This window comes from Oxyura jamaicensis, chromosome 5 (genome assembly GCF_011077185.1).
Source record: "Oxyura jamaicensis isolate SHBP4307 breed ruddy duck chromosome 5, BPBGC_Ojam_1.0, whole genome shotgun sequence".
NCBI lineage: Eukaryota > Metazoa > Chordata > Aves > Anseriformes > Anatidae > Oxyura > Oxyura jamaicensis.
Window position 1 is genome coordinate 39004032 of NC_048897.1, and position 144179 is coordinate 39148210.

At 39.2% G+C, this 144179-nt stretch overlaps 2 protein-coding genes across 13 annotated transcripts in view; one reads left to right on the plus strand and one right to left on the minus strand.

The window, feature by feature from the left end:
* The first annotated feature begins 8945 nt into the window (after positions 1–8945).
* On the plus strand, positions 8946–112749 carry UNC79 (unc-79 homolog, NALCN channel complex subunit). Of its 12 annotated transcripts, none has more exons than XM_035327812.1 (52): positions 8946–9081; positions 13099–13219; positions 19023–19327; positions 22691–22861; positions 25308–25400; positions 26511–26566; positions 27204–27333; positions 28814–28878; positions 29766–29854; positions 31265–31305; positions 32533–32561; positions 33594–33823; positions 34116–34287; positions 35358–35588; positions 37827–38017; positions 38891–39014; positions 40012–40152; positions 41567–41788; positions 42406–42633; positions 43261–43402; positions 43804–43883; positions 43967–44115; positions 45404–45561; positions 45925–46106; positions 47365–47566; positions 49136–49315; positions 50386–50451; positions 52452–52738; positions 56669–56851; positions 57694–57856; positions 60991–61143; positions 62627–63856; positions 66159–66266; positions 70969–71085; positions 73024–73107; positions 74258–74360; positions 76215–76355; positions 80047–80085; positions 81323–81435; positions 81522–81607; positions 82563–82736; positions 84505–84573; positions 85183–85371; positions 90783–90887; positions 95460–95537; positions 98657–98746; positions 101757–101932; positions 103592–103778; positions 105397–105594; positions 107185–107262; positions 111635–111676; positions 112475–112749. In XM_035327812.1, the coding sequence occupies exons 1-52, from the start codon at positions 9060–9062 to the stop codon at positions 112673–112675; spliced, it is 8214 nt and encodes a 2737-aa protein (XP_035183703.1). In that variant the 5' UTR covers positions 8946–9059; the 3' UTR covers positions 112676–112749. The 12 variants fall into 12 exon arrangements, 11 of the variants coding, with proteins under 11 accessions (XP_035183703.1, XP_035183705.1, XP_035183708.1 ...); XM_035327814.1 differs by having other exon boundaries at positions 85183–85293; XM_035327817.1 differs by having other exon boundaries at positions 62753–63856.
* A 27879-nt stretch (positions 112750–140628) lies between these two features.
* The window catches only part of PRIMA1 (proline rich membrane anchor 1), a 50541-nt gene continuing 46990 nt past the window's right edge, over positions 140629–144179 (minus strand). The window contains exon 4 of the mRNA XM_035327597.1: positions 140629–144179. This exon is cut by the window's right edge and continues 990 nt beyond it. The gene's annotated coding sequence lies outside the window, so the exon portion shown is untranslated.

Here is a 144179-nt window from a genome sequence, read left to right on the forward strand (position 1 = left end):
CAAGTGGTCTTGTGTGGAATTAAACTTTGGAATATAGGGATTATAGTTATGTGCTTCAGTACTTATTTTTCTAAAATACTCATTATAGCTCTGAGTAAGTAGAAGTAGCCCTGGTGCCTTTCAGCCACTATTTTCCCACTTCCATGAATGGATGCTCCAGGAGAGCTCACTCTATTAATTTAAGAGACTCAGTAATATTCAGGTTATGCTCCATATACTCACTGGGTCTGCAAAAAGTAGCTGGGGAAAACTATCCAACTCTTAGCAGGCTTTAATTTGCTTTATAAATCAGCCAATATGCCCACTTGAATATTTTAAGGGTCTGCACATTAGAAAAATGCGATCACTTCTGCGTAAAGTGCAGCAGCTTTCCAGAGGCTGCTTTAAGGGCACCCCCATTCTGTCAGCGTAGTTCAGCTTTGTTTCACACCAAGGCTCTGGTCTCCAACAGTCCACACCCTTCAGTTCATTGTATGTAGCTCCTGGACTCCTATCTGGAGCAAGCCAATTTGGTGTTGTCATCTGGAGGAGACACTCACCTAGTGGATTTTACATTGGCTAGGAAACTAGCTTTGGTGGAGCAATGACCTTACATGAGCAAGGTGAGCCAATGCTGGTTGTTCAGGGCCAAGACCTGCACCCCGGCATGGGGCACAAACATGGAACTGAGTCCCATCCCGTGTTCCAACCCTCCCCCCCTGAAAAATACTGAGGACCTTACAAGTATTTGATGTTGTGTACTTTTTCCTCACTTCCTTCCTGGAAAATCTCATGCCTTCTTTTGTTGTCTGTCACTGGTTTTGCCCAGTAGAGCCCTTTCCCAAACATTTTCACCTAAGTGCAGAAATACTAAAGCAAAATGAAAACTATGCTCAGTTTTCTTGTAATCCCTTTCGGTGTCTTATCCTTTGGGCCATGATTCCCTGATAGGTTTAAGAAGGTGATTTTTTTGTCACCTGTCATAATTCCTAACACTGCGATATTATTTTACTTTAACCATACACGTAGTTGGTACAGACAATTCTGCACTAGTGTGAGATTATAGATAATAATAAAAAAAATCAAGTTATTGGAGGGAGATCTAATTCATGGGTGATGCTACCTTTCACCCACATGGCATGGTAGCTATCACAAATACCATGCTTCATAGATTTAGTAAAGCCAATCTCTGTTTTTAATAGTCCTGGTACATGCTCATCAGGTTTGTGCTGGTTCTCTATGCAGGTCACCACTGATTTCTCTAAACTCCACTGCTATGGCAACAAATTAAGTATTTTCTTCATTTAGGGGCTAATGAGATTACTCTAGAAGAGTAATTGAAGGCAATTATTAGATTATTATTTTTTTTTTTACAGTGACAGATACAAACAAATCTAACATCCACAGAGCTAATTGAAGTAATTCTCAGAATAAGAAGAAAAATGGAGACTTTTTAAAACAATCAAACAACAACTGTGTTTACTAATGATGCTTTTTTTTTTTTTTTTTTTTTTTTCCCCACAAAGTCCTAAATATTCTATATTTGGGAGAGAAAGAACAAATACTAACAACACAAGCTGGCTACCCTGTTGGGATCACAGCAGAAGTAATGAGGCCCAGAGCTCTTTAGTACTCAGTCTCTCACTCTAAATCAACCCAAGTCAGTGATGTCTGAAATGCATTTGTCACATGCCAGATGGCATAACTGATACGTGTTGGTGGCTTCAGCCAAGCTTCTGAATACATCACGATCACTTCTGTCATGACTGCCAACATCTATTATCCTATCCTATCCTATCCTAATTTCTATCCTACTCTACATCTTCCTCAGAACTGCTGCATTCCTGTTCTCCCAAAGCAGGAGGTCTGGTTGATTTTCTTCTGTGTCAGTAACACTGCCATCAGGACAGGAAGCTTTCCTTGTATGTTTGAGTCTCAACACAGAGGCTGAAGCTGAATATTCTTCTCCTAGAAGAAACTAATTTTCAACAGAGTAGCAGCACAAGACTATACGATTTGTCAGTAAGATTTAGCTCTGAAGTGATGCACAGACATTGTGTTGCTTTTGTGCATAGACATTATTTGCTGTGAGGAGGAAGTGTTCACTGTATCCTGGCTGATGACAGTTAGCCCAGGTGTCTGAGCCTTGGGGAGCAGCTTCCAGAAATCATCCTGTGTCAGCCAGAATACATGCTGTAGCATATCTGAGCTGAGCCTAATGGCACACTTTAATCCCAGATAGACTTTCTCCTCAAGCAATGATCTATTTTACCATCATTCATGAGGATTAATGTTTACAGAGAGCAAAGATTTAGGGACAAATTAAATTTAACGTGGTCTAACTCTTGCTGTCAGATGTGCACATCTGAGCCTGAGGGGCTCCATCTGCTGTTTGCATCTGACGGAGGAGGTCAGTCCCTACGCAGGCCCTGCTCAGGGGCTCCAGTCCTGTTCCCAGCACCTGGCTTCTGGGTTGGGTTAGCCTGGGGGTAGAGTTAGATACCCAGGGAGCACCGTGTGGGTTGAAAAGCCCTGAGGCCAGAGAAGTTTGCCCTCTCCTGGCCCTGCTCCAGTGGACTTGTTATATTTCACCTCTCTTGTGGGGATTACTGCTGCCTCACCAGTCTGACTCTGCTCTTCCTTGCCTCCTCCGTGTCGTGGCGGAGCCTTCCATTCAGCGGCCTGCACTGACTAAAGCAAGCCTCTGAGACTCCGTCCGTGTTCTCCCACCTCTGCCATGGGGCTTAGTAATCCTATCACAATGCAGTTAATGATAACCTCGTGCCAGAAGTTGCGAGCAAGTCTCAAAAAATTGAGACATTGGGTTACAAATTAAATTAAATTAAAAGCTGGCTGGCTGTACTTGTTTTGCATTGTTTGATAAATTTGAGGCATTTAGATCCTTCCCTCACATTTAGGCATTTTAATGCTCATTTGTTTCAAATAGCATTCATATTGCGTTTGAGTGTCTAAATGTGCCAGGCAAGAACTAACTTTTATTTAAAATTCAAATAGAGATTCATATAATTCCCTGACTCGAAAGCTGAGCCTGTAAGGAAAACACCACGAGAATGTGTGAAGAGGTGGTAAACAGTGAGCATATCTGTACAGAAATACTTACATATATACCTATAATCAGATACACAGTTTTTTATATATGTATACATTTACCTTAATTTATGAACAATTTAAGAAATTTTCTGTATACAATTCACAGTAGGAGAGCTTAGGATATCATATTTTTCAAAAGGATTACATTTCTAAAAGTAGATTTTTAATGCTTGGAGATTAAAACCGAAATACTACCCTTTCTGCCTCTGTTCAGAGCTGAATACTTGAAAATTTGATTCAAAGCGACAACAGTCACATAAGTGGCTCAGGTCTGGAAGACGTCTTCTCAGAGTATTTTTTTTATACATCATTTTATATATTATGCTCTATTTTATTCTTGAAATATGTTATAACTGCAATTTGCACTGTTACGGCAGGCAAAATTAAGTTACAGAAACAGCAAAAACCACAGAGGCAATGTGCTCCCCATCCCTTGCAAACCTTATCTGCCTTACCCTGCAAAAGACAACGTGGAAGGAAATATGAGAATTAAGTCTCCTAGTGGAACAGAAAATGTGGATTATAACTAATTCCTCTGTAAGAGGTAGATACATTTTGCATCTTGAATATACTTTGTCACCTTACTATCCAGACATCCAACTGGCTGATTTTCAGCAATCACCTCCTTCAAACTCAAAAATGGTTCCTCCCAATGTGAAGTCAAACACAGGGGGCCTGTATGGATGAAAGAGGTGTTCCTGACAAAACCCAAATACAAAAAGGAAGTGTACAAGAGGTGAGAGCAGGGGTAGGTTACCTACAAGGAATACAGAAACAGAGTGCAGGGATGTCTGAGTGTGTGGGGATGGGATTAGGAAAAGCAAAGTGCACCAGGAGTTGAATCTAGGATGAAGTGCAATGAGAAGGGCTTCTGTGGGAACATCACCAACAAAAGGAAGGCCAGGGAAAATGGGATGGAGGACCTGGTGATGAAGGATATGAAAAAGGCCAAAGTATTCAATGTCTTCTTCACTTTGGTCTTTTCTGGTAGGGCCTGCCTTCAGGAATCATAGGCCCTCTGAGGTCAGCATGAAATTCTGGAACAAAGAAGACTTACCCTTGAGTAGGGGAGAATCAGGTCAGGGAAATCTTAAACAAACCAGACATACACAAGGCTATGAGAACTAATGGGATACACACACAAGTGCTGAGGCAGCTGGCCAGTGTCATAGTAAGACTGCTTTTGATCATCTTTAAAAGCTCAAGGCAACTGGGAGAGAGTCACGAGAAGTGGAAGAAAGCAAATGTCACTCATATTTTCAAGGACAAACAGGAGGATACAGGACACTGAAGGCCAGTCAGCCTTACCTTGATCCCTGGGAATTTAATGGGAAAATAATCTTGCAAACCAATTCCAAACACGCTAAGAAGAAGACTGTGATTGGGAGTAGTCAGTGTGGATTTACAAAGGGAAAATATTGCCTGACCAACCTGTCTGTGATATAATGACCAGCTTGGTGGACAAGGGGACAGCAGAGGATATTTTGATTTTAGCAAGACTTTGATCACTGTCTTCCATAATGCTGGCATTGACAGAGTGTTAAAGGATGGGCTAGATAAGTTGACAATGATGCAAACTGGAAAGCGGACAGACTGCTGGGCTGAAAGGTATATGTTCAGTGGCACAAAAGCCAGATACAAACCAGTTGCTAGTGCTATTCTGCAGGGGTTGATACCAGAGCCAGTACCATTTCACACCTTCATCAGTGACCTGGATGATGGCATGATGTAAGTATGAAGAAGATACAAAACTGGAATGAGTAGTTGATACCCAAGATGGTTGTGCTGCTGTTCAGATGGAGCTTGAGAGGCTCCCATTGGCCAGCAGGAGTCTCATGAAGTTCAACAGATGAAAATTAAAGTCTTGCACCTTGGGAGGAATAACCCAAGCACCAGTACAGGCTAGGGGCTGACCAGCTGCAAAGTGGCTTTGCAGTAGTGGATACCAAGTCAACAATGAGCTTTTGTAGCAAGAAGTTCAGGAGCATCCTGGGCTGCATTAGATAGAGCATGGCCAGCTGGTTAGGAAAGGTGATTATTTCCCTTTGCCCCGCATTGGTAAGACCAAATCTGGAGTGCTGAGTCCAGTTCTGGGTTCTCCAGTACAGGAAAGACACGGACATAGAGGAGTGAGTCAAGGGAAGACCTACAAAAATGATGAATGAACTGGAGCACCTGTCATACAATTTGAAGCTGAGAGAGATGTGATTGTTTAGCCTCAACAATAAAGGTCTCAAGTTGATGTGTATAAATGCCTGATGGGAAGGTGTAAGAAAATGGAGATAGACTTTTCTGAGAGGTGCTCAGTGACAGGACCAGAGGCAATGGGCACAAATTTAAATACAGGAAATTCCACTTAACTGTAAGAAAAGCTTTTTTACTGCGAGGATGGTCAAGCCTTGGAAAAGACTGCTCAAGGAGGTTGTAGGGTTCTCATCCTTGCAGATATTTGAAATCTGACTGGACATGGCCTCATGCAATCTCCTCTAGTTGACCTTGCTTTGAGCAGGAAACTTGGAGTAGACAATCTCCAGACGTTCCTTCCAATCTCAACAATTCTGCAACTCTATGAAATTTCCACTCATGAAATCAGAAAAATTGATCTTTTTGGTTTTCATTAATTGATACCAAAGTATAAGTTCCCCATTCATTTACTGCTAAAAATATTTCTTGAAGGAATGACTTATGGGCTTTCAGATGCCTGCAGCTTTTGTCTTCTCTTAACTGAGTACATGCAGAGTTAGAAAGCATATGGACTTAAACCTTAGCTGCTTAAAAATTTTACCAGGAGAGCACTGTACCCCTTTTATTAGACAAAGCCATAAAGATCTTGCTGAGAAATGGTGAATTCTATTCTGTACAGAGACTTTAGAAATTACTTCCTAGAGTGCCATATTCCTGTATTTGCTCCTTTATGACATTTGTTCACAATTTAAAGCATGAGTGTCATAGTTACATCAACAAACTAGGGAAATCTATCACATTGTTTGACCAAATAACATTTGATTTGTATCAGGATTTATCTGGGGCTTAGGACTGTTTATGCATGCATAAGGACTCATAAGCAATAAATTGCTTTCCATATACTTAAATTACATGGTGAACTGTATAGGACCCTTACTCAGTAAATGCAGGCATAGCTGCAATTTTTAGGCACTTAAACCAAAGATGAAAATTTACATGAGAAATGGAATTCATATTTTCTCAGTGTACTCCTGCTTTATCAAGCTGAGTGTTTTTAGATGGCTCACAACTGTGGTAAGTGAACACATCATAAAATATACCTATGGGATCTCAGTTCCTCTCAGTGCAGAGTTCCATATTGTTCCGCAATGAGCAGTATTAGCATGATCAGTTGCTTCAACAGGCAGAAATTCAAGATAAAGATGTAACCTGCCTTCAACAGCCTATTTCAATGGGCTGAAAGCTTATACCCTGAAAGACTATGTTTTCATCACTTGTGAGGCCTAGACTTGGAGGAAGAGGGGCTGGAAGCACCATGTGACCTCTCTGGGCACTTCATTAAAATAAATAAATAGAAAATCTCTCATCAACTTCAGTAGGATCTGACACCACATGCCACTTTCTAATAAAAGAGTGAACTGAAGTGTCAGCAGTCTCTGCCTCACCTCTGCTATTCAGGTGGGAATCTACAGGATCTTGGAGTGAGCTCAACAGGAAGGAGAAGCCCAGAGCTCTTTGCTTTTGTGAAGTAGTACTCAAGGAAATGGAAATAACTCCTTTCCCAGCTAACTCATGTCTTTCGTGCTGCTCAGTCCCACTATAGTCTTTGCAGCTGGTTCACACAAGCCACTGGTAGTGCTTTAAGTTAGCTCCTCTCTCGTTGGGGCTCTCAACAGGAGGGAGTGTGGGAAGAACTATGCAAAGCCTGTGATGGCCTCAAGGAAAAGCATTAAGAGCTCTGTTTTGGAACTAAATGGTGTTGGAAAGACATTGCACATTCAGTATTTTTAGAAGATCATTTTGAGAAAAAAAAAAAGCCAACCTGCAAAATATCAGTGAACAGCACCTGCCCCTTCACGACGGTTCCTGTCACAGAATGTGCATCATCCTCAACTCTGGGCTGCAGTAATTTGGATACACTGCCTTGCATGACAAACAGGAAAATGTACCCAAGTTTCTCCACTTCCACAGCATTGTTCTCTTTGGCTGCTGCAGGCCTCCTCATCTTAGGCAGCCCAGCCTTTTTGGGAGACCATACTGCAAATGGCCTTTTATCTATATTTATTAACTCTGCCATACCTTGGGTGATGAAATAATACTGCTTCCATATATCTTTCTCAGAGGTGTGAGGATCTGAAAAACTATTTCTGAGAATTTCAGAGAAGAAAATCATAGCTAACCATTCATATCTAAGACCTGGCAAAGTCAGGAAGCAGGGGAAACTGAAAAGACACACACTGCTGAAATTATTTTTCTTTGAAGAGGCAAAAGAATAGTGACAAAAATTATATTGTTGTTACTGCATTTTGACCCGTTTGAATGCTTCCAGGCAATAGTATTTCAGATAAGGCTATTTTATTTCAAAATGTCCGATATTAGGAAATAAAATTCCCATATGCCACAGAAAATATTTATATTGGTTTTCACTGAAGAAGTTAAAACCAATACAAGGTGGCCTTCCATTTTTTGGTATTTAAATGTCTTTCCCTTACAGAAAGATATGTCCATATATAAATATCCTAGCATTCATGTATCTCTCCTCTCTAATACCTCATATGGAGACATACCTTTATGAATGATTGCATATACATACGTTTCTACCCAACAGTAAAGAACAGCTACTCATTTGTGCTACTTGTCAAGGTCCAGATACCATCCACCCACCTTAAGACACCTGTAACATTAAGGATGGATCCTGTAAAGCACTGATGCCTTCTACAATTTATGATAAAACCAGGCACTTTTGGAAGGGGATTCAGATCTCAAGCGGGCTGAGCAACCTTCTGAGCTACACTGCTGGATATTGCCATGGATCACAGGGTTCTTCATTTGTGTACTACTGACAGTTGTTTAAACCAAAGTTAGATGAACACACGTCCATAAGTTTGTGTACCCACTAAATTTTACACTTTTTAAGGGACCCATTTCAGGACATCTTCTACCCTTTCTCCTCCCTATTGCTATACCACTAGTTCCACTTTTGGAAGGAAGGAGATCCTGCCACCTTCGCGGCATGATTAGTTCCTGGGGATCCGGGTTGCTGGCTCGCTCACAGGACTGGATGGCCTTGTGACAAGCCAGCTTCTCCCACCATGAATGGTCCCACTACAACTGGTGCTCCCACCTCACCTTCGTCTGGTGCTGACAAAGCCTGGGGCAGCACCCACAGCATGGAAGCAGTACCAGAGGTGTCACCCTCAGGCCTGGGCTCAGCCCTCAGCTCCTTGGCGAAGGGAAGCTAAGCACACCACTGTCCCCAAGATGCCGGGCGCGCTATGGAAACAAATGAGGAAAACAAGCCGGGCACACATCCCGAGATACGCGGTGACTGCCCGAGGGGAGGGGAACCAGCCAAGGAAACAACATCCCCGATTAAAGACGTTTTCATTGAGCAACATGCGCAGCCTCGCAAACAAATCCCTGTCATGTCGCCGCCACCCGCGGCCACCTCAGGGCTCTCTGCCCGTGGCTGGGCTCTGCCGCCGAGCCCCTCGGCGCCCTCAGAGCCCTGCGGGAACACCCTGCCGCTTCCCGAAGGGGCTCCTCAACACCCCCCGGCCCCTTCGGGCCAGCGTTCCCCGGTTCAGCTGCCTCAGAGCGCGGGGATGCGGCTGCATCCCTTGCTTCCTTTAAGGCCCCGCTCCCGCCCCGGCTCCGCCCGCCGCCGCTCCCCGCCCCGCAGCCCTGCGGCAGCGGCTCCAGCCCCAGCCCGGCTCGGAGCTGGGGAGCTGCAGCCGGGGGCAGGGAGGTGTTGAGGGGCCGAGCGGGGCCCCCCCGGCGGCAGCATGTCCACCAAGGCGGAGCAGTGTGAGTGGCGGGGCCGGGCGGCGGGGGGCCGGGGGCCGGGCAGCGGGGGGGAACGGGGGGCGCTGCCCGGCCCCCCCATGCCGTGGTGGGCATCCCGGCAGCAGCCGGGGGAGAGGTATTTTTATTTATCTGGGGGGGGGGGGCGGGGGATTGCCGCCTTTCTGGCTCTTTCCTAGCCACCATGTTGGCGAGGCGCGGTCGTTGCGCCGGGCCTCTGCCCCCGCCGCCGGTCCTGGTGGCAAGCGGTGCGAGGCTGCCGGTGGCCGCCCCGCCATGAGCCGTGCTGGGCTCGGCGCTTGTCGCCGTGACACGGCGCCGTCTGACGGGCCGAGGCGCGCTGCCCTCCGTCCTGCTGGCTCCTCGGGTCACCGGGAGGAGTCCTTGCGCTCCTACAAGCGGGTGCTGAACTGCTCTAAGGAGGAGGATGCTTGTGTTTTGTCCGTTAGGGCTTGCTGCTTGTTTACCGTGATGGATGGTGGTGCTGTTAAAGTGTTACATGGATGCTGGTTTGTTGCTGTAGGCATGTGTTTCTGGCCTCTCAAATAAAGGAAAGGCAATGTTCTGGCCACGCAGCAACCCTGAGGTGTGCAGTATTCAGATCTGCACCACTCTGCTCTGCCTTCCTCCCACCTGAGCTCTGAACTTGTGTCCTTTCTTTCTCTATACAGTAATTATGGCTCTTACATTGCCCTGTGGAAGGATTTCTGCTGCCCCTTGTCCTACCACTGTCTCTGGTGTTTTTCTTCTTTTCTCTTTTGCCTTCTCTGTTCCTCCATTCCTGATGTTTTTGGTCTGCTCTATTTGAGCTTCTCTCATATTTTTTCCGTGTCTGTATTTCCTTTTCATCCCCTTATACTGTTCTGGAGACTGCGTCTTGGCTCTGCCACATCTGTGTTGCTCTTTATTTTAAGATTTATTTGGGATCCAGATTGCAGATCTTTCCTCTTCCTAATGCTTTTTCATGGTACCTCTAGGTAGAGTATTCAGTTAGTGGAAATACCCTGTGCATTATAACTTACGTATTTTGTTTACCAAGGTTGCTCCCCTGACTAGTTATTATGGCATTACCAAATGTCTTTCTCTCTACATAACTTTAAGATTCACTCACCTGCAATTTTTGACAAATGGTCTCCAACAAGGATTATGTTGGTGTACGTGCATCACTGTCAGGCAAACCTTCAAACTCCAACTGTTGCTGCTGTTGCTTCTGCCATGATTGACTGACAGATGAGAACCAGAATGTCTCAAAAAGGAGCCACAAGTTACAATGAATCTGAATTTACCAAGAGCAAAACACTGCGAATGAGGAAACAGACCAGTCAATTCAGAAGAGCAAAAAGGCACTGGTCTCAACGTGAATCCATGGCCACCCCACGGCACTTTAGCAGGTTGTATGAAAAACAGGTAAAATGGTGGCAATGTGGGAAATCGTCTTGAGAAGCTGCCCTTCTTTGTGACCACACAGGTTTTGTATTTCATACTAAGAGATACCGACAGTGGCTTTCATCATTTGACTCATCTCCACAGCATGTTTGAGGTGTTCTTTGTATCAAAAGAGAATTAGTTCTTTTCACCTTAAATGACAGTAACTAGCATTTAATTGTGGTAAGTAATCTCCTGGGAAGGCCTGATGCCCACTGTGACCTTGTCCAGGACAGAGAGCAACCAAAAGCGTCTTTACAGACTCATAATGGTTTCACTCTTGATTCAGTAAATGCTTGCGTGGGGTCTAGGAATTTCAGTTAGGTATGTTAGGTCTGTGTAGATACTAGAGTGATACCCAGCAAAATATCATAGAATAACCTTTTTTGTTGTTGTTGTTGTTTTTTTTTTTTTTTTCCTTTTAATTTGTTATACATAATGATCCTATGACAGTGGCAAAGGAAGTATTTCCACAGAGTGATACTGCATTTTAAAGTGTATCTCTGTGTACTCAGAAACTTAGAAAATCAGGTTGTTGACATACTTCTGTATCTTCAGGGCTCCCCGAGTTTTGCTCTGGGGCCTCCTTTGAGAAGCTTCTTAGTGTTCTGGCATGCTGTGCTGAAATGGTCAGTGTTCTGGGCAGCTCTGGGAGGTGAGGCCAAAGCCTCAAGCCTAAAGCTAATGTTAATATTTAGAATTTCTAACTAAGTCTTTCTGCTTTGTTATTTTAGCTTACATACTTGTGTGACAGTGCTGATTAATAGAAAAAAAATAGATTTAATTCTTTATGTGGAAAAGGTAATTCTAGATTTCCTATACACTTTATTGAAAGGAAGTGGCTCTAGGGAGGTGGACAGTTTTTTGAAATACATATTAACCTGAATTTTGATGTCATCTTTAGCATTTAGCTAATCCAATTCATTTACACATTTCTGGCAGCAGACCATGGCAGCCACAGTAAACTGTGCATCTTGCTGTGAATTTTTCTATGTTGGGTTTTGAGATATGTGGTCAGTTTCCTTGCAAATATGCCTGGCTTCATAGTCTTTTTCCCTACCAAGCAAAGATAATGTCACAAAATACATTTATGAAATAATTCTTTTCTTAAAAACGAACCTAGACTAGATTATAGATACCTTCACCATAGTAAAAAATGTATAGTTACCTCTGAAAAAAAATAAATCTGAAACTGACCTGCACTGTGGGGATTGGAACTGAGATAGTGGGCAGAAAGAACGAAGCATGAGATGAGAAAAAACAAGCTGAAATAAACTTCATCTGTAATGGGGAGTGAAACACCTGATGTCCAGATGTTATTATCCCAGTGGTTTTGGAGTCTTACAAGAAGCTAGTTCTGACTAGTCTTCCAGAGAGGTGGGTAACTCACTGAAAAGCAGAGTTTGCGTGCCCCAAGCCTGTGTGGTCATCTGGGAGGCTCTGATCTTACTCACAGCTACCCTGAGACAGCATGTGTCCACAGGACAAAACTTCATCTTCTGGTTGTTTGGGAAGAAAAGAGAAGTGAAGTATAATTAAAGTCAATTAATGACACCTTAAAATAGTAAGTTTTTAAGGTAAAATGCTTAAAAGTGGGGAGAAATAAATTAAGGATTCATAAACAATCTTACTACTTTTGCATATGTATTAGGTTTGGTAGTGTCCCTAGTTTACTTGTTATTTTCTGATAGACCCCAGCCCTATTCAGCCCCATTTTGGGCTTTCTCCCTGTGATGAAGCAGGGAAATACTGTGAAGGAGACGTTTGTAGAAGCTTCACTTCCTGCAGAAATTGCAAGGTACGGTCAGTAGAGCTGGAAATGGGAGAAAGGATGATTGGGTTTGGGCAATTGAGTGCTGGAAAACTGGGTTCCTCAGTGCAGTTGGTTAGTCTGAGTAGACCAAGAAAGAGCTCTGGGTGAGCTCGGTGATCTCTGCAGGAGACTGGCTTGTGGCAAAGTGGGCAATGTCAGGCATCACAACTATGGTAGGTAATCATTCTTCCAATACTAAACAGGGATTGTTGTTGGAAATTAAGAACACTATTTCTAAAACAATTAGTCTCAGAAAAGGTGTAGAGCTTCTCCAGCTCTTTGAAATCCCCTCACCTGCTTGATCAGACTTCCTAAGACACTTAAATAAACAGCACAGATCTTTTCATATCTGCAATTCATTGCATAAAGTAAATTTATGGCATAAAGTAAATCATACAAGCTCTCTCTGTCTTAGCTTTTATCTCTGCTTTGGCTACAGAAACACATGAACCTCCTGTGATCCAGCGAGTCACTTTTTTATAATGAATCTTGAGATCTTTGGAGACACAAAGATGAGCAGTTTTTATTTTATTTTTTTATTTGCTAGCACAAAGGCAGTCAAAGACAGATGCAGACATTCACTGCCTTCCTTGCATTTCCCTTAGCACTCATGCACTGGAACATTCAGTGAATTCAGTTAAAAAGAGTAGAAAGACTTTTTCACAGTTTAATTCTTAAATCTAAAAAGAAAAATCAAGAATGGTAGGAACAGATGTGATTCACTTAATATGTGCAGAAAGCTAAATGCAAGTTTCTGTGTTTTTTTTTTGTCTTTTATGTAGTTGCTTCCAAAATCCGTTACCTTCAAGAATACCACAACCGGGTTCTCCACAACATTTACCCTGTGCCCTCTGGAACTGACATTGCAAATACTTTGAAATACTTTTCTCAGACACTATTGAGGTAAGTTTTAACTAATGCTGTTGAAGAAAAAAAATTGCTAAAAATTGTAGGGGTTATTCATTGACTTTAATTGGTTGCAGTATTTAATAAGTCAATGCTCAACCAGAAAGTCAGAGCATAATTTAAGAAAAGAATGGTATACATTCACCTCTTCAGTGGCTGTTGCCCAATTTGCCCAGTTGAGCTGCTTATTGAGTGGCTGATTCTAAAATAAACTTGGTTGATTACACATTTGCTTGGCCCTCCTAAGGCTTAGGTGAATGCACAAACGTGCTGAACCTGTGAGGAAAGGAGTTAGTGACCTGCAGAGTTGTACAAGTATGTACTCATGACCTCTTTGACAGTCCTGGTGCTTTGGGATTGTAGAGTAATGAGTCAGAAAAGCAGGGCTAGGTTTTGACTGTGCCATCGTTCAGCTGGTTTCCAGGTTTGGGTTCTGGTTCAGTCCCTTATAACAATATGAATAGACATGAAGTTTGTGTCCAGATCTGGAAATGGATGGAAAAACAGACCAGGATTGCTCTGACCCAAGGGTTTGATCTAGTCCAGTATTTAGTGATGATATCTAGTGCTAAATACCATATGATTAGAGAATACATTTTGAATAGGAAATATTACCTCTTGTCTTTCTAAAAAGATGTGAAAAAATGTGAGGCTCAGTTAGGAATACATAATGCTGCTTTTTTCCATAGTGCCTACCTAGTTGTTTCATATTTTCAATTTGGTTTTAAAATGGCTTTTGACAGTGAAGATGTGTTTTTTGTCTGCCAGGTTTTGATTGGCATTAGTTCTTATATCCAGAAAAAATACCGTTACGGCTGCATTTCTGTGTATAGCTTCCTAATTTATACCTGGGAAGGTTGTCAGAAGCTAGTTTGGAAAAACAGCATTTGCCTTATTTGATAAGGAAACATTAATAAAATAGAATTAACTATATATTTGTACACATGCTCCTATGATGCATACAAGTGGAGGATTTAAACTTCATACAAGTTTAAACTTGAAAGAATTTCAGCAGTTTGTTCTAACATTCATTTAATGCCAACGTAATGCAGTCAGATTCGTGACCCTGTTTATGAGAAGACACGCAGACAAAAACACTCACTGTCAGTGGAATAGCTATTGTACTGCAATCTTAAAAAACACAAAACAAAACAACAACAGAAACAACAAAACCTAAAACCAGACAAAGAAACCCAGCACTTATATTAACTCCTGAAAATTTCAAGAGTAGAATTGTTTAACCACTTAAATTTGTTTACCTTGTCATTGAGAGTGTTGAATAAAACTGTGACAACCAGAAGGTCTTTTTTTAAGATTAAAAAAAAAAAAAGGAATTTTTGTCTCATTACACTGTAACAGTGGTGAAAAAAATGTTCAAAGAGTCCTTGAAAAGAACTCTGAGACAGGTTTTTGTTCCCACAAAACACAGGGTGTTATGATGGATTATTTTGTACAATAAACAAATTTAAATCACATTTAAGGAAGGCTTTTACTTAAAACAGCCTCTGCTTAAATGCTGTGAGCCTGCAAGTCTGACTTTCTTGCTTTAACAGCTTAATTCTGGGCATTTTCTCCCTTCTCTCCTCGCTGTAACTACCAAGTGTTAGCTACGATGAGATCCATTTCTTTCTGAGCAGAAGTCAATTGAGACAGGATAGATTTAGAAACTAAAAAAGTATCTCCATACCACCCTGTTGCCTTAATCTTCCAAAGCAGTACAGCTGACATGTCCTGTGAGACAAATTCTTCATACTCCGTTGACAGTGATGTTTCTGGGCTTGCTGGAGAAGCTTGATAGTTACCAGCTATGAGAGCAGATCAGAATCAGGGTAGCAGTTGTACAACTGTGTGGCTCCACTTCTTTAATTTGTACTTTGAATGGGACTGAACCAAAATCCTGTGTAGATGATGCTGAACCTCATGGGGCAGAGGTGCTGTTCATATGTGGTACCTAGTTTCACATGGTTCGCAAATGGCTTTGTCCTTTCAGATCATGGATCTGATCAGCCTCAGCTCTAAAAGGACTCCAGAAATTGCAGCCAGGACTTGGGTCTAAATTTATTAAGCAGCCTGCATTCTGATACCTCAGCTAGGTCAAATCCTGGTGACTGGGGAATTTGAACTGTGGGCAAAGCCTTAATACTATGGTTGAACCAATACAAGTTTATACGCTTGCTGATACTAAGAAAGAAGCTGGATAAAAAAGCAAAACAAAACATACCCTGTATTTAGTGTGGCAGATGGAAAGAAGGAAACTCCCACCCACTGTATGCAGATCTCTGAAAGATTTACCCTAAAACTAAACAGACTGGTTAAGAACTTGTCTTTCTGAGGAGTCTGATCAAACATTTCTTTGAACATTCTGCATGCTGAGTCTTCTTTCTGCCTCCTACACTGAGACTCCATTGCGTAAGTTTTAACATCAGTGATAGAAGTACGTGATGGAGAATAACCTTTCCAGTTTAAGACAGAACATGTGAAATGAGTTTGGACCGATCAAAGAATACTGATCAAACAACAGCAAAAACGCCTATTGATTTTGAGAGATTTGTGTCTGGCCTTCACAATAGGTTGTTTGGGATCATCTTCTATTTCAAAATAACTTAAAATATTTTCCAGTTTTTGTACTCTTACTGCAGATGAATTTTTAGGATAAGTGTTTCTTGATGAACACACGTAGTCAAAGGAGTAATAGCATATAGTCACAGAAATTCCATATGATGGTTGGCTTTTACAGGTGTAGCTTTTACTACTTATACTTTTCACTTTTCCATGTAATTAGAATGTTGAATGTGTTCTTTTCAGTGGGGTATGCCCACTGTTTTGGATCACATTCATATCTGGTGTCATTCTGGTAGATACAGTTGGATCACACAAAGGATTAATTTGTTCCTTTGCTCTGTACGTAGCCGCAATATATCACGTGCTCAGGGGTGGGGGGATCAGATGTGGAATGACTGAAAAAATTCAATTCCTTATTTATATGAACAAACATTACATAAAATCACCATACACAATGCATAGCACATTGATTCATTTAGTTCTTCCTTAATTTTCTCTTTGAGCAAAAGCATTCCTTTACATTACAGCATGAATTTGTTTCATGCCCTGCTCATTTTCAGTGTTTTCTCCCTCATCTGAGGAATGATCTAAGACTTCAACATATTGCAGAACAGCTCATTCTTTCACATTTTCTTGGAGAAAGGTCTCCACATGTATTTCTAAGTAAAATGTTTTACATAAGGGACAGTTATAAATGCCCACTAGCTAATTAATGATCAAGCTTGTTTTGCTGCCTTGGTGAGATGCAATTCTCCTGTAGACATTTTAGCAAGTCTTTCCTGGAAGATGGTAATTTTGAGATAGATTTGCAGGAAAGGTGTCCAAATCTTTAAACAAGCCCTGAGGGATTTCATGCATGTCATGAGGCAAGCTCAGTATAGAGTCACAATCAGGTTCTCAGCACGTGCTTTGAGCAGAATCAGGAACAAGCTACAAATATTGGATCATGGTCTTAGGGGGACTTCCTACATTTTCAGTTTTGACTCTGATTTATTGCCATTATAATGTATTGTCTGAAAGTTTTATATTATTTTTTCCCAATATTTGGCATGATTGGAGCTGGAATTTGGTCTCACTTCTGTTCCTGAAGTGAACAGAAGGATGCCCCTGTCAACATACAAGAATATGTGCCTTGGTTTCTAATCAGATGGGCCATAGCTCCCTGTCAGAATAGAAGGGAAGCCTATAGTGCAGGCGTTGCATCACTGCCTTACACTTTCCAAAACAAGGATTAAGTAATACAGTAATGCTCTTTCTGGAAGTAAGGGTGATTGAAGTGATGTGTTGGCAAGTAAAGGGATGGATAATTAGTAAAATCTGTTAGAAGACAGAGATGGAATATGATTTACTATCTTCACATCTATAAGCAAGTGCTGCAGAGTATGGCAAATAAACGTCAAGCAAATTAAATGTTAATTTGAAAAAGAGGAATCAGCACTCTGGTCGTTCGTTTTTTAAAGTCATATTAGATCTTGGGTGATTTCCTGATACGATTTCATAAACACTGTAACAACAGTCATCACTCTTCTTGTACTGGACATTGGGTAACAGAAACCAAAATAATCTGCCAAATACATAAGGTGTGATAATAATAAAAAGTCTTAAAATAGACAATTTGTCTGTAATCTCTGACTGAAAGTGTGATATGAGACCTGCCTTGTAGTAGCCACTTGGCATAAGACTGTACCTGTGAAAGTGTTTTATATATATATAGTAAATGAATGGCACCTCCTCTTATAAGCACCTTGGCATGAGTTTAGCTTACTTGTGTGAGTCATTACATTGACACAGGTGTATCTTTGCTAAGGTGGTTATATGGCAGGGATGTCTGCACTGGTAAAGGGGACTGAGATTTCCAGAAGTGCTCCCTCTTGACATAACTCTGCTCTTCATTAGTCAGTGTAAATTTTAATGCCACTCACTTGTCTTAGAAGTTTTAATGCTGACTTTGGGAGTAGAGTTAAACCAACAGAAATCACTTTAGGAAATCCTAATTGCTGAGAGATGCGAAATGTGCTTAAAAAAGGAAACAACAACATTGTGTATGGTTTAATATATTTAAAGGTGTACTATAGGCACATATTAAGATTATGGGCTAACCCTATAATTGCCTGATAACTAAAATACAGCACTGCTTAAGTGACAATATATATCTACTTAAAGTAGTTTTTAATTTTTCTTTATTAGAAAATTAAATTAACATGTTTACAACATTCTTAAAACGACATAACAAGGTGGTTGACATATAGCCTCTATTTTGATTCCCACTAAATCCTTCTTATTTTTTGAAATTATCTTTCCTTTAGTTTATAGTGAGTTTTGTTGAATAATAACGTAAGTAGCAGCAGGAATGTATGGTAACATACTGTCTGATCTGCAGTTACGTAATTGGTCTTGCTTGCTTAGCCCTTAGATTTTGAAGGTAACTATTTACCCAAGAAGTGTTTGTATTTGTAAAATAAAATGTTTCCTCCCTAAACATGAGCAAAATTAAAAACACATAAACAACCATTATCATTAGCTCACAAACATATGCTAAAGACCATCTACTATATATTATTTTACAACTTTTTGAAATGTAGTTTAGTTAACATTTTAGAAATATTATATTATTTCTAAATCCATGTGCCTGTTTAAACTTCATTATCTCAAATGATACTGACTGAGTGGTCATGAAACAGTATCATAAAATACATAGACATTATTTTAATGCAATAAACATGTGATTTTTAAGACTATCTTAACAAACACACATGTTTATTCTTTGCTAAAACATGTTTCTGCAAGTGCCACACCTATATTTTACATGTCTTCAGTTAGTTGGCTCAAAGATTTCATGGGAGAGGGGGGAACACTCAAAATCTTCTCTGAGTGAAATACTCAGCTGTTCTGACACAGCTATTTTTCTGTAGTGAACACTTTTAATACCTAGATTTTTTCTTAACTGTGAAACATGGGTAGGGCACTGAAACATGCATTTTTATATTTTTGCTCCTTATGAACCAGATAACACATGAGATGCAATGAAAATTTCCGTAGATGTCAATTTTTAATTCTTGTATCTTCAAGCATGAAAACGAATGGTTGCTAGATTTGCAGACGCACTGGTTTTGGTAGCAATTGCATCTGATGTGGGATGTATCTGGTGTTTTATTATTTGTTTTATAGTGTCATTTCAATGTAATGTGCTGTTCTTTGTGTCTTTGTTGTCTCTTTTTTTTCTTTGTCCCCCCAACAGCATTTTGTCCCGCACAGGGAAGAAGGAGAATCAAGATGCCTCCAATTTGACAGTGCCCATGACCATGTGTCTTTTTCCTGTGCCATTCCCACTCACCCCATCTCTAAGACCACAGGTCAGTTCCATCAACCCTACTGTTACTCGCTCCCTCCTTTACAGCGTCCTGCGAGATGCTCCATCTGAACGTGGCCAGCAAAGTCGTGATGCTCAGTTATCAGACTACCCATCTTTGGACTATCAAGGACTTTACGTGACACTGGTGACACTGCTGGATCTAGTTCCATTGCTACAACATGGTCAACATGGTAAGCAGGCCCTTGAACCCTTCCAGTACGCTTAACTTCAGTGCCGTGAATCCATGAATGATGCATAAGTGCAGTAGAAGAGATGGGCCTAAACTGACCTGGATCTGGATTTCAAATCTACTGGGATGTTTATATCCAAGTGTTTGGTTTGTCTTTTTAAAATAAAAGATATTTTTTTGTTAACTGTGGATTTTGTTTTGAATTCTGAAGTTGTCTGATTCTCAGTGGTGTTTTGTGATATGTAACTAAAATAATACAAATGGGTCTAAAAAAATCTGGAAATTGAATTTGGATCTGCTGGGATATCTTCAAACTGGTCCTTTTGGGGTGGCTCTCTAAAGAGGCGTGCATTGCTTGGAAGTGTATACCCGTCCTATAAGGAATATGCAGATTTAGTGTTCTGGTGAAGGTCCATCTCTGAATAGAAGATAAGATACATTTGATTGAAGAAAAACAATGGCTCTAGAGATGGCTTTAAATACTACAGGGTAGAAAGGTAGCAATACTTATGTCTAACTTGCTGAAAAGCAGTATTTTCGTATGTTTTGAATTGGTTCATCACTAGATTTTTGTGACTGTGTAGTGTTTATGTATTTTTTTTTCTCAAGTTCTGCAAATGTCTGGTTTGTTAGTCTCTGGCTTTCCATACTGGGGTACAGGAGCTGAGTATTTTCCTCACGTGATAAAAGTCAAATATTAATTTTCACCATGGCATCAGCATGTATTACATCAAGATGAATTTATATCAGTATATATAGTTCAGTATAGGAAGTATTGTCATCAATCTGATACACTGCTAAGTTCTTTAGCAGGAAATTCTGTTAAATGCTGAATTTCTTTTGAGTTGGTAGCAGCATGTTTTGAATCAAAGATCGCTGCGCAAAGAAATGGTATGATGTTGGAAAAAAGGCACACTTGGCAAATTATAGACTTGTTGACTTTTTCCAGAAATTGAAGTTGAGTTAATTATCAAAGCAGTCTTTTTCTAAGTAGATAACATGGTGATAATTAACAACCAATGGAGATTTGTGAAGAACAAATAACACTGAACAAACATAATTTTGTTTTATGGCAGGACAGTGGTTCTCCTGCCGTGGTTTTCTTGTCCTTAGGCAGGCGTCACTTGACATACTAATGGGCAAACTGGGACATATGGTCACCACTTTGGTGAGGAAAACACTTCAGGACTAATTACTAGTGTCTCATGTCAGTTGGAAGGTATACCAAGAGGGAATTTTACAGGAGCTTGTGTTACCTCTAGTGTTATTAAATATTTTAATTTTTAACTTGGCTGATAGCAATGAGAGAAGATGACAATTTAGAGCGGATATCAAGACGGTGAATAGCATGTCTCTTATGTGAAAAATTTGATTCAAAATAATCTTGGCAAATTGCATTCTGTTTTGAAGCCTCTTCAAAAGAGAAGTGTAAAATACTGTATTTAAGCAAGAGAAATCAAATAAAGAAATGAAACGAGGGAAGTAATAGCTTGAAAGTCATACTGCAAAAAGATCTGGGTGTTAGAGCAGATCAGAGTCTGACCATAACTCACTAATATATTAATATTATCCTAACAATGTGTAAACACATGCTTTATTAGACACCCAAAGCATTTTTTATTTAGTTAGTTTAATAGCCCTACCAAGACGTCAGCTGGAGTACAATTTTCAGATTTGTCCATCTGGTCTCAAGAAAGGCATGGACCTTTTTGGGAGGAGTCCAGGAAAAAGAAACAAGAGCGATTGGAGGTCTAGAATCTGTGAACAATGAGGAAAAACTGAAAGAACATTGTTTACCTTAAAGAAAACTGAAGGGAGACATGATTACAAACATGTGAAGATTGCTGCAAGGAGAAATAAACTATTTGTGTTTAGGATCAGGATAAGGAATAATGGGCTTAAATTGCAGCAAAGAAAATTAAAAAAAAATGGTTTTACAGTAAAGATGGTTAAGCATTAAGAACTGCCAGATGAACAAGTGAAGTTTTGTCTTGCAGATTTCTAAGAACAGGCTAGATGAATGTCTGCCTGAAACAATTTGGTTAGCTCATGCTTGGGGCAGGGGAAGGTCACCTGCTATTTCCTCTGGTTCTGTGTACAAAGAATTACATTTTGCAGTAGAACTTGTTATATATTTCTCTCTCAGCATAGAATTTGACTAATATATATATATATTTATGTATGTATGTGTACGTGTTTTTTTTCTTCCCCCTCCCTCCCTTTGTTTTTTTTAAATCTGAATAATCGGTATTGCTTGGGTAAGTACAACGGGTGCAGTAGATGCTCCTCAGCTTGGGTCCTATCAGAGTATACAAAATTGTCAATACTTAAATGGTAAATATGTATTGCAAGAGCAAATACTCTGACATTAATGGCCTAGTTGTTGCTCAGAGACATTAGAATGAAGTGTTAACTGCATATTATGACTCATGATGTTTACAGCTACAGATCTCTGAGAACTTTTAAAGGCAGCTTTAAATCATCCTAGTTGTACAGATGAGGGTGAAGACCTGTGTGATACGCCTTGAGGTTGCAGAGGGGTCGGTAACAAAAGAAATCCCTCTTTTGCAGGCAGAAGGCCTTACGATGTATTGTAGTCACCATACAGGTTCAAACCTGGGGTTCATTGTGTGCTCTAGTCTTTCTCAGAGGGTTATTGGTCCCAGCTCAGTTCTTCATGTGTAAGATGCCACAATGGCCACTTACACTGCAACTTGTCTCCTCTATTTGGATATTGAATTATTGCATGTTTCTTAAGTATCCCTTCCAAAGCGTTATATTGTAATTAATTAGAAAAGACTGGAAACTATTTATAAATGGCTTACTCTTCTTAAGCTTTGGGCATTTTTGGTCTCAGTGGCTTCCCGTGGAAATAAAATCCACTGTTTAATCACATGCTGTTTGCAAAATGCAGTGATGTTCCCTCTAGTTTCTACGTGGGAGGCAATTTGTAGCTTACTTAAGGGTAATTAAGATCAAAGTCTGATTTTTGTTGACAGGGAGTATGGGATGCTTTTTGCAAAAGCAGGCCTTCTCATACTGAAATACTTATCAATTCTGACTGTAATAACACCTTTGCTTAAATGCAGGCCGCTTTATGTAGGTGCGTTGATTTTATTGGCTGTAGTATTCATATTCCTTCCAAACTGTTCTGAATACTACTGAACAGCTGTTTCCTTCTGTTCTAGGAAGGGCTTCAGTGATGGGTGAAGTCACTTGTGTGTGACTATGGGAGTTAAGTTTCTGAAATACTTTGAGGGGAAAATTTGAATTTAAATGTAAATTTTATGATAGATATGTACAAAGTACGTAGTCATAATTAATTTTCCATTGTAATGATTCTGTATTTCATTTTATTCAACAGATCTTGGCCAGTCAATTTTTTACACTACTACATGCTTGCTTCCTTTTCTCAATGATGATATTTTGAGTACTTTACCCTATACAATGATTTCAACATTAGCTACCTTTCCTCCATTTCTGCACAAGGATATTATAGAGTATCTCAGCACATCTTTTCTGCCTATGGCTATCTGTAAGTAGAACTTACTCTAGTATTGTTATATCTCAGAAAAATGGTACACTGCTATAATGTCAGACTGTAGAAGTCAGTGTGATCTGTCGTAGAATTGCTATGTGACACCAATATACTGTATGTATACAAAAACAACTCCATGTAACTGTTTTCAAATGAAAATACTTTATATGTATGTATTATGATGTATTACTGTGAATTCTTTCTTCACGTAAAGGGCAAAGATAAACTTCTGTAAAGAAACACAGTTTTCAGAGTAACAGAACTTTCAGTGCCAGAAAGGGAGTCTTGAGTACAGAATCGATGGGCAGAATGCTGCTAAAATGATACATGCAGTAGCAACATGTATAATTTTTGCATCTGCACTAAATCTGGGTGTAGAATAATGACTCTTATCAATGTAGTGATAACACGATCAATGATACCATTATGAATTTCCAGTTTTCTTTCTCTCTTTTTTTCTATTTAATTTCTGTACTAGATAGTAGTGCACGTCTTTGATCCCTAAGTGTTAAAACTGAATCTCACAGTGGCTGCCTTTTTTTTTGTTGTTGTTAATTTTCCCCTCAAGGTGTGATAGGACTTTGTAATTTCAGAATTCCTACAGCCTATGAATCCTGAAGTGTGTTCTTAGTACCCATCTTTGTACCTGATAAAGCTTGATGGGCTTTAGAGGGAGATTTAACCATGTTCTGCAGAAAAAAACATTAAGATTAAAGTCAGTTTTACCCAACAGACATTTTAGTGTGAGGGTGATCACTGGAACAGATTGCCTGAAAGGTTGCAGATTCTCAAAATACAGCTGTGCAATGTCCTGAGTACCTGTTTTAGTTGACCTTTTCTTTGAGCAGGGGGCTTGGACAAGATGATCTACAGAGGTCTCTTCCAACATCAGCCATTCTGTAATTCTATGAGAATGTCTCCTCCTTATCTGCATTGCAGACCTTTATGGAAAAAACATGAATTTTTGTACAAAGATCTCCAGTGATGCCACTGAAGAGCATGGAAAATGTTAGAACAAAGAAAGAAGTTTGGTACAGTGCTTCAAGATTAAGATTTTGTGGAAACTTACCCATAAGGTTTTCTTTGGTTAGTGTTCTTGGAGAGATTTCTCCAAGAAGGTCCTCTTTGGAGCAGAAAGTTGCACTAAATGTGTTTTTCCCCATTGACCTTACCTGTTAAAGAGGAGCTGATGTAGGTAACTTATCCTGCTCTATCTTCATATCTCTACAACTATTCTTCAAAACAACTGATTGAGCCAAATCTATAGCTAACATAAATGCTTTGCCCTACTGTGTGTGGATGACTTTCAATAAAGGTTGAGATGTAATAAAGAGAGCCACAGCAATGTTGGGGCATGTGGAGAAATACCAGACAGAAAAGAGAGAGTGTCCCTTTTCCAGTCATGTGTTCTTAAATAGCGTCCTCGGCTTTCTCTACCGGGAATGATCTGTCCCTTCACAAGACAAGTGTAGAACCTTTCTTTTTCCTAGTGTTCAGCTCTGAATCAAACTGAAAGGGAGGGTGCAAGAGATTGTATAAGCAGCTGAAGAGCCAGATGGGAGGGATGAAAGGATCTCACTGAATGGTTAGTTACAATTATGTGCTTCTATCCCAAATGCTGGCAGACAGGCTTGGGTTAGAGCTGTAGAATGAGAGTGGGGAAGATACGTTCCACATCTCTGTGTAGGAGGTTGCCTTTGAAGCCATATTGCCATGTTACAGTTCTGCAAATAAACACCTACTCTGTGCAGGGTTATTCCAAGTTCCATATTCAACTATTACTAGTTGATATTAACCACACAGTAGCAGAGGAGAAGGAACTCAAGCCACTTTGAGTGAGGTCAAGGTTACAACAGCTTAGCTACACTGCAGTGCTGCTGTTCATCCTTAGCACAATTCACTTAACAAGGGGGAATGATTTTTCTGGTATGTAGCCATAACTGCAATTTGTACTATGTGGTCCCTGGGAAGTAATTGTGCCTTACACAACAGCTGTCTACTGCCAGCACCAACCCTTCCTCCATATAACTCAACAGTAGGCTCTCTACGTTCCTTGTTTCCTTTCCCTCAACTTTCTCCTTGCCTTTCCTATGATCCAAGTCACAGGTGCATGTGACTATATGACTGAAATTGCTCTGACCAGTCTGTGGATTCTGAAGGAGAATGCCTCAGAAGATCACTGGTTTTGGTTGGTGCAGCTTTGAGGAAGAAATCTCACAAATCTGAGAGACCAGGTGTGCGGTCTGTGAAGCAATGCCATATTCTTAGTCATATTTTTCTCCTGGGGGTTTCACCTCCACCAATACAGAATGGTTCTGTTTATTTTTTTAATTACATGGTACCTTAGGATTTTTTTTTCATCACTTGGAATCAGAGTTATATGCCCTTTTTGCCTATTTTTCCTTGTACACTTAAAAAACCTTTTTTCTCCCTTTCTTTTAAGTGGGCTCCTCAAAAAGGGAAGGTGTTCCAGCACATGTCAATCTATCAGCATCATCAATGCTAATGATTGCAATGCAGTACACATCAAACCCAGGTATGTAAACATGCAGTATGGTATAATCCTCTGTGAAACTATGAGTCATGAAGTTCTGTGACAAACATGATCAAAAAAGTGCAGTGACATAAAATTCCATCTCAGAATCCAACAAAGGATAAAAAATAAATGATTTCAGTCAAAGCTTGTATTTCCGAGCATCATGCTTGAAGTCATTATTATGTAGATAAGATCTCGTGGTGAAGAATTAGGATTGGACCCAGAATTGAAGAGTCTGATCTACTTCTGCTTGACATAAGAAAATAGTGTTGATTTATAACGTCAGGGCTGGAGGGAAATCACGATTAACTTTGAGTATAGAATTTCGTAGTAAAAGTTTGTCTTATGTTATGATTCATATCCCACAAGTTCATGACTGATACCATTTTTTAAAGATGGCAGATAATGCTGGCTGCAGGCTCAGAACAGAATTATAATTAATTTAATTGTAATTAGCAGTACCTAACCATAAATGCCATTCTCTCTTGCTTCGGTGCAACTCCAATTAAATCAGTCGGGTCACACAACTAAAACAAAACAAAATTTAACCTGAGGGATCTGTCATATTTCATAGTAGTAAACTACCTCCCATTTTATGTTTTTACTTAACTAGGTAGATGGTGTGTGTGTGAGGAGGAACCCCACACTGCAGTATGTGCATGAGACATGTCACATCATGCTCCACCTTGGCATACAAAGGAATGGTGTGCTGTCATGTGTGACTTCTATTGCTGCCTTACGATGAATGACAAGATACACTTTTACAGCTTAATATAGTGCCAGAAGGACAAATCTTAAGTGAACTAGCAGATATTCTTAAATGAGATGTGTCCGAAAAAGATCTCTGTTGCTCTGCAAAGAGCTGTACCATTGTAAGGCTTCTCATCTTACTGCATTTCTTGACAGGAACAAGCTAGTACTATTTTATTTCTGGTCTTTTGTAATAACTCTCTGGGCAGCAATCCTTCAGCAAACCCTTTAAAATAAGAAGTAATTAAATTAAACACAGAGTTTTGGACTGTCAAAGCAAAGCCAGTTAGTTAATTACATCACTTCTGTAACTTGAGTTTCCATTTCAGTATTATGTCTATACTGTCTTTTCTCTCTCAGTGTATCACTGCCAGTTATTGGAATGCCTCATGAAATATAAACAAGAAGTATGGAAAGTAAGTTTCTGATCATATATACCTTGTGGAAATGACTGTACAGTAATGAAAACCAGATGACTTGAAAATTGAACTATGTGCCAAGAATTCTTAAATGATCTCCATATCCAATCCTGAATTATGGAGAGGAAGGTCCCACTGATTTTTAGTTTACAGCAGCTTAGCTTACAGAAGCAGCTCTACCTTTTGTAGGCCAAAGCCCTTGTTTCCTAAATACTACGTAGTCGTGGCTTCAAGTGGCAGAAATTTTAATAACCACAAATCTTCTCAGTTCATGTGGGACTGAACTTTTCCAAGGACTCTGAGTGAGTATTATGAGTATATGAATCAGAGAAGGATGCGGTTATTTAGCTGTATCACAGATCTTTGCCCCATGGCTAGACAGAGGCTTCATTCACTATATGTTAGGGTGTGTGGGGGTCACAGCTGTTGGATGTTTCATTCCAACTCCGAGGCCAGTTGTAAACATATTGTTGAAGTTTGTAATCTAGTCTACATGTAAGAGGTTACAAAAGATAATCTGTAGGGCATGAAATGACTATTTTATTTGTTCAGGTATCTTTGTGAAAGAAAATAATACATACTGAATGGTGTTTGTACCTTGCAAAATAAATGTATTGTATGTTTCTCTTGTTAGGATTTGCTATATGTCATAGCCTATGGACCATCTCAAGTTAAACCTCCAGCAGTACAAATGTTATTTCACTATTGGCCCAATTTAAAACCACCTGGGGCAATCAGTGAGTACAGAGGACTGCAGTACACAGGTCAGTGCAGCTTTTTTGTATAAGACAAAATGAACATAGAATAAATGGTCAGCAGTGTGATAATTACATGCTTGCAGTTCTAAGATGTATTTTGAAAACTTTTGTTCTGTAAGTTGGTAATTCCGTAAGTATATCAATACAATATCCATTTGTCTGTGTTTTCAAAAGATGCTATGAAAAATAAAAAAAATGTGATCATGGCTAATAAATATGTTGTGTTACTCCAAATGCTAACTAAAGCAGAACAGGAGAAGAAATAAATGCAGCATTCCAAATGGTCTGTGAAACTGTTTTCTTGGCCTCAAAAGGGTTCTGACTTATGTTCCTTTCAAATATTGCTTTGATTGCTTTTGTTGTGCCAGCTTCTATCTCTGCTGCTGTTGCTAAGGCTCTTTATCTGGCTGTTACTGTCAAAAAAAAAAAAAAGTCAGGTGATGTCAGGTGAAGCCAGTGTAATGGATAAGTTCTCAAGGCTGAATATAGTGAGAGAAAATATTAGACAAACTCAGCAGCGTAGGTGGAGCTGAGAAGGCAGACAGTACAAAGTCCTCTGTCTACCAAACTCTCTAAAGATGCTTGTGGGGTTGTGCTTCAGCAGCTGGGACTCTCCAGAAGCAATTCAGAACTTACTTTTCCCAATTGCCTGTCTCAACCTGTTTCAAACAGTCTTTTTTGTGTAGGATATGTTCATTTTTTAAATTTCTGGACCAGAATACAATATTTTAAATAATAAAAATGAAGGATTGAAAAAGACCTTGGAAGACCCACTAGACTAACTCAAGTACATCTTGAAAGTTCGTGGTAGAAGTTTGTAGGTAAAGTCTTCTCTTGATGGGTTGATAGATTTTCTTGATTTTTTAAAATCATTTTTCTTTTACTGCTTTTTATCTCTTGTTTCACGGAACCAGGTCTGTAAACTAAACTATTCCATCTGAACCCTTAATAGTACTGGGTAGACTGGAATTATTTTTCTCTATATAAGTTATTTATTAATGTATCCCAGAATGAGTTACGTGTTTTCTGCAATTGCATGGCATTTTTTTTACTTGGGGGCATTCTGTAAGGCATCTAATTGATGCTGCTGGAACACACCTTTGTTGTTTACTTCTTGTCATTACAAAAATAAGTCTCCTTCTGTGGCTAAACCATTCTTCTTTTATTATAACTATTTTCATTTAGCCAGTGAATGTTATTCAATGTACTGAGTTACTCCTACTGTCCTGCTCTGGGAAGGGAACAATAATTAATTAATTCAAAACTTTGTGAGATGAGGAAGGGCCTACAAAGGGTATGTCTATGTGTTTCTTTTTTCTTTCTAAGTTTACTGTAGTTACTAGGCTTCCTGAGGAATGGCTAGATCTTCTCTCGTATTTATGTAGTAATTGCACAAGAGGCTCTTGTTCTTTATTGATACCACTAGACACAAAGAATATAAATATCTTTTCTGTGTTGATTAATCTGCTGTGTTTTGGTTTTGCAGCCTGGAATCCTATTCATTGCCAGCACATTGAATGCCATAATGCAATTAACAAGCCCGCTGTGAAGGTACTGGTGTTTCTCACAAGGTCAAATTTGAATGTCTGGAGGCAGGGGAGATTGCACTTTACCCCAGCTGTATGACCTGGTGATGTGCAGATGACTAAGGGCAGTAGCTAAGGGTACAGCAAAGCCTTTCAAGACTGAAGGAGCTGGAACTTTCTGAATATGTTCTTTGGATGCCTAAAGCAAGATGGAGTATTTCCTTCAACAGCTGTGTGTCAACATGAGAGTAGTTACAGAGCACTTTATAAAAATTCTAAACTGGCTTCTGGCTAATCCATTTAAATGTTTTCCTGAACACATGTATGCGTGTAAAATATATATGCAAATCTTATTATATACTTGAAATATTATGTCAGTTACAGAGGTATATGTTCACCTTAATATCAGACTGAGGTCATACATTGTCACTGGAATTGTGCTGGGTAGTTAACAACTGTGATGACTGAAAATTAGATTTAGGTGGAAGAGGCATTATTCAGAGAGAGAAATCTGGACTTTTACCTTACCTTGCCATGAGCAATGGGTCTTCTCAGTGACTGTGTCTTTGGAAAGAATAAAAAGTGTGTCATGACTATGTAATGTTAATGCATTTGAATATATAACACAAAAGATACTTGTCCTTGAGAGAGCAAATATCCTGTATTGATACTGGAACATGCCTTGTTCTTTTCCCATAGGCTCTCATTTTCAGTTACATCCTTTTCTTTGTTAGAACTGATTTGAGATCCTCTATTGCCATATGCTTGGTACTATCTTTCCAAATACTAAATGCTCTCAACAGTTACCAAAATGTTAATTGCATATTTTGTACTAACATTAATGTATCAGACACTTTCTCAGTGAACTTCCATGGGCAGATATGTTAATTCTTTTCCTTCTCTGTGTTTCAGATGTGCATTGATCCATCCTTGTCTGTGGCTTTGGGTGATAAACCACCTCCCCTTTATCTTTGTGAAGAATGCAGCCAGAGAATTGCAGGGTAGGTATATATACTAAGAGACAGAAAATGATCAGTTATTGTCAGTTAAATGTTGCAGTTCAGAACAGTCTGTTACAGAAGAGTGTTAGGCTTTTTTTTTTTTTTTTTTTTTGTATGATTAGCATATGATTTATATAGTTAACCCTACTTGAAATAAATTGAGCATAGTGAAACTCAGTATGAATAAGGATTACAGAAACTTACCCCACGTGATTAGCACTTTTAGCTTGGACAGTAACGAGCCTTAAAGTTAAGATCTCTGAATGAATAGATAGCATGAGATGAATTAACTGTGATAGGGGAACCTTGTTAATGTGCAGGCTTTTGGTTATTATTTTTTTCTCCACATCCTTTAGTTGTCATTAAAAGTATGTTACAATGAAAGATCACAGAGACTTTGTTGCTTTTCTGTAGTACGTACTTCAGATTATTCTCTATCACATACTGCGAAGCAGCAGAGTAAATAATTAAAACTGGTCCAGGCCTGCCCAGTTCATGAAAGGACTATGTCTTGAAATGAATTAACCTCACTTTTTTTTTTTTTTTTTAAATTGGAAATTTTATATACATTTCTTTACAAGATCTACTAATACTTAAGGTGACTTCCAATCATTAGTCCCAATGGGCAAGGTTACTTCAGAAGCTACATGTGCATTTGCGCCAGGGGAGTTTTAGGTTGGATGTTAGGAAGAACTTCTTTACCGAAAGGGTTGTTAGACATTGGAACGGGCTGCCCAGGGAAGTGGTGGAGTCACCATCCCTGGAGGTCTTTAAAGACGTTTAGATGTAGAGCTTAGGGATATGGTTTAGTGGGGACTGTTAGTGTTAGGTCAGAGGTTGGACTTGATGATCTTGAGGTCTCTTCCAACCTAGAAATTCTGTGATTCTGTGATTATTTTTCTGTTGTTTGACCTCGGTTTAACAGACAACTTTGTATCATACCAGCTGCAGGAAGGAGCAGTATTGTGGAAATCATGTTAGTTTTTTAAGTTATTGATTTAAAGCTGCAGGTTAAAGTATTTGAATTTAGTAGAAGTGTAGCTTCTGAGGAGACTTACAGTAAATGGTACAAGTACAATTTTTTTTCCACGTTTGTCTTTCATTCTTCACTATCATTTCTTAGTCCTCAGACTTTCAGAGTGCACACTATTTTCATTTAATAAATTAGTGACTTAAAAATAATTTTTAAAAGCTTTGAACATGGTATAGCAGTCTCAGAGTGGTAATTTTCTATAAGTCGGGCACGACAAAGAGAAGTAATGTAAAACAGCTTGCAATTTATGAAACTATGTAAAAATGCTGCTTCAGAATAATGTCATCCTAACACATTATTTAGATAACTTTCCTCTGTGCAAAAATAAATGCATACACAAAGAAATGAAAAGCTAATTAGATATATAATTTTTATAGGGATCACAGTGAATGGTTGATTGATGTTCTTCTACCACAAGGTAAGAGGTATTTCAAGGGTAGGTGCAAACTAAACATAATTGTGCAACCCTATCCTCACTGATATTTCTGTATACTGTATTACTTGAAATGCTGCATTCTATTTTAAAGGAATATTGTAGAATTTTGAAGTAGCTTGTATTTAATGCTGCTTAATGTCTTTAAAGTACTACGGAGAATTAACTAGTCCTCTACTTGAAATAGTATGCAACTCATCATGTGTAAGGAAACAAAGACAACTGAATAGATTTTCAGTTCTTGAAGCATCCATAGGTGAGGCCAAGTTTTTTAAAAGTATCTGTGTCCAAAAAAGGGTCTGGTTCTTTTGGTAACCTGGCTTTTAAAGCTTTTAAAGCTTCAGAGAATTGACTGTATGAACAGAAAGTTTTAAAGGATACCAGGAAAGGACATAAAATATTTTTCATTGATCCAATCATGGTCCATTGGCCAGTGAAAGTGTGTAGAATTATTTGCCAGAGTGCAGACAAAGCTTGTTGACAGACTAAGTAGAATTTCCTGGGCTTAAAGGACAGTCACATATTCTCTAAATTACAGTTTTCAAGGGCAGAACAAAGACACTCCCCTCCCTCTCTGTCCTGCAAACTGAAAAGTTTTAGGCAGTGGAGATTTTTCTTGCTGTCTCCTTACACTTGTAATGTAATCCAGATCATAGAATTTTTCATTTACTTAAGGGAAGTACTCAGTCACTTACATTTACTGAATCAGATGTTGCTGGGGTAAAAGATCACATAGGTACTGACTATAGGTTGAATCTGCAAACATTTCTCTATGGGGTTAGGGGCACAGACATAGTGGCTACACCTATACTGTGAATCTAAACGTACTAATCTTCCTGCCAGCTTTCACAGGCAGTGTAGGCACATATGACCCATGTCTCCCACAGTATGCCAATCACATTAGCAAGCCAACAGAAGTACTGCTACAAGTCTGTCTGTGAGGCAGAAGCATGAGCAAGGTGGATGGGATGCGCAGCACACCACACTTAATTTACCAAGGCTGTTCATTTCAATGTAGAAATAGCTAGTAAGCCCAAGTATACAGTATCCCACCTCATGCAATCCAAAAGATTCAGAGTTTTCAGTTATATCTGGAAGTACAAGTTTAGCCTCAGAGACTTCCTTGCAGCAATTCCATTTTCCCATGGTTGCCATAGTAAAACAGAAGGATCGTCATTCTGTGTTGATGTTTTGTATGCCTTCCCCTTACAGCTGAAATTTCTGCTATATGTCAGAAGAAGGTAAGATTAAGTCATTTGTGTGATGGGGCATGATTTGATGTTGTGTGTAATGTCATTCCATTCCTGTGTGGTGCATTCTTTTTTGTACCATTCCAAATTTTCACAATTTATCCATGAATGCATTTGTTGGTGGATGGGAATGATTTAGCAGCAAGACTTCTTTTTGTTTGAACTACTGATATTTGATTGGAGTTGAAGGTTTTTATTGAAGTTGTAATTAGTAAGGCAATTTAATTGTGCAGTTGAGCTGAGTTGTTATTCTAAGTCTGCTTCTGAGGAAGATATAGCAAAAGATGAATTTTAAATCTAAGTGTTTTATAACTTCTTGTCTTCCTGGAGTCCTGGGTTAATCCTAAATTGGACAAAGCTCCTACTGTAAACAGTAAATCATTTTAAATATATGGACTAAAAATCTTCAGTGCTGTAAAAAGATTGCTGACAAAAAGAATCTGCTTGCAAAATATACCAGCTACGATGATTTAATAACAGTTTAATAACGAGGATTACATTGTATAATATACTGTAGATCTGGTGTGGCAAAGAAAGCTTTTTATGTTGAGCCAGATTACCAGAGGGCAAAAATGAAGGTAGAGCATATTTCAGAGGTTTGGATAGTTACATATGATAAGCCAGATCCTTACATAGAGTAAACTGATATGTCAATGTTGATTATACTCCTAAGGATCTGTCAGTTAGAGACATTTTGAAATATAAGCAGAGGTTAAGAGAACTACTGTAAAATTTAAAGGTTGCTCCAAGCCAGAAAGTAGAGGTTGATGATTTAACTTTTGGTTTGGTTTGCTCCTGAAGAAGAGCAATTGTGACATTTAAGTCCAGGTCCAGCATTTAGGCCTGAGCTCCTCTAGGAAGCTGAATGACAGTTGGTATCAGGAGTTTGTACACATTTGGGCTTGTGTGTAGTGAATTTGGAAAGAGCCAGCACTTGAGCATTTCCTCATTGCAGTCTCTCATCACTGTTGTCAGTTCCAATGCCTGATACTTGTGTCCTGATAAAATCTCTCTATTTTCCAGAACTGTAGTTCCCATGTCAGAAGAGCTGTTGTTACGTGCTTCTCAGCGGGATGCTGTGGCCGCCATGGCAACAGGCCAGTGCGCTATTGCAAAAGATGCCATTCAAATCATCACAGCAGTGAAGTTGGGGCAGCAGCAGAAACCCACCTTTACCAGACCTCACCACCCCCAATCAATACACGGGAGTGTGGGGCAGAGGAGCTTGTGTGTACTGTAGAAGCTGTGATCAGGTAATATTGTTGGTTATACAGCATCAATATGTAAAGCAGGATCAGGTTTTCATGTAAATATTGTCTGCATTGTGCCAGGGTGCTGAACTCCTGCTGTTGTAAGCACAGCACTGATTATCTGGGAGTATTGTCCTCATGGAGGAATTCAGCCTTGAATCCTAGAATTCAGTCTTACTTTATTTTTCTCAGGAAAATGTTGACATCAGATGTCTTAACCTATAATTATCCTTGATCATATACCTGTATTCAGTGCAGGAAGGCTGTATTCACTGACCACAAACTTGTTTTATAGCCTGCTGAAAGAAGCAGAGTTCCACGCTGAGCAGAGAGAGTATGAGCTCAACCGCAGGAGGCAGATGGGCCTCTCCTCTTCCCATCACTCCCTGGACAACACAGACTTTGATAATAAAGATGATGACAAACATGACCAACGCCTCCTAAGCCAGTTTGGAATCTGGTTCTTGGTAAGAAAATCTTGTTCTTCTATTTCGGAAGCCTAAATGTTATGTCTTTTTTTTTTTTTTTTTTTTTTTTTTTTCCTTTCCCATTGTCTGAATTTAGTTGGATACTTTTCTGATTTATAAGAAAAATGGAGTTCTGTGTTAACTCTCAGACTTAGGGATTACAGAACTAGTTTGGATGGAGCTTCTCACTTCCTTTTGACTCCTCTATTGAGTGTATAATAGCTAGTCACCCTCTTCGGCTTTTTATTATCTCTCTGTCTTCTGAATGTCTTTTCTTGAATGTTCTCTGCTGAATGCCATTATTTTAACCCTAAGAGGCAATCCCCTTTCCTTTTTGTTTGGATTCAGTGCAGAACCTGACTTGAAAGTTTCTCTCTCATCCCTAGATGGTAGTAAAAGCTCAAATAGTAGATCATTATGGATTTAGCAATGTGGCTGGTCTGTGAATTCATGTACAAACTTGGTCTCAGATTTGGGACAGTTTTACATTGAAGATACTGTTTTAGAAAAAAGTAATTTAGGAGACAGAGAGAAGACTACTGGTAATCATTCTGTGAGAATTTTTGAGGTCTTAAAGCTCATATTCGTGCCCCAAATGAGGACAAAAATATAACCCTTTTGTAAAGCAAAGATCACTTATACCAAGTAAACATCCTCTTTCAGATTTTTTTGAAACCCTTCATTTGGTTTATCTTTACAATTTCTACATTTTGTATGTGTGTTTGTATCATATACTTTACTGGACATTACTTTTAATTTCAAAAGGTAATTTAATTTTAAAGCTTAAACCAGAATGTTTCAGTTTGTTGCAGCATTCTGTATTTAAATTTTCAGTGTTGAAACTGAGAAACAAAGAAATTAAATGCTTAATTTTTTCTTCTCATTGCTATTTTCTGGTTATGGAAATGTTTTTTCAATTATCCTGTGCCAAGCTCTACTTCAAACTGATCAGCTCAATTACTGTCTATGTAATCCATGCATCCATGTATCTCAGAGAATATTTAAAATATAGTAGACAAACATTTCTAGATTTACAGGTGGGAAACTTGATTTGTGTTTCTGTCTTGCAGGTGAGCCTTTGCACTCCCAGTGAGAATACACCCACAGAGAGTTTAGCAAGGCTGGTTAGCATGGTATTCCAGTGGTTTCACTCTACAGCTTACATGATGGATGATGAAGTTGGTAGCCTGGTTGAAAAACTGAAACCCCAGTTTGTTACTAAGTGGTTGAAGACAGTTTGTGATGTTCGCTTTGATGTCATGGTTATGTGCCTCCTTCCTAAACCAATGGAATTTGCCAGGGTGAGGGTAATTTATCTGAAGGTTCATTTATTTGCCATAGATATTAACGTAAAATAGATAAAGACTATTTCTCCCCCAGCCCTCTCAAGGCAAAAGAATTACTATTGGTAAAGGAGCAGTGGAGTTCAGGAATTTTTCCTCTTATAGCTTCTCTGGTTTTATTGTGCCAGAGGTGGGGGATTATTTACAGTAATATGAAGACAGTGTGGAAGAATATTTTGGGGATTGAAAGATACTGTGCTTTTTCAATAGCTACACATTTCCATTATGCTGCCAAAGCATTTCTCTTGAGAAACAGGTTTCACTTGCCAGGTTCCAAGTATGAGCCTGTCCTTTACTAGCCTGCTTTACTAATATATTTCTCTGTTCTTTGCATACTTCATCTCTGCAGCTGTGAAGTAAGATTCATGAAATCACATGGTTGTAACTGAAGGGAATTTTGAGCATACTGACTTCCTGTAGCTTAGGATACCTAATTACAGTTAAGAGACTAGTCTGCCATGGTATGCCTTATTGCTGATGGAGGGAAGAAGACTTATCTGGAAGGTCATTCAGGGTGCCTAAGTGAGACCCATGCTGGAATCCCTCCTAGAAAAAGTCTTTCTTACTCTCTCCTTTAATTGTGAAACTGAACTTGCCACTTAACTTGGATACTGAAGGCATGCATCAAAGTTAGACACATTGATATTCCGCTGTAGAAAACTAGATACCAGGATGAAAATAGGAACTGTGTGAGATTTGTAAATGCACTGGCAGCACATTTATTGCTGCCAGCTATAGACGTGCTTTTGTAGAATTCAGAGACAACTTTCATTTCATTACTTTCTTATGTTAAATGTCCAATCACAGAATCCTTTAGGTTGGAAAAGACCTCCAAGATAATCAAGTCCAACCGTTAATCGAGTATTGCCAAGTCTACCACTAAATCCTGTCCCTAAGCACCCCATCTCCATGTCTTTTGAATACCTCGTAGGATGGTGGCTCAAACACTTCCCTGGGCAGCGTGTTCCAATGCTTCACAGCCCTTTCGGTGAAGAAAAGTTTTCTATTATCCAACCTGAACCTTCCCTGGTGCAACTTGAGGCTGCTCCTCCTAAGACTTGTACTCTAGACCCTTCACCAGCTTCATTGCCCTTCTTTGGACACATTTTGGACATTTGTTTTATTTCGTAGAATTCAGAGGCTAGTATAGGAAGCGCCATAAAGACTTGGTGTGATACATAATATTGTCAGGGATGAAGCGTGCATCCAGGGATTTTTCATGACCGTGTAAATGGTATTTGCTGTGCAAGTGCAGACCAGCATATGTGCAAGTCTTACTCTGAACCATCTCTCTGAAGATAGACCTTGTCTGTGTGGGAGGACTGGAGGACAGCTGAGGGAATTTGAGAGGTGTATGGATGCACTGGGTGTTAGAAGTGAAGAAATGAGATCTTGGTTTTGGGACTAAGGAGAGAAAGTGCTGAACCTCATGCTGTAGTGTGTTGTGGACCTTTTTCTTGTCTTGTATCCAGCTCTTTTAAAAGTTTTATTACCCCCCACTGCAGTGTTGAAGACTAGACTGACAACTTGCCAGATTTGCAAAGGTTCACCAGAACATGAAGACAAACAGCCATGAAATTATCTGTGATGAATGGAGAAAAAATGGTTTGTTGGCTGAGATTACCAGTAGTTGCTGCCAAAACAGCAGGCATCTCTAGAGCCATTAGTAAGGAACAGCAGATGTGAGCTGAGGTCAGTTAGAATTAGTCTCTGTAGACTAGTTATTTATGTACTTAGAAGTATATTTTTTGGCTTCCTTCACTCAGGACCTTCCCTCAAAGAAATAATAACAAACAGAAAAACCCCACAAACAGAAAAACCCCACAAAAGAACCAAACTTTCAAAAGAAAGATTCATCACTCTAGTGGCCCAGAGCTAATACTTGAAGGTGTAAGTTTGACCAAACAAATCTGTCCTTCACTGAGAATTGTAAACAATCAGGGGTTATTTTGTGTCATGGCCTCAAGTAAGCATACTTCATCTAAACCTTGGACAGTGCTTCTTAGATTGTGGGTCAAACTATAGAGGAAAAAAATCAGTTTAATCCCCATGGCTGTATTCTAAATTCAGGCTGGCAGGTGCTGATAATCATCCCTCATGATTTCTTGGCTGCAATATGCTGAGCAAATTGGTTCTGGACCAGTTATAGGGATTAGAAATATTGCTCATCAGTATCATTCCTGGAAATGCCCACAGGTTGGTGGATACTGGGACAAATCGTGTAGTGCTGTGACCCAATTAAAAGAAGGGCTGAACCGAATCCTTTGCCTGATTCCGTACAATGTAATAAACCAGCCGGTGTGGGAATGTATTATGCCAGAGTGGCTGGAAGCTATAAGGACAGAAGTGCCTGATAATCAACTGAAAGAATTCCGGGAAGTGTTAAGGTATGTAGGTATTTGTAGAAACCATTTTATCATTATATATGTTGATTTTTGAGGGTATTAGTGCAATAAAATGTTGACAAAGAATAAAAATGCCATTCAGCCTGCTCTCCTGTGTGCAATAGACTAGCAAGTGAATGCGGCTGAATTTTTCATGAATTATATTTAGACTAGAGCAGTTCAGCTTTGGGAAATTTTCCTTTTATTGCTGCTGATATCCTTCTTTGCTCTGAACAAGGCACACTTTCAGTGGCTTCCTGTAGCATGGTGAAGGAAGGAAGCATCTTTCTCCTTCTGGCCTGCTGTTGAGGAGAAATACTGGGGATTAGTAGAGCTGGTGCTGAAAGAGAGTTGATTTGTATTGATTTAACTACTATCTTCCCTCACTGAACAAAGAAAAAGCCAGGATAGGGGTGGTGACTGCTGGAGTCATAATTTCATGTTTGGTGTATACCTTTCACAATCCAGTTTCACATTACTTTTTACTGTGTAAAAGGCTCCGAAACCGCCTGTAATTTTACATTTGTAGGGACTGATGGAAACATGTTTAGCATGAATAAGGAGTAGTGATGGAGTGGTAAGATGAAAATTTTCCTGTACATTGGATTTTGAAATCAAATGAAACTGGGCATGAGATGAGATGTGGTACAAATACTTAAGGTGCATCAATAAATTCAGGGTGATAATGTGCAATCGGGACAGGTGGTATCATCGACCTAGCGCAACTCCCCTGAAGAATGAGGATGCAAATAAAACACCAGAAGCGTCATCAGTGCTGGTTATGAGATTGCATTTGTATTAATTTTTCTGTTTTCATATCTTATACAGCATATGTTGTGGTAGTTCAGTGATGCTATGATTTTGTCTCCTTTTCAGCAAAATGTTTGACATTGAACTTTGCCCTCTCCCTTTCTCTATGGAGGAGATGTTTGGCTTCATTAGTTGTCGATTCACAGGGTATCCATCCTCTGTGCAAGAGCAAGCATTGCTTTGGCTGCATGTAAGTGTACTCTCTTGACAAGTCATGCTGATGAAGCTTCTGATTTTGAGAGAAAAAAAGAAGCCACTTACCAGGGATTATGGAACCTTTCTGCCCCTTGTGTAAGGTGGTCGGTAGACAGGTCCTGGGAAGCTTTATGTTGCTAGCCTATCACAACAATATACAGGAAGCCTGGGAATTCTTTTCCCTTTGGTTGTATCTTTAGGGCCATTCAGTTATCTCTGACTTTCTGCCAGCAGAACTCTTCAGTCTCCTCAGAATTTGGTCTGTAAATTCCAAAATTAATTCCAAACTCTAGAAGCAGCTGTAGTCATTCCCACATATGAAGAACTGGATCAGACTAGCTCTGTACCCTCCAAGCTTTCTGCTTCTCTGGCAGTCTTGTACTATATTTGCCCATTTGTCCATATTCACTGGCTCACATACTCAATGTTTCTATTGAAATACTAGAGGAAAAATCATGTCAGCTTTGGGACAGTCAGTTCAAGAGGGTATAAAATTTAACACAGCACCTCCGATTAATATCGGTAATCTTCATTATTCATTCTTATTACCACAGTGATTTGCAGATAACCAATCTTGTCAGTATATTGACATCTGTAGGTTACCATTCTGGCTGGATTCTTAGAATAAATACAAGAATTCTATTTGAGGTAATAATGAAGATAGTTATTCATCCAAGTATTTGTAGTATTTTTGCTTCACAGAAACTTTTTTGTGGAAGAGGTTCACATACCTATGTGAATGCTTAAAACTGTTCTCAATGTGCACCAAGCATCATACCAACAAATATTTTGAAAATGCACTTTTTTTGCCAGTTCTCTTTTTCCCTGATTTGAAGAGAAACCCAAGCTCTCAGCTCACGTGACCAAATCCCAAAATTAAACGCATGAAACTTGCTGAACTCAGTATGATCTGATAACTATGCTTATAAAGTAGCTGATATTTTTTGCCAATCTCAAAACTCATACTTTTTTTGCTTATTGTCTTTCCTCAGGTGTTATCTGAACTTGACATTGTTGTTCCTCTTCAGTTACTAATCAGCATGTTTTCTGATGGAGTTAATTCTGTAAAAGAGTTAGCAAATCAAAGAAAATCCAGAGCCAGTGAACTGGCGGGAAATCTGGCAGCTCGGAGGGTAACAGTTATTTATCCTGCTTATTCTTTTGCTTTGAACAATTTTCCTAATAGAATGCATGTGAAGAATTAAAAAGTCATTTTTCAGTATGGCAACATGTGATTGGAAGCACAATATAAATTTTGAGAGTGAAAGAAAATTGGCATGACTTCTTCAGTTAATACCTCTTTGTCACCTGGTCAGTGTCAAGATAATGCAAGTATGGGAGTTAACTGCACATTTTTTCCTCTGTGAACTCAGTTGGGAAATGTGTGGTGTGTTTGTCAGGGTATCTTTTCCATCTATTTCACTCTCGTCATTTTGTTTTAATGGCTGTTAACAACAGGTTTTTTTTTTTTTTTTTTTTTTTTTTTTTTTTTTTTTTTTTTTACGGACAACTGGTCCCAGAGTGATTTTTTTTTTTTATTCAGGTACAAATCTGGTGGGTCTAGGAATGTTCTGGGAGGATGACAGACCAGAGTTTATTTCTGTTACCCTGCATTCTTTCTCCTTCCAAGAGATGCAAAAATTGATGTCAAGGAAACTTGTCTGGAAGAAAATGTTTGCAAACATGTAGGCATTACCCATACTTGGGCTGATGTGATTAAATTCCCAGTAGTCTCATACAGAATGCTTCAGGGGCAAAAGAAGCAGTGTTCAAAGGTCAGATCTTTAGATTTAAGGACCTACAGGTTCTAGGCAATTGATGATTCTTTTCTTGTAGTCATTCTAAGTGCTGATGTAGCTCAGTAGAGAGTAGAACTAGCCTGTAACCACTTCTAAACTAAGCAGAAAAAAATGGACAATGTTACTGTCTGGTATTCCAGACCATAGCTGGCCTAAAAATAGACCTTGTGTTACTTAAATGTTTATCTCCTTGGAACAATTGGAGGTTCTGAGGGTGTTGTAGGTGGCCTGTGGTGGTTGAATGTAAATCTATGCCGAAGTGCATGTCTTGCTATTGTTATATCTAGTTCATTTCCAGCTACCTGTATCCTTGGTATAGCCTTAGTTATAATGCTGTGAGTACTGTGAGGTACCCACCTTTATTAGCTTCCTGCTATTGAAGTTGGTATGTCTGGCACTTGGGCAAGATCGTTGTACCTTGATGACCACTTTACTGCCTGCACCAATTTTCTGTTTTGGTTATGATGATAAAATTCCTTCTTAGTGGAAATAATGTAATGAATGACAGCCATTTAACCTAAGAGAATACATACATCTGTGCAGAATATGATTATTGTACTTCTACCATATTTTATCACTTAATGTCATTAAGGGACATACATCGTTTCAAAAAAAAAAAAAAAGGAAAGAAAAAAAAGCTACCAAAGGAAATAACAAGGTTGTCAAAGTTCTTGACATTTATTGTATAGGATGAGATTGCTTAAATGCCTAATATTCATTTGGACATGTTTATATTATATGTCTTTAGGTAAGCGTTGCTTCTGACCCTGGGCGCAGAGTTCAGCACAACATGCTGAGTCCTTTCCCAAGTCCCTTCCAGAGCCCATTTAGGAGTCCAATACGTAGTCCTTTTCACAGTCCCTTCAAGAACTTTGGACACCCCAGTGGAAAGACAATTGACTTTGACTGTGAGGATGATGAAATGAATCTTAATTGCTTCATTCTGATGTTTGATCTCATCTTGAAGCAGGTACTTGCAAAAGAAAAACATCCATGCTGAGGGACAGTGAAGTTCTGTAGTCACTTTTGTCTCTCCTTTAATCCCGTATTGAGTCCTTTTATGCTGAGGGACTGGCATGAAGTACAAGGCATTGAAACCTTTCTGCAGCTTTCATGTGGCTTTATCCATACAAGAGTTACGTGTTCATGGTCAGTGAAGAGAAGGTAGATACCTCCACATCATGTTAGGTGCCTCCTGTCAATGAAATTAACTTCTCCTTGGATATATAGTTATTTCTACAGACTAGAAGCAGAGGCTTGTTGATGGGCTTAGATTAGATGCATAATTTTGGGGTAGGTAAAGTTATACATTGTGAATCTAAGCCCAAGTGTTTTGGATAACTGTCTCCAGGTAAAGTTAATGGATCCTGTGCTTGAAATTGTTTAATTACCTTCAAAATCTTACTCCAGCTGTTAAAGCTTTGTCCTGAACACCAGTGGCAATTTAAAATTGTGAGTCACAGTTTATCTCAGTTCTTCTCCCAGTAATGCAATACACTGGCAGAAATGTAGGCATAGGCAGAACTGTGCTCTGTTTCTTTTTTTAAAAATAAATAATAAGTCCTTATTCTTTTCGCTCTCTTTCAGATGGAACTCCAGGATGATGGTGTCACTTTGGGCTTAGAGAACAGCATTTCAAAAGATATAATATCCATCATAAACAATGTGTTCCAGGCACCTTGGGGTGGTTCTCACAGCTGTCAGAAAGATGAAAAAGCAGTTGAATGTGGTCTGTGTCAGTCCAGCATTCTGTGTTACCAGCTGGGTTTTGAGCTGCTGGAACAGCTTGCTCCAAAAGAAGAAATTAGACTTGTGGTAAGTACAGCACGAAAAGACCTCTGTTACTGGCATGCTGAAACTCCTCTGCTTCATTGTGCTCATTGCATTGTGGTGGCATGGAAGAGTTGGAAAGTTAAAGCAAAAATGCCATTGAATTTAAAATCTCCTAAGTTTGAATTGATTCAAAGAACACAGGGAAGATGGCAATATTCATCCAGTATGAACTCTTCTCCCTTTCACCATGGTCTGATTTGGAAGTACACTCCTATGATACCATCTTAAAAAAAAAAAAAAAGTGAAATGTTAGTACTTTTCATCTTCCTTTAAAAGTTCAGAGTGGGTATTTTCACGTGATTAATGACTTTGAGAGAATCAGATGTCAAGCGGACAACTTAAAAAATAAGCTCCAATATGCATACACAATAGCTGTTAAGTGCTATCGCTTCAATCCATGTTTGAAACACAGTCTTATTGTCAATATCCATTTGCTGATGCAGAAATTTAGATATGCAGGTGATTTGAATGCATGAGTCTATATGGAAACTGGACAATGTCTGTGTCATTTGGGCTCAGCGTATCCACACTAAATATTAAATGACAGGATATGGCTTATTGTATACAGAAAACATGAAGAAATGAATTTAATTTACTATGTTCTTAAAGGAGCCCACAGATAACCTTGAGGATAGTCTTCTGTATACTAGACCTGAGTTTATTATAGGAACTGAAGGAGAAGAAGATGACAAATCAGCACCAAAACATGGAGAAAACCCAGGAAATCACACAGAGACCACAGAAAATGCTGGTAGGTTCAGGGTGAGAAGACTGAGTCTTTAAGTAAGGCTTTAAATGAAACATTTCACTTGTATAAAATACAAGTTTTTGAAGCAGTTTTTCAGGTCCAACAATGCATAGTCACTTTTTTTCTCATGTATTTAATTCAATGTATCAACAGGAAGGCTGTATTGTGTTGGCTGCAAGTGTGACTCACCCTCAAAAAGTGTTAGAAGAAATCTTGGCTTTGTGGACATATAAAGTAGCAAAACATTAGATGCCAAATTCTGTGCAGTTTTAACTCAACTGACATCAACGTTACTGTAGCAAGAATTAATTTACCTCTGATTAATTTCACATTCTTTAGTTTCACTTTGAATCAACAAATTAGGGGAATTTGTCACCAATTTCTGTAACTTACTTTTTTAACAGCAATAAAGAATGACACAGAAAGAAAATTTTGTTATCAGCAACTTCCAGTTACCTTGAAGCTCATATACACTATACTGCAGGTAAAATTAATGATGTTTGTTTAGTTTGAATTTTCAGTTAAGTGGTTTCACTGTGTTGAGAGTAGTACATCTTGCTTACATAGGAAATGTCAAGATTTGAAGAACCAGACATTCTTTTTAACATGCTGAACTGTCTGAAGATTCTTTGTCTTCATGGGGAATGCCTGTATATAGCAAGAAAGGACCATCCACAATTTCTTGCTTATATTCAAGATCACATGCTGATTGCAAGGTAGGTTTTTATCACACGTTTTGTTTTCATACTTTGTTGATTCCGCAACTGTACATTCATTTGTGACATTAAAGAATTTGTAGGTTTAGTAGGGAAAATTAACAGAAAGTCATACAGAAGTGTGGAAAGGTTAAGTAGCTGTATAAGGGCACATTGGATAGACTTAATTGTGAAGCTGCAAATGGAGCCAAGGTACCCTGTGTTGTCCAGTTCTCTGTTACCTGAACACCTCTAATCCTAAAAGAGGTGAACGTACAGTTGACCAAAATGGGGAGGTTTTGGGGATCTAATGAAACATTGATAAGCATTTCATATTGCCCTGAATCTGTCTGGAAATAAGTTCTGGTATTGTTCAGTTCATTATATTCTGTCTACTTGAGGTGTTGTACTTCAAGAGAGATAAGATTCAAACTCTACTACTTGCCTGAGATCTTCTTCAGGCTGTAGCCGCACTTTAAAAGAGTAGTGAAACAGCTCAAAAAGAAGAGAACAAAGTGCTGCACAGGAACTATATATGAGAACCCCCAGCCTACTGTTGAAGTGAGGGCATGTGGTCTAAGTATTAAAACTCCCATACTGTTGGCCTGAAGTGACCTAAAATGGAATGTTCAATTCACTTAATCCCAGAGTTATTTCTCTTTTAGGTTATCCCACATAGACTTTCTTTTAATAATAAATAAATTTTTAAAAAGTACAAGGAGAATTTTGTCAAAAAATAGAAATTTTGCAGAAGGCATTCTCGTTGGAAAAAAAAAAAAGTCTTTAGAACCACAGAATTACAGAATAAGAGCTTCAGGAAGCAGTCTGAACTTGTAAGACGCTGAAGTTAGAGTCAGCTTTTGGCAGCTTATTCTACAACACCCAAACTTTTGCTAAGAAACAAATAAATAGTGAGTACTGGATATCATAGTGACTTGTGAATGTACGTGACTCATGATGTCAAGGCAGTTGACATGGCTCATGCGCCATGTTAAAAGTGCTGATTTATAGCACAGATGTTTCGTGGTGGTTGTGTCTTGAATTAGGCAAGATACTGTTAAATCTAAAGTGTTTCAGTGTTAGGAGTATTTGAACCTGGATTTTCAAGAAAAATTGTTGCATTTGAAGATTTCCAAGTGGCTCTATTCACCTAAGAGCAACTTTGCAGTATTCACATAAAGGCTCAGGATGGCTTATAGAGATTTTCACGAAAAGTGCATTCCCTCTAACAATACAGTGTGGGCATGTAGAAGAAAGTATGTCAAGTGAGTGCTTTTATAAGCATACTTGCTGTGTTTGGTCTTTCCAGCTTATGGGGAGTTGTGAAGTCTGAATTCTCTCAGCTTTCTTCCCTGGCAGTCCCACTTCTTCTTCATGCACTTTCGCTTCCCCATGGAGCTGACATTTTCTGGACAATCATAAACAGCAATTTCAACAGCAAAGATTGGAAGATGAGGTTTGAAGCAGGTAGGCCTGAGAAACATATGCTATTTACTCCCTGATGCTTCACTGAAGAGCTAGAGCTTTCTCTGTTGTAACTGATGAGACTTGTAATGGACTATTACATCTTTTTGCTGGTTTGGGGAGTTTGGGAGGTAGTTGGGTGCAAAACCATGGCACAGAAACGTGGTAGAATAAAGGAAAATATAAGGCTTTCTGGATAATCAGAGCAAGACCAAAATCACAATAACACCTCCCAGCTGTTCTTTGTTCTTACTTGCTAAGATGTGCTTATTTCTAGGAGAGATGCAATTACTAAGACATGAAGGACATAAAAAAGCCATTGTCTAAATTAATATTCATATTTTGTTTCTCTGGGGGCTGCTACAGTGGAGAAAGTGGCTGTGATGTGCAGATTTTTGGATATCCACTCCGTGACAAAAAACCACCTACTGAAGTACTCTTTGGCTCATGCATTCTGCTGTTTCCTGACTGCTGTGGAAGATGTCAACCCAGCAGTAGCTACAAGAGCTGGACTATTGCTTGACACCATAAAACGGCCAGCTTTACAGGTAGGCTCACTATACAGGGGAAAAATGCATTGAAACAGGAATTTGAGTTTTGACCCAATGTTCAAAATGGTTCACGTGGACAACGGCACAGTCACTGCTGATACCTCTTTAGACAAGCCTTATAGATCTTGGTATTTGACATATACACAAAATAGACATGGGAAAGATACTGCCTGAGCCCCAGCCTTGATGACTACAAAGGATTACTATGACATTTGAGCTGTTATCATAGAAAGCTGTAATTGTTTTTATTATTTTAAAATGTACTGACATTTTTCATTTTAAAACTAAAAGGTTTTACAATTCTCATTACATCCCGTTGAGCTGATAGTGAGAAAATACATTTAAGCAAAACCAAACATGGCCTTAATATTTGCAAGACTTACTTAGACATATAATTTTAAGCATGTGAGAGGCCTTGCCAATGAAAATTATCATGACTAAAACGAAGTGCATATAAAAATGGATCAAAGCCTACATAAACAAGATTTTGAGGGAAAAAAATAAAAAATCTCATAGTATAAAATTCAATTCTAGTTCTCTAGAGGACATAATTAAAATGTATTTAAAAAAGTTTAGTGCTGCTGCCTGTGAAATGCTGTTAATACTTGCTAATTTTATTCCATATAGAATATTTTCAAAATAATTTCCAGAGAACTTGAATTCTTTTGAACTAAGAAAAATAAATGCATAGTTCACTGAAGAGCACAGACTGGTCCCAGTATCCTGCAGTTACATATTTAATGTCTGGATTTGCTTTTCAAACATAAGTCTTTACAGTATGCCCAAAATTCTAGTGCAGATAAAATACAGAAGCATTTTATGACTCAAATTCCTTCTGATACATTTCACTATATAATCCTTTCTCTATTTGGGCCTGGCAATTCATTATTTTTCTAATCAAGGGCTTGATAGAGTTGCATAAAGGCAAGCCTTTTCTCACACAGGAATACATGAAAAGAATACTTTGATATTGCAAATCAAATGTGTAGTAGAACAGAACTTTTGCCCATACTTTCGTATTCCTCAAAACCTTGGAAACTTGCCATTATAAACATCATATTTGTTTATCTTCTTACTTACCTTTTCCTTTGATATCAGTAGCATTAGTCCTGAATTAAAGGAGAGGGAAAAGAAGCTAAATCTTTATCCTTTAAAAATTGTGGGGAGAAGTTAGAACTTTGACCCTCTTTTGCTTAAAAAAAATGTTTATAGTCTTCACGTCTCAGTACTGTGTTGTTGTTGTTTTTCTCTATAGGGTCTTTGCCTCTGCCTCGATTTCCAGTTTGACACAGTTGTCAAGGACAGGCCCACAATTCTTAGTAAGCTTTTGCTACTTCATTTTCTAAAAGCGGATATTCCAGCTTTGAGCTGGGAGTTCTTTGTGAATCGCTTTGAGACCTTGTCTCTGGAAGCACAGCTTCATCTGGACTGCAACAAAGAATTCCCTTTCCCAACAAGTAAGCAGAGTCCAAATCAATCTGATCACCTTTTATCAGCTTCTGGAATTTCAGCTGCGTTCAAGGGTCAGAGAGATGTAGGCCTCACTTGTATAAATAGTCTGAAACTAAGTAATCTTGCAGGCCAGAAGAGAGTAACTCAAAGTGAGCACTTTTTGAATGCCTGAATGCAGATTAGATTATATTCCATTGCACCTTTGGGCATCATAGTTTACTCTCAGTAGGATTTGGTTGCCAACCTTGGTTGAAACATGGTATGGTTCTGTAGTCACTCAGCTGCAACCTGCATTAACCCACTTGTTCTGTAGATGCTTTTATGCTATCAGCATTGCTATTCTCAAAGGTCACGTCTGACGCTGTTCTGTAATGATACATACAAGCATAGCCCTAGGAGCTGCATGGTCCTTGAAACACAGAGAAATGCATGGGGCACAGCACAAGAGGTGCACATTCTTAGAGCCAGTGCTCAGTTAGCTATTCCTGTAGTAACTAAAGCAAAAGTTTGTCCTGTTCATACTGGGTTTCTTGATGAGGTACCATGTCTCCCTCCATTCACTGCTGGGGGAGGGGGGCTAAAATTAATTTGTGCATGATTGTTTAATATGCTGAGTAATGGAAAACTTCCTTACTCAAGTGATGGACCATGAGGCAGACCTATTTCTGTATGATTTGCTTGGAGGAGGTGGAAAACAGCTGTTTGGACGGCATATGCTCCTCAGCAGCCTAATGCCTTCTCCTATGCTTTCACGGAGACATAAAAAGCCCAGGTACTCCTGCTGCATCCACATAAGAAGTGGAGCTGCAAACATTTTTTCTTCTTCATATGAGTACCTTGGCACAAAGCAGGGATCTACTGCTGTGGCTTGAGAAGGGAGTCTCAGCAGTGGTTTCTAGTTCCTCTAGTTGCAGATGTAAGGTCAAAGGATACTTTTCAAGATTATTTTGAACCTTTCTCTTTGCCTTTTCAAAGGCATAAGTTGTGCAGGGGATGGGGTCACTGACTTTAGTCACTCAGATACTAAAACTCAGTTTGAATGCACTCTAGACATAAGTATAGAGAAGTGTTAGTAACTCTATTAAGACATGCAGTGATACTGCTGGTAACACAACTGTAAACACATCATCACCCTCATAGCATTTTGGAGGCACTGATCCAGGATGATAGGTGTAGGCAGGACATGAGGTCAGTCTGAGGTAAAACTGGAGGCCACTTTGGATTTGAGTACACTAAATGTGGTGCATACTCATGCAATTTCTGGCATTATAAATAGAGGGCACCTCAAATTCCCATAGCCTGAAATTTAGTTTGGTTCAGGAGTCTGTTTTTGTCCAATCTCATAGAAGGAAGGGACATCATTATTTTTTCAATACAGTTAATCTCTTTGGGGTTTTATGGATTTCAGAATGAGAAGATGCAAATGAGTTCCTTGCAGATGGACCCCTTGAACCCATATGAAGCTTTCTTGACTTGAGTGGGACCTGGGGCCCAGTTGCATTTGGCACTTGGCAGCATTAGGGCCTCGCCATGCTGTGGAATGAATCCTAACTTGGTCAATTGCATTTGCAAAGCTATCACTGCTGTCCGGACAAATGTCGCCAACCTCAGTGATGCAGCAATGTGGAAGATCAAGAGGGCTCGTTTCGCACGTAACCGTCAGAAGAGTGTGCGTTCCCTGAGGGACAGTGTGAAGGGACCAGTGGAGTCAAAGAGAGCGCTCTCCCTCCCAGAAACCTTAACCACCAAAATTCGTTGAGTATCTATTTATATTTTTGTGACAAGCCTTATCTTCTCCCTTAGGTTTGTATCCTACTGCTAGGTACATAATGGAATTGTCAATATTTATCTAAACAGGATAGCAAAACTAGGTTTTTGACTGATTTGGGCAGTATTCAGATAATAAGTTAGTGTGTTTGACAAGGAACCTAGACAAAACATTACATTTGTCCTATATTTGTTTAAAATACTGGGACAAAATGCTCCAAAACTAGCGTGTGGATAAATCTTTATTTGTGGCTAATACACAGTAATTTTGTCTAAAATAGACATAATGTTTATAGAAAAATTCCTTCGTTACATTGATGAATAACTGCAGTTAACAAATTAGTATGCAGCACGTGCTTAGACATCTTAAAAACAACTGCTAAGTTCTCAAATGTTCTGTTGGGAGTCTTCACAATTCCTTTGTCAAGAAAATAAGGAAACAGTGTCCATGCAACACATTCTTCCTGCCAGCTTGCATAGGAGGGCCTACGTGCTCGAAAATCATAGGCCTGTATGAAACGATGTACAGATATTATTCCAAGTAAAACTAAAGATAACACACACTCTCATTTAGAGAATTTCAGAAGCATGGAGTTGTCTTATATTCTAATTGGACCTCTTGCACTGCTCCTACCCGTATACGGGAACTGATAAAATGTTCAAACCTGGGCACTAGTGAGCTGTTAGGTTAAAAGGTTTATTTATTTTCTCCAAACCAGGCAACACCACATTTTGGAACTCTTTCATAATCCTTCTTGACCCATTTCTGATCCTGCACAGGTGCTCCTGTGGGATGACTCTTCCACCAGCAAAACCGAATGATGGAGAAAACTAGAGTTACACAACAGGGTGCACAAAATCTATATAGCACAGAAGTGACACATTTCAAATGGTTACACTCACTGCCTGACAACAGTACATGAGTAAATGAGCATAAATATGCTAGCACTGAATGTATGCTGAAGCTTAAGACGTGAGTGCTGCTTATTTGAACAGAGCTGTTCTTGTTTATTTTTTGGTGTTTTTTTTTTTTTTTTTTTTTTTTTTTTTTTTTAAGCTGTGAGCTTGACCAGACACGAGCAGTCTGCTCCAGCACTTGGCGGAACACCAGAGCAAACACCAGGTGGGTGTGAAGAGGAGGGGAGTGTTTTGATGGGAAAGGAAAATAAAGACACTAGTGCTTGCTTTCTTGCTGCTTCATGAGATAAACTTATGCAAGATGAAAGCTGTTTTCAAGATGTACACCCTTTTGGAAACAAGCACAGCATGGTTCCAAAATGTGTAAATTGCAGTTTCGTTCTAGATTTGTACTGAAAGTAGTCCCCAGTTTTATGTACTACTTCATGGCTGGAGGGAGGTTGTTCAGAGGCAGTCAGCTATTGCTGCCAGTGCCTCACCCTCAAATCACTGTCCCTCTCTACCTGCCTAGTGTTTATGATTTCTTTCTGAAATCTCAATGTTGTTTTTTGAAGGTTTGACTTAAGTTTCTTAGCACTTTGCAATGACAGTACTGAGCATATCTCATTCTTCTAAGGACCTAACCAACTCCTAAACGTACTCTACATCTCTGCTGGAAAAACATTTATTTTATGCATACCACTTAAGTGAACTAGTCCTCATGCTCATCTGTTTTTTTCTAGATCTAAAACTAATCCTTGCACAATCCAGATGCAAGATCAGTATTTAAGCTAATAAGTTAATCTTACTTGTACGGTCAGTCCTATAAACTTCAGCTTAAATAGTTCTTGCAAAAATAAGGGCTATTTGCAATACTTGACTTAAATGAAAACAAATAGATCATTTTGCATTTCTGTTTCTGAAAATACATCTGAATACATTTTAGCACCAATTTTAATTGTTAATAGTAACAGTGTTTACAGAACAAACTAAAATTAATGATGTAATAAAAACTTAATTTTAAAATGCTCTCCCTTTGATGCTGTCAAAATAGTATTATCTGTTCTTACTTGACTACACTAGCCAATTTTTTAAATTTCACATATAATGCAACTATAATACAATTATATATAATTTTATTTATGGAGGCATTTAATTTAAATTACTCTTTTAAAATAGAACAAGTTGGAATAGTATTCCTCACTGTGCTCTAGCCATGCGCATATTCAGAATGATTTAATAAAAGAATCTGATACACTGAAGTGTGAAATAGCTGCTGCTTTTCATGATTTCAGTTGCTATTGTAGGAACTGCTTAGCACTAATGATCTTTAATAATAGAAAAGGCCTTACACCTAGGGTGAGATGGAAGAGGGTAACTCCAAAAGCAGGTCTGAAAAATAACTGGAAATACTGCATTTAAAAAATACTGGAATTTGAAAATGAAAATTCATGTCCAGTTAGCGACTGTTATGTGCAGTGAGTCTGTCCTGCTTGGGCAGAGAGAGGTAGAACGTCAACTTCATTGTGCTTTGTAAGTAGCTTCTAGTCTTTCATCTGACAACAATGCAAAGTATCACTTTGATTATTTCCATTCAGTGTTTATAAATGAAGTCTCAAGATTCTTCTCTGGGAACAAGCCACCTAAGTTTTCACATACTACATAGTGTCTCAAACATAAACCATTATAATGCCTACGTTTTGGCTCAAGTTATCTGAGAGAAGTATGGACTCAATGTTAAAATGGGAAATCTTTTTTTTAAATCATTATTGGGTAGAATTTTCCCTATTTCCTACCTTTGGCATTTGGTGCATTCTCAGTTGGCAAAGTCAAATGTCTGCTGTTTGCTAAGGAAAACTGAAAACTATGCCAGATGAGAATTTGATGACCATGAAATTTGATTCTCATTTAATGCACATGAAAGTAAAGGAATGGTAATATTCAGCTTGTCAGAGGGGCACTGGAATGGGAAGATAAGCAGTTCTGGTAAATACAGAAAGCTGAAAAATGGAATTGAGTATACTTAGTATATATTACCGTGCTATTGAGGCTGAAGCAATAGAGGAACAGTGCCCTCAGAAACGCATGCCTGTCTCTCCTGTGACATCACCCACGTGTATTTGGGCAGAAATGGAGCAATTGGCTCTGGAAGAACCTTGTGATGTATTGTGTATCCTTCTTGCAGTCTTTTCCTGTGTCTGATACCATTGTCTCTTGTACTGATAGGACAACCCTCCCCAGAGAATGATAATACAATAAAAGACCTACTGCCAGAGGATGCTGGGATTGATCACCAGACTGTTCATCAGCTGATTACTGTGCTAATGAAGTTCATGGCAAAGGATGAGAGCAGCGCTGAGTCCGACATCAGCAGTGCTAAAGCTTTTAACACAGTCAAGCGCCATCTGTATGTCCTGCTTGGTTATGACCAGCAGGAAGGATGCTTCATGATTGCACCACAAAAAATGCGTGTTTCAACCTGCTTTAATGCTTTTATTGCTGGGATAGCACAAGTAGGTGAAGGCTCTTACTCTCTTTTGCAGCTATTTCTCTTTGCCTGTTGTTGAAATGGTGATAACACGGCTGCCTTTGTACCAAAATAAAGGCTGAGTGCGGTAATCCTACTTAAAACTTCTCAATGCTTCTTGAGTTGGTGAAATGAATCTGGGAGCAAAGACTTGCTTGTTTACTCTTAGAAGGCTCTCTGTAGTCTAACCAAGTGCTTCATGTAGAGTTGCTGTATAGTTAAAAAATAAAGGATTGAATTATTCCTAGCTCCCTATTTAAGTACACTAAACTTGGTTTAGGTATACTAGTAAGCTAGTTTAGGTACACTAAACTTCCTGCACTGGTGGCATTGTAATAAGGGTTGTGTGTATGTGTGTGTGATTATTACCACTGCATGAAAAGTTAGGGACTGCTCCAAACCTCTTTGCCCCCTTTACCTAGCCTACAGATGCCTTGTCTTCCTCACATTTCATTTCCTCCTTCCATTCAGGAGGACATGGAACCTTACAAGAATGGTCTGTAAGCTCTTTGACACTCCTTGTTTTGCAGGAGAGTCATTACCCTCCTTCCTTAGAGTGCATCAGGGCTTTCTCTTCTAACTTTGGTTAGGGAGTAGAAATGATGAACTCCTGCCTGTACAGCTATGATAAATTAGCACTTTCTTGCCTTGTGCCTTGTGTTACTTCTTTAGAGTAACGATAATTGTAATTTTTTACTTCACAATGCTCTTCTAAGACTTAATTCTTACTGATACAGCAGTTTGTAATGCTAAGCTGGAAAACATTTCACACTTGCAGAGTATTCTTTTTATTTGTGATGTAGCATAATCATCACTTCCACACTTCCTCCTTATCACAATCTATCATAAAGAATTATGTTAGGGAAGAGAGAGAGCTATGATTTCAGATCTCCTCCTGCCCCAGCTCTTGAGATGCTCACAGAAACCTTCAAATATTGCTCAAAGCTATCCTTACTTCTTCCGTAACTGCATTTCTTGTTAGGGTTTTCTGGTTCATAAATTGTAAGCCGTGATTTTTCAAAGTCAGTTGTAATGAAGATCACTTGGAAAACTTCCACAGTCATGGAGAAGTCAGGTGTTGATGTTTTAGCAGGCAAAATAGAAGGCATTAATGCAAACTGGGTAGCAGCAAATGCACCCTGATCCATTCATTGTCTTGGGGCATCATTGCTATATATTGGTAATGAATAATCTTTCACTTGTAGTTTTAAGTTGAAGCAGTTAAAAGGAATTTCAGGCCTGTTTGTCTGTTTTGAGAGTCTGGTGGTGGCAATTTAGATCACAGGACAGTTTCTTCCACATTTTTCTACATGTTTTCCAAGGTTGGGTACCCAAACTTCAATAACCATCTTTGACTAGATTATCCGAAGTACTACTTAACTCAGTCTAAATATCAATCTCTGCCCTTTGTCTTCCTCTGCCTTTAAAATGTCTCAGGATAGTCAAATTCATAATTTCTGTTTGAAAAGCTTCATAGTTGAATCCAGCTGTCCTTGAAGTGAAATGGTTTGTATGAGGACTTCAGTAGGCCATGATTTTTCTCCATATATAAGTCATAAAAATTTTAATTTTTATTTTCAGGGGATTTTTTTTTTTTTTTTTTTCTGAGCCGTAGGGATGCTTTCTGATGAAAATCTCCCTTGCTGTAAGAGAAATACTATCTGTTGCATTTTGAAGATGCATTTACAGAATGAAAACTCAGGATAATAACTCTTAAGAGGTGCATTTCAGTTACAGCCCTCTCTCCTAGTCATAGAATTATAGACATCTCCCACCAGACCAGGTTGCCCAAACCCCATCCTGCTTGGCCTTGAACACCTCCAGGGATGGGGCATCCACAGCTTCTCTGGGCAACCTCTTTCAGTGCCTCACCACCCTCATAGTAAAGATTTTCTTCCTGATGTCTAATCTGAATCTCCCCTCTTTTATTTTAAAACTGTTACCCTTTGTGCTACCACTACGCCCCCTGGTAAAGAGTCTCTCCACATCTTTCTTGTAGGCTCCCTTTAGGTATCGGAAAGTTGCTATAAGGGTAAAAAAATAATATTTATAAATATTTGCTTTCTACAATTAGCTCCACAAAGGGTAGGACTGGACTAACTTGCTGGTTAGATAGTTTTGATTCAAAATTAGGTTGGAATGGCCAATTCAGGAAAAAAAAAAAGTTATTATTTTGTATCATAAAATCTGAATATTTTGTGTCCTTGAAAGCACAACATTTCTCTTTCTAGCAGCAGAAGTGGATAGATGTTGCTGTTTGAAGGCAGTTAGACGTTGTCCCGCATGGTGGCAATGTTGTACAGTCCTGTCTGGTGGGGAAGTGCAACCCTTGCAGGGACCTACAGTGACTTGCCAGGTTCTGCCTCCCAGGCTGAGATCTGCTCAGCGTTTGTAACATCATTTATTCCACATCTTCCTGTGACATCTTAAAAAAATGTGTCTGCTCAGCTTAGGACCATCTGTGTTACATTATGTGCTGTGTTAAGGCAGGGTTCTGTCTTCCTTGTATGGATGATCTTTTCCTAACCGTGCTATAAAACTGTATCTCAGCCCGAGAGGACCATATTTGGTGATTATATATCATCTGTTCAACAGGCTAACCCTACAAGGATAGATAGAGATGTAGGATTCATCTGTTTAGGTCTATGCATGTAGCAGGAAAACTACAACTTATAGGGACAAAACTCTAATCAGTTTGTTCAAGAGGGAACTTGAGAGATAAGCTTTGTGTTTGTAAATTAGACCTCTTCTTCTAATAAAAGCAAAACTAAAAGACAAGAAATACAGACTTGAAGGAAATGGTTGATGTGGAAGAAACTGATGTTTGTGTCTGTACAGGGTTCCTGATAAAGCACCAACTCCACTTAAACTGAAGGAAGGTGATAAAGATCTTAGGGGATGTGGTGGAGTTTGCTTTGTTGTACCTTCCTAGACATTAGCCATTCTGGGTCAGCGCCAGAGAGAAGGGCTTTTGTGGATCCTTGATATGATCTAGTTCAGCTGCTGATTCCAGGACATATGGCTTTAAAGAAAAATGATTAATGTTGCAAGGCTGTTGAGAAAATAAAGAAAATTAGTAATTCATTTTCAATGGAAAACACAAGGTTGTGTTAGGGCAGTGAGAATATATGCCTATATTGTAGCTGGCCATCAGGTTTTAAACCTGTAGGATAGGCATGATGCTCATCAATATTCATGAAGGAGGCAAGGCTTATGGCTAGTAGTAATAACAGCAACCTGTCTTCAGCAACACTACCACTTAAAAATGATGAACATTTTATTTATAGCAAGATACTTTTCATCAGCTTTATTCTTGGATCATCCCTAAAGAATTGCATGTTTAGACTTTCTGTATAACATTACAGCTACAATGGAATTCTTGGCTCATTACCTGATTCCAGAACATGTGGCTTAAGAAAAAAAAACAGATAGCATTGCAAGACTGATGAGAAAATAACGAAAATTGTCAGTGCAGTGTTAATTGAAAAAACAAACCGCCACCACCAGATAACACACAACTGCATCTTGTCTGTTAAACATGGGATATGTATCTAGTATGGTTTTGTCTGTTGAAGTGTGATCAACTTGTGCCATAATATAAGGCTATCTCAGCATAATATATGTATGTAGGTATATACATATGTATATAACATTAAAAGTTAGACTATGCAAGATGAAAGGCTTTCTGAATGCACCTTGTTTTCTTTCATTTTACCTAACTAGCTAAAATAAGAGCCTGGCAAACTGGCAGAATTTTTTAATTGCTGCTAAGATGTTCTTAAAAACATTTATTTTTTTTCACTTAACTAATATCTAAACAACATTAATTATTTTGCTTTATCAAAAATTTCATCAAAAACTATTACCAGTGGAGTTGATTTTGGTGAGCTAACTCCTGTGACGATGTTCTTTTCAGGTGATGGACTATAACATCAACCTGGGAAAACACCTTCTTCCTTTGGTGGTCCAGGTATTGAAATACTGTACTTGTCCTCAGCTAAGGCATTACTTTCAGCAGCCTCCTCGCTGCTCTCTCTGGTCCCTCAAGCCTCACATTCGGCAGATGTGGTTAAAGGCTTTACTTGTCATTCTCTATAAGGTGAGTGGTCTTAAAAATGTGGTGTCTACCTTGAAATTCACCTTCAGAGTGAAATTTAATTACATAGAACAATAACTGTACTGCAAATGAAAGGAACTATAAAGAATACGTCTGATTTGCATACTCTTTGTGTTTAATTTCAGTGCCTGAAGTAGTTAGGCTTTCATCTGTGCTACTGACTTGTTACTCCTGCTGTCTGTATTGTCTTTTCCATTGATACCTGAAAAAAAAAAAAACGGATATGAAAAGAGTAAAATTCTATATGAAGATCTAAATGCTAATTAGAAAAGTCATGAATAGTATTTAGGATAACCTACCCTATTTTTTAAAACAAATTTTAACTTTTAAATGAGGGGTCAGCTTAATAGCTTGTAATCTTTATTTAAGTGATTTTTTATTTTATTTTTTTAGGATCTATTGTTAAATATAGTGTGTTTACACACCGAAATGGAGCTGTGAATACTTCTGATATTTCTTGTAGGTCTACAGGGCATACAAGGAAATGGAGATGCTAGAAATGAATGATAAGATGCAGGTTGAAATACAGTGTTGGGACAAAAGTTCTGATAAGACCTTCTGCATTATTATTAATAGTTGATTTTATCTTATAAAAGTCAAGGAAATGATATATTGAATCTTATTAATAGAAAATCTTTTCAAGTGTCTGCACAAAGCTGAAAGCAGTCCTGCTTCTCATCATGTATTTAGAAATGTGCGATCAAAGGAAGGGAAGGGATATCTAGCTGACAGTATTCTTGTCATTTTTCTATTTTACTGCTTAAACGCTTATCCATGGAGAAAAGTTGGGTTTTAAGCTGAAGTTTTTCTCATTCACTGAACAGTACCCCTACAGAGACTGTGAAATCAGCAAGATTGTACTTCACCTAATCCACATCACAGTCAATACCCTCAACGCTCAATATCACAGCTGCAAGCCCCATGCAACTGCTGGTCCTTTGTATAGCGACAACAGTAACATAAGCCGATACAGTGAAAAGGAAAAAGGTACTTTAAATGCTCTCATTTATATGATAGTAATTGATTTAATCCATTAAGTCTCACAGATGTTGTAGAAATGGGTATATGTGGTCTGAAATTTAGAACACAGTAGTCAGAATTAAGGCCAAGGCATGATTTTTGTGACCAGCTATAGCCATCTATAACAAAGGAAATATATTTAATGTTTCTTTGTAGGCTAAGCATAGCACAGCAGTCTAACTTTTATCTTGAAGGGAGTGTAGTTTAGGCTGAGTAGTTGAGTCACCATGCCTGAGTAGTGCTTAGCCTTGAAGTGAAAATTTTAACTGGTCATGCCTACATAAAAGGGTTGCAACCAGCCTGTCACCGCAGTCTGACTGTATTCAGATATGGCAAGTGCAATTCATCTGACCAAATGCAGACATGTAGATGTGTGCTAGCTGTCTAGAATCCAATCAGCAGAAAAACAGGCACTTCTGGAGTGCATTTCATCTCGTCCCAAAGCAGTGCATTCTGAATGATAGCTACCTTACAATAGTGACACGGCTTAGTACCAAATAGTATAAGTTTAAAAGTTAAAGTGATGAATTCAGTCTATATATATATATATTTTTTTCTCTCCTTAATAAATGGAGCTGAAGTTGAGTAGCTCAGATGCAGACATGTATGCTGCTTGTGTCTAAAGGCAGAAAAGTGGTTCAACCCTTGGAGTCTGCATCTGATTGTTAACTGTACTTTTCTTGCTAGTTATAGCAGAGATACTGTGATGGTGTGAGCAGGTGTAAGGTTGGGGCTTGAAGTAACGTGGGGTCACTGAGAGTAGTTCCCTACAGTTGTGAAGTTTGTTATATGATAAGTATTTCTTATCAAAGTTTAATGGGTTCTTTTGATGCTAATCTCTAGCTGCCTTTTATTCATTGACTATTTTCAACCTCCTTTTCAAGCAGTCTTCCTGAGTGTTCAGCAAACTCTTCTTCCAGAGGAAGAAGAATATAAGGAGCACTCTTTTCTTATATGCATATCCTTTTCCTCTTTTGCTGTTTGTACCTCATTGAAAAATATCCAACAGAAGAAGGACATGAAATTTTGTTTACCTGAACATCCTATTAATCAGCTCTTGCAAATTAGAGCAACCTTAAAATGGATGTAAATGAAGTACTGCATATTCTCACTCACTTAGCCATTTTATATGGCTAGAGGAAGGCCAAGAGGGTTCAGAAACTGTGGACTTAATAGTGATTTTGCCTTTGTTTAGAGCTGTAGAACTGAATTAGGATGACTTAAGAATGCTGAGGGTAGTAGTAACATTTATAGAACATATTCAGTTTCTGGATTTATTTTGAGATGTTTCTAGGACAAAGTGAGATGCCTAAATACCAATTTTGCTGTTCAAAGTAAGTACCAAGTTACCTTTAAAAAACCCAGTGTTCCAATCCTGTGTCTGACATTGATTCCCTGGGTGGCCTTGTGTGTCACTTCATCATTGTTTCCCAGTGTTTAAAGAAAGGAGAATAATGTTTACTTGCTTCCCAAAGCTGTTGTGAAGGGCTTTGGGTTGCCCAGAGGCTAAAGACCATAAATGGGAAATTTATCTAAATGCTGACTTAATTATAGGGCTGAACATTCTCCTTCATTCGCCTTTACTGAAATTCTGGAGGAAAAAAAAAAAAAAAGATTATGTAGAAAAGGTGTCTTTCTTCCCCCCGGGCCCGCCCCCCCCCCGCCCCACCTACCTACAAGAAGGAGTAGTATAGTATTATACTATAACATTTTGGAACCTTTTCTAATGAGACTCTGGCTATGTGGCTTGTGCACTGCCATCATCATCAAAGGTGGTATTTAGATGACCAACATAATAGGATCTTATTGTCAGGCAACAAGAATCCCTATGCGGAAGATAGCTTTCCCACTATTCAAACCTTGTTATAATTGTTATGCTATACTTTGTGATGGGATTGTGGCAACTGTACAAACTGTTGGAGAGCTGTTGATAAATCCTGTAAGAAGAAGCATTTGTTGCCAAAGGGAAAAAGAATTTAGACACACAGGACATGAGTTTAAGAGTGATGTCCCACCTTATTAAGCCCAGTTCCTGTAGATGTTCATGTTATCAACTTTGATATTTTTTCCTGTTTTCATCTTAGCATCAGGGATAAGAAAACTAATTGATACCAGCTGGCTGTTCCAAAGCTTCACATCTAGTAGAAACTTTCCATCAGTTTGAAAGCTAAAGATATTAATGTCTAGTTTGTGTCTTCAGTTTTTGGCCATTCCAGCTCTTTGACTTATTTTCCTCTACCTTATTCTTCAACTCCAAATGCATTTTCTCTCCAGGCCTGCTTCCCAGAATAAACAAGGCAAATTTTTCTTCTCTTGAGTCCTCTGTTTTTCTTATTGTTCCAGTAGTGTTTCTTATCTCCTTGGAGAAACCTCACTAGACACATGATAGATGAGGATTTTTTTCTTCTTTTTTTCTTTAAAAAAAAAGTGTACTTGTACAAAAAAACTTGTACTTTCATACAAGTGATGTGATTATTTTTTGGTGGGTAGGTAGACTTGGATCATTCTTTCTCTTTGGAATTTCTAAACACTAGATCTCAGAGCTTAATGTTTTACTATTGCTACTTAGGTCAATAATTTCATATTTCATATTCATAGGTCATTGTATTGCTATTACCAGCCATTCAGGAGTATCATTTTCTTTCTTTTCCACTTTCTTATTTTGCTGGTTTATTACTGACCTTGTGGTTGTCCTAGGTCTCACAACATCCTACAAATTACCATTTCTCACTGAGTGCTATAGACAATTATTTACTCAAGTCTGTGTCCAGATCTCTTGTTTTTCTTCCATCTAAATATCTAATCTGTGCTATTATTAGTAGAAAAAGATCAGCTTAGAATGGTAAAAACATTGGCCTACTTTTGTTTTATTGTAACCCATGTTCCATTTATCAATGTACTTTCTGACCTTAATTTAAGGTGTAACAAGAGTGGCAAAGTTATATCTGTTTCTATAGTTTTTCTTAAAAAAAATCAGGTGATTTTTCATTTTCCAGTTCAAGGTTAATTAAAACTAGCTGAGGTTTTATCACATTGACAGTTTTTCATTCAAGGTAGGAATTGCACTCTGTTACGAGTAATAAAGTTTTTTCTTTCTCCAGCAGAGGAAGACAGTGTTTTTGATGAATCTGATATTCATGATACACCGACTGGCCCTTGCAATAAAGAATCTCAAACATTCTTTGCAAGACTGAAAAGAATTGGTGGCAGCAAAATGGTGAAATATCAACCTGTTGAGATGAATGTTCAGAGAAGTATGATTTTTTTAATTGATATAAACTCATGTAGAAGTACAATTTATACTCTTAGTTTCAAGCTATCACCTTTCTTATTTCTTCTACAGTCTATTGCACTGTATAATTTGCATACAAGCCCTCTGTTTAATTTTTGAGCCTCATTTCACTGAATTAATTCTCTTACAGGAATCTCAAAGAAGGCACTCCAAAATGAAAGTATCTAAAATCAGCAGTTGTTTCCTGAAAACTTAAGCTCTGTTGAATGTTAGAATGTTTAACAGGATTTGTTACAGTTTTCTTTTACAATTGGGCTGGAAATTTTTACTGATTTTTTTTTTTTTTTCCACAGAAATTGACTTCTTGATGAGGTGGAATGATAGGGCAAGCAAATTTATTGTTGCTGCAGCAAATATTATAATTTTCCATTGGTAGAGAAGGTTAATTGGTGGTTTTCAAAAAAAAAAAAAAAGGAAGTATTCTGTTTTTAAATGTAGAATTCTGAAATCAACACTCTAAAACAGAATTCAAACATCACAGAGTTTCTCCACCACTGCCACCATTTTTTTTTTTTTTTTTTTTTTCAAGCATTTAGGTGGGAGGAGAAATGTTCTGAGTAGGGAAAATGCTTTAACTTTTCTCACTGCTTTTTTGCTTTGTGATTCATATGTGGAGCATTTTGAAATATGGGGCTAATGATGATCAAGAATATTCTCGATTACTTGAAAAGATGTCATTAACACTGACAACAGTGACACCAACGCGAACAAACTTTTAAAAAATGTTTTCAGTAGGTGTGTTCAAACAACAAGATACAAGTGCACTGGTAGTACCAGCAAGTGCAGTGGTAGCATTGGCTGTGCTTGCTTTACACCTCTCTAAGTTGGGGAGGTCTAACTATGTGATGGGATAGTGGCTAGACTTTACTGGTGTCTAGTATACATGTCTGAGCTCAAGCTTGTGTTGCTGCATTTTCACTGCTGTCTACCCTTGCTTCTTGGATTAGAAGCATCCTTTTTAAACCTACTTTGTTACCATAAAAGACATGTAGGTGAGCACTAATAATATAAGCTCAGTATAAGAATATGTAGATGTGTTCTAATATACGTGTGTGTGTGTGTATAATGCTCATATATGAATGATGTCCCCAGTACTGTAGTCCAAAGTTACTTTGAAACCTCTTCAGAATGGTCTATGTAGCTCACTTCCTCTTTCAATTGTTACACCTAATGCAGCCATGCCATAAACTTAGACTATCTGCAGGGTACATCTGTTCGGGATGAGTAGAATTTGGATAAAGCTTGCTATTTAGATGTAGGGTGTTTTTTGTAATTGTAAAAGTCTACATAGTGTGGCTCTGAGGTGAAACAAATTTTAGATGACTTTGACTAATACTGGGTTTGTATTTGAAATGCCAGTCATGTGTTGAATTGTGAGATGAAGATGAAGATATCCGTCAGAAGTCTCCAACTAAGGTAGTATTAGCTCTTTCTGTTTTAATCAGGTGAAATAGAGCTGGCTGAATATAGAGAGACGGGGGCCTTACAAGACAGTATTCTGCGCTGTGTGAGAGAAGAAAGCATTCAGAAAAAAAAACTGCGCTCTCTAAAACAAAAATCTCTTGATATAGGGAATGCAGACTCCCTGTTGTTTACATTAGATGAACATCGCAGGAAGTCCTGCATAGACCGGTGTGACTTAGAAAAGCCACCTGTCCCCGCTGCTTACATCATACACAGACAGAGTGACTATGGACGATCTCGGCAGAATTCTTCTACCAAAGCTGAAAACATAGAAATACAAGAAAATCCTCCTCCTACAGAGAGTTTTCAGGAAACAAGAAGACCCGTCATACCAGAAGTTAGGCTAAACTGCATGGAAACCTATGAAGTGAAGGTAGACTCTCCGCTTAAACCTGCTGGTCCCAAGGAAGACTTAGATCTGATAGATCTGTCCTCTGACTCAACATCAGGTCCTGAAAAGCATTCGGTACTCTCCACTTCAGACAGTGATTCTTTAGTCTTTGAACCACTTCCTCCCCTGAGAATAGTGGAGAGTGATGAAGAAGAAGAAACAACAAACCAGTTAAACGATGAAGTCTCTGGTAAAACTGCTGTGTCGTCTCCCTCAACTCCTATTGATGTTTCTGCATTAAGCCTCAGCACAACTCCTCTGGTCCAGTTCAGCATTGAAGATTGCTCGAAGGACTTTAATTCTAAGGATGCAAGCAACAGTGCTTCAGCAGGAATAGAGGAGTTGCTTTCCATTTCTCCCAAAGGTAAAAAGGACTCTTCAGAGTTATCTAAGCCAGAGGAACCTCAGGACATACACAGTGGGAACCCGCTAACGCTGAAACAGAAAAGGGACCTGCTGCAGAAGTCGTTTGCCCTTCCAGAAATGTCCATTGATGATAACTCTGAGCTCAGTGTGGAGGAAATTAGGCCTAGTGGAGCAATTCCAAGCCCAAATGTAAAAACAGTCCTTATTAAAGTCCCTGAGGATTCTGAAAACCAAACAGAAAGTGATAAACTTGCTGGGTTAAACAACACAGAGTCTGACACTGAGCAAAACACAGAGCAAAAACAAGAGGAGGAGACTGAGGAGTCAGAATTTAAGATTCAGATTGTTCCCCGCCAGAGGAAGCAGAGGAAGATTGCTGTGAGTGCTATTCAGAGAGAATACCTGGACATTTCCTTTAACATCCTTGACAAGCTGGGAGAGCAGAAGGAGGCAGGTGAGCTCAACCACTGACCCAATGAAAAGGCTTATTATTTTGTGTAGGTTTTCATTGCAGGCCAGTATACAGAGAGATGTGTGATCAGATAGCAGCTGATGTGATCTGAACTAGCCGAATGCTTTCAGGTGTTTGTTTCTCACAAGGAAATGTACCAGCCATACAGGTAACATGCATGTGCAAGGGCCCATTAAAAAAGGTATTTGGAGCTCAAGGACAAAAACACTGGCTCTAATATCAAAGTTAGGGCCTCCAAACTCCATGGCTTCTTTATGCAGGGAGTCAGTAAAACTGTTGTTCTTCTATGCCTTTTATCCTGTTAATCTAGTCCATGTTACACTGATTCTCTTCTCTGTATTGTGATTTTTTGTCTCCTATTTCTTCTGCAAACATAAGGCCGCAGAGAGCAAACTGTATCATGAAATGTCAATCTGAGCAGGCTGTAGACTGCAGAGCTAAGGGCACTTGGAATTAACTGCAGATTTCATTTAGGATCAGAGAGAGACATGTTTTTATACACTAAAAACTCTCTCTAGCCTTTTTTGTAGTTGGATATCCACAAGGTTTACAAGGCTTTTGTTTAAAGACTTGAAGTGCAAGCATGGGGAAAACTATACAGTATTTCTGTGTATCCCTATTTTTCAGCTCATTTCAGTACAGGGTTTTGTTATCAAGTTTGTCCTGCGGAGAGAAAGTGTATTTTATCTGCTCAGATTTGCATTGGATGTTTCAAAAAGTGTTAAAAATGTGTTCTGTTGCCTCTTTACTTCTGTGGTTATTTTTTTCAGGATTTTTCAGTTATTGGATTTTTATCAGTTAAAAAAAAATAAATGAATCTTTCAGGCCTCATTTCTTTGAAGAGAGGAGTAATATTTATGTATTCCTGACCTCACTTCTTTCTCAGTTACTTCAGAAGGAACCATAGTATAATTTCCTAATATGATTAATGAAATTACGATATCCCAGTTTTACAAGGAGAAATCATTCAGTATGATCATGGCTAAGCTGTTCCCTCTATGTTTGAGGCCTAGCATCCCATTTGTTGCACCAGTGAGTTGATGAACTGCTGGAGCATTTTAAAAACAAAGGAGAGACAAGTGCTTTTGAACCTCTCACATAGGTTTCTTAAGAATAATTGTCATGAAAGTATTTAGACTCAAATGCTTTTTGGTCCACTACTAAGGACCACTAGTAAGTTTTCATGAATTCGCTAGCATAAACATCCTTGAAGCTTCTCGGAAGAGTTGTCCCGGTTCTGAAACACGCCACGGAACCTGGGATTTTAGCATATAAGATGCATGCATCTACATATGTCATCCAAGTGGAGCATAAAACATTCACAATGACTTACTAAGTGCTCACTTAATATATCCAGTTGATACAGTCAATCTGGATAACTAGGTAATTTAGTTACTTGGATAATTCAGTCTCTCTCTTATGTGTCTGCTTTGCTTTGTTTAGAATTATTGATTTGTTTATTTGAGAACATGTGTTGTAATTCATTTAAGTAGGCTTAATATTGCCATCATAATATGCTGATTATAATTTCAAAGCCTTGTTTGAGCTTTGTCAGACTATTATGCTTCCATATGTGTTAGAAGGGCTTCTGACACAACTGATTTCTGAATTAAATAGACGAATGGATTGTTTCTTCAACTGCAGAGTTCTGGAGTACAGGGTTTCCCGCTTGAGGCCCTTTACAGCACAGATACGTATTCATTTTTATAGGATATGCTGAAACATTACATCAATACGTGAAATTTTCTTTGCTTTATTCTTCCCATATCAACAATATCAATTATCATAAAATAAAACTCTCAGTTTTTATTTTTATTTTTTTATTTTTTTTTTAGTGACAGATTTGGCCTTCTTACACTCTTTGAGTCTTTGGGATCAATTGCTAGATCAGCAGACCTTTGAATGAAAACTGATGACGTGTTGGAGATAAGGCTTTCAAAGAATGCTAACATATCACAAACTAGCTTTATATTAGTGGTACCTCTCTTATTTCCATGTTGGTGGTCCCTTTAATCACTTTGTGAGTGGGATCAAAATCTATGTGCATTTATTAGTTCTGAGCTCTAAATGGGCATATGTACAAGTCTCCAGCAAAAAGTGATTTTAAGTAATAGATCTCTGTGCCTCTACAAACACTACCACTGAGTCCTTTTAAAATTGCTGGGAATGCCAGATGGTGAATGGATGATTGAAAAGATGTGAAAAAGACATCCAGAGAGAAAGCAGATGGAAAATATTTATTGATTCTAAATACTGACAGTTTAAACACGATTTCTGTATGTAGATCCTGCTGCCAAAGGACTTTCAACTCTGGAAATGCCAAGAGAATCATCTTCTGCACCAACCCTTGAGGCAGGTGTCCCAGAGACAAGTAGTCACTCTTCCATATCAAGTAAGTGAATCTCTGATTTAAGAACTAAATTGGAAATTAAATCTGTAGCATATTCGTGCTTCAGATACGTATCATATGTCATAAATGCTTCCCCCCCTGAGTTTTAATGATTCCTGGAAATACAACTGTGCTGGATATTTTTAGGTCTTTTAAATCTTTGGTGGTCATCAGGATATTAGCAGTTAGTGGCTGCCAGGTTCTCTGTTGTGACATGGCAAATTTGACAAACGTGTTTTTTTTTTTTTTTTTTTTTTTTTCTGAATTAGAGTAGGTAGCAGTTAAAAGCAAACATTTTACTTCAGCAAAATTCTATTTCACAGTGAGAGAAAGCATTGTCAACTGTCAGTGCACAGAAGCAGAGGGTGAGGTCTTTAATAGGGCTGTTAATGTGGTCAGCACGTTTGTTAATTTATCTTAGGAAACAAACAAAAAAACCAAAACCTGTTGTAATTTTTTAAAAATGCTTTGAAATGCCACTTTCTCAGCTGCTCAGCTGAAATGCAGTAACTAATCATCTGAGAGCCCCTGTACTCATCCCAGGGGAGGTAAACCAAGTTGGTTTAAGCAATCATTGGCGTAACATAAAAGATGTAGATAACATTGGAAGGTGGAGGCATCCTAGAACAGTGTAATAAAATCCAATATAGCATGTCTGGTTAGGTAATTTTAAACAACAAATATGAAGGTGGGTGGGACAGTAATCTATGGCTAGTTGAAAAGGGAAGGGAAATTATGTCCTTCTTTGATACCAGTGAGCTGCTAGATCAGCTCCACAGTCTCACTGAACTGCAATTTCAGATTGCTGTAGCAAAGTTAAATGCTGATTTCTGAAGTTCAGCATCTGCTGATTGGATGGGGTATCTGGTCTATTAAAGGATGGTGTTATTGTGACATGCTAGCTTAGCACTTGGAATAGAGGTTTCCTCCCCAGTTTTATGACAAGCATCATGTATGATGTGCATCTCATAGAGTTGGATGGTCCTCGGCCATCTGATGACATCGAAGCACTTAGGAAAGCAGCTGAAGAGCTGCCAGTTAAGACCTATCTCTGTCTGGTTTCACTGTACACAGTGTGTTTCTGTAAGTTCCAATACATGAAATCTGGAATTGTATCCAGATCATACCGAGCAACTCAAAATGTCAGGAAGCCCCAGGAAGCTGTCACTCACAGCAGCAGCAGTGGCAGTGCTGAGAAGAACATGAGGTTTATAAGGTCCCAGGGGATGCTTGAGGGGGGTTCTGAGCCCCAACACCGTGCTGTGTGTGTGGAAGCACTGGCCAGCAGGCAACCAGTGTCACAAGAGGGACAGTGCTCCAGGCTCAAGATCGGTGCATCCCTATGAGCAAGAAGGCAAGCAAAGGGGGCAGGAGACCTGCATGGATGAGCAGGGAGCTCCTGGTGAAGCTTAGACAGAATAAAGAAGTTTACAGCATGTGGAAAAAGGGACTGGCCACTTGGGAGGAATATAGGGACACTGTCAGAGTATGCAGGGCCTAATGTTCACCCCAGTGTACTGAAAGAGCACTGAAGGAGTTAGTGGATGTTAGAGCTGGCCCCCTCTCAACAATTTACCAAAGGTCTGGGGAGTTTGAGGAGGTCCTTGCTGACTGGAAGCTAGCCACTGTACTGTTCTACAAGATGGACTTGAGAGAAGCCCCAGGAAATGACAGACATCAGTGCCTGGAAAAGTCATGGAGAGGATTGTCCTGGGGAGCAGCTTGGCAGAAAGGGACCTGGGGTGCTGGTTGGCAGCAGGTCCAGCATGAGCCAGTGGTGTGCCCTGGCACCTGAGGGGGCAACCTGCATTTTGGGGTTCATTAAACCCAGTGTAGCCAGGAGGCGAGCCAGAGTAGCCCGAGGAGCGCGGAGGGAGGCACTGCAGAGGGAGGCGCCGCTCTCTGCTCCCAGCACCTGGTGGCAGGGTGGCAGGGAACAGCACAGAGCTGCACCATGGGAGGGTCAGACTGGGCCTTAGGGAAAATGCGTTGACCGTGAGGATGGTCAGACACTGGGACAGACTTCCTAGAGAGGTGTTTGGTGCCCTGTGCCTGTCAGTGCTCAAGGGGCATTTGGACAGTGCCCTCAGTAATGTGCTGGAGCTTTTGGTTAGCCCTGGAGTGGTCAGGTAGCTGGACCAGATGATCTTTGAAGGTCCCTTCCAACTGAACTATTTGATTCTATTCTAAATTCCTTTGTAAATATTTCTTTCTTACTTCTGTGTGCCTCGGTTTCCAGCTGTAAAACAGAGCAAGACACTTTCCATTATGTCTCTTGTATATTTAGATTGAAATATTTTTAGCCTTTTACTATGTGCCTTTACAGTGCTTTGCTTAAGTCCTGATGCGGATTGTGCACACAAGGCACTTCTGTAACACAAATAGATATCATTACATTTTCAGCCAGTGCCTGGCCACAGAAAGCATGTCATTAATTGTGATAGGAAGATACTGCCTGTGGACTTCTCTTTCTGAGTAGGGAATTCCACCACTCACCAAATAATATATGAAAGTTCTCTGTCCTCTAATGATTCTTAGGTTTCTTATAGAAGACCAGATCAAGAAATGCTTCCTACCCTATACCACTAGTCATTTCTAGACTGAAAAATTCATGTGGTAGTCCACAGCAATCAGCCTGGCTCCAGTACAGTTCAAAGGCTGACAGCTATCTGGGTTTTCTTCTTTTTTTTTTTTTTTTCCCTTTACTTACTGACATTGGAAATCTTGTACGTCCATGGGAAAACAGGTAAATACAATAGAAATATAAACCTGCTTAACAGTAGCCTGATGATTTGAAATATGCATGAAAATTTTAAAGTTACAATCACAAAAGCTGTTAAGAAAATTCAGGGAGATAATTTTCTAAATTTTGACAGTCATCTGCACTCCAAGCGGTCTTGTCAGCTCTAACTTTAATTGCTGTTCTTTCATCAGGAAATTCTATGCTTGATAAAGTGATAAAGCATCTATTTAAAATCCTTGCCCTGGAAACGATGGAAATTATATTTTTCTCCTAATTTGCTGTGAAATGCAGCTGAAATATAACTTAAAAAGTGAAACATGGAAGCGTCTTTTGGCCTGGTTCAGTTCCAGAAGATCAGTTATACAAGGACAGCTTTGGAGCAATGCTGGAGGAGATTGTACTTCTACCAAAAATAGTGTTTAAATGCACTCTGATACATTGAATGGATATAATGAGGAAAAGCTTAAAATCTTCACCTAGTGAAATAGTTTCAATGTGCAAATTCCCTCTGAAGTTGTCTTTGTATATATTATTACTCAGGGCAAGTAGATGTTTTGTTAGGAAATATTCTGCTTTCTCTGAATTTGAAACTCTCAGTTAGAAATTGAGTAGAGCCAGTTTAGCACCAAGGCACTCAACCCCTCACAGCTTATCCCATGTCTGTACTTCTTCATCACAGTTGTGAATAGACTGGGTTTAATAAAAATGTGAAAGACTGGGTTTATTTTCAAAACTTATCTGGTTACTATTTGGTTTTAGAAGTGAACTAGTTCATATTATATTAATATGTTTTTTAAACAATGTTGAATGTAGCTACCGATGAAAATATTTATTAGGAGAAGATTTTGATTTGCTGTCCTTGCTCAGGCAGGCATTTAGCTTAGAAAATGCTGCCTTAAGTCTATGCCTTTCCTGCATGGAGATGCACATGGGCATGCCCTGCGCAGTCACAGCCTCTGTCTTCATGCTGTCAGCAATGCGTTTGGTTGCAGTGGTGGGTATTGCTCGGGCTCAACTGGCAAAGCAAAAATATTATTCTAAGTCATTATGAATTTCTTATGAATGGAGAGAAAAGTAAGAAAATCAGGATTATTATATGTCTGTTTGTTCTTCCAATTAAGCACTGAGAAAATACATGAACAAAAAAAGTCTTAAATAGTAAGTCCACAGGAAGTGTTTTATTTTTATTTATTTATTTATTTATTTTCTTGGGAGCATTGTCCAGTGAGACACATCCTTAAAGCATGTGGTAATACTCGTTTAAAGAAGTATTATATTAAGAAACAGCAAATGGTTGTTGCTCCATGAAAGAAGAATATCAGAGAAGTTATAAAGGGGACCGACCTTCAAAGGTTTGATAAAGTGACATCACATTATCACAATTCAGAGAATGGCTTCGCATTTCAGAAGAATGTGTAGGTGTTATGCCTGAGCGGGTATTTAGGAGGCCTGTTCACATTCTGACGGTTACACAGTCAGCCAAACCTTTTTTTTTTTTTTTTTTTTTTTTTTTTCCCTCCCAGTAGTGAGCATAGATAGAACATTTCTCTATACTTTGCTGGGAGGACACTGAGTTTCCTTTCTCAGTATGTAGTTCTGTGAGTGAGGTTGAGGTATATATTTAGCACCTGTTGGCATTGGAATTTGGGCGTGGGGTTTTACATTACCCAAATACCAAGTGCTTTGAAGAACTTTTGTATTATTTGAGGACAAAAAGGCACTGACAGTTGACACAGTGGATGAGATCCTAGATCCAAGTCAGTCGTGACTGATGTCATTGGATCCAGAATTTTACACTCTGTAGTTGTGTGAAAAGCGTGTATTGACTTGATCAAGATCTTTGGGGCAGGCAGTTCATGTCCTGTCACTATTTCTCTTGTGCTGGCTTGTAAGATCAGGAAATAAGAGTAGTTATACATATTGCTTGAGCCCCTGAAATCCTTTTGCATTTCTGACTTGCAGCTCAGTTCAGACAAATGAAAAGAGGCTCTTTGGGAGCTCTGACAATGAACCAGCTAATGAAGAGGCAGCTGGAACACCAGTCTAGTGCTCCCCACAATATCAGCACTTGGGATACTGGTGAGCTGCATTTATTATTCCTTATTCCTATTTCCTTAAACCAATTACTTTCTGTATCAACCATTAAAAAAAAAGTATTCCTATTCTACCACTGCAGATAAGTAGTCAATCTCAAGTCTAAGGAGAAACCATGTAGTGAGTAGCAGTATCTCATCTGATATGAGTTGGAAGTTACATATTTGGGATACAGCCCCTCTGGTACAGTGATGTCCCCATAATGTTTCATGTTGGATTATTTCCTGACCTCCTTGAATGAAATGGAAGTGTCATTGTTGATTTCATTAGGTATAGAATTTCATCCTTGGTGTGTGGAATCATTAATTTCCATATATGTTTCCAATGGTGTTGGTACACAAAGGATTTGCACCTTATGCCATCCCATCTCATTTCCCTGTAGAGCAGTTTCTGTTAGCTCACACTGAACACCTGAAGTTTCTGTTCTGTTACTGACCTGTTTTTTCACCCTTTAAGATGAATGCAAAGCAGACAATGAAAGCGGAAATAAGCACATCATTTCCTCATTAGTCATGTGAAGCATTTATTTTTCTTTCAGATATGTTCTTTTATGTCCAAATTCATAGCAGATGTCACTAAACAGTGACCTCATTCTAGTTTGTACAAGGCACTAGGTATTTCATCGCCCATCTTTATGTTAGTGATGTTATGGAATTGTGCTTCTTAGGAATCATGAGCAGGTCCAGGTGAATCCAGAGAAAATAATACTTAAAACTTCTCGTGGAGTTTAGCATGTTGAGTGAATGTCTCACTACCAGTTCTGGACAGTTGAGCTCAGATTTTTATTTAATTCAGTCTTCAGCCTCAAATCCCATCAAACTAAATCTTGTAGCTAAAGATACAGTGTACAGCTCACGTTTATCCTTTCTAGTCCAATCTGCTGAGTAGCATGCTTAGCACGAGATCCTTAAATCATAAAGGGGAGAATTTGTCAATGTTAACAACATTTTAAGTCCTACTAGCAAGTTTGTTTGTTAAAGAGTTAGTTGGTATCACCTACTTTTCAGGCAGGGTTTTAGAAGTGGAAAAGTTATTACTTCTGTGAGAAGTATTTAGCCTGCATACCAGAGCAACAAGTCAGTACTCCAAACCATTTAGGAATTCAGTCTTGTTAATCTTGTTCTGACTCCGTTAGATTTCTTCACAACATCTATGACTTTTCTCTCTAACTAAAGGCCTCCAAGCATGGAGTGAAGTAAAAAGTTCTTTTCTAGGAAGCTTTACATCTCTGTCTCCTTTTTGACCACTAGCTTTTAAAGTAAATTATTATTTGGACAGATTAAATGTTTTTTTCAGGACAAATGCTCAGTGAGACTGTTTGTCATTTCAATGTCACACTACAATTTTGAGACTCGTTATGCTCAAATATAACAATTAGGAAATAGTCTTATTCAGCAGAAGTTTATGATGCATGCTTGGTTCATGTATGCTTTCTATTGTTTTAAACACTGGTGGGTACCATGTCTCTCATTTATTATTTCATGTTTTGTTTTTTTTTTTCCCCAAGCTTGTTTTGCGTAAAATAAAAATCACAGTGTATATAGCTTTTGTCAGCAAAAACTATACATGAACTTCTAATCTTTTGGTATTCCTAAACATTAATTTTCTCTTTTTTGGGCCTTTTATATTCCCTATCTTGTTGAATCTTTATAGTCAGTACTTCCTTTCTTCTTTAATGACACCTCTGAAAAATGCCTTCTTTGCTGTTATGCAATCTGTCATTTTCTTCCTTTGCGGGCTCCTTTTATCTTTCTCTTCCTCCCTTTTTCTGTTGCTCTTTCTATGCTTAAGAATAACTTTTATTTATTATTATTATTTTAAATAGCTGTTTTAATTGTCTTTCTCTTGTTTTAACTGTTTAAAACTTGCGCTGATGTGCTGGATTCATAATGCTGGAGACTGATGTTCTGTATTTATTCACAGAGCAGATACAGCATGGAAAGCGGCTGTGCAATGTCCCTGTTTGCCTAAACCCTGACTTGGAGGGACCACCACTAAGAATCAGAGGTTAGTTCCCTGTCCTGTTGACCTGATCTCTCTGCTAAGACTGCTACGAAGGTTTCCTGTTAGTACCAAAGGGTGGTGAATTGTATGTTCCATTCAACTGTATTAAAGCCCTCAACTGTCCTGCAGAATATAGATTATCAAAAAGTTGTTATACACAACATTTCATTCAAGACAGGGACAACTGATTAAAGGCTGAGGCTTTCCATCAACCTAGAAGTTGACAGTTCAACTTCCTCATAGTCAAAATATGTACAGACTTACGATCTTGTAATTGGGCAAAGACCTACCTTCTTTACCTAAATGATGTTTTCTCTTTTGTTCAGTATGTTAGAGGACATTTTTAAGTAGTTAAGTCTTATTCTGACATTGTAGCCTACATTATGACAGTTTTTAGCATTTGCATGAGACTTACATCTAGAAAAAATGACAGTGAACTTCAAAGGTCATGGTAGCGGGATCTTGATTTGTTTGTGAGGGGAAAAATAATCAGCTATAAATATATGGAAATTCTACTTCTATTCTTTGTATTCTGGATGGTATCCTATGTTATTGAAGAATATTCTGGACTTTTTGGAGTGTCTGTTTTCATCCAGCTATACCTCAGGGGACAGTTATGAAGTACTGAACTCTGTATGCAAAAGAAACGTAAAAAATTCCTCCCATACTTTAGAAAAATGATTGTTTAAAACTGTCTTTCTTTTGAAACCAGCTCTCAATACTCCACATATTTTGAGCTCAGATACTGTGGGAGTTTCTTAGATTACTTCACCTGAGAGGTGCTATTAAATTTGCTTTTCCTGAAGTAACTGGGATTATCTTGTCATAAATTCTTTCTGAGCCTAGTTTACATGGAGAAGCTACCTCATGTTTCTATAGATAAATATTGTCAGAACATGCAAATGTTAATATTAAAGTAGATACAAGTACACCTGCCCTTCCTGGAATTTTTGTTCTTTATCTTTTTACAAGGATTTTTTTTTCCATAGTTTTAGGTAATTGGAGTAATCTGACAGAACCATGGGATGTACTATATCCTTTTAAAATCAGGATTGATCTTAACAACTCTGATCTTCAGACCAGTGCAGTTTGGATTTCTGTTTAGTGATTTTCTTTTGCGTTCTTTATTTTTATTATTTCTTACTGCCTTAAGGTGCCACAAAATCTAGCTTGCTGTCAGCACCCAGTATAGTCAGTATGTTTGTGCCTGCACCAGAAGAATTTGCTGATGACCAGCCCACTGTGATGACTGACAAGTAAGTTTTTCTGTTCCTTTCAAAGAACTAGTTGACCTTCACATAGGTCAAATTAAGTAGAAATATATGTTATTGAAATACAGAGTCCATTCTATCCTTTATCCCTATACTATGTTTTTATTTTTTTTTTTATGCCAAGGTAAAAAATTTCTAAACACAGCAAGATGTGCTTTTAACTCAGTGGGATATGAGTGAGTTTGCACAGGTGAAATTATGACTCATGCTGTTGTGTGTATGTGGAGGGAGAGAAGTGCTTTCTACCCTTCTTTTGAAACTGGTTGTTTATGTGGTTAAGACTGTACAGTGTATGTAGCCTACTAAGGACATTTGGGTAACAGAAAGTTTGGATTTTTCTTTAATTAAAAAATTGTGTAAAGTTTTTAATTAAAACCGATCATGTATTGTTCCATATTTTAAATCAGTGGCTCCTTGTGATCCATTGGAAACCATTTTTGCCTTAGGAAAAAAAAAAGCTCTTTTTTGAATTTCTTTTGTTTTCTTTTGAAATAGAAAGTCATGATTATGTATCAACACTTGTGTTACCAATATAGCACTGATCCCACAAGCTTTTCAAACATCTATTTGCTTGTTAAAATGCCTCTGAAGTAAGTGTTAAACTTAAGTGTACTCCTTTAATGGAGAAGTAAAGTAGTCACTAGGGATCCATGCACTGATTTAGTCAAAAACTAGTAAGAGAAACTGTAAGCTCTTGCTTGTGCTGCTGTGCTTAGTCCACTGGACAGACCCAGCAAGATGAAGTAGACCTTATTGTGTGACAAAGTGAAACATCCCCAAAGTTAGGCTTATATTTGGCACATCCTTTGACCAATTCTCCAAACCTCTAACACCACTTATTAACATGCAGTCCATTTGAGCTCAACTTCCATGACTTTGTTGGCATATTTTCCTTCTGTTTAGTTACAAAGGCAAGAAAATTGCCTGTACAATTCCATTAAGTTAAAATATCACAATCTGTCAGAGTCATTAGCAGCTGATTGACCAAATTAAGCAAGCCTTCCTACTGGGCTGAGATAAGCCAGTTTTCCACATTGGTTTGCTTTTTTTGTACAGTTGTGAAAGCCTGTCTCATATCTCCTGAATCTGACATCCTTGTTATAATTAGACATTAGAGAGCCCTTTCAGAACTTCGTTGGTTTTCTTTTAACATTTCAGGAGGGATAAGTGACTCAGCAGCAAATCTATCCTGGGAAAGGACATTTCACTGAAAACTAAGGCTCTGTGCCCCTGAGAGGTCCTTTCATTTCCTTCTTAATAGCTCTAACAGCTGTGGGAACCAATCAGATTATTGTTTCCTAATTGCATAATTTATTATTCATAATTCAACCCTGACGGGAAGGACAATATGAAATTGTTCAACCTCTTTGAGATCATCTATGAGTGTCACTGTTTGTGTCTATACTGCAAAGTAAAAGACTGCTGGGGACTTGAGCCCTTGCCTGAAACCAAGTAACACGAACTGGCTGGTGTTAACATGGCTGAAGGCTGGTCTTCACTGCAGTAGGTTTTTTTTTTGGATAGTGCAAACTGAGGAGGGCCAATAAAGAGTGAAGGAAGTAGCTAAGCATTACCAATGAGGGACCCAAAATGTAGACCCATTCTGAGGCCCTCTTTAATTTGTCAGTGTAGAAACAGCCAGTGCAACTAGTGAAAAGCTTTATTAATGTTTGAAAGCCATGGCCTTTAGTTAATTAGAAAGATCACAATAACATTATTTTTATAAATTTATTTTGAATAGAATGTACTAAATAATTGCACTTTAAAAAGTCATAATACATATGTATGTATAACAATGCTTCGTTTTAAATTTGTTCATGTCTGTTTTTAAAACTGCAGGTGCCATGATTGCGGAGCTGTTCTTGAAGAATATGATGAAGAAACACTAGGCCTGGCCATAGTTGTGCTCTCAACCTTTATTCACCTTAGTCCAGACTTGGCTGCTCCTCTGTTGTTGGACATCATGCAGTCTGTTGGACGGTAAATTCAGGACTTTTCTCTCTCATATGATTGAAAGAATTTTGTGTCTGGAATGGGGTTTACATAAACTTAATTATATAAAGTTCTGTTTTAGAACTTTTGAATGAATAATATCAGGTTCTGTTTATTTGAAGAACTCTTCAGGCTCTTCAACGATATTTTGTATGCTTATTAAGACTAAAGAGTTGCATCTCCTGGCTTCCTAACTCCTCCATGAGATTATCTCTGATAATGTCTTAAATATTGTTGTTTGCTATTTTTCTGGTGTGACTTTCAACCAGTGTGCATGGGATAACTCAAGTGCACCATTATATTGTAGTACTTGTCATTGCTGCCTCAGCAATTGCAACTTCCTGCCTAACATGTGGGAGGGATGTGTTGGGGATGTTTCAGACCAAACTCCTGAGCAGAAATGGCACACCCCTCTGCTTTTCTGTGTTCCTCTCAGTGTCTGAAATTAAAGTTGCTTGACTGGATTCTGTAGGGGCATGGCTCTTCACAGCCCTGCCTCTATTCTCTCTCCCTATTCCATCTAAACACTTCATCTTCAAGCCCTCCATTTCCATTAATTGCAAGGCTGCAATTCCCTGCTGTCACTGCTAATGAACTCTGATGGAGGCAACATTTTTAATTGAGACAGATGCTTTCAATTCTGTGTGATTCTTGTAAATATAGCACTACTAAAGGGTCATAAGAAGCCACAGAGAATAAATAACTTGGAAGATAAATTATCAAGGGATGAGGGCCGAGTGGGCTACCTTTTGAGCTACCAGCTTTGAGGAAGAAATGCTGTATTTTTGGAGTAAGACACCTGATTCTTCTAGAGTATCAGATGCCATGTAGCATGGGGTATTTCTGGTAAATGTCTGGTGTTGTTCCTACTGGCTGTCATTTCTGGCAAGTTTTAAGTCCAGTTAGAGGCTATCCAGAAAGGAATTCATTTGAATGTAAGTAATGTATAAAATAAGGTAGTTCATTTCAGTAGCACATACAGGCAGAAAGGTATTCAGCTACCTCGTGTATAACCTAAGTGTCGCTGATCAAGCAATGCCATATTATTACCTCTGAATACCCACCTGTTGGCAGACGTGTTGCTTGTTGTACTGGGAATGTGTTTTATAAGAACCTACTATGCATTTATATTTATAATCTTGTTCCTGAATCAGGATTTTTGACTTGTTGATTCTTATTTCATTGATTTCCAAGGAGATTTGGGTTTCCAAGCATCAAAGCCATGTTTGACAATAGCACTTAGGCTCTTGAACTAGTGAGGTGCTTTAAAAATCTTAAGTTCTGTTCTGAACTTGTACAACTTGGAACACATCCATTTACTGTCTGCTTTGTGGTCTGCACAATGGAGTAATGATGAGGACTCATTGCCTTTGCACAACAAAATATTCATAGTAGTAATAAACACATAGAAAGTATTCATTTCGAAAACCTTTAGATGTTCCCAAGTGTTTACTGTAGTTCGTATCTCATGAAGTTGCTCCATTTGGATGTTAGAATCTAAATATTTTGTTTACTATAAAACAAACAACAACAACAAAAATAACAACCACAACACAGTTGCATTATTGCATTCAGAAGGAGAGAAGCATCTTTGCATAGGACTTTGATTTCTTTCAGAAGAAAATTCTTATGCTGCTGTTTTTGAATCCTTCAGTAGATTTTTGGAAAGAGCTGTAATGTCCATAAGACATGTGGTTAGTCCTACTGAATTCTTTAGAAATTCTCCTGTACTTTAAGGCAAGCTGATGCTACAGTTCTTCCAGAATCAAGGCCTGTATTGCTTAAAGGTGGCTTCAGAGCTGTTTTCACCCAGAATTAGCTTTACACAGCAAAATTAATATCTTGGAATTTAGCATGGACTCCTCTTAACAGTGGAGCCATGAACTCTAATGACTTTTTCTGATTTATGCTGGGACAACTGAAGAGAATATCATCTTCAATCCACTGCACTATCCAACCTGACATTATTTCACAGCTGAATGTATGCTGTGTGCCCAGCTTGTCATACATTATTAATGGCAATCACCATCCCTTTCCCTTTACACTGATGCACTTGACTGAGCTGCTTTAGGATCGTTTTCGTATTTTGCAGTAGTGACTAGAGCGAAAACTAAAGTAGTGACTGTCTTCTGAACTGAGGTTGACAGAGGATTGAGCAATACCTAAATCCAACCTAAAACGATCTTGAATCACAGGATCACAGAATCACAGAATAGTCTAGGTTGGAAGAGACCTCCAAGATCACTGAGTCCAACCTCTGACCTAATGCTAACAAGTCCTCCACTAAACCATATCACTAAGCTCTACATCTAAACATCTTTTAAAGACCTCCAGGGATGGTGACTCAACCATTTCCCTGGGCAGCCTATTCCAGTGACTAACAACCCTTTCAGTAAAGAAGTTTTTCCTAATATTTCCTAATAAGTATTTCCTAAACCTCCCCTGGTGCAATTTTAGCCCATTCCCCCTCGTCCTGTCACCAGGCACGTGGGAGAATAGACCACCCGCCACCTTGCTACAGCCTCCTTTCAGGTACCTGTAGAGTGCAATAAGGTCACCCCTGAGCCTCCTCTTCTCCAGGCTAAACAGTCCCAGCTCCCTCAGCCACTCCTCATAAGACTTGTTCTCCAGACCCTTCACCAGCTTCGTAGCCCTTCTCTGGACTCGCTCAAGCACCTCCATGTCCTTCTTGTAGTGAGGAGCCCAAAACTGAACGCAGTACTCGAGGTGCGGCCTCACCAGAGCTGAGTACAGGGGGACAATCACTTCCCTGGACCTGCTGGCCATGCTGTTTCTTATGTAAGCCAGGATGCTGCTGGCCTTCTTGGCCACCTGAGCACACTGCTGGCTCATATTCAGCCAATTGTCAACCAATACTCCCAGGTCCTTCTCTGAAAGATAAGCTTTGAAGGCCAGATCATCAGCTGATGTAAATTAGCCTACCTCTATGAACTTTTAGTTCAGATACATCAACTTTGCGATGATACAAAGCTGGGAGGAGTGGCTGACACACCAGAAGGCTGTGTTGCCATTCAGCAAGACCTGGACCGGCTGGACTGTGTTCAGTATTTTCATAATTGGATGCTCATATTGGGCTTCCAAGTCTATATTCAAATACTGAATTAAATGACCTGATTTTTGAGAACCCACTATATCTCATCTGACTTTGTAAGAGTGCCTAGGTACTTACTGTTTCTGAAATTAGGCCATTTATTCAGGTGCCAAAATCTGAAATTAGAAGCCTCATTTCAGACTGCCAAGTGGAGAATTTTGCCTCAGTCTATGTTGTGGTGTTAATCAGAAACAATTCAGTCAGTAGGCAGCTTCTGGCAAACTTTTTTCTCCACATCCTTCTGGATTAGTAATTATCCTAGGTGTACATGGGACAATAGTTTTACTTCATTATCATCATGCTGGTACAGGGAGGCAAGTAGAATTGTCTTCGGGGCTGGTAAGTGTTTGTGACACTGTAAGACTGAATAGAGTTTCTGTGTTGTTCCAACATGATATGCCTGCGTTTAAGAGCACTTCAGAAGATCTTTCTGGTGATGTTTTAAATGTTCATTTAAACTTCTGTTTATTTTGTTTTTTATTCTTATATAGGTATTCTATTTCAAAATGGAACACAAAAAAGCATATGAGCTTCAATTATTATTACATTTTTTTTTTTTAATTCCAGGTTGGCATCGAGTACCAGTTTCTCTAATCAAGCAGAAAGGTATGGTAACAAAGGATACCTTGGCCAAAATGAAGCAGTTAATCTAAAACGTAGAATCACAATCGTTAAGGTTGGAAAAGACCTCCAAGATCATCTGATCCAACCATCTACTTACCCCTGATACCACCCACTAAACCATGTCCCTAAGCACCAGTTCCAACCCTCCCTTAAAGACCCCCAGGGACAGTGACTCCACCACCTCCTGGGGCAACCTGTTCCAATGCCTGGCTACTCTTACTGAGAAGAAATTTCTCCTAATTTCCAACTTAAGCCTCCCCTGGCACAACTTGAGGCCATTCCCTCTGGTCCTATCACTAGTTACCTGCAAGAAGAGGACATTATCCTCCTTATCATTAAATCAAATTTAACCTTTTTTTTTTTTTTTTTTTTTTTAATTTTATAAGTAAGGGATAAACCTGGCCTTTTTCAGCTGTTTCAAATATCTCATGCCTTCTGAAGATGAATAGGAACCTGTATGCATATGTACTGACTCTGAAAACTGTCAGATTCAGATTAATTTAAAGATGCCTCCTGGTTTCCACAGTTTCACTGCAGATCTTTGTTCCATGTTCAGTATTGGTTGTGATAAACTGTCTCCATACATTTGGTGAAGCGAGTCATCCTTGGCCATGGACAACCCCTGCTAGTGATGTGTCTTTACTTAAACCAGATGTTGAATAGGATAAATCCATTTTGAGAAGCTGCAAAAAGTGCTAAGAAGTGCAGTTAAGGAGTAAATAGGTAATACTTTACCTTTTTAAATGAAACCACTCAATTTGTGAGAGATTATGAAGTACTTCAGCTCTTGAAGGAAACTGCAAGAGGCAAATTAATACTGTAATGTGTATGTTTACCTATATTTCATGTGTTTTATGGTAAATCCAAGAACCTCATTTTGTATCACTGAAATCCACAAGGTGAGAGCAGAATTGTATTTCAAATCCTGACAATTCACAAGCAAAAATATGTGGACAATAAGGAAAAATGCAACTATTTATTATCAAGACAAACATTTTAGGTATGTGTACATAACTTTTTCATCTCTGAATAGTTGAGCTGAAGCAATAAAATAAACTAATAAACTTTTTTTTTTGAATCAGGAAAGTTCTGACTGTCTCACAACTGAACACTTTTGTAATTAAAAAGAATCTTCTTTATTACCACCATATAGTCAGCTTTGAGAAATGTTTCATTTACAAGGCAATTTCTCTCTTCCTTTTCTTCCCTTTCATTTCAGCATGATGATCCCTGGAAATGCTGCAGGTGTGGCCAAGCAATTCCTCCGCTGTGTTTTCCATCAGCTGGCTCCGAATGGCATCTTCCCCCAGCTCTTCCAGAGCAATATTAAAGGTGAAGTGCAGTGCCTGAGTGCATATCTGATCCCTTCAAATATCCCTGTATTTACACTCAACACAAAAATGGCATTTCAATTTCAGATGGAAGTTTTTTACGGACCTTGGCCACCTCTCTTATGGACTTCAGTGAGCTGAGTTCCATCGCTGCTCTGAGCCAGCTATTAGAGGTATGTTGGCAATCAGCTCTATTAATGTTGATAGCTTTATTAGCATTATCAGGCGTATGGAGTCATCTCTCCTCATTCATTAAGAGTTCAGACTTATATCACCAAAAGTAATGTGATTTGTTGTTGTTGTTGTCACTGCAAGCAGGACTTGGCTGTCCTCACCATTTTTCTTCTGGGTTTTGCTCTTAACTGATAGCATTTTTTTTTTTCCTTCAGACTCAGATAGCTCCTGGAGCAGTCCTGCTCATTGGCAGGATAAGCCATCCCTTTCCCAGCACTTTTTCTGGTTTTCAGAGATATTTCTGCTCCTAGGTTTGTTCTCTCCCTTGTATCTGATGGCAGTTTCTCTTAGTAGTCCAAAGATCTATTGCCTGCCTTTCATTGACTGCCTTCTGTGCTCTTGGCTTACTTTTCTTGTAACTTTTATTTTCCCACTGGTACTAGTCACTTCCATGCACCCTCCTGCTCTTCCAAGAACATTGTAGTTGCTTAATTCAAAGATTTTGGCAGCAATTGAAAACTGTTCACATCTTTCCAGGCCTGTTCCTAGTACACAAGGCAAAAAATTTGTACTCAGTCTACTGAATGTTAGTGAATTCATCTTAGTAGTAGCCAGAGGAAAATATGGACAAGCTACTGGTTAATAGAAGTTCTACTTTCTTTTTACTGCCATGCAGTAAGAAGAATGTGAGTTAGGACTTCACTTAAAAAAAAAAGTTTGGCTCAAAGTTCTGCATGTTATACTTTTGACGATAACATTTTTTGGTCAGTACTTTAGGAACTGAACTAAACTGTCACATACACAGTTTAAATTCTCTACACAAATTTTTATTAGTATAATGGAAGAGGTGAGTAGTATTTGGTCTGACCAAATTAACCTCAGCATTTCCAATTATCGTTTAAAAGGTCATGTCTGCAAGTGTACCTTTGTTTATGATTCTTATTTGTTTCCCAGGGTTTAAACAACAAAAAGAACTTACCAGCAGGGGGTGCGATGCTACGCTGTTTAGAAAATATTGCTACATTTATGGAAGCCTTGCCGATGGATTCACCCAGCAACCTGTGGACTACAATTAGTAATCAATTTCAGACCTTTCTTACCAAACTCCCTTGTGTTTTGCCACTTAAGGTATGATATATAGACATGTGAAATGAGCTATATTACCATTGGTCAGGATGTTCAGAAACAGTAGGAAAACTGTGGATGAGAAATGAGAGCCAGAGTACAAGTAGTTGTGAACATTTTCTAACTACTCATGTTTCCAGAGGAATGGACTTGCTGTATACCTGATCCATCCCTTTAATTATATTTTCCATGTGTAACAATAACGACTCTGACTAGAGATTATTCTTCCACTCTTTGTTGATTTTTTTTCCATCTGTGCTTTCTATACCCTACCTTTGTCAGAATAGGTTATTGTGCTGAGAGAATCAGCATTTTGGCAGTAAAAATCTATCTGGCTTTAACTGTTAAAACTATATAAATCTCATAAGAAGAGCATCACCACCTAATTAATTTGCTGAAAGCACACAATAGGCAGAGAGGAATGTGAGACTACTGGTAATAGTCCCACTAGTAACTGGGCCTAAGGTGTTTGACTGGTTATAGTTCCACCCATAATGAGAATATGGAAATCGAATCTGGAAGCTTTGGGCTGTGATTTCTGAGTGCTCAGAGGACATACAGAGAGGTCTTAACTCCTGCTGTGTATATTTCCAGATGTTTTTTAAGTAAACAGTAAAAACTTTTCTAAGTCTTTCCAGTAAACAAGGGATTCTGATACCCTTATTCTGACTTCATTTCCCACAACATGAATTTCCCACAACGTGTCTTTGGTTAAAGATGTGTTGCTCAGTATGAACTGAGAGATCAAAAATCTACCTTTGTAACTTATAGCGTGTTTAAATTGGGTGTTACTCCCAAGCTATATGAAACATATTGAATTCCTTGTCACTGTCTGTTAAGCAGTAGTCAGATCTTGAAATGTCTTCAGGTGTAGGTAAATTGAGGCACTATCCAGCAGCACTGACTAAGCCAAATAGGCAATTACTGTTCTCTTTTTGGGTAGTAGCCACTCCAGTCTGTTGCATTTTGCCTAATGTAAAACAAATGAAAATCAATGAACTGAATCTTAATAGTTCCATCTGCGTATTTGTCATTCACAGAACATTTAGATTGAGTGTTTAGTATGATTTCCCTGTTATTCATGGGAGGTATCATTAGTGATATAAGTAAAACAATCTCATGCTTCTGAGCTTTCCTTCTCCTGTTCCTTCCTCAGGGGTCATAAATGACTCTTTACTGTTTTAGATGTTTGCAGCTGAGGCAAGTCAGGACAATGGATATATCCTGGAAAGTCCCATTCACCGCTGCAAACTGTGTGATGTACACAGAAGTAAAATAAATTACACCATAGAGAACATCTTTAGAGGGGCCTCTGGAGCAGATTTCTGCAAAAGCATATTCTGATGTCATGGGCTCTGAGTTGCAGTTTTGTCTTGGGGCATGGGGAAATGTCATAGCCCAGGACAACCACAGAAATGAGGTAGATGGTACATACCTCTGCTAACCCACTCAGTTTTTAAATCAATTTTTATTACAGTGAGAATATATTTCTAGGAGATGTTTGTCATAGGAAGGAAAAGGTAACTTTTCTAAACTAGCCCTTTTGTGAAATTTTCTCATTTCAAGGTCCATGCTGTGGTATGTTAGCATTGAAGGGGGTATGGTTGTGTGTTCTGGATTAAGCCAGTTTAGGCAAAGTAAGTAAAGATCAGTCACCAGGGTTCGTTTTTCAGACTTCACCTATAGCTTATTAATAGCTGCCAGCACTAAAAGCAAGAGATATGCACAGAAAGGTACTAACATTTTTTTTTCCCTTCAAATATGTTCACAGTGTTCTTTAGATTCTAGTTTAAGAATAATGATTTGCTTGTTGAAGATACCTACCACTAGTGCCACCAGGGTAAGTTCCAAGATGCAACTCTGTTGTCTCATGTTTAGCCAGCCTGCATTATTCTGCAAATGTGTTCTGATCCCTCTAGGTAGGAAAATATTATATATAAGCATAAAATTGTTCAGTCTGATACTCTTCGGATAACAGTAAGAGCTTTGGAATCTAGGTTACAGTAAAGAGTGGGTGGTATTACATTCCTGTGTGGGTGTGAGTGTATATCTTAAAGATTTGATGTTCTCCGCTTAAAAAAAAAGGGGGGGGGGAGGGCAGGGGGAGAAAAACATAGTAATGAACTTTCTGATTCTGCAGTCTGCTCACTAGTACAATTCCACTGAGGTCAGTGAGGTTTTCCTGCATAAACAACATAGAGTCTCTGATGTCTCATAGCACTGTGTCAGAGATGAAACTATTTTCTGATTTGTTGCTTTTAATTTGTTATACAAGAATGAAGGCAAATGCTAGATAGAACAGCAATTTGACTGAAACCGTGTAAATCGCAGCAAAATAGCCTTTGAGCTAAAAATAATGATGCTTTTCCATTCAGACATTTCCAAGTTGGAATGGTCTTTGTTTTGCTGAGCAACCAGTTATTGATTTCCACAAATCATGTCATTGCAGAGTCTTCTGGAACCTTTTTCAAAATTACTAAGCTTTGTAATTCAGAATGCTGTCTTCACTCTGGCCTACCTGGTGGAACTGTGTGGTTTGTGCTACCGAGCCTTCACTAAGGTAACGAGACTATATCTTCCATTAGAGACCACTGAAAATAGGACAGACAAAGTCCTACTTCCCTCAAGTAGGATGTCTGTAAGTAAAGATGAAATCAGTGTCAAGTCTCAGACATGTCAACAGTTTTAATGTAGTTTGGCTAATCAAGTAATGAATTTAGTGCCTATTAATAATACTGAGTTTCACATTCCCACTGTAGTTAGTGATAAAGGGAACCTGCTGAAAACATTGCTCAGAAAAAAAAAGTATGATTTTATGATTTTTGAAAATTTTTCTCATGTAGAGGTGGTGGCTGGTATTCATTCATGACTTAAAATGTCTGTGTAGTCATAGCTTTCCTAGTGCACAGATTTAGCCACGTACCTTGTGCAGCAGTAAAAACTTAAATGTTCCTGGTAGTGCCACTTCAGAGCAAAGCTATGAGGGGAGGCAACAGATTGCTGATTCAAGTGGAAGACTCCAAGTTAGGAGCTTCACAGTTTAGATCCTGTCTTTTTCTGTAATAGGTATCTCACTTTGATGTGCATGGCTATTAACTGTGTAGAAAACAAAACAGGACTTGTCTACCTTTAAAAAGTTTTTAAGATTCCTGTCTATGTATCTACGATATACAAAGAACACTCGGTTATTAGTCAAGTTCATTTTTGTAGCAGTTGGTGAGAAGTTAACAACCAAAGAACCCATAGAAAACTTTAACTAGGGCCTTGTATGCTCCATTATGCTGATTAAGGTACAACAGTAATTGATCATCATGAAATATTCTTTCAAATGCAGCTACATGATTTTCTATGTTGGTATTGTACAACTGGAACATGCATCACTTCAGTCAGTAAGGCTTAATGTATCACTGGACAGGCAGTGAAGAAAAAAAGCAATGACAGTCTCAAAGAAAACCTGTACCACAACACAAAAATCTTTCACCGGATGTAAAGGTTTGAAGCATTAAATAAAAACTGCAAGTTTAACTACAGTAAGCAGATAAACCCTTTTTTTGTCTTATTTGAAAGAGAAGAGTTTATGAAAGAAAAAAAAAAGCTGAATATAGAAGAGACTGTCCAGCTATTGGAAGTAATTTGAATTAAATCTATAGTTCAGGCTTTGGGCGAGAGGTAGTAAAGTGAGAAAAATGTTAACTTAGAATGAGGGAAGGGTGTTCACTGAAAAAAAAAAAGCCCTGTTTAGATCTGAAGCAACTATTGTATTTGAGATCTAATAAGACTGTTTCATGTATGCCTTCTAAAGCAAATTTTGAAATAGAGGAAATGTTTCACTCCTGTCAAACTCCACAGTTCCAGTTATTTTAAGAAAATTTTATTAAAACATAGTATTAAAACAAAACAAAACAAAACATTTTTCTTGGATGCTTCCTGGTTCAATATTCTATAACTGTATTGAGTACTTAATTGCACACAGGAAACTTGGATTATAGCACTTGGTAAAAACTCCTTCTTGATTTAGTTTAATGCAACCTGGTGACCCAGAAATGGAATCATTAGTGAATGTTCTCCTGCAATTTATATCCACAAAATGTTTAATTTAGTGGAACTCCACACTACATTATCCTTGTTACTGCTAAAAGCTTGCCATGGCTTTGCATTTAAAATATCAAATTAATGACTGCTGTTAGAAAGATCAGGCTAGTTGTGCTATTTGTGTTTCTCTACAGTGGAAATCACTATAACCAAACAGTGCTGTTTGTGGTAGAATACCATGTAGAAGTGGATTCCAGAAGAAATATCATTTATGAACATTGAAACTATTCAGATTTAATTGTTTGTTTTGTACCTTTAAATGTACTGACTTGAACAAGATGCCATGTCACAGCATGATACAACTTTCAGATATGCTATGATGGAATCTTTTTTCTTTTCAAACAACAAGCCACTCTAATATGTACTTATAGAAGTCAATGCTGCTCGACCATTCCAAATCTTTCTTTCTTTATTTTATTTTTATTACCAACATTTTCCTAACATTCTATGGCAGGAATATCTCTTGTCAGTGAGCCTAAAGACTTGCCTCAATGTGATATTTCCTTGACTGAGTTTCTGTTCCAGGTCAGCAATGTGATTTTTTCAGTGCCTTTGGAACTCACAGTTGAGAGTATCATCTCTTTTGTGGGTTGTTATTATCTTATTAGTTTTCCTCTCAAGTCTCTTAAGGTCCTAAATGAACATGTTTTGGCTCTCTTACCTCCTACAGCTGCTGAAGCTTGATCCTAAACTTACCATTCTACTAACATGTTGGCCCTTATTAAATAAATGCAGTATGCCACTGAATTGTACATGGGAAGATTTTGATACTGATTTTTTTTAAGAACAGTCAGATGGCTGATCTTCAGTATTTTTAATTGTTTTAGTATCAACATAGGCAAATAAAAAGGCTTTTGCTTTATCCTGGCTTGTTTGGATGGTAGCATGCTACTACATTAAACCAAATTTACCATTCTAATTACTAAGCCTGGGCACTGAGATACTGCTAGAAACAAACTTCACATTCTACACATACACCTCTGGCAAGTCATAGTTTGAAGGCTGCAAGGCATATGTCTTATAGGCATGCATAGACATTACTTTGGCTGAACGGAGACTGGAGGAGTTGCAATCTTGACTCTTTGGTTCCAGGTTTACACACATGACTCCTCTAGGCTTTATTCTCATGGAACTAATGCAGCTTCACTGAACTGTGGCACAACTCAAGTACAGAGTCCTTAAAGTATGTAAAAGTATAGTTTATACATACTTATCACTATCAGAATGATAAGAATGAGGAGACTTCAGTAGGAGGGGTACTCTGGGTCACTGACTTCAGTGTTATCACTCCCAATTTACAGTGCAGGAAGCAAAAGGTCAGATGTCGAAAAGCATTTTGCTTGATTTTCCTTAATCTGCCTGTGCTGAACAACCATTGGGAATTTAGACAGTGAGATAAGAGTAGTTTGAGAAGTCTGCTTACTGTTGTATTGTCCTTACAGACAAGGAAAGCTGGGATTCAAGTCTATGTTTCCTCCCCAGTGTGCTGACAAAGCAATTTATGATGGCCCAAGTGTATCCCGTGTAGCACAGGTGTTAGCCTGTGAAATACCTGAACACTTTTGACAAGAATGTTACCTCTTTTCCAGCATGTGCAGGCTGCTGTACTGGATTACTGATAGGAAATTCTGTCCATTGTTTTGGGGCATGCAACTCTCAACTGTCTGGGCAAGCCATTGTGTTGGGTGACTCAGGGCTGTGAAGGCATGTGACACTAGGAAGGGTCACTCTTGCTGGGGAATATATGTTCTAGTGGGTCATCAGGGTCCCCTTGCACCTTGAGCACCGTACACCATTCTGGTTCCCCATGCCCAGTAAGGATATAGTAAAACTGGAGAAAGTTCAGATAAAGGACACAAGAGTGATCAAACCATGGAATAAACTCCATATAAAAAGCATATAAGTCAGGGCTCTTCGATCTGAAAAAGCAATAACTGATGAAAATGTGACAGAGGTCTGTAAGGTCACAGGTGACCCAGACCAGGGTGGGTAGTTTCATGCCTGCCCAGTACAAGAACATATTAAATTAGTAGGAACCAATGTCAAAGCAAGTAAAAGAATGTGGTTTTTTAAACAATGACTCCTTGCCAAATAATTGATGCTACAAGTTGACATGGTGCTAGAGGTCAGTGGACACATATGTGGAAGAGAAACCCACTGAGAGTTATGGATTTTAGAGAAACAACACTGACCTCAGAAGTTCCTGAGCAAAAAATAGTTACTGGCTATGAGAGTGATAGTGGGAATTATACATGCTTGCCCTGCTTTTCTTCTTCCTGTGGCATCTGCCTATGGCCTTGTTGGAGATGAGCTACTGAGGACATAATATGATCAGAGCACCATTCATGCATGTGGGATTTGTGACTTGAGTACTTGTCCCCTCAAGACATTGTTTCATAATACAGCTGCACTGATCCAGCGTTTGCTGCTGCTGTAAAGGAATGGACATTTTTTTTTTTTTTTTTTTTTTAATATCTTGGAGCCTTAGCTTTCTGTTAAGTTTAGCAGCCTTGACTGCTGCAGAGTGTTCAGTGATGCACCACTGCAGTGTGGGGTCGTTCCATCAGCTTCTGTGTTACCTGACCAACACAGTCAATGTAATTGAAGACCAAAATTCTGCTTGTGTTGGGCAAAACTGGAGTTTGAAGTCTGGTCTTCTGATTCACAGACGCATTGTAATCTCCATGATAGATGCACCTTTCTGTTGTTTTGGTGCCTTCTTCTAAACCAAAGGCTGATATTTAAAATCTGCTTTCATTAAAAGGCATGTGGATGCCGTGGGAGGCACTCAGTGTTCCTGCAAGCTTTGTTTGGCTGTGTGCTACCCAGATAAAATGTGGTGACATCAACTTTCTGAGGAACTTAGGTCTGCAGCAACCAAAGCTCAGTCCTACTTCCAGCCACCCACCTCCTCCAACTCCTTCCCTTTTAGTTGAGCTTGTTACTGTGTGCAGCTGAAGAAGGACTTCAGACTGACCCTCGCTAATTAAACCTTGCACGACTTCATAGAGGAAAGGCCAGCATTACTCCATTTTGCAGGAACTGAGGCCCTGACTAAGAGAAAAGTTACAGGCGTTTAACTTACTCAAGTGAACACACAAATGCATGAGATTTATAAGATAAAAGATGCTAAGCTTTAAATCTTTATCTCATCTTTGGATATGCTCACTTTATTAGAGTTTTTTTATTCTCTAATGGTCATTTGAAAGAGAGCTTGGTGCAAGTCTGTCAGCTGATCAAAATGTTTGAGTTGCTATGGTCAGTAGCAGGCTATGCATTTGTTCCACATTTTTATCTTATCTTTTAAAGTCAGAACGTCAAAGTATGATGTGTAACAGGCTCCTCTTATCTCTTGCGCCTCCTTGCTGTTTCACCTCTACAACTCTGCTCTTAGGCTTCTGTGGTCTAATCTCCATTGGCTGATTTTCCCCTATGTGTTCTAAAATGTTTCTGTTGTAGCAGCTGTAGCCAAGATAGATTTTATTGTGTAAGTGGAAAAGCAGTGCTTACTGCAGACAACCTTATTTTAAGGGGAATGACAACTGTAAAATACATGGTAAAATCTAGACCTTTTTTTGGCAGGTTTAATGAAAGAATAATGCTAAATACTATTGCCAGTTTTGTTCTGTGTCAATCCTGGCTGCTTTTCCTTCTCTCTTTATATGTAACCATGCAGTGAGATCTACCCTGCATGCTTGGGCTGTATAACTGTCTGTTTCTTGTGAAATATCTTGCAAAGTCAAGCAAAAATCACATGCATATTCTTGTTTATGTCCATTCCATCTGATCTGTAGAATTGCATAAATTATGAATGATGTCAGCCTTTTTGTAAGATAGGAGCAAAAAGTACATTTCTATAACTTTAATTTTTGAATTTAGATAAAAGCATTGTTATGGTTTACTAATGGGTGTCAGTGAACTTCATGACATTCATAATTCTGTGTTTTTCTCTTGTAGGAAAGGGACAAATTCTACTTGACACGCAGTGTCATATTGGAGTTGCTACAGGCACTGAAGTTAAAGTCACCCTTACCAGACATGAATCTCTTGCTGTTGGTGCAGGTACAGGAGATCTGCCTCATGTTATTCTCACATAGATCCTGTCTTAGCTGAAATTCAGGAAAAAGAATTTTCAAGTTCAACATGGTTGCAAAAAGTGCCAGCAATGTCAGGGGAAACACTTTTTAAAATTTGAATGCAGTTACATTTGTAACCGTAGGTGCATACTGTTAAGACTCCCACAGTTTGCTTGCTTGTTTTATTCTTAGACTTCTATTTTCATTCCAAGCCAAGACCATCAGATTCAAATAACTTCACCACCACCCTCTTTCTGTCTTAAGCTGTAGTGATGCAGCTTGATACCATGTGCATCAGTGTTGAGCTGACTTCTTCTTGATTGCAACTTGAACTGACTTCTTCTAGATTGCAGTATAAAATAACTTTTTTTTGCAGTGCTCCATTATTTTGCACAGCTCAGTCATATGTGAAGGTGACGGGGAAGCTTAAATTTTCGTAGTCTAGTCAATCCTGAATTCCTTGTTTGGGAATGTAAACATACTACTTAAGTCTCGGCAGTGGAATTTAACTGGTAAACACTTGTCCTTAATATTCAGTCAATCACCTGATAGAGTCGGTAAGGAAAACTTACATGCTGGAAGTAAAGGTAAAATTATAACTGCTTGGTCTTTCCTCCTAGCACTGTTCCCATATGCTACATTCAGTTCGGGATGCATTCATACCTTCCACAACAGCATCCAATGTGGTTGTGAATGTCTTATATATTTCAGAGGCTGATGAAGTAAGCCATATTTCCTGCTATCCGAAGCAGCCAGCTTCTGTTTTTGTTCAGTTAATGGTAAAGAAGAGGGGTTGTATTCAGACCACCTGCCATGGATGCCTACTGGAGGCATGACGACGACTTCTTCCATTGCCTGTGCAAATTGGCAACTCTCAGTAGTGTGTTGTCTAAAACATTCAACAGCCTCTTGAATTTAAATACCAAATTGAATTTAAATTACCAAAGTAACCACTTATATACTTGTTTTTACTAGCAGGTTTCTCAAACTACAACAGTGCTTAAGGTGTATTAATTAATTTAATTTTCTTTGGTGTTATTAATGGAATGGAAGGCTTTGCTTACCTCTTTACCATGCAAGGCCTCTACAATATTCATTCAAATTGTTTGAATTGTCTGTTTTGAATCCATAAAACTGTACCAGAGTTAATATAGCACCAAACGGAAATGGTTTTCATTTCCAAGACAGCCCCTTATCCACGAACATGTTAGCCTCTATACAAGATTCTGTACAGACAAAGCATACAGAATACAGAGGTTTAGTCAAAATGTTCAAAATAACAAAGGAGCTAGGAGCACTTTATTTTAATGATAGATCAGTTGTGGGCTGTCTAACAAAGGAGTTCCTAGTAATGTACATTTGACACCCACATTGATTCCAGATTATATGGTGCTATCAGGGTGATTGGTGACATCAATGCTAAGATGAGAGTAACTTTAGCCCACTTTACAAAGAATGAGAATTTTAACCAGATCATCCCAATCCTGCATAGCTATCCTGGATGATAATGGGCACAAAAAGTCTGTCTCCTTGATTTGTCCTAGCAAATGAAGGCCATCATGTACCTGCTGCTCTTCCATGGGTTTCCATAGGAACAGCTTCTTCACCCAGCATTTTGATTCCCAGTGCTGTTCTTGTGCTCATATTTCATCAGTGTACATCTTCAGGATTTTCACTGACTTTAAATTGTATTAGTCTCATTAGGACTTGTTTGTTCAGTCAGTCCCTACGGTTCACTGTATCTGACCTGTTTTGATTAGCTGACTCCTATTTTCAGCCAGACCTTCAGCTACTTTAAATAAGTGTAAATCTCATGGTTCCAGTTTATGTATTTGTGAAGATCTGGTCTGCTAATTACTGACCAGAAGGATTTAAAGTTACATATAATACATTGCTAGGGATATATATTTTTACAACTCTGATTATGAATAGAGATGTCATACAGATAAATTATTATATAGGTAATTCACTTCATTCCACAGACATTCCCACCTGAACATTATGCTCCATCTGTATCTCATCAGACAACATTAGGAAGATGCATGACAATTATTTGCCCATTCCTCATGTTTTTGCACTGTGGGAATACTTTTGTTTCCTATTTTCTTTACACATGGCTGGCATTGAATCTCTTGCCAGTAACATTTTAACACCTTAGAGTATTTGTAGTAGCAGCCAACATAAACAACAGTGAATTGGACTGGAAATGAAATAAATGCTTGTTTTGAGTCTGTTTTCCCTATCCTTTCTTGACTGCATTGTGACTTGAGGAAGGATCCTTAGACCTGGTAGTCAAATGATGAGAAAGATAAACTAAACAAGGCTTTTTCACATATAAATTAATATCTTGTTTAACCCAAACTCCTTTGTGCAAAAAATATAGAAAGCTTGCAGGAAACCAGTAGAAGTTCATTAGGCTGCAGCTGCTGTTTTTTGTTATTGTTCGTAAAAGAAAATGTCTGAAATAAATGACATTTCTCTTTGGCAATTATTATTATTATTTTTTTACTTCTATGTTAGTGCTGTATAATGTCTGTAGCAGTGCAATGAATGCACTGTTAAATGTTAAATATACTCAACCAGATTATTCAGGGAATTTTGGTGCTTTTTTTGCATCTTGTTGTAGTACAAGGGAACCCTAATCTACCTGCAAATGATTGACTGAGAAATCCTTCACACAGCAAAACAGCGTATCTATTCTCCAACAGACCCGGCATCAGGATTGCTCTTTCTGATACAGACAGCATTAGGAGAAAATCTGTCATCTATTTGCATAAGTCCATTAATGGGTCTTCTGTTTAAAGAGAAGTGGAGAGCCATGGTTACTGCTTAAACTAAGACAAAGACTGGATTGACATAGCCCATAACCCTAAGGCTTTCTTTTCCTTTCTGAGTAATGATTGCAGCTCTGGTAAGAAGAGTGCCAGGCCACCTCTCAACTGAAATATGAGTCAGATTCTTATTTTATTTTTGTTTGGCTTATTCTGGTGAAAAATAATTTCTAAGGAAAAGAAGAGTCTACTGGAGCCAGGCCTATGTCTGAGGATACCTAATTAGATTATTAATCTGAACTCAGATATGTCTTTCTGGTATTTATTCCAAAGAACCGACTCTTGGTCAAGACATAGGCTTGATACATGAGTTGTTTCAGTAGGCAGTCTAAGTTCAGAATAATTCTGTCATTGAAAGGTAAAGGTCATGGAAGTGCAAGAATAAATTCTAGGTCTGTGAAGTATATTTGATATATTTTCAAAAAGAATTCCAGTCATTGAGAACACTGCTAATGCATGCATTAGACAACTGTAAAGCATATTGTGTAGTCATATCTGTCTGTTTGTGTACCACAGTATTCATTCTCAAGAAAGAAAGTTAAGCTTATAAGTTCTTTTCTCTATTCTCTTTGTTAGAAAGTTACTTTGCACCATCATGGGCAGATATTGCTCAACTGCAAATACAGTATTAGCACAACAATTCTAGGCACAAGCACATCATCTGGGTGGTGTCAAATACATTACTGAAGCTTATAAAGATTAAATAACAGTAATGGTAGATCTAATGTATGGATGATGTGGACATCAGAGATTATGGGGCAAGAGATTTGAAACAGTTAAAAAAGGAAAGCAAGGAAAATAAAAACATAAGAAAACTAATTAAGAGGTATTCTCATACCTCTAGGTATAAGAGGTATTCTCATACCCTATAACAGAATGATACTGATCTTGTCTCAGAAACAGCATGTTTTTTTTTCTTTTATTATGCTAAAGTTAAACTACGCTATACCAGTGTGTTCATATTAAATCATTGATGAATTGGTTAAATGAATTGATGAAATCATTGTAGAACTTCATTGAAATGAAAGCATTGTAATCACAGTAAAGAACATGGCATGCTGCCTTGTTTTCCTATATCTTGTTTTAAACTGTGATGAAAGAGGAGTTGGAGGTCAGTCTCTACTCCCAAGTAGCAAGTGATAGGACAGGAGGAAATGGCCTCAAGTCGTGCCAAGGGTGGTTTAGGTTGGATATTATAACAAATTTATTCTCTGAGAGGGTAGTGTGGCATTGGAACAGGCTGCCCAGAGAAGTGGTTGAGTCACCATCCCTGGAGATTTAAAAGATGTATAGATGAGGTGCTTAGCATTATGATTTAGTGGTATACTTGGCAGTGCTAGGTTAACAGTTGAACTCAATGGTCTTAGAGGTCTTTTCCAACCTAAAAGATTCTATGATTGTATATGTCCAAGGAATGGCAAAGATAAATATTTATGCTTATAAAGGAAAACTTGATTTATTACATAATATTCTTAAAGTTGCTTCTGCACAGCATGTGCATGTTCATCAAGCATATTAAAGTCAATTTTTTTCATTAAATTTGTCTCATTTATAACAGTGAGCAAACTGAATTCTTTATCAAGGAAGAGAGTTCTAAGGGCAAATTACGATAAATATAAGCAAGAAGAGATCTGAAGTGATCATAATGAAGTCATAAATAACTTATTAGGGTTTTCAGGTTCCTCCACAAATAATTTTAAAAAATCTCATCTTTAATTTCTTCTTAGTTTGTTTGTGCAGATGCTGGAACTAAACTAGCTGAGTCAACAATCTTGCATAAACAGATGATTGCCTCTATGCCTGGAGTAAGTACTGAATCAAACATCTCTTAGTTTTGGCTTTTAAAAATATGTCATAGCTCATTATGCTTCGTTTGAATGTTCTTTTTATTTCTCCTCTGGCTAGCAAGGTATATTGCAGGCAGAAGTTGACATGCTTTTTCCTTTTTATTAATGTTGAAAAGTTTTGGACATAATACTGCTTCCCTTACTAATAATCTTAAATCACATCTGCCTTTAGCTGGAGCCTGTGCTCAAGAAGACAAAATTTGGAGAACAGACCAGCTGAATGCCTCAAAAAATGGCATCAGACTGGGAAACTACAAGCCATTGCCTCCGTTCTGACAAAAGATAATTTGCTTAAAAAATTGAGTTAATGGCATTTTTCTGCTAATATAAAGCATTCATATATATCCTACTGATGAATGTAGTTGAATTATCAATGCTCATCATTGCTTAGGTGTTGAAAACATGGCTGGTGAATGTGCAAGGAAGTAGCACAGTTGGAGGGCTTGACTCCTTCCATGACATGTCACTGAATACCCCAACAGCTGACTGAGGTATTGCCAGTGGTTGTTTTACCCTGCAGTTAATCTCCACCACAACTGCTCTTGTACTTCCCCTCCTCAAAAGAAGAGGGTGAGAAAAAAGTATGATGGAAAGAAAAAGGCTTGAGGCAGTTGAGATGAGGATAATTTAATTAAAGGGAAAAGAGACAGGAAAAAACAAGTGCCACACAGAAGCAAAGAGGAAAAAAAAAAAACAATTATTGTCTACTTTCCATCAATGAGTGATGTTTGGCCGTGCCTGGGAAGCAGTGCCTCAATATGTATAGTGGTTGTTTGGAGTCTTCATAGCGAGTGCTTCCCCTTTTGTTCCCCTTTCCCACCTTTTATTGCTGACTGTGACACTGTATGGCATGGAATATCCCTTTGGTTGGTTTAGGTCAGCCCTGGTGATGTCCCTTCCCCACTTCTTGTCCACCCCCAAACTTTTTGAGGTTTGGAGAGAGTCTGGTTCCTGCGCCAGCCCTGCTCAGCAACGGACAAAGCATTGGTGTGCTATCAGGGCTGTTTTAGCTGCAGGGGCAGAGCACGGCACTATATGGGCCACTGCAGGGAAAGCTAACTCCATCCCAGCCAGACCACGAACTGGTTCTGTACATGTATTTGACAGTTTTAGGGGTGACCTATCAGGTCTTTTCCTATATACCTTCTGAAGTGTGTTTTTGTTTGTTTGTTTATTTGTTTTGGTGTGTTTTTATTTTGTTTTGTTTTGTTTTGTTTTAAATTCATATATTTAGTAAGACATTTCTCCCAGTGGAAAGTTTTAATTTGGTTTAAATAGATAGAGGTAACATCTTTAAATAGATTTTACAAGGTATGGTAGGAAAGTGATTATTTCAGAAGAAATAATAGAGAACCTTGAATGAAACAAAAGGCTGGGGAGAAGTCTTGCACCAGAACATTTTTTTTCAGAGGTTTGAGCATAGTGTCTTTTATAATTATGTCACTTAGTAATATAGAGCCCATGTGGGGTCCTTACTCCACATAAACTGGATGGAGGATATGCTGTCACTGACCTTATTTTACTGTTTTTTGTTCTGTCAAGGGAACTCACACGCATAGCATTTGAAAAGCCAGAAGGTGTTATAGTTCAGCACCGTGTAGATGGATACTAACTTAGAAAAATGAGAAGCACTCAGATCAGTTCCTTAAAAATAGAACACTAACAGTTTTTTTCAACTTTCAGCCACTAAAACTCAATTATGGCTTAATACTTCTGTGATCAAAACTAAATTTGATTCATTTGTATACTCAGATAATTTTGTGTTCCCATGTTTCAAAGCACAGGTTATTAAGTAAAGATCAGAGAATATTTTTCCCCTATAAGCATTTTGCAATATTTCGTCCTTAGCCTATGACTCGGTACAATAGTTTTTTTTTTTGCCACCTTAAGAAGAAAGATACCTAATAATTTCATCTATGAAAGATCATAATTTCATCTAGCCTCTAAAGTTAAGCATTGCCTACACTTGGCCCCTAAAAATAAAGCATATATAGACTCGATGGTGAGGAATGTTGAACATTCATAGTTCCCCTTGAATTCAGCTAGAATTATCTTCACTGTAGATTATTAACATAGAAACATTATATGATGGCTCATGGGTCAGTCATATCACCTTCTGGAAGCTTTTCTCCAGGGTTCTCTGGTCTGTCAGAAGCCTTTATTTAATCTGACAGCTTTGATCAACTGACTGCTTTGCACATCTTGGATATGTCTTGTACTAGCTGAAGGCCAGACTGGCATTTTTCACTGATCTTGGAAAGGAACCATGAAAGTGTGTACTGTGAGAATACAAGCACCGCACTGAGTCCTTTTCTTTTCCCTTTGTGGTTGTTCTTGCTCTGGCACAGACCATTTCTCAATGCTTACAACTTTATGGTCAAATTGGATTGGATTCATCCCTTGTAACCACCCATGCATCCTGTTTTGAAAATTGTAACTGTCTTGAGTGCCATTAAAATGCCATATGACTTCATAACAGGAAGATCCCCAAAACCTTTGTTAGTGTAAAAAAAAAAAAAAAAAAGTACCAAATTCCATCAGTGTACATTTCAGTGATGTTTACACATAAAATACATGAAGCCAGTCACTTACCCTGTTTGTCCATCATAATTCATGTGATTGTGAGGGCATCTGTGCATAATTTGTTTTCTGGGATTGTATCTGATTGGTTTTACTTGCGGAAGTGCTCAGCTGGTTGAACAACTGGGTTGTTAAACTCTCATCGATTTTTTAAGACTGTGATTCTGGTCTGCTGTAAATTTCAGATGCATGACAAGGATATTATTGAAAGTTTCATCAGTTGATCTTTCACTGCTGTTACAGATAAGAGTATTTTATGATGCATGAAGAAGCTACAGTGCCCAGTCTATCTTTATGCTATGATCAGATAAGAGGGCAAATACAGTGAGAAGAAAAACATCAAAGAATGCCTATTCCTAATTAAAGTAATTCAACTGAAAAGTAAAATAAAGAACTGTAGTCAGACAAGAACTTGTGTTCTGGTGAACAAGAAGCAAAGAGAAAAACACTAAGAGATTCAAAAATTGGTGCTTAAACATAATTCTTTTATATTCTAGTGTGGAACAGCAGCAATGGAATGCATGAGGCAGTATGTTGGGGAAGTGCTGGATTTCATTGCAGATATGCATACCTTGACCAAATTAAAGGTTGGTTATGGGCATACATAATCTAAAATGTGTGTGTGTGTGTATCTGTTTGTTTTTAATATATTTTCTTTAATTAACCTGCCAATGGAAGAAACCATTGGAAGTCTTTGAGGATGACTGACTTTATATTATTATTTTTAATATTTAAGTGTTAGAGCTGTTGTAGATTAGTCACTTCTCTTTTTCTCAGAAATGAGTATGGTGTTTCCCTGAAAGGGCCTCAAATATTGCACTAATCCTGTTGAAAGTTACTGGCAACACACTGGAGTGTTTCATGCTGTGAGTTCATATGAAATTTCTGTTACAAGCAAGACAGGAAAAATGATAACCTGTAGTGGATTTTGATACTGGAGGTTTTCTTATGAAGCAATGATGTTAGAATTTTTGCCCTACTCATTTATGCTTGCTTGCTCACTCTCCCCTTGCCCCCTTGATCCCACACCATGCCCCAGAGGGTACACTTCACTGCAACATAATACTACTTACCATAAAGGAGGAAGAATCCCAGAGGAACTGAAAATGACATCTCTTGAAACTCACAGTAACCTTGTTTTTCTGGACAAAACACCTTTTTATAAGTTCTTACCCTGTTGGCCCTATGCCTTGAATCCCAATGAGCTTTAAACGAAATCCTGCAATAAAGAGAAGCAGCCTTTTGTGCTGGACTAGAAATATACTTCAAAGTACAAATGAATTAATCATTTTAAGCTCAGTTGGATTGCCTTTGCACTGTATCTTTTTAAAGCTATTCACCCATTTCTCTTCCAGTTCAGAACTGCTTTCAAAATAGATTGGCAAATAAATCATAAATGATACAGAGATACATCTCTTTTGCCACTTCCACAGAAATGGGGAATGGGAAAAATTTATTTGTAAACACTTGCAGTTATCATATCTTCTTTGTAAAAAGTTTCTGTAGAAAGATCTCTCCTACTTGCACTTTTTCTTTGTACTCCTTTTTCCCTTGAACTGTAGCCTGATTTTTAGAAATGCTCTTACAATGATTATGTTGATTTCTTATGCTTTCTTATTCTTGGTAGGACTATTTATTTATGACATTTTTGCACCCAGATATAGCTAGAACATGAACAAACACTTTACCCAGTTTGTCACATTTATGTTTTGAAATTAGACAAGAAGCTCCCCAGATTTGTACTCTGTAGCATTTAAAATGAAATCAGAACCAAACAGTCTAAATTTTGTGTTGTTTTGATTTGATTCCATGTAATATGAGTCCCTGTAATACAGGACTCTGAGAAAAAGGTGAACTTAGCAGAGTCAAAAATAACTGTAATTTTATGTATTGTGAAGAATAAGCTTTGTCTGTCGTTGCAAAATGAAAAGGCAGATCTTATTAAATAAGATGGAATTTGAGAAGGCAGATTTTTCACTTTTGGATTCTGGTAGGATCTTTAGAGAAAGTTACATGTGCTTCTGTGATAGGAAAATACTGCAAATGTTTCTAAGTTTAGAAATAATCAAAACTTTAAACAAATTTACAACATCTAGATTCACTTCATTTAAGATGATTTAATATAATTACTTGTGTTGCTGGGTTTTATTCACATAATGTGTTCTTAGGAAGTGAGACCTAAGATCTTCCAGTTGTACAATTTCTTGCTACGAGTACGTATTATCAACCGCATCTGGACTACCGCATTCACACAAAGGATGTCATATGCTTTATATGACAAGTTGCAATCAAACAGCAAAAGATTAATCTTTGTTCTCAAATTTTGAGTGATGTTTCGCAGAAGAAAAAACACAAAAATTGAGAAAAAGTTATTAAATGCTATTATATGTAAAAGAAAAACCACTCTATAGGAATTCAGCAGAGGTGGTTAAAGTTGTTTATTCATTTCTGGTGTCTTATTTTGTGCGTCTGAGAACAGTCTCTGTGAAAGAAGTTAATTATTTTCAGTCCTGTATAACAACTATTGCATTATAAGCAAAGTATAAATGTTAATTCTTAAGATAATCACATTCCAGTTTACTGTTTCTGTTCATATTAGTGTACTTTTTTTTTTTTTTTTTTTTTTTTCCCTTGGGGATAATATTTTAATTGCTAGAGCTCGTATAGGTTTTTAATTAGAAAATTCCATTATTTTTGAAGAATATATCTGCCTACATACCTCTCTATCCTTTATACCTGTCTCTTTAGCAAAATCATTAGGTATACATGCTGATACATTTCTTTTTTCTTTTGAAAGAGACTTAAAGTGATCTTTCAGAGTACAAGTTGGTGGAGTCAGATCCTTATCTTTTATAAAATATTACCGATCCACTGATTTTTATCCTGTTATAATAATTTAATTACTGATAGCCTGTTTTTTCTTGTGCAAAGTATATGTTTGTCATTTAAGTACACGCATGCACTCAGCATGTGTTAGTCCAGGGACAGAAGGTAATGCAAAGTTAGCTTCAAGTATTGAAGGATCTCAAGGATCACCAGTGCAATGTTCCTTACAGCTGTCAAAACAGGATAATTATTTTCCCAGGTAGAAATGTATGCAGGTTTCTTGGCAAAAGGTTTAGTCCTTATATTTCCATGGCTTAAAGGCATTTGTAGCAAATGAATAGAGCAACACAGTCATACCATTGGTAAATGATAGACGTCTTTTCTGTACGTGTAAATGAAATATCACACAAAGATGGCATTTCCTGCCCAGAGTGCTACCTTGTTACATGGTTGGATTCTTTGATCTTCAGTTAAACTGTCCGAATGTGCAGCCATTAGTTTGTACTTATCAGCTGCTGAGTTTGCTGGTACAAAAGGTGCTTCTTCATTTTGTATAATTCACCTTTTGTGTGGTCTTTTGAAAATATGGGCTCCATGGAAAAAGCTGCATCATAATACTGTTACTAATATAGGGACTGGATATTTTTTTAAACCTGTTTCTGAGTTTTGTATTTTTATAGACACAGGTAGAGAGAGACCTTGAGATAGAAACTGCAGGGAAGTGAAATAGAATATTAGTTTCAGGTATGAAATAAGATCTTTGCTTTGCAGAGTCACATGAAGACTTGTTCTCAGCCACTGCATGAAGACACATTTGGTGGGCATCTGAAAGTTGGTTTAGCTCAGATTGCTGCTATGGAAATCACACGAGGAAACCACAGAGACAACAAAGCTGTGATCCGATATTTGCCTTGGCTTTACCATCCTCCTTCTGCGATGCAACAAGGGTGAGGAAGCTTTTCCACAAAAAGGAATACTAAAATGAATTAGAAATCTTCATGGAATTCTGTTTATTGATGGTTTGAATAGGTAGGATGCACAGTTTGGGAGTGGTGGCCTTGGGACATTGAAACAGCTGGTCAGCAGCTCCCAGATCCTTACCAGAGGAGGTCATCAGTGCAACTTTTAAAGTACAGACCAAAGAGACAGCGGAAGTAACTCCTTTGACTTGACTGGAGTTCACTGGAAATGAACTTGATTCTTGATCTAGATACAGACAGTGAAAAGCATGCAAGTACTTGAGCAGTCCTAGACTTGTATAAAATATGGTGGGAGAAAAATGAGAAATGCTCGTAATACTGAGAACAAATGAGTGAGATTTGTAAGCGTAAAGCTATTCAGATGTCAGTAAAAATACTGACTTCACCTAGTGAAGTTAGATGAGAGAAATCCTGCTCTTCAAGACGTTTGTTATTTTTGTTTGCTGTGAGAGTATGCAGTGTCTTACGATCAAAAAGAAGAGCAAAATACTGTCCCTTGTCTTACAGTGATAGCAAATGAGATGTTTTGAGTGTAGCCCACTGGACTGTGTTTTAACAAATCAGTATTTTTGTCCCAACTTTGTTCCAGACTTCCTGCCCCAGGCTTCTGGGGAGTAGGCTGCTTGGGCTCCAGTCCTACAGATATGTCTGCATATACTTCTGTGTACATACCTAGTTTTGGAAATAAGGAATTGTTACCTCTTTGGGCTTTGGTTTCACATGTGTAAAAATTGCATTATATGTTCCAAGATCGGGAATCCCTGTAGGTACTTGAAGATGAGCATTTTATCAGAGTCTATACAAAGAAAAAAAAAATAATGGAATGCCTCTTTGGTTCTGTGAGTGCTTGACAACAACATGAAATTAGAAATGAATAACAGTAGTGAGTGGCCTCCTAGGTAGTGGTTTCTTGATCTAAAATCAATTGATTTTCCTAAGCCTATGAATTCAAATGAGTATGTAGTTTGAATTCTTTAACAGCAAGGGGATAGACAAGATGATACTAAAAAAGTACTATTCCTTTTCAGATTGATTAAGCACAATTGCTTTACAGTTGAAGATAGCACTAGATGAATAAGTAATAAGTGTCACAAAAAAGCATAGTCTGTCCCTGCCCTTAAAAGCATGCAGTCCAAATGTCCAAGGAGAGGCTAAGGAGAAGAGAAATTAACTCCACTTTACCTGTGGAGAAGTGCAACACAGCAAAAGTAAGGTAGGGCGCCTGTCTTGGAGCTAGCCCTGGAATGAAGAATTTCCTGGCATAGCCTTGTCAGCCATACACTGTCTAGGGGACCTGGAAGGAGCACTTTCACTTGGGCAGCTCTTCTGATTTGATGATTTCTGTGTAAAAAATCACTGTGTATGGAACCAGTGAGACTGTGCATGTTCTAGTCTTTTAGAGAAACCATTTCTTAGGCCCAGCCCACCAAGTGTGTTCTGTTGGACTTGTTAAAGGTTGTCAAGTCCATTAAGTTCTTTGTGATTCTAGTCTTCTTGTAAGTTCTGCCAATGATTTGTGCCTCCAGCACAGTTAAGACTGCATCTGCAAAGTGTTTAAAGAGGCTCTTTGTTTGGGGGAAAAATAGAAAACTTTGCAGCATTATAAAATCCGCTCTTTCTTGACAGGCCCAAAGAGTTCATAGAATGTGTTTCACATATTCGTTTGCTGTCCTGGCTACTCCTGGGGTCTCTGACACACAATGTTGTCTGTCCAAATTCTCCATCATCTTGCATGCCTATTCCACTGGATGCAGGTTCACAAATTGCTGACCACCTTATTGTTATTCTGATTGGGTTTCCAGAGCAATCGAAGGTAAGGGATTCTGTGTTTTAAGAGGAGATGTGGTATATACTGGCCTTACTATTGAAAATACTTATCACTAACTTGTATTTTTATTGTGATGTGAAATTTTAAACTTTTCTAAATATCATCAAAACTAAATCATGTAAACTCATGTCCTGTTTAAAATGGCTTTTATTTCCAGCACAGTATCCCATGGACTGCTTTTCTGAAGTAATCCACTAATACAGTTTTGAGTTTTAGAACTGTTTGCCTTATTTTATAAGAAAAGATCCCACTGGATTAAAGCGGACAACTTGGGAGTATTTATTTCTTCATAGGAAAAAAAGAGGGAAAAAAATCAAGGGAACAAAAGAATCTATCATTTTTCTGGCATAGCTACCTCTTCACGCGTAGAAAACTGGTGATCAAATCACTACAAGTAAGTTTGAGATTTAACTTTTTCAAAATATCTCAGCACAGGAATAAGGAAGGAAAAACTGAATTCCAGACCGAACCTTTAGCAATGACCATCTCTGTAGCAAATCTCTAGAGAATTGCTTATTCTTTTATACATGTATAGTAGTACTGGATAAGCTATAAATGCTGTGAGTCAATTACAAACTGTGATGGTTCAAGCACAACTTTTTTTTCTTTTTTTTCTGAAGGTGCTCTTGACAAGAAATATTATTGCAAATTGTAAGCAATTTGCAACAGTAGCTTAACACAGATATAGCAGTACTCTGACACCAACCAGGATTTTATTAACTAAAGAAGCAGAATGATCACACATTTGTCTGATACTGAAAATCCTCCCTTTCTTTCCCCTCACCCAACCAAGGCACTGGTGCTTCCATTCATGTCTTCTGGCTTTTTTTTTTTTTTTTTCTCTTTCAAATACCTCTTTCCAGTTACCAAGCAACCATTGCAATGTTTGGTGCAGTCATACTGCCACAGAGCATGAATCACTGTTGCAGTGTTAGACTGAGGAAAACATCTCTGACCAGCAACATCTTTCTTATAATGGAGTAGGTAATGTCCAGCACTTTTGGAGGCTCAGACATTACAAAATGTGACACTTACTAGCCAAGTCATGCTTGAGTATGCGGGATGAATTCTCCGTTAGCTTTACATGGACTGAGAGCAGTTGTATCCCAGCAAGATAGAAATGGATGACAGGTGTAAGATGATGTACTTTGTGTGATATCTTTCCTTGTAGGTGATCAGACTTACTGATGTACCCCAGCAGCATCTTTGAAATGGAGACATACATGTCCCAGCTTCCAGGCCTCCTATAGACGGTGGTGGGAGTTTTCCATCAAGAAAGTTTCAGAACAAGCTCTGAGTCGCTGTTCTGCAAAACTAACCTTTTCTTTAAAGGGACTGACCTTAATGTCATATATTAAGATTGCATGGGATTGTGTTTTTAAATGTAATTTTTAGTTTCTAGATACAAAAACAGTTTTTAAACATGGAGAAGATGTTATCAAACATCCTTGGTTAGTTCCTAATCAGAGGAAAATATTCTGGAATGAGGGGCAGGACTGCACAGTGCATTGCATGACCGAGGAGTACTTCGATGAAAGCTTCTGCACTATACCCAAATACACTTATTTCAATAAACATTGTCCTCTCTTTTCTATTTCTACAGACATCTGTTCTGCACATGTGTTCCCTCTTCCATGCATTTATATTTGCTCAGCTCTGGACAGTGTATTGTGAACAAACGGCAGTAGCTCCGACAGTCCAGAATCAGAACGAATTTAGCTTTACAGCAATCCTTACAGCCCTGGAGTTCTGGAGCCGAGTGACACCTAGCATCCTACAGCTAATGGCACATAACAAAGTGGTGAGTCAGATGCTGTGCACAGATTCAGTACAGATTACACTCAGAGGGCTTGGCTTTGCTTCCACATTTCAGTGGAATACATCAGACGCTGAATAACTTTCTAAAGCAACTTGGGTGCTTTTGAGAAACTAAAGCGAAAGCGAATTTGTGGTGGTCTAACCTTGCAGTGGACCTGAGACAGGATCTATATACATAGCCAGGATCTGCCAGAAATGGGGTCATGGCATTCAAGAGCTAGAGTCACTGCTTGTTGTGTTAAGGGCTCCCTGCTTCAAGTCTCATCTTATTTCTCTTCTTCAAGTCTCATTTTATTTATATTCCTACTTTTCACATTGGCCCTATTGTTTCATCTTACTCTGATTTACAAGAGCAACTGTTTTAGGATAATTCTGTGAATAACCATTTCAATATTTTTACTACACAATGGTGAAAAACAAACATTGCTGACATTTGACTACTCATAACCCATTGGTTCCTCAACAGAAATAAGCCACATAGATATCTCTGGAAACATTTTTGAGCAGTGAATGACTTGAAGAGGGCACCCCTAGAGATAAAGTTTGAAAGAGAAATGTTCACCCTTTCCTTGTGGCTTGCCTATATTAGGCAAGGACCACCTAAAGTTGTATTTAAATGATTTTTTCACCTCTGAATGGGAGCTGTGCATAGTGCTACTAACTAGACAGTTGTTTAGTCAGACGCAAAAGGAAATGTCAACCCTTAGGACAAGAATATGACCTGGAAGTCCCAAGTTACAACCCTTATTCTGGGAAAGTGTCTCATTAAGTGTCTGTAGTGCAAGTTATTAAACTATCTGCCTCAGTACTTGATCTCTGAAATGTGATAATAATAGTTGCCCATCTCACACGGGTGTTATGAAGTTAATTAGTTAGTGTTTGTAAAGCACTTTGAAGATTAAAAAAAAAAAACACGACATAAAAGCTAAGGTTATTATTATCGAGGGGAGTGTACACGCAGTTCATGCAGGCACTGTAAGTACTTACTGTTGGCTGAAGATATTTGTCTTGTACCTATGAATTTAAATAATATAAAATATAAAATGCTGTCTACCTCCAAATAAATGATATTTGCAGCTGTCATAATTCATGGTACAAATGGAAGAATTATGGACTAGCTGCCAGTTCAGAACAATAAATTTTCTTTGATAGGAGAGGGGGAAAAAGATACTTTTTTTGTGGCTCTGTTAATTTTCAACAGATTCAGTAAATAAAAATATCAATTTCTGACACTTTTGATTGATGAGAACTACAAAGGCATGTAAAAGGATTTATGATGTCTGACAGGAAGAAAGCTGAAGGCAACTTGTTATGATGTGTGATAGGAATTAAAATGCATTAAATACTTGGAAATATTTACCAGGTGCTCCGGTATCAGGGGAAGTCTAAATAAAGAAAAATATGCCTTGTATATACATGTAATACTTAATCTTATGTGTAGATGATAATTACACATCTAGTGATTCATTATAACTGCCAACCAAATACAACAAGATTCTTTTTAGGGATTGTTGTCTTAGTGTACAACACTGGACATTAATTTGGTTCTGTGCTTTATTTTATTTTTTTCAAGATGGTGGAAATGGTGTGTCTACATGTGATTAGTTTAATGGAGGCTTTACAGGAATGCAACTCCACTATCTTTGTAAAGGTAGGCATACCACGTCATGAATATTTAATTAAGGGTGTTGTCTGTTTATTGTGATTTCTAGAGATACTGTCCCTTGCTTTCCTGCAACTCAAAAAAAACAACAACTGAGGTTGAATTTTTAGTGCAGAAATAAAATCTAGTAGAGCAAAACAAAAAATAAAATCTCTAGTAAGACCAGAACATAATCTAAAATCCAAATTCACCTGATTTTTGGGAATGAACTTCTGATCCTCTTTCCATTGTTGCAATGGTCTTATTCCTCTAAGGGACCCAACTGGTGTCACTGACCTTATAAGAACTTCTAGGAGGTACTGTCTGAATTTTTAGCCATTCTGCAACATTAAACCATCACAGATTCTTTGGAGATCCACCTCATTGTACAGATCCTTACATTCTTTTAGGCTGATAACAAAGCCTCATATCATAGTGGCTTTATTCTTATATGCCTACGTGGCTTTCTTGGTCAAATACTACTTGATAGTGAATCTTCTTCCCCTAGGATGTGTAACAAGCTACTCTTTGAGTAAAAGAAATCAAATAATGCATGCTTCATTCATGAAAAAACTCCTTTTGAAATCAATAGTCTTCTGTGCATTTTTTATACTACCCAGATAGGAACAGAATAGATGTTCAAAGGATTGGAGTAGATGCACAAGCATGAATCAATTTCACTAGCCTTTTTGCATGTTTTCCCATCATGTTATTCTGAAGTTCTTTTTCCCAGAAAATTGTAACAAACCAAGTAGTTAAATGCAACTGATTTTTTTCTGAACTGAAATTCATCTAGCTGAAATACGTTGGCTTATGTAGTTCTTCTGTTGCCATAAAGGAAACTTTTCACTGTTATTTTACTCTAGTCTTTTATGGTCAAGGAGGAATAGAAAATACAGTAGCTAAAATTAAAGGTGTTAATGTTAACTGGCCTGAAAGTATTCACATTCATTGTGAAAACATACATTTATTGTCAGCAGTGACTCAATTCACTACAGAAATTGTCAGTGTAGGACATCAGACATCAGACTGAGTGTGGCTCTCCCTAGAGGAGCTGTGGGCAGTCCCAAACATCCAGAATTTGACAAGGATATGTCTTTAAAGAAGATGGAAGAATGGCTTTAAAGCTGTAAAAAAAGAGGCCTTTAGGGCTAAATTCCTATCACCACTTCCAGAGATTTGTATTTCAGATTATATCAGTGATCTGATTTCAGTATCAATAATATGCTAAATCAGGTTAAATCAGGTTTTGTTACTACAAAATCAAGCTTGTAAACCCATGAAATTCAGTTAAGGTGCTAAGCTTTGTTTCATGTTCAGTAGATTGGAGGTGAAGGAGAAGAATCTGGACAACCAAATTACTTAGCCCTAAGAAGCAATCCCATGGGAACATCCCCATTACTTAGCCCTAAGAAGCAATCCCATGGGAACATCTGCAGGCATAATAGTATTAGAGGATTCGTAGTCCCAGGTTACTATTTTTTTTTTCTAAAACTAATTAATTGTGTAAGTATTTATCCTAGTTTTCCCCTACATTCTTTCAGCAAAAGTAATAATTCCCAATGACATCACCTTGGAAATGGGCACAATAGCATTGTTAAATCCTGATGATTTATCATTCACATAATAATTACTGCAATGTCTTTTATTCCACCTGAAGAATCCAGGTGCTGCAAAAACTTCTCTTGTTAATGAAGTCATTGTGTAAAAACGCATGATCCAACACACACATTTCTAATGCACCGCAATGAGAAGATATCACATGATGCCAGGCTGTTCAGGGGATAGCTGTTCTAAGTGGCCGTTTTCTGAAAATTTGTCCTAAAACAAGAGAGAAAGAGAAGATGTGAACAATTCAGCCCTCCTTCACTGAAAGAAGAGCTTTCTTTCTTTGTGCTGGATATATGCAGTCCTTCGTCTCCTCCTTGTTTTGATGCTGTGAGGATTCCTCCTCCTGGTACTGTGTTGGCTATTAACCTCGTCCTGAGCTTACTGAGACATGTCTTTAATTGCTATCTATGGTCTTTGAGCCATTTCCTGTTTTCTTAGAGGATGATTTTTGGATCTGACTTATAGGCGATCTTGACTGATCTGGCGAGGAAAATGAAGTCTCTTTCATGTGAATACATTTCAACCATTATGTGTTTATTTTCCTTTCTAAGTTGGAGTGAGATAGTGCACACACACGCGTGTCTGTGTATGTATGGACTTACACAGATGTATACATACCCATGTATATATTTAATCAATTAATTTTTTCTCTGAGGAAGGCACTCCACTTTAGGAGGACTGAAGTGATAGTGTTCAGCTTTGCTCCTGGTTTCCTAGGTCAAAGAAAGTGGGGAAAACAGCTATCGTAGGACAGCCACTGATGCAGATTAGCCTAGAGAAGAGAAGAGAGCAGTTCAGCAAACCACAGCATCATTTCCAGAGACCCAGGGGTTATAGGCAACTCACCAGTGGCTGCAAAGTAGATTTCTAGAGACCTGGGCAGGCAGCAGAACTGGGGAACCAAAAAAGTACAGCAATCAGTCTGTTCTCCAGACAGGTTTCTATCAAAACTTGCACTGGCATCAACATGATCCTGTTGAAAATACCAGTTCCAAAAAATTGGCAGTGTCTGACAGCAGTGTGTTCTCCCAGATGTTTTTTTCTAACTAGCTTTATGTATTATTCCTTTGTGTGAAAAAGGCTGGCTGTAGATTAGGTCATAAAACTGAAGCACTTCAATAAAAATTTCTTCTGTCTTATTTATCTAACTGGCAACTGTAGGTTTGCTTTCTTGTTCCTGAAGTGGGATGTTTAGTTTCCCTAAGTGTGTCTGGATCCTGAAAGACAGAAGTAGTGCGGGATGACAGTAGTCGTACCTGACCTTAGACTTCTACAGCATAAATATCAATGTGAGCTAGTTCCTTAGAAAACCCTTTTTAGTCAATAGATGTAAACATTTATTTTTAGGTCATGATTCATCTTTAACTGCTTTAGATATCTGTCTTGTTCCAAAGTAGGTGTGAGAAGTGTGTATTTCTCCGAGCTGACTGTAAAAGACGTCCAGACAATTGGTTCAGAGGCAAAGGGGTACCTTGACCCTGAGGAATTCCCTTCCCTGGGTTTTCTGCCTAGCTTCCTTCATGCTTGCCATGTTTCTGACACCAGTCCTGTCCCCACTGGCTAGCTCCATTAATGCTGGATGAAAGTTTAAGTGACGTTTCTGATCACAGGAGGGTATGGAACATGGCTTCTCACTAAATGTACCTATTCCCACCTCTGCAAAAACCACGTCTTGACCTGGGTGCTCTGGACCTTATTAAGCACTTCATTTGGTGTGAGAGTCCACAGAATGATACACGGAACTCACACATCTACTGCATCTGGCTGCGTTCCAGCTGTTTTGGCATTCATCTTTCTGTTAATGCTGAGGTTTGAATATGGTTCTTCATTTGGTAGGCTAAGTAATCAGTCCTGACAGAGCTGCATATGATTCTCTAGCAAAACAGCAGTGAAATTGAAACAATTATCATTCCTTGCACAAGGGAAACAGCACTTTATCTAATGTTGTCAATAGTGATTAGGTTTAACTTGCAGCTCCTGGTAGCTTAATTGGTAAATTGCAAATTTTTATGCCATTTGGAGGAACATTTTAGAACAATAACCTCAGTGGTTAAATTAATATTGGATAACGTGAATACTTTTGCTAGAAATGTCTGTCTGTCTTCCAGAAGCTTGTCATGTTATGCATACTCAGAAATAAAAGTTCTCTGAAGGGCAGGAGACTGAAATAAATATCAGCCATGGGTGACAGATTGCCAGACCCCCTTGCCTTGTCATTTTGGATATTTAGGAGAGATTGTCTGTGCTTCCAGGACTACAGGTCACATTTTGCAATGAAGCAGTGACACTGACTAGTGGTTTATAAAATGCTGATTGCCATTTAAATATCTGTCTTATTAATGGAACTTCTGCTCTGTGTTTTTTCAGTTCCTCATGTTCACTTCACAATGCAGAACATATACTGTATTCATTCCAATATCGCTCACTTACGCATACAAAAACACCCTCACAGGAAAATAAGAAGTGATTTCCTTTAACACCTTTTTTATTACTTTGTACTCTCATCATTGTCTAAGGTGATCATTAAATGGGCTGTCAGTAATTGCTACTGGTGATTCATCAAGCTGCAAACAAAGGAAGCTGGCTTCTTTACCTCAGAGACATCTGCCCCAAAACATACGTCATTGGTAAAGAACCACATTTGAAGATTTATGTCTCAGTCTGTGTCCTTTCTGACAGTTAAATGGGATAGACAGACCCTTCTGTCTCACAGTAACTGGAGCTCGTTTGCAGTCACTTGTATAATAACAGAACTTATCTCTTCTTACAGCTAATACCCATGTGGTTGCCAATGATACAGTCAAATCTAAAGGTAAGTTGTTTCTAATAACTTGTCCTTTTATTCTCAGTGTTACAAATTTCTGTAAATTCTGGAAATAAGGTCAGTAGACTTGGTTTCCAAACTCTCTGAAAATAGATCATTGTAGCACATCCAGATGCACTGGATGGCTCAGCACTGAAGGTCTGGGGTGTGAGCATACACAGCGCGTCAGCTACGGTACTTGCACTGTACTCAGTGCTGTTCTCTCTTTCTTTTGGAATGCTTTCCAATAATGAGGTTTTGCGGCCCAGCCTTTCCACACTGTTCACTGAGATAGTTGTTGCCAAGCTGTGTTTTTTGTGTTTGAGACTTCCGTCACAAATAATGATTGGGAGTCTTGACTCAGAAGATGGATTTTTGTTACATATAAAAGTGAATATATTTTAATGCATACATATACATATGTGTGTGTGTATTTCTATATGTATATGTACATATATATACGTGCCAGATATTGTGGGACTACTTGGGTAAGACTGTGCCTGCTGTCCCTATTTGTAAGGAAGAATGAGGTGGACCAGTGTGGCTTGCCACTCAAGAATTTTATTAATGGGAATAAAGGTGCTGGATGTGGCCTAAGTATGTAGTTGGTTTTGATAAACATGGTGATTTTGTGTGAATATTTGTCCTTCATGACAATGCTGCAGTGCAGGCTGTGGAAGAAAGAAAGGTGACATTGGGGCAGTGGAGGAACTTTCCCTGACCAACAACCACCACTTGATGACAATAAGTATATTTACTACATTAGAGTATATTAGAAAAACTAAATGTTTTGCATTATTTCAACAGCATTTATCTGCTGGACTCCAGCTACGCCTCCAAGCCATCCAGAGCAATGTCAACCATCACAGCCTAAGAATGTTACAGGGGTCAGGACAAATGAACAATAGCTCGTCTGTGCTCCGCAAATGGCTGCAGTGTACCCAATTTAAAATGGCTCAAGTGGAAATTCAGTCATCGGAAGCTGCATCTCAATTTTATCCTTTATGATTAATGTCAATTGTTCCAAACGTTCATTTTTAGTCTAGCAATAACAGGGTGATAGCTGTAGAAAACTTGTTTTTTTTTTTTTTTTTTTTTTTAAAAAAAAAAAAAAAGGAGTATACAGAGTATATACTGTATCTATACTTTTTAGCCCAGAACAGATTGTGGAAAGGTTTATGTGAAGCTGTGAAGCTAAGAGCCTGACCCTGCCAGTCCCTAATTACACTTACTCATTTGTGCTCAAATGAGCAGGATCAACAGGTATTCGAGTCTGCAGTCATGAACATATTTGCAAGATTAGACTCAAGTCTATCACATTGTACATATCTCTCTGGTCACTGAAATATCTCGTTAATAAATGTTTCTTTACATTATTTTTGAAGCTAAAACAAAAATCACTTTTCTTTAACTTCTATTTTTTTTAAAACTAGAGTTGTAGCTATTCACAAACATATGGAAGTGCTATGTTGCTATTTTTTGATGATAAAAGAAAATGGGGTTTTTAGGAACCTTTATAGTTTTTGGGGGGAGGTTTTTTTTTTTTTTTAGAGTCACAGCTGGCGATGCAATAAAACCTGTCACTACAAAACAGTGGTGTTCTAATGAGGCTTTTTGTCATCTTCTGGGAAAACAGCAGCTTGTAAGGAGAGTTATTATAAAGTGCACTTAGAAATTAGGTTGTTAAACTGTGCCAATTCATTTGTCTTATTTTTTTTTTCAATACTGTTTTCCAAAACTGCCAAATCTAATTTAGTATTTTTTGAAATACTGCTTTTACTTCATTGATTCTGTGCTGCTTTTTGTAGGTTTCATAGAAGCCTCTTTGATTTTTGTGAATACTGTATTGCATTCTTCTGTAATACTTGTATACAATGCAATTAAAAATGGATAACCCAGACCTATTTTTATTGATGTCTACAGAAATTGTATTACAAGACTTCAAGAGGAGTGTGATTAGAACTGAACGTTTGCATAATATTAACAAATTACAGCATTTGCATACTACTGTATTGAACGTGATTTTAATAACAAATGCGTTTTGATATCTTTAAGGGACTCAGCCAAAGCCTGCTGAAATCTAAGGAGATTCAATAATTCAGTGATTTTTGCCCCAAATCTTAAGAACACTGTAATTTACCACCTCTTGTAATTTAAATCTGTGCAATCACAGTTTTATTTTCCATACTTATCACTGTAATGCACTGATTAGAATAAACACAACATAAACATGTTTGTTAATTAGAAAGCTATTATAAAGTCTTTATTACCACTCTAAGAATCAACATATTTCCTCCCTGCTTGCATGGAAGTAGAAGGGCACACCTGTAAAGAAGTGCTTGAGTATGTTTCAGTTGTTGCAGAGGGTCAATCTTTCCTCAGTATTATTACCAATGAAAAAAGAGGAAATGTTTGGAGATATTCCATTAAACTATTACTATGCTGAAAACAAAAGAAAAAAAAAAAAAAAGCCTACCACCATGAAAGATAGTAAAGCATGCCCTAGCTTGCTTAAGAGATCTCTTCTAGTGTTTTCAATGGAGAGGCATTGATCTGGCTTTCCTTCCTTCCTAGATTCATACATTAATGGAGCTTAAGCTCAGAATAGGCCATTCATTAAAAAACAAAAACCAAATCAAAACAACAACAATGAAAAATTAGCAGATTCATCATGAGCTATTTAATTGCAGATAGTTTTGCTTGAACTGAGGTAAGTGAGTTGCACCTGACTAAGGCAGAATTTTTGAGCTTCTGGAAAGCATTTCTGTCTTGATTTGAAATATTAAGAGATCCATCAGAAGATAATTTCTTAGTGTTTCAGGCATAGATTATTGTCGTGCTGAATAGAGATTGCACTGCTTTGCACACATTGTTATGGAAATACTTCTTCCCAAATTTTCATAGTGGTAAGAGAGGGAAGCACCACTTCCTTTCTCCAGGTTTTGACTGGCTATATATAAGACAGTGGTTCCTCCCCAGGTGCAGTACTTTGCACTTCCCCTTGTTGATCTTTATGTGGTTCCTGTCAGACCATTTCTCCAGCCTGTCAAGGCCCCACTGGATAACAGCACGACCCTCTGGTGCATCAGCCACTCCTTCCAGCTTTGTGTCACCTGCTGACTTACTGAGGGTGTGCTCTGCTCCATCATCCACATCATTAATGATGTTAAACAGGACTTGAGACAGTGCTGACCTCAGGGGTACACCTCTAATTACTGGCCTCCAACTAGACTTTGTTCCACCAATCACCACCTCCTGGGCCTGGCCTGTCAGCCAGTTTTCAGTCCACCTCACTGTCTTGTCAAGTTTATTCCCTGTGCTGTGTGCATTAATGCACTGGCACTTCAGAGAGACACCCCCAGCATATTGATTTCACAGAAGGGGTTGGGGAAATTTCTCTGTAATGGTGCCTTAAAGGTGTTTTGTTGCTTATGTACAAAATGCTGTATGTGATTCCAACTAAGCCCTGTTTTGTTAATTTTGTGATCCTTTCCTGTCACATCATCCCAGGCCCTTTGCTCACAGACCCTGTCTGTCACTCCCTTGCAGCACTGCAGTTAAAAACTAAGTGGTAAGCAGTTGTAACTTTGGCTTCCAGGCAGAAAGGATCTGTGGTTTGTGGTTTCACTGGGTTTGGCTCCTTCCTTTCCTGGGCTGTATGTCATTCATGCTTGCATCTGTGATATGGAAGATAACTTTGCTGGGCAAGCCCATAAATAGGGCCCAGGTTCACCTGTTGTGGACTCTGGGGTCACCCTAAAGGAATGGAAATGGTTCAGTGAAAGCAGGATATGTAGGAGAGAGAGATTTCCTTATTTTGCTCTAACTCCTCACCACCTCTGTGCCACTGTTTCAGTGACCTGGTGAATCTGAAATACAACTGAGGGTCTTGGCTTCCAACCTAGAAAATTCTGTGATTCTGTGATTGGCTGTGAGAAAGAGGGTGAGCTCAGGTGAGCACAATGGGGGTTGTGGAGACTTAGGGTATGAAGACAGATGGTTTGTAGGGAAGAGGTTTGTCATCAAAAGTCACTTTTAGAAAGGAGGTAACATGATCAGGCATCCTGGTGGACAGCGAACGTAGGCAACATGGCACAAGTGTTTTGCATAGCAAAATCTCTCTGCCTCTGAGGATTTGGTATTCAGAGTGGCAAAACACGCTAAAAAAATGCAAATACAGTGGTAGGTAGTTAATAAAATTAAACACAGACATGCTGAATTCAGGTCCATAACTAAGCTCTTTCAGATTTTGTGGGAATTTAGATCTGGTTTCAGCTCAGTGTTTAGAGATAAGAGCTGGTCACAGAACCTGCTTCCGTATTTGAACATAGGGTTTAGGCATTTGGCATGGTTCTTGTGGAGCTGTCATACGTAGTCAAACTAAGACTAAATGTGAATTGAGCAGCTGCACTATCACAGAGAATGTAGCCTGGAAGAGATTATGATCAATTATTAGGGATGTGCTGATTAATAAATGCAGCTTGGCCAGATATGTGTGGTTTAACACCTCATGAAAATCACTAAATGCACTGTAGACTTCTTCAGAAATACAGAAATCTGCACTATTTTTTTTTTTTTTTTTAAGTGCAGTAACATATATCTTTTACAGTGCTTGAGGTCAAGATACAACTCAAGTAAGTCACTCATATTCTCCCTCTGAAACAGCCCAGAGCAACAGTTCTTTTTATTCCCTAGACAGATTGGGAAGCAAACATTTGGTGTTCTGTGTAAACGCCACCACATAACAGAGGCCTCACTCCCAGCATGGCTGTGTCTTTGGGGCTGTGCCTCCAGGAGCCAGGCTGCTGCAGCAGAATCCAGCCTCCCTCCGTCACAAAGAGCTGCGGTTTGGAAACATTATTTAGTCATATGTTGTGATAAGCTGCTTAAAGCACTGCCTGTTACTGGGGCTGACCTAGTAAAAGAAGCAATTTACTGTGCACTGAACCATGAGAGTTTCAACAACGCAGGGCACTTGGGATGAAATGACGGTAAAAACCCACATCGTACGCGGTGCGACGTGCGGGTAAATTACATAACTCTCTGACCTGAAAGTGAGGTTAACATCTGCAACAAATCCCTCGTATTGCCAGGCAGGCCTTTCTGCAGCCTATTAAGAAAGCCACTACGCGATCTAGACGCAGGGCTACACAAACAAAAATCTTTTTCAGCACATTGGTTACTACCCACACACATGCCTTATCTTATATGTAACATTTCTGTGACATCTCATTAGAGCCGCAGTCAGGTCAGAGGCCCTAAAATCACACAGTCTCTTCCCAGGCTCTGTTTTTCATGATATGATAGGACATGATGTACTGTAGGACTGACAAATGTTCTGGGCCTGAAGAATTCTCTGAACTCTGGCCTGCATCGCCTTCTTTCAAGCTGGATGAAGATTACCAGAGCCCAGGGCTATTTCATCTTCACTAATGTGTCCTGGAAAAAGCTCTGAAGGAAAGGTTCCTGTGCTGCTCCCCACTTGCACACAGCTCCGAGAGGGTTTTGTCCACGGCTTTTGTTGTTGCAGCTTAATGTCACTTCAGCAGAGCCAGTCTGTATTTTTTCAGTGGGATCTGAATCTCAGTTGCACGATGAATTTTTAGTCAGCGACGTGAGTCTTCATCTTAGCAGTAGGCCTAATAGCAGGCGAAGGCTGCGGCAATGCAATTGGCTTAAAGTTGACATGCCACTGGTTGGACTTGATGCAAATTAGAAAGGAAGGGCTCTGTGTCTGTTGATTTATAACTCTGAATTACTCCATTCACTTCTGCCTCTCCCTGCTGAGTACAATTTCAGCTGGAGGCCGAGCACCCAGGGACAGCAGTGAGAACAGCAAGTTCAAGGGAAGGTGTCCTGCTGCCTCTCAAGCTCCAAAGGCATCAGGAAGAGAACTTGAATCTGCCTTTGGCATCAGCCTCTCCAGGGCCTGCAGTGGGGGAGTCAGAGGCCGCCTGGAAATGCCTTGGTCAGGTAACAGAAGGCCACGCAAGGACAAGGCAGGCCTGCTGTAGCCTGGTGAGCTGCTTCAGTACCTAAATCCTGCAGTGGGAACTTTGTAGTTGTTGTCTATCCCTGTGTGTGGTCTGTGCATTGCCATTCTGGAGCAGGACATTGCCAGGAGCTAGCAGTACTTGGGAAGGGTGCTAGTTCCTCACTCTTACTTACAAAGCATTAACATGGAAAAACAGAAGCCATGACTCAGTAACTGGAAGTCCACATACTCAGTCACTTTCCAGTGTTTTGTAGGATTTGATAGACACTGCAAGACTGCCAACTGACTGATAAGCAGCCTTCTGTGGGCAGCCCCAGGTGACCTGATCTGACATTGTGTTTAACCAGCTCCCCATCAAACATGGGGAAACTAACAAACCATGACTGTGGGCTGGGAGGTTCTACGTTTGATAGACATACTGTAATGCTAGGTCAATTTTCTCTATGTATAATTCAGCAGCTGGGCAACAAAACTGCTACGGCTGTTTTAGTATTTTAGATTCTTTAAAACAACAGCACATCTGTGATGTTTTACACACAATAAAAATTTTGCAGGTAATCCTTTCTTTGGGTAGGTTAACTTTTCTGACAGCTCCTTTGCTTTCATGTGAAGTCAAATTTATTGCAATGAAGTTATTTACAAAAGCCTTTCTAAACCTGTGAACCCTTTCCATGCAGGAAAACATCAGTAAAGCAGAATAAAAATTACCACTATTTAAATAAATAAACAAACAAGTAAATAATGTTTCCTGTTTTGCATTACAGAGGAAATCCTGTGTAAATTATGTTGATTAGTTAGAATCAAAGCAAGAATAAACTGCCAGAGATTTATTGAAATCTGCAGAGCCACAGATTTATTGCTGTTAAGGATCAAACCCAGTATTTATAGCTCACAAGGAACAAGGATTGATGCTGTGAAACAACTGGGCAACAGAGGAATATTTGTTTCTGGTGCTAGTCTGTTCCAGAGAGGTGCCACATGAAACTGCTGAAGTGATGCAGCCATGATTTGATCTTCATACTGATATGTTTAGTGAAAAGCAGCTTTGACCATCATAACACTACCAAGTGGAACATGTTGGTCTTCTTTGCAGTGTGGGGAACAACATGTTTGTTCTCCTGTGTTCATCTTCAATTTACTTTGATCACACACACCTCAGAGCTCAGCATCTTCCCAACTCATCCAAGGATAGCTGGTGCTCCAGAAGCTGCAGCTCTACTTTTGTTCAGGCGATCATATTAATTATACCTGACCAAAGCATTTTTAAATCTTCCAAAACCATTTAATATAATAGTTCTGGCGTTTCCTCCCAGGGATCCCTACCCTGATCACAATGAGATGGCTCAAATATCAGATGCTTATCTGCTCTAAGTGTGTGTCACTTCACACAAATAGCCCACGTACGTTTTCAGGCTTTCAGAGGAAGAGTGTGAGAGGGCCAGGTAGATTATTTCACCACTGGTTTTCTTAAACTAGCTATCAATTTTAAAACCGTTTCTTTTCTTTTCCTTGCACCCCTGGTATCTCGGCTCCATCAACATCTATGCCTGAACCCCAATCAGAAAATTCTTTCTTAGCTCATCTCTGGTGAGTGACTATTTACAATCCACTGAGAGCTGTCAGGGTGATGAAAGCTGTACAAGCCAAGAAGAAAATATGCTTCCTGCTCCAAGGATTTTATGAAACTCTAGCATATGCATCTCTGCCTTTAAAGACAAAATCTTCTGTGCAGCAACTGCCTTCTTTAGAGCCATTTCAGCACCAATATTTATCTATGTTTCATTGTAAGTAGTTTAATATTTGTTAACATTTCTGTCATAAGTGAATTGCAGATGATTCACCTAATGTGTAATAATTTGCAAATTAATTCTATTAACGGTGTTAGTCTTAATTAATCTGCACTGTCCAATTATTCAATTCACCCACCTACATGCAGAAGATATCCTCAGTGGGTTATTATTCTGTCCCTTTTGAATCACAAAACAGCTGCTAGTTTTCCCCTGCTGTGTGGCTGAGATCAAACATCAGGGCTGCTGAACATGCTTAGCCACAAATTAGGGTATTAAAAGCAAGGAATTTAATGTTCCCTCGCGTCACAAAGCAGAGCAGGATGACATGGCTGGGAACTTAAATCCCGAGCAGCATGTCAAGGCTTTGCTTGGTCCCATTTTGAGGGCTGTTTTGTGTGTACTGGGGCATCGTGTTGGGGTTTCATGGTGGGTGTATGCTAGTTAGGGTGTAGAGAGAAGACAGGGACAAGTAACCAGTCCCCTGTATAGCCTCCGTTGATGTACCAGCCCCAGGGGTGACACAATGCTACTCCCTCAGCAAAGTGAGAAGGGGTTTGAAGGATCTTTGGCCTCCCTTACCTCTTCATGAAGGCACAGTGCAAGGCCTGTAGAGACATGAAGACCCAAGGAGGAGCTGTTCCTGCCCTGTTCTGGGGGTAGGTGGGAGAGGCCACATTACATGCTTCGGGATGTGCAGGTTGACATGCCAGTCTGAGGCTTCCCTGAGCAAATTTTCCAGCTGGTGTTTTACTGAAAAACCTGAATCTTAAATTTGAGCCTCTGTTAGCCTCCAGGCTTCCTATTTGCCCACTGTTAGTGACCACTGATATATCCCTGCAAAGGCAGAGGGGATAGCTACAGGGTTGGGCAAGGGGGAGCACATGAGCCTGAAAAGAATGGGGAGCCTGGCTGGGTACTGGCTGGATCACTCACCAGCTGTGCTCTTGTTCAGGAACAAGGATGCAGCAAGCTTTCAGATCTGAAGTCCTCCTTTGGAAGACACCGATTACTTTGCTCAAGATGGGCGTGCATATGCTGTGTGCTGATTTTTCCTAGCCGTAAGGGCATAACTTTTACAAATGCAATTACCTCTCTCGTTTGTTAATTATCTTTGAGTAAATGAAGTCACTTTAGCTGTATGCTTGTCTCAGGTGCCATCTGGAGACAGGAGAACTAATTCTACTCTTTTCCTCCCTTTTAGATGAAGTGAGTCTCACTGGAGGACTGAGCTTTTTCCTTCCCCGCTCAGTATCTCAGCAGATAAAAACTGTAGGTCTGCACAACTTTGACCTGTAGCAAAAGATGTGGTGAGAACAAGATTAACTTGGAATTCACTTTTTTAGTAATAGGTAGTTTCAGAGTTTAAGAGCTGGGACATTTATATCCCTTCTTAACCTTTGCAGCTAATTTTACTGTGCCAAGCTACATGTTTTTTCCCTGTCTGCCCAGAGGTTTTGACATGAGGGATCCATCTGCTCTCTAGAGCGGAGAAGAAATCTCAAACACCATCTATGTAGTTTGGCTTGAGCTTAGATCTAAAGTTAGCAGGGACTTGTGTTATAACTAGTGCAGAAGGAGCATTTGAATTTATAGTCACAGGAAACATGTTGGATTCTGGCATTATCAAATAAAAATCTAGATAAGATTTAATTTAATGCCTTTAAGCCAACAGCATCTTACCTGAGACCTCATGTGATTCTCAAGTGGACCCAAATGTTACATGTCCCCCCTTAGTGTACTGTTATTTAGCTCAGAAAAACATTAATTGTCAGTGCTGTAGTCATATGAAAAACTGAAAGTACCAGTGAAGACGATTGATTTTTTTTTAAGTGCAAAATGAGTCTCAAGGGAGTCTGGATAGCTCAGAGGATTGCATAAGATACTGATTAATCTGTCAGCCATTGCTGTCTCCATGAAAGAATGGTAGCTTCTGTCTGTACAGTGATGCTCACTTTTGGCTCTCTCTCATAGAATGAAAACCTTGACCGTAGAGGTTTCTGGGCATTTATCTCAAAGGGAGCTGGCACTTGAAAATCATTGCAGTTCTGGGCTAAAGGTCTTGAATTACTGCTTCATACTTAAGTCTCTCTCTCTCTCTCTCTCTTTTTTTTTTTTTTTTTTTTTTTTTTCCCCTCGGGGTGTTCTGTTGCTGAAAATTTCCCTTTAGGAGCCTTCATAGAAATGGATAGCACTTTCAGAATTATGTAAAAGAAACTATATTTCCACCATTGAGAGGATTGATTTTTACTTTTATTTTCAAGATAAAAGGAATGTTTCAAATTCAATTACTTTAATTTTCAATTGCTTTTCTCCCTTAGAACGCTTAAGCAACAAGATGAATGTAGCTCAGAAAAATTGCAAGGGTGTTCCCCAACATGTGTCTGTAAATAACATCCTTTTTGTGCTCCAAGTAGAGTTCTGCAGAAGCAGCTAAGCTTTTCAGAATAACTTTTTAATTAAAGCAATAAAATGTACCACTCACCACAGAAGTGGCCTCCCCTTTGTCTTCTAAATAGGAATTATGATTTCAGCTTTTTTGTCACCACTTAGAGCAAGCAAGAATCAAAAAGCAATCAAGTCTTGAGGGCCATATGAATCACAGATTAATACAATCAGCCTGACAGTAGGGAGACTAGGGAGAGTTTTTTTTTTTTTTTTTCCAAAAAAAAAAAAGCAAAAACCCCCCCCAAGTGGGTCTGTTTTTTTTCCTGTTTTTTTTTTTTTTTTTTTTTTTTTTTTTTTCTCCTTTCTTCTTTCCTTCCCCACTTGTTTCACACCATTAAATGCTTTGGAAGAAAGGTACAGTAACTGCAGCTATTAAAGGTAAACTTTAGATGAATGTACCTGCCAGAATATAAATGAAATCCTATATCACTTTGCTCATTTTGTTTTGTTTTCCCCATCCTAAATGAAATTAGAGAGAATTAAATTTTTGAAGCATGACCATTGCACAGAGAATTATTCAGCTAAGAGCTGGCCACCTGCAAGAGGTTCTCTCCTCCCTCCCCTTAAGCTTGTTATTCATTGTCTCTGTTACTAATTAGGTTTTCTGATTTAAAATTAGTTTGCAGATGATGGATTTTAAAGAATATTGTATGGGACAGGACATCAAGGTCAATATTCGAAACTGGCTGAGATGTAACCTTCAGAGTGCTTATGCTCTGTGATAGCCCCGGAAAGGGAGAGGCCGTGTGCTGAGCTGACACACTCGTTAGCTTGTTGTTGTTGTTTTTTAACCATAGCATGCAGCAAATAGCGCCATTGGTGGCGGGTGACACCATAGCTATGAAAGTTAAAGGCGCTGCTCATTAAAAGCAGCACCTGCTACGTGTGATGTTCAACCCAAGATGTGCTTCCAGGGTGGGTGAACGATCTATTTTCTTGCAGCCTGAGGACTAACTGAAGAGGAGCACAAGGGAGAGGGAAGCACTGTACGCATTTTAGATAAACATCAACCACTTTATTGCTGACTGTGAATTCAAAAACGGAGCTTTACAAGACTGAAGGGAGAAGAGTCATAATTGGATCCTTTGCTAATTCAGCAGTAGCGTGGCTCTGTCACAGCCTGGTCTCTCATACATAAAATGGAAAATTCCACTTCAGGCCAGTTCTGGTGCTAGATCTACTTTAAATAGCTCTTTTCTCCTTCAGTAGGCCTAATGGCTTCATTACAGTATCTCGTGAACGAAGGCAGTGCTTGGAGCAAATAGGGTGATTGGAGATGGTCCTCCATGGGTTTCACAGCTCAGGAAACCCCCTGAGGAGCAGACTTTCACCATCTGGGCTGTGGGGACTAGGAACAGACTCTAAGGAGGGGTCTTCTCAGAGGATGAAGCCTTGGTGAAATAAAAAGGTCTTTATGTTTTTGTTGTTGTTGTTGTCTTAAAGTGCCTGCTGAACGTATGCAGTACTTTCAGAGGCCTTGGCTCTTGTAAATGGCAGCATTCCTGCATATGTCAGAACTTTACTTGGACCACGAGGACATCCACAGGCTTAAAGCCATGTTCTAGCTGTGCTGAGGTGGGCTCATTTACAAAGGGTTGTTTTTTCCCACGAGGGATGGGAAATATGTGTTTTGATAGTGTTCCTGTATACTAAGGGACCTGAAGCCAGCAGCAGGACTGCTCCAGCAGAACACTTATTTCTACACTCAGTGGACTGCTGGAGCCTTGTCTCATGGATCTCAGTTATTCCTTAGGGCAGGTTGGGCAGAGTTTCCTTACCTGGCTGACACAGTGATGCTGGGCTTGCTCTGAAGTCTGTCTTCTTCAGCTTCCACAGCACAGTCCATTTCCTTTTGCCACTGCAAATTCCCAATACAAGGCACCATTTCCAGAGGCTTTCCTTCCAAGGCTGTGAATCTGCAATGCCTTTTTCCCTGGAGTCTCTTCTTTCAGCATCAGCTGTGGTAACAAGAGGCTCTTGGCCAAATCTGCAAAGACTCTTCTAAGACTTCTTCCTATACGATGTAGATGGTTGGGGCTAGAGCCCTGAGGTCATTCCTAAGAAATCTAATAAGTTGCAATTGTAATGACTCATTTCATATATAGAGATGTACCTGGGATGACACTCTGAAACAAACTTGGAATCAGCATTCAAATGATTTACCTGAATTTCCACTAATTCATGCATTACTGACAGAACAACACAGGTATTTTGGGGCATTATTGTTCCATGCTTGCTTGAGATAACTTGGTATTTAAATATGCAAAGGCTCATTTTGTCACACTGGGATTAAGTCCTGGGAATCACTAATTTCAATCAACCTTACATCTGCAATGATTCAGCTCTCCCCAGCAGGTTGATTAGGTTCACTGGGTCAGACAGCTGTAGGATATCCTGTGACAGGAAAGAATGACTGTTTGCTAAAACACTGCTGTTGATGGAGGCAGTTCATCTGGGAAATGTCAGCAGTGGGTGAGATGGAAAGGATGTTTCTGAAAGCTTAAAAGCTAATGGTGGGATAGGCTGCTTGATGCAAGAGAAAGGAGAGGGAATGGAGTAATTGCTAGTTTTATTCCAACTTACTCTTTATTGGATTAGTCAAGTTAAAACCCCCTCTAAACTAATGTTTAGGAACAAAGAATTTAGAATAAAAGAAATAATATTTATGTAATTAAATTCATATGTGCTCAAATTCTCTGTTCACCTTTGCCATCATGGACAGTCATATTTTCAAATGCATATACTTTGATACTCTATTCCCTCCCAGCATACACAAGCTGAAATTGTCCTTTAGGTGCTGAAACAACGGGTTTATGCTTTTATAAAGCAAACTAAATATGGTACTTATATAGAACCACCATGTAATAATATACATATGGGGGGGGGGGGGGGGGGCAGCACAACAAAACCACCCTTTGTTTAATCTGTATTATTCATTAAACAAGATACAGCAATTGCATTGCTTGACTTGAGTAATTGTCAGCAACTAAAGAAGCATGTGAGGGAATGCCTGGGTCTGGACATGGAACAGCGAGGTCTGGCTTCCATTCCCTTGGTCCCAGAGCGGGACCACTCTTAGACAAAGCATCTGTGTCTCAGTTCCTTCCTCGCACTGTGAGGGAGGTAAGACTGACTTTCCTCTGTTTTATGAAAACCATATTTGTATTTACAAAGCCTCCCGAGAAATGTAAAAGGAACTTGTCCACCCCCAGTGTCTGCATGTAAATATCTGTGCACAAAAGATGATGTGCACGTCCAAAAGGAATTGAAGTGCCCAAGGGGGCGGGGGGAGATCAGAGGAGGTGGCTGTGGCATCTCAAAAGGCCATTGGAGGAAATTTCACATGGAGCTGTAAGCAAAATGAATAAAGTCAAAACAAAAGTTCATTTGACAATTTTCATTAGATTCCAGTACTCATGGAGGGGAAAAGACCCACTCAAGAAACATTTCAGATGTAATTGTTCTTACTTTTTCTGGGTGTGATATCTGGTTTTAAGGCCATACCAAAATTAAATTAAAAAGATCATCTCACGTAGCAGATAGAATGGACAACTTTTACAGATTGCATCATGTTTTGAAATTTAGAAATGAACTTAAGGCTCATTTCAGTGTTGAACCTGACCATACTTCATGCCAGAAAGCCTGGTTGTAGTCAAAGAGCAACTTGATATGCTTTCATAACAATATTTTGTTAGTGTTAATAGGCAGCCAGAATGCCAAATGAAAGATGATTGAAGCAATAGACAGGAAAGAGCTGAAGTTTGCCTGGGAAGTCCTTAATGAGCAAAACACAAATTGTGTATCATTGTCAATGACCCATAAACATTTCTGGGATGAAATATTTCTTCCTGTTAAAAAGCAAAGAGATTTTCTTAAATTTAAACAAAGGGGGAAAGTGGGAAAGAAAGGGCTTAGCAATAAGAAGGCAGGAGGAAGAGACTGGCAACAGCACGACAGACTGCTGGAATAGCTTGTATTTTACCTAGAGAGATGCCCCTTAATTTTCTGAAGGTCTCATCCCTTTAGTAATAGTGTAACTTTTAAACTCTGGACATACATGACACAGTGTACATCTGATCTCCCTTGGGAGTTTATATGCCTGAAGTAGAGAGTCTTTGGACAATACATTCAGAGATCAGAAAAATTCAAAATAGACCATTCAAAGCCCAAGACTCTGAGCAGGGCTCTGTGTAAAGCAGGCAGTGAGGAGCAGAGCGTTTTCTTCCTCAGGTTTAGGTAGCTCAGTGGTGCTCATAAGCACTTCTCTGTGTTCGAAACTCACTGCTGACCTCTCTCTAAGGATAGCAGGGTTGCTTTAAGAGAATACAAAGTTGCTTTGGAAAGAGTATCCAGAACAATTTCTGAAGAAAGATGGTAATAAAAGCAACATTGACCCTGTTTTATATCCAGAACATCTACCTGTGATGCAAGAGGGATAGGTTAAACTCCCACTGCTGAGTTATGGGGGGAAAAAAGTAATTGCTGCTTACAGAAGTAGAAGCTGTTTTCATTTTCTTAGTTTTAATACGATATTTTAGTGCAAAATATTCAAGGGTTAAGGGCTGTATCAAATTATGATCCTGCAGAAAACTTTTCCTCCCCAAATTCAATTTCTACCCTTCTTTTCCTTAGCAGAATGACCTCAGGCCCTGCATGGCAGAGGAGTAACATTTATTAAGCTTTAGCAGCAGGAACTGATTAGCTTAGCAAAAATGTCACAGGGGGCCATACTTGCAAGTGTATATATTGGGTAACAGTTCAGAGACAATCACTTACAGTCCAAAACAGACAGCTTCTTCATCAATGGCAAAACTCACTCAGGAAATTAAATTGTTAAAAGTCGGGCTTGTTCATTCACTTTCTGGAGAGCTCGATCAAGTAAAAGCAGGAGAACACAACCCCTCTGGGCTGGAAGCACCATGCTCCTGCTTTGCCTGTGAAAGCCCCCAGAGGGCTGCTAGCCTCTGCTGGAACAATTTAATTACCTGGCCCAGAAACTTTGCCAGAGATCATAGGGAGGCTCCAGGCTAACCGCGAATGGTCCTCTCTCCTCTGATCCTGGCTCAGAGACGCTAACGGGATCCTGTGAAATGTACTCATTTTTCATGTCACAACTTCAAGACTTTTAGGCTTTTAATCTCTGAAACTTCTCTGGGGCAAAGGAGCTGATACACACTAAAGAGGTAGCAATTTTTTTTGAGGTCCAGTATGGCCATGATCTTTGGTGGCCCTACCCTGCTTCTCAGCTTTCTTTTCCCCTTTATGTTCAGCGGATGACAAGTGTTACAGGACAGGGGGAGAAGAGAGATGCTTGGGGCTGCATGTAGGTGAGGCATGGGTCTGGCTGTGGGGATGTGTGATGGCATGGTGCTCAGCATGGGTCTGCCTACCTTGCCAGCTTGCTGCAAGGAAGAGTTGTCCTGAAGGACAGCTTGGAGTCATGTGAAGTGGGTCAGTGTTCTTTTCACTTCAGTGGTGGCTATTTATACAGGATGGAGAGGAGGGATAACAGATGTGCTATTGCAACATAAGGCTATTTATACAAAATATGGAAGCATGGATGAGTTATTGCAAGGACATATTTATATTTACTACTGCAAGAGCACCTAAGCTTTTATGTGTGCCCACTATTGCTCCGTCATGAAAATGGAGATGCTTGCTTTCACTGATGAGTCACCCATCTTAGGTCAGGTACCTCTGTGTACTGCTGGGTGTGGAGCTCAGGCATGTCTCTCGGTCTCTGACTTAATGCTGTACAGCACCCTGGGCCTACGGACTGCCTCTTGGGAAACTTGTGAAAGCTGCTGTTGGCACGCAAAGCTCAACAATACGTGCTGTAACCTGTACATGTGACATTTCTGGAGGAGGCTTTCTACAGGGGTCCACAAAGCAGAAATGACTGCCCGGGCACTCACTGCTCAGTGCCAGCACTACAGGTGTCTGGAGGAGGGGCTGAGGTGGCTCCTGGTGAGCAGGCAGTGGCTGGAGGGAAGGAGGTGGCACGGTGTTGAACGAGGTTTCACCTTACAGCTCTCTTCCCCAGGGACTTCGGTGCCTAAGGGCATACCGGGGGTACCTGCCTTCCTCAATGAGGAGCTAGTATTTGTGAAAGCCACAGCTGAGCACCTAGCTCATTTCAGTGCTCCTTGCACCAAGTACAGCCACCACAGTGGGGCATAGTGGGGTGAAACATTTCCTGCTCCTCCAGTAGTTACTTTGCCTATTTGATTGAATCCAGCTGTCACCTCCAGTCTGTGGCCCATCCCGGTGTTGCTGGGCATGGATTCCCTTCTTTTCTTTCCCTTCCTTCCCTGCCACTTTGCCCAGCACACACTGGAGCAGGGCAGTGACTGCGGGCCCCTCCTGTCTTTGGTCTGTGTGTGGCCGCGGGCTGATAGGCCAGAGCCTCTCTGCTCGTCCCAGTGAATGGCGACTGTGTACAAAGCAGGAAGATTCAGCAGGAAAATGTGACAGCACCTTGGTGCTACAGATGTCTTGTGTGGGGAGCCAGGGGAAAGCTTCGAGGGCTAGCTCTCGAACGGAGCCAAGGAGAGGGCTGTAACTCAGGTCTCCCATGTCCCGGAGAGTCCCTGGCCAGAGAGGTGCTGCACCTAGTGCAAGTTTGTCCTGCTGGAACAAGGCCCCTTGGGTCGGAGCAGGAGAAATGACTGTTTTGGGGCTTTCTGAAGTGTTATGTCACTCAGAATTACTTAGATGAATGTGCCCAAGGCAGAGCTGCTCTGCTGGGGGAGCAGGCTGTGACACCAAGCCTCTCGAAAACCCAGTCATTCAGATAGCTATGTCAGAAGCCTTCTGGGGATCTGGCTTTGTCTTGTCCATGTCTTACAAGAAATACGTGACAGAATGGGATCTGCATCAAAGTGTCCTGTCATCCCTCTTGTTTTTCTTCAAAACCAAAATCTTGAAAGGAAGCTTCTTTTGGATGGAAAGTAATTGTTGACAGAGGGTAAAGGAAATTGTTTATAAAGTCTAGGTCATTGGCTCAGAAGAAAAGAAAAAACAAAATTCATGCAATAGTTCACTGTTCAAGCTTCAGACTGTGACCATTTAGAGGACTTTTTTCTCATCAAACTGTTTGCAGAAGAATGTGTATATTCTGGGATTTGTTTAGACAGAAAATAAGAAAAGATCTTCTTGCATGAAGGATGAAAGATCCTAAACGAAGAAAAAACGTCAGGTCAGAACATCAGCTACTTAATGGATTAGCTTAATGGATTTGTCTCTCTTGAGAAGAAGTGGCTCTGAATATTTTATATTTATATTATTTATTTATTTATTTATTTATTTATTTATTTTGGAATTCCACATTTGCGGACTTCTTATTTGAATCTGATTTTTTCTGACCCTGTGTTATCTCATTACCCCATTTCTTCTATAGAACATTTTCATATAAAACAGAAAACCTAGACCCACCAGCATTAAAGTGGTAGATGCAATTTTACTTTTATTCTTTTTGGGACAATGGAAGAAAAAGAGGCTTTGCTGAATTTGCTGGATAAATTCACATTTTGACCTTTCTCTGCTATAAAGCTGATAAATACAGCAAAATCATTTTTCAGATCTTCAGGGAAGATAATTTTCTGTTTGAAATGTTGCTCTAAGGCATGTTCCTTCTGTTTCAGGAACTTTCTCCCCAGCTAGAAAAAAAAAAAAAAAAAAAAAAGAAACCTTCCAGTCCTAACTGGTAAGTAAACTGCGAGGGTCTGCAGCTATTCAAAGTGGTACAAGAAAATGCCAGCATATATAACCTTCTTTTTCTCTTTAGGAAATTTAGGGGAAGATAGCCTGCCTTTGAGCTGTTCTGTCCAACGGACTTCCTTTGACTCTTTCTGAAGACAGAGGCAACTTCCTGGACTCTCTGAGACGTCCCCACCTCACTGCATTGGACAGGCATCCCAAGGAGCGTAGGCTAGAGCCCTCAGAAGAAGGCATTTGAAATGCTATTTGCACATACAGCTCAGGATTATGTTTCTGAGCAGTCCTCCTGTAATTTTCAAAATTATATGAAGCCTGAGCCTAAGCTTTATCTTTCTCTGATTGATTTAAAGAACCTGGCATTTAAAATATTAAGTGGTCCTTAAGAAAGCATGTAAAATAAGTATATGGCCCTGTAGCCACTCTGAGTAAAGCTCTGCATCACTCGACTGATGTGCTATAGTATAGCTTAATATAAATCCCAGAATAAAATAACTGTTATGCATTTCTCTTTCCTTCCATGTAATTACATGGTGCCATGCTTAGCCCTGGGACATCCTGACCATGGCAAGATTTCATGGACAGCACAAAGGTAATCATTATCATCATTATCTGGGATGCTGCTACCATTTGTCCCTAATCAGCCAGGTAAATGCTTAAAAGTTAAGCTCCTTTGAGTGTGTAAAATAGGACCCATTAATAAGCTCATGAATCTTCTTCAAACTGGTTATTTAACAATAAACATTAAATGGCAAGTAACAAGATGACTTCAGAAGAGCAAAACAAAAAGCAAAGCAGCAAAACACAGTTGAGCATAATCAAATGAAGAGGGCAGTATGTCTAGCACTGTCGTGTGTAGATCCTGCTATTTACAGCACATTCACTGGGTAGGGACTGACTTTGAAGGGGAGGCTGGATAATGTGGATAAAAGGTCACTATTATATTAATGCAGATAAACTGGCGCCCTGCAACCTGTCTGGAGAAATGTTTTGTATTTGTCTAAATAACGGAGATAAGGTAATGAAATGCTCAGGGAGGCTGGAAACCATCCTCAAGCTTCAGGCTGATGGAGCAGTGCTGTACGGAGGCAACCACAGGCAGCACAGATGAGGACGGCAGCCAGGCAGAATATCAGCTCACAGCAGAACCGCTCCTTTTCTGGCTGCTTGACAGAGGGAGTGAAAGGGATGTATCTTTGCTTTTGATAAAACTGAAGTTCCTTGAATCCAGTGGGACTACATGACTATTTACCAGTTGAAGATCTCAGCCCAGTTCTAAGAACAGAGCAGGTTTATGGCAGCTGCTTTATTTTGAATGAAATAGCATAATTCTTCAGGAGGGACAGACTGTAGCACGCAGTCACTAGTGGGGCAAGACTGTGCATAGTTTCAGTTCTTGGGTGACTCTTCTTCATCAGACATTTATTGTTACTAATCTGTCAGTCCTTCTTTCCAGTACCTTGCTTTCTGTGAGGAAAAAAGTGCTATACATCCCAGTAGTACAGAATCATAGTCCAGGTTGCCCAAAGCCTCATCCAGCCTGGCCTTGAACACCTCCAGGGATGGGGAATCCACAGCTTTTCTAGGCAACCTGTGCCAGTGCCTGACCACCCTCTGAGTGAAGAATTTATTCTTTTTATCTAATCTAAATCTACCCTTTTTAAGTTTAAGACCATTACTGCTTGTCCTATCATTATAGGCCCTGGTAAAAAAACAACCTTTCTCCATCTTTCTTATAAGCCCTCTTTATACATTGAAAGACCTCTATAAGGTCTCCCTGGAGCCTTCTCTTCTCCCCAAGACTAAACAACCCCAACTCCCTCAGTCTGTCTTCATAGGAGAGGTGCTCCAGCCCCTTGATCATCTTTATGTCTCTCCTCTGGACCCACTCTAACAGACCCATGTCCTTCTTATGGACACAAGAGCTGTGGTCCCATCAGAGTCTAATATTGTCCACAGGCTCATGTGTCACCAGGCAGATACAGGAGAGCTCTTCGTTACAGCCTCACACAAATACCATATAGCCTGCCAGGTGTTACAGGGAAAAGCTCCTGAGGCAGCCCCTAATTTTGTAAATTCCCTTTCCATACAGCTGCTAATCCTCCCCTGAGCCACTGGGCAGCCTCAACAGCTGGTCTGTGGGCGCAGGTGGGGTGAAAAATAAAAGCATCTGCTGAGAAAATCACATTTAATTAGAAGGGAATAAAATGCACATGATGAATAAAAGGAGACTGGAGCTGTTGCGGAAAGGAAGTTGAAGAAATCCACCTGGGAATTCTCTGAATAATGATTATTATTAATAACACTGAGCACTTTTGCAGCATTTTTTGGGGTCAAGTTCACTGCTGTGAATCATCACAACAAATGCAGAATGGAGGTTATTCTTTAGCATCCAAAAGTCGGGTCTGATTTTATAGTTGGCTATCAGTATCATACAATATTTAGGCAAATTGTCTCCTTTTTTCCCCCCTCTCCTGCAGACAATAATCTCATCAGATTTGCACCTCTTTGGTTTGTCTCCTGGCCATACTTACCGTGCAAGTATGGAATAAAGTGTGCAAACTCTAATGTGTTCCTTTCTGCAAAATTAAATTTCAGACAAATCTTCTCTACTTAGGTTTCAACAAACATCCTCTTAGCTACTTCAAAACCAAGAACTCAGCATGAAGTGCACCAGCACTCTCTTTGTTCTTGAAAGCCTGAAAATGAACCGATCAGCAGCCAGTTTCTCTGCTGTGTAAGTCCGTGGGAGTCCAGCCACTGAAATCAGCACAAGTAGTGCATCACCCTATTAAAAGCATTAACCACGTAAGACCACTTTCCCTCTTCAGTTCTTTGGATCCGTCAGCATCAGCTGATCATTAATTGTCAGCAGCCAGCATCATCCCCTCAGCATCGTACTTTTGGTGATGCGTTTGGGAGCTGGGCTCCCCTTCTCCAATCTAGCCTCACAGGCTTGCAGCCTCAGGTGATGATCTGCCTTACTGCTCATACACATTATTTACAGATTTACAGTCTTAATTTGGCTGCATTTGAAAAATAATGCAGATCAAAGCAAGGTTTTAAATTGCAGCAGTTTTCCAGGCAAATTCTAGAGGTACTGATTCAATCCGACTGAGACAAGTTGGTCTGAAGCAGATCTCGATCAGTTGTTTGTGTAGAGCAGTGACCAGGTTTGAAAAGCAGTCTGAAAAGAGCTATTTTTAAAACTCTGTTCATGCTACAAATAATATAATCAGGAGCATTCCTGGAATGAAGGTGTATTTTCCGGGAATAAATGGGGCTTGTGAGCTTGAAATGTTTGGCAAAGATGGGTTGGTAGCTGGTATATTTTAGATTTTTTTTTTTTTCCTTTCTTCTGCTGATTCAATTTAAGTCCAGACAGAAAATCCCTGAAAACCCACAGATTCAATTCAGTGCTGGTTGGTTTCAAGCTTTCCCAAGCTGATGAAGCATTTCAGATTCAGCTGCTCAGTTCCCTCAGAGGAAGGGCACATCTTTGCCATGTGTCCTGAATGCAGGGGACGTTGACAGGCTGCAGCCATCAAGAAGGGCAAGTTGGCTCTCCAGGCATCTCTGGTCCGTCTTGTTGATGGTCAGAGGGCACTCACCTCCTTGCTGATGTGTCTGCAGAGTTTTCCCTCATACAAGAAACTGCTCAAAAAGAGGAGGGGAAATTGATCTGAAGGAAGTGTCCTACATCTGCTGCAGTTTGTCTTAGCCCCCAGAAAAAAAGAAAATCAATTGAGGGGGCTTCATGTTTTAATATGTTTGTAACTTGTATCTCCATGTTCGCTTAACACCGGAGAGAAGGCCCTGGCTGGGACCCCGGGCTCCTCTCCCATGTGCTCTCCAGGCCCCCATGAGCCCCCAGCTGGGGAGAAGAGAAGGAAGCTGATCTGCGAGCAGCCACAACCCTGTGGCCACCATCAAAGCATGGGCTGCATGTGCTGGTGTTAACTGGGAGGGCAGAGGCTTTTCAGTTGTCCCATTCAGGGGATCCTGACCAGGTTGTTAACGTGAGCTCAAAGGTATTATCTACCAAAACCTACTATTTCAGAATAACATTTGTTTGTCCAATCAGGATGAATTAAATTGCATGCACGTGCACACATACACATGCACGCACAAACATACACACAAGATGCTTTTCTATAAATTTTCTGAAGTCCTGATCTGTATTAATTAATCCACTCTCTTTTCAACAATTAGGTGAGATTTTCTGTAGAAGTCAGCGTGAGTATATGCAGTTTTGAATGGACTGTTCCTACTCTGATTATGGATTATTATTCATACTTAATTTTTTGTTGTTTCCCTCTAGGATGGGAATGCCTGACATCATTGGACTGGCTGATAGCCCCCCGCTGAGATTCAGACCCTGGGAGCCACATCCCGCGTCACAGCAGTTGTCCCTGCACCACCAAGCAGCCTGGGGCTGTTCTGCACTCCCGGCTTGGGTACTTATTTCAGGGCAAGCTGGATTGCCATCTGGGAGTGCCGTCCTTCTCCACTGATGACAAGATTCTAGACAATTTAGGTATTTTAAATGCCTAGTTTGTAGTTTGGTTAAAATTAGGTGAGAGGAATCCTGTCCCAGGTAGTCAGGGGTTTTGTAAATCAGGCTTCATAAATTGTAGCTGTTGATAATAAACCACTTCTCCCAGGTGACAAATGAAACTGCAACATTATTGACATCCCTCATGGTCATGACAGCAAAAGCCGAGCCTGTTTGGGTAACGTGGTGCTGGGCAGAGGCTGTCTCTCCCCATGTTTGTACAGCAGCCTGCACAGTACAAATAGCAAGTGGGATTCCATCAGAGGACTCATTGTCATAAGTTAAAACTCTTTTAAAGGGAATGTTGAATTTAGAACAACTCTCAGGCTTATGATGGATCATTTTTCTGTATGTGAAGCAAATAGCATTTCAGAAGACTTTTTTTTTTTTTTTTTTTTTTTTCCTTAGAATTGGTAAATTTTAATTCTAGAAAGTGCTTGGATCCATCTTCTGTGGTATTTTAACAATATAATTTCTACATGAAATTGAAGTTACTGAAACAAACTTCTGGTGCTTTTCCCAGTTCCTATTCTTACAGAGTAGTTCTATTGCTTTTAGTAGAGACTGTGAAGGTGGCAGGTGACCTCATGGACACCATACAGTCTCATGCCTTAGCTAGGGAATTGCTTGCCAAATTTGCATTTTTTTTTCTTCCTGGACAAACTCCCTTAACGCAACTAGAGGTCAGAAAGATCATAATTTGAAAGTGATGAGTTGTTCAGATGCAGCCAAAAACCCAGTTTGGAGACCTGAATTCATATTACAGGTGATGAGGCATGTGAAAAAAACAAACAAACAAACAACATAGCTGCTGACCCTGTAATTTCTTCATTCAGGTAGATTCCTCCATCCCTGTAAAGCCTCATTAACTTCTGATGTGCACCATTAGTACTTAAAAAGTTAGGAAAAGGGATAAAGCTGGAGATATTTCCCGTTCCATTATGCCACTCTCATCTTTCAAAGGAGAATTGAGTTATAACAGTTCTACCAGAGCAGTTGGGGCACGGAGAAACATTTTGCTTCAAAAGATGCACTGAAACAGTGGTTGCTATGTTGTCATGTAAAATTGCAAATAGTTGCTGCCCACTCCTGGACAGGCACCATGTGTACAGATGTATCTGCACGTGAGTGGTGGTGTGCCTACACCCTGGCAAATTTTAATAGCCTTTTTTATAGCCTTTTAATTTCTTCCAAAATAAATGTTTCGCCATTTTGGAGTATCCTCTTCCCCATTCCCTTCCTAACTGTTGCAAATATTTTATGAGTAAAACTCATTGGAAATTTTGAACTGAATTTGCAAATAGTTTAAATCCTCCAAAACTACAGTTTTCAAAACAGATTAGCTGAATTGGTTTTATTCAGCTCTAACCTTGATTTTGTACCAAGGTATTCACTTGATTCATTATTGGACAGGAATTGGCTGAGATTTGGTGTCTTGATTGTAGCAGGAGTATCACTGATAATTCAGATAAATGCAACCTCACCGCAGACAGACTTTTCAGAGTTTTTACCTGTCCAGCTCAAATGCCCTATAGAGAAGGGAAACCAGGAGTTCCCAGAGGCTTGTAACTGGCAACAAAAGCATTGATCTGCTTGCGAAATTTAATCCATTCTCCCAAGATCGTAAGTTAACTGATTGTCAATAAGACTGTCAGAAGTTGTTGATTTTTTATTGTTTTAATACATTTCCCCCAAATGTCATCCTTGGAAGCAATGGAATTGTTCTTCTGCAGCTCCTAGACAAATATAAAGGTCAGCATGCAGCTTACTTTCAACATGGAAAATTTCAGCACAAGCTGTTCACACTCAAATAAGTTTTAAGCACACTGGACACCGGGTCATCTATGAGAAAAATTCAAGGTCTGACATCCACATACATAATGTATGTACTTTCTGGGTTTTGAGCAGCCTAACATGATCCTGCACAATGCTTCAAATGAAGTGGGAAGAAGTGTGGTACACTCATGAAAGTTTTGCAGGCCTGTTGTCTGCTCCGGAGATGTCCGAGGAGCTGCTGAAGGGATACCAAAGGCACATAGCTGCCAGAGAAGTTTTACTTGACGAGTCATGGTGCTTTCATAGCCTGCCTCTAAATGCTGTTAATGAAAAGAATGACTTTGGGCAGCCCAAATCTGTGTCCATCAAAACAGTCTTGCCTGCCAACCAGCCGGTCTAGAGGTTAGCATGACCTGCTGCTTGCAGGGCAGCTTGCTGTGGAGAAGACAAATAGCTTCTTCCCCAAACTCAGAGGTCACAACACACTGAAAAGAACAACACACTGAAACAACACACTGAACAACACACTGAAAGCAAACAGAGCTCTGAAACATCCTTACGTAAAATTCCTTCTGAAATTCTTGCCCCTGGCAGGCTTCCTTTGTGATGCTGGAGAAGTCACTGTACCAAAACCTGCATGGGGATAGCGATTCCTGCTCTTGACTTCTCCCTGCTGTGTCCAAAAGGGCCGCAAGCTTGTCCAGGCAGGATTTCTCCTGCTGTGTGGGTACTGGGACTTTTGCCTCCTGTGCTGCTGTTTGCAATCAGGAGGGCTCAGGCTGCAATAAGCAGCACAGGCCCCTTCCATCTTGCTCCCAAACGCCTGCCGTCAGCCACCGCTGGAGAGGCGCAGCAGATGGGTGATCAGGTGCATCTGGATTTTAATCTCTCTCTACGAGGAACACACAGGCCTTGAAATATTCTGTTAAGCAAATGACTGCTAATGAGGTGTGAAGCCCCTAATCAGGATATATGCCTCATTCTGCCATTTGTAGTTCTCTCACCCCCCGTGGCCCCCTTTGCACCCCCCTTTTTTTTAATTTTCCGGTAGGCATCAATTAGGTGAGGGCTTTTCATTTGAAACATTGAGATTTGTACTTGGCCTGCTAAGGCTGTCAGGTCTAGTTTGCTGCTGAACAGTTCATGCTTTGGTGCTGGACAGTGCATGAATGTTTAAATTGCTTGAAATGTCTAATTGAATTATCCTCAAATTACAAATCAAAATGGGAAAGGCTGTCTCTGGCTCACAGGCTCGCTCACTTGGATGTGTCTGCCGTACTACTGCTTTTCTTTATATTTTCTTTTCTGCTTCCTGCTATGGCTGTGTTAAATGAAACCTTAAATACTGAAAGCATTTCTGTGTGCATGTGCAAGGGGAAGTGATGCTGAACTTAGAGGGAAATTTATTCATGTTCTGGCTCAAAGTTCTTTTTGTGCTGTACAAAACCCAGTTCATGAAATGTTTATCAATGCATAAGAAAGCAAACAGCCAGCTGCTATTTACAAAGAAACTTCCTTTCTCTTTCAGCCACTATGATATATAATATAAAATACTTTCAGGCAGATAAATATAAATAACACTTAACTGTTTTTTATGGGTGCTCACAGATTAAGGAAATCAACAAGCCAGAAAGAAGACTAAATGTATCTAACCAGCACTCGTAATAAAATCAGCTTTTTATAGCCTTGCCATTTATACAGTGAGGTAGAAACTAAAGCCTGTAGGATTTTCATTTATAAATTGTTGGGGGAAGCAGCGCTGGGTCTCCGTGGATCCCATGGACCACATTCACCATATTCATCCTCTTCCCCAGCAGCACTGTAGGCTAATCAGAAACTGGTCAGTGCAATAATGTGTCTTTCATGGGTGTAATACCTTTATGGCATTTTATAATATACAGTAAAGTGTGCTTGACCGCTCACCTGCAAACTTAGTTCTGTGCTTAACTTGTTCAGTAACCATACTGGCAGGACTAAGGGGTGTTGGTGCCACATCCTGCTCCTAGCAGCTGCACCATCCCTTCCTCTCCCCAGGAATTTCCCCTTCAGGGGCTGCACGCTTCACCCAGGCATTGCTGCCTCCCCCCGTGCTCAGGCATGGAGCCCTTGCTGGTGCTCACTGCGCTGTGCAGACTCTCTTGGTGGGATGGGCTGGGGCAGGAGGATGCTGCGACAGCACTGCTGACATTCTCAGAGTAATCAGGAGAATTGCTAATCCCCATGGCTATGCCAAACGTGCCATGGTACAAGGCAGGAGAAACATGACAAATGTTTAAATGTGTAGTGAGTGCTTTTGTATTAACTCTGACCAAAAATAAAACAAATTCAGAACATGCCAGGAATCTTGGTATTAATATTCCCAGTGTTTTTTCCTGAATGCTAACAAAATTAATTAGATTCAGGTCACTTTCAAGGGCAACTTCTCTGCTAGCTTGCAATTAGGTAATTGTTTTTGTGCTTTAAAACTGGTTGAGGATATAATAGCTATTAAAGGACCATAAGGAAATGGCTTAGATCTAATCTTTATTAAATGGAAGACCATCTCTGGGGAGTATTTTTGATTGGAAAGATATATCTATTATTTATAAGAATGTTGACACATTGATAACTTAAGATTAATACATCAGGTCTTTTAAAACATGGTATTGTTTTGGGGGACAAAGATTGCACCTGCATTAATCAAGCATGCCCAAATCAGAGCCTCTTTCAGAAAAGGAGAAAGATGTTATTTAAAACTAATTGCACTGGACATCTATTAAAATGATGTAGACCTTGGCAATGCACGTGTCCAGATGAAACCAGTGAAATGCACTTGATAATGATTGTGTATTACCAAAATCACATAATACACCACATCTCCCTCATTATAAATCTCTTGCTCCCTCTCCAAATAATATTAAAACCCAGTAATGTAATTACCCTCTTGGTATCATAATGTTGGTTCCCAGTGGTGGGCCAGTGGAGGAAGAGCACACCAGGCAACACCAGGCTTTTCAGCATGGCAAGATATTTACTATCTCCTATTCTTTAAGAATATTTTCAGTGATTCTCAAAACATACCCACAGTTTTTAGGTTAGGGGCTCTTTTGCTGTTTTCCAGTCTAGTCAGATTTGCACCAAATACTCCTGTTTCTCATGAAAGAGCACCAGTGCCTTGGTCATTTTTTAAGATGCTCATGCTTTGGTTCATGTGATCATTTCACTTGGACTACAGCATACAAATAGTCAAATGGCAGTGGATTCTGGGTTGATATTTTTATTGTTACTAGGACTTGAGGGTCCTCACCTGAGTTTCACCACCTTTGTCTGCAGAATGGTGTCCAAGCAGTCTCTCCCCAGTTGTGGAAGTCTCCTCTTCCCAGTGACGTGCTGCTTCCTCAGCTACAGGTATGGATGCTGAAGCGGCAGCTTCAACGCGTGAAGCAGGGACAAATGTCTGCTGGGGGCATTTTCTTTCTCAGTGGTCACAGGGAGATTTTAATGTGGAAGCTTCCTTTCACAAAACAGAGCTGATAGTTATGTCTGGTGGATGGCATACTACGTGGAATAATGGTTCTTGATGTAGTTTGTTAAACTGTCACCTGCTCAATTTACATTCATGTTGGTTTGGGGCTTGTTCAGTTCTAGACATCCTATAAATGGAGATATATAATCATTTACTACGGACCAATGAAATCTACTGAGCACCAGGAATTAGGCAGACAAATATTTGTACCATGAGGAAATCCCATTTTGGGAATTAAAGGCAACCAAGATGCCTCCACACCTGAACTAAATTTCCCCTGTGCAGGCCTGCATACAGCTGATCTTGTTCAGACACCTGAAGGTAGCCGTGGAGTTACTTTAGGCTCTCTGATGGTTGAAGAAGCAAGCTCAGATTGGGGATGGCTTCAGAAGCCCTCACAGATTGTGTTCTATTCCCCTGTCTGTTAAAGGCATAACATTACATGGGATGAATACTGGTCAAAGGATCCACATTTACCTCCTATAGGTCACTGTAGGTCTTCTGAAGCTTGGGTCAATGATTTGCTTTGTTCTTGTGTAGAAAAGGGAAGATTAAGTCCACATGGCGAGTTAGAATTATTGGTGCACATTATTTCTTGCATCAAAAAACCCAAAGGTGCTGAGAATAATGTGAAAAGGAAAAAAAAATCTTAAACAAGAGATGGTTAGGGAAACTTGCAGCACCTCTAGCATAATGAAGAGAGAGGCTTTCTTGAGCTTTGGGGGTGCTGCAGGAATGTGCTAGTGCAACTCCCTAGCTTGCAAAGCACCGGGTTTTGGACCCAGTTTTCCTGCTACTCACTGATGATGGCAGTAAATTCCTCCTCTCCCAGCACTGCTCAGCCGAGGGCTCTGGGGTAAGCATGGGGTAGGCAGGGACACACAGTGCTGGGCCACACAGCCAGTGCCGGGGCATGGCAGAGAAGGAGCGAAGGTAAGAAATGGGCAGGGGTCAAAATCTCTTACCATGGATCTGGGACTGAAACTTAAGGGCTGGATGAAATGGACCCAGAACCCAGCCAGACAACTACGCTGAAACCAGAGCAGAAAGCTCTTTTAAGCAGGCTTAATTCAGGCAGCAGGAGAAGTGCCTGAACAGGCACTGCAGTCGTTCCTCCTGGCAGTGTTTCTCTTTACCATGTCTCAACCCTCAGCTACATAACCCACAGGACACAGGAAACTTTTTACAAGTACATTTTTATTTAAAATAAAAATTAATTATGGTGCCTTTTTAAAATAGGGTACTGCACAATCTGTATATGCAACACAGTTTTTGGTACGGAACATACTTATTGAGCAATATCCTTAAATACTAAATATACATTAATGGCTTGTTTGAGAAACATGACAACATTAATTCTGATATTTTTCTCTTTAGTCATTTAACCACTGATACAGATTTCCTATAAACAATATTCATTTTAATCTGTACATGTGGTACACAGTCAAGAAGGCAGATCTTAGAATATTTACATTCATGCATTGATTTAAACACACTATTTTGTAGTTTAAAATAATATATTTTTGTTTGTACAGATGCAGGGAGTATTGTAAATACATATCTACCACAGGCCTGATTCTCCGTTGCTTGGCAGCATCTATGGTCATTACCTGGTTGGAGCAGCAGGGCCACACTCGCTTCACATGCTGTGCATGACCATACGGCGTGCAAGACTGGACAATTAGGTCTCTGCCTAGATATATATCAACATATTTATATCTTAGACTTGGCAGAACTCTCCTTTTTCCTTCCATGTCTGTTTTTGCAGCATCTACGTGAGGTGGAGATGCTTTCCTGGTCACACCTCTGCGGTGGGCCTGTGCCAGGAAGGGCCGCAGGGCCGAGCCTTCCTGCAACACGCAGACACCTCAGCTCGGCCTTCCTGGCATTGTGGAGGACTGAGGAAACAACGCTTTGCAGCTCAGGCCCTTAAAGTGCAGTCTCTGCTTGTGTCTGCTAGTGGTGATACTCATAGAAAAGAAGAAATTTTGAGTTAATGCTCTCCCTCAGACTGAACAAAGCGGTTTTCTGTTTTGCGAGGCTGCCTGGTGGTGGTCAGAGGGGTCAGAGCACAGCAATTTACTTCTGTCTAGAAACAGGCCACCTTTGCATCTGCTGAGGATATGGCTATTTTGTGAACGGAGCTTTACAGGACCTTTCAGTGCCTGATATTTTGGTAGCTAAAAATAAACTTGCAATGCTTGTAGAGCTGTATTTTGAATTGCCAGTTCCCCAGATCCAGGGTCACTGCTCAGTGAGGCCCTTATCCATCAAGACCTTTCCTTTCCCTTTGTATTTAATTATAGTACAATAAGGAAGCACAGAAGGCTGTTTTAGAAAGGCATCCCAAGTAGCCTGCGGAGTGTTAAACAACCCGTTAAGCCACATCAGAAAACTTCAAAAAATCATTCTCCAGGGACACTGCCTTTCTGGCCTCACTTTTCTGAAGACTTAATTTGCTTTCAGCATACTTTTCCAAGTGACTTTCTGAAGATCACCTTAAATTTTTGGTGCACTGTATTCAACTGCATTTGGATGCCCAGGATTCTACAGGAATGGCAGCAAAACTGCCCCATAAAGAATGTCCCGTCTCTCCCAGCCATGCAGCTGTGTAAGTGCTGAGAACAAGGACTCTGGAGAAGCAGAGAGGAGCAGCTCCAAGCCTGTCTGCTGCTGCTGCTCTTCTGTGGCCAGTGGATTAATGAAACACACTGGGGATTGTTTGCTTGTGAAATACCTTGGGAAGTGTGAGTATTATGGTGATGATGTGCCCAAATTACATTTATTTAATATCAGCATGTTGGATATGATGACAAACTCTGCCTATGCAAGTAAGATACATGTACATCTCTCAAAATACTGCCACAGAGCTGTTAAGTATTTTTATCTTAACTACACAGATGGGTAAATTGAGGCACAGAGAGGCAAAATTACTTGCTAGTAAACAGCAGATTTGGAAATAGATGCCGGTCCCCACGTGTGGCTCCTTGAAACATGCTGCCTCCCTGCTCTGCATGAAGCCTGAACATTTGTGTTCCACTGAGAAGACCTCCGGGGCACTAGGGGAGGTTTGCTCATGGGTTATGTCATACACCATGGTTTTCTCTCAGTGAGGACATTTTACCATTGACATCACAGAAAATAAGACAGAATCCAGTGACCATCTCTTTAGACTTTTTCTTGCAAAAACAGACACATTTTGATGAACATAATGAGCTACAAATCCCTTTTGTGATTTTGGCCTTTCAGAACATGCCTTTAAAGCTTTATTATGAAATAAGTAAAATCAACAACCTTTAGGAGAAAGTGCTAATCCTGAGCCCATATCATGCTAAACTCATCTTCATTCATACTTATACTCTCAGCTAAACATGCAACCAGTCTCAAACTATACACATTTAGGCAGAAAACAACTGGAGTAAAAAAAGAAAGGCAAACATAGGTAACTGCACCAAAATAAATATTATAGCTTTAAAAATATTCTAGAAATATACTTGCATTATTTTTATTATAGTATTTAGGGGCTAAGTGCTTTAGGCAACCAACATTTGGGATACTAGACTCAAAATGTAAATTCTGTCATCTTAATCCCACTTTGGATCTAAGAGCATATCACTGTATCTTGTGCAAGCACACAATATAAATATGGCAGGAAATGACTGTAATCTTGGGCAAAAGGTTACTTGTTCCCTTTCACTTTTATAATTCACTTATCAAGAAAGTCTAGCCTTTAAAAATAATTTTATGTAGCTAAACTTCTACGTAATGATGACAGGCTATAAAGCTAAATGAATAACTCCATAAATTTCTCAACAGCGGTATATAGCAGCATTTCATTTTATCATTGAAAAGATATTTATATTTACATATATCCTATTGTTCAATAGGTAATAGAAAACTAGAGATGGGCCTGAGCTGAAAATGCTGATTCGAGCATCCCGGAGCTTTTTCTGGGAAGGTCTGCAGAACATTGTCTTCCTCTACCATCAGGCCAAGCTCTACATCCCAGAGACAGACCAAATGCAGACAGGAACGTGTTCAAAATCAAGATCTGCTTTCTGCAGTTCAGGCACATCCTTACATAAAACTGAAAGCATCGGTGTATTGCGTTACCGATCGACGCGATGGTTGGGGAACAGCCACATCCCGGACCAGGACTGGGTTGGCCCCTGGGAGTTACTCACAGACACAGAGACCCAGTGGTATTGGTGCTTGATGTCCAGACAAGAAGCCAGGGTGGACGTTTGTCTTTCCCTGCGTCACTACTTTCAGCACAGAGGTAAATGGAGACATATGTGTGGAGGTGTGACACAAAGGAAAGTTTTCAGGAGGTGGGTAAAGACCAGTGGCTTGGCCAGTCCAATTGCCTTTATACTAAGGGTTGCTTACTGAGTCTAACCTGAGATCCTAAATGAAATGGATTTGGGTGGATTCAGCTTTCCTTTAAGTAGTCTGCAATCTATGTCGTGGAAAGTACAACACTAAGCTATTACGCTGAATTTGGCACGACTGGCAGTCTCTGCCCAGGAGAGGCAGAGACTGAGTTAACACGGGCTCAACCAGCTTACAAGGCCCTCAAAAATGGTCCTCCAAGCCAGATCTACAACATCCTTGGTGGGTCATTTCATGAGACTTGACACTTCCAGGAAACAACACTCATCACTGAAGGAAAAGGACTTCAAAGGGCTGCTTGTCCTCTCTACAAAATCCTGCCCAAATGCTCACTCCAA

Coding starts and splice junctions, on each gene's coding strand:
- UNC79 (XM_035327812.1), top strand. CDS start 9,060: ATGTCCACCAAGGCGGAGCAGT. Junction 73,108..74,257: donor ACCACCACTAAGAATCAGAG/GTTAGTTCCCTG, acceptor TACTGCCTTAAG/GTGCCACAAAATCTAGCTTG. Junction 74,361..76,214: donor CCCACTGTGATGACTGACAA/GTAAGTTTTTCT, acceptor TTAAAACTGCAG/GTGCCATGATTGCGGAGCTG.